The sequence below is a fragment of the Anguilla anguilla genome, chromosome 16 (genome assembly GCF_013347855.1).
Source record: "Anguilla anguilla isolate fAngAng1 chromosome 16, fAngAng1.pri, whole genome shotgun sequence".
NCBI lineage: Eukaryota > Metazoa > Chordata > Actinopteri > Anguilliformes > Anguillidae > Anguilla > Anguilla anguilla.
The window spans coordinates 32,283,316-32,427,494 of record NC_049216.1 but is presented as its reverse complement, the minus strand read 5'-3'; the positions used below and the strand labels follow the sequence as shown (position 1 = coordinate 32,427,494).

General features: G+C 47.3%; 2 protein-coding genes and 1 long non-coding RNA gene across 9 annotated transcripts in view; 2 read left to right on the top strand and 1 right to left on the bottom strand.

The window, feature by feature from the left end:
* Positions 1-19,637, top strand: part of LOC118214700 (tubby protein homolog) — a 61,397-nt gene extending 41,760 nt beyond the window's left edge. For 2 of the 6 annotated variants that reach the window (XM_035394841.1, XM_035394843.1), the window contains exons 2-12: positions 287-338; positions 2,809-2,971; positions 4,905-5,063; positions 7,468-7,635; positions 10,260-10,381; positions 11,385-11,576; positions 12,283-12,395; positions 14,294-14,408; positions 15,222-15,320; positions 16,165-16,336; positions 16,752-19,637. In XM_035394841.1, the coding sequence (XP_035250732.1) occupies positions 287-338; positions 2,809-2,971; positions 4,905-5,063; positions 7,468-7,635; positions 10,260-10,381; positions 11,385-11,576; positions 12,283-12,395; positions 14,294-14,408; positions 15,222-15,320; positions 16,165-16,336; positions 16,752-16,885 (1,489 nt within the window). In that variant the 3' untranslated portion in view covers positions 16,886-19,637. The remainder of the gene's footprint in view (positions 1-286; positions 339-2,808; positions 2,972-4,904; positions 5,064-7,467; positions 7,636-10,259; positions 10,382-11,384; positions 11,577-12,282; positions 12,396-14,293; positions 14,409-15,221; positions 15,321-16,164; positions 16,337-16,751) is intronic. The other 4 variants (XM_035394844.1, XM_035394846.1, XM_035394845.1 and 1 more) reach the window with 3 other exon arrangements.
* Positions 19,638-52,104: 32,467 nt separating this feature from the next.
* LOC118214954 (rhombotin-1-like) lies at positions 52,105-80,613 on the bottom strand. Of its 2 annotated transcripts, none has more exons than XM_035395265.1 (4): positions 79,754-80,613; positions 60,676-60,892; positions 52,964-53,089; positions 52,105-52,399 (listed from the first exon to the last, which is right to left on the bottom strand). In XM_035395265.1, exons 1-4 carry the CDS (start codon positions 79,773-79,775, stop codon positions 52,294-52,296), a joined length of 471 nt encoding a protein of 156 aa, XP_035251156.1. In that variant the 5' UTR covers positions 79,776-80,613; the 3' UTR covers positions 52,105-52,293. The 2 variants fall into 2 exon arrangements, with proteins under 2 accessions (XP_035251156.1, XP_035251157.1); XM_035395266.1 differs by having other exon boundaries at positions 60,676-60,889; positions 79,754-80,610.
* LOC118214956 lies at positions 79,216-138,316 on the top strand. Its single transcript, XR_004762730.1, has 3 exons — positions 79,216-79,321; positions 116,937-117,016; positions 138,194-138,316. It is a non-coding gene; the product is annotated as an uncharacterized LOC118214956 (long non-coding RNA).
* The last annotated feature ends 5,863 nt before the right edge of the window (positions 138,317-144,179 follow it).

Sequence of the window (144,179 nt, the reverse complement as noted above, 5' to 3'; positions counted from 1 at the left end):
CACCCTCTCTCTTCCCCTATCTCTCCCTTTCTCTCTCCCTTCCTCTTTCTCTCTCTCTCTCCCTCTCCTCCTTTTCTCTCACTCCTCTCCATCTTTCTCTCCCTCTCTCTCTCCCTCTCCCTCTCTCTCTCTCCTCCTCTCCCCCCTCTCTCTCTCTCTCTCCCCCTCTCCCCCATCTCTCTCTCCCTCTCTCTGTCTACCTCCCTCTCTCTCTCTCTCTCTCTCTCTCTTTCTCTCTCTCTCTCCCTCTCTCTGTCTCCCTCCTCCTCTCTCCTTCTCTCTGCAGTGTTCTGGATGATGAGGGCGGTGCCCTTCGGCAGCAGAAGCTGGACAGGCAGGTGGGTGTGCTCATACTCTGGGGGGGGGGGGGGGGTGTGTGCTCATACGCTGGAGGGGGGAGGGGGGGGGTGATGTGGCTCCACCCCTGTCCTGAAATAACCCCCATCCCCTGTGCCCCACCTATGACTCAGACACAATCAACGAATCAACTGAGAGAGAAAGAGGGACAGGGAGACGAGAGAGAGATGGATAGATAAAGAGTGAAATAGAGCGATAGACAGTGTAAGAGAGTTAGAGTGTGTGATAGACTGGCAGACAGACAGACAGACAGACAAACAGATTGATAGATAGATAAATAGCCAGAGAGATGGATAGACAGACAGACAGACAGACAGACGTTGAGTGGGAAAGACAGCGTCTGCTCGCCTGGCCTCCCAGGACGTCGGACAGGAAGCCATCTGTCAGTCTGTAGAAACATCACATGCCGCAGTCCCACCAAAACAAAACAAAACAAAATCCCTCCTGACGGAGCTCCTCTGGGGCGGTGTGCCTGTAATAAGCCCTGGAAGGGGGGGGGGGGGGGTAGTCCTGGCTGTGTCTTGCACTGCACGTCTTAGCTGCTTTTTTTATTTTACATATACAAACTCACAAAAAATCTGAATGGCTGAAGAGAAACTAAAAGTTTTAGAGTCGCCTAGTCAATGTCTTTGATTTGAACCCAATAAGGATGCTGTGGCAGGACCTGAAAAGAGCAGTTGGTGCTTGAAAACCTACCAGTTTGTCTGAATTAAAGCAGTTCTGGAATAAAGAGTGGGCTAAAATTCCTCCACAGTGATGTGAAAGACTGATATCAAATTATAGGAAGCGTTTCATTGCAGCAAAAGGTGGTGCAACCAGCTATTACATTCAAGGGGGCAATTGCTTTTTTCACATGTGGGTGATATGGCTGTTTGATAACTTTTTTCTTTAAATAAATGAAATAATAATTTTGAAAATGTGTTTTGTGTTCGCTCCGTTTCCCTTTGTCTGACACTACATTTTGTCTGAAGATCTGAAGCCATTCAGTGTGACAAATGTGTAATAACAGAGGAAGCCAGGAAGGGGCAAATATATTTTTCCCGGCACAGTTCATCGGGAAATGAAAAATCACGTTTTGCACAATAAACGGTTACTTGGCTCGGCTGTAATTAAAATGGCTCCTCTGATTTAAAAGGCATCTTTTTTTAAGCATTGTGTATAAGAGAGCGGTGCAGCGATGCTGGTCTGGGGGGGGGGGGGGGGCTCACACCGTGGAATGTGTGACGGAGGTGCTGACGGAGACGCTGACGCAGGCTACCGCCGCGTGACTGCCCCCCCCCCCCCCCCCCACCCCGCACCCCGTCTCTCGCCCATAGCGCCTTAGCGCCTTAGCACCTCAGCGCCGCGGCTGGTTTGTCTTAGCGAGACCGTTCTCTCCGGCGAAGCAGCTCCGCGCTTCTTCACACCTGGCGCTGTGACTGACAGGTGCCGGGATGGCGTGTAATTCACGGGCACATTGTCTGTCTTCCTTTTTCTTTTGGGGGAGGGTGGGGGTGGGGCGGGGGGTAGTGAGGCGGGGGTTGGGTAATATAGAGTGTGTGTGTGTGTGTTTGTGGGTGTTGTGCGTGCGTGCGTATGTGTGTGTGTGTGTGTGTGTGTGTGTGTGTGATTGTGTGTGTGTGCGTGATTGTGGGTTTGTGTGGGTTTGTATGTGTGTGTTTGTGTGGGTGTCTGTACTTATGGGCGTATGTATGTGTGTATTCTTGTGTGTGTGTTTGTCTGTTTGTGTGTGCGGGCCTGCACTCTGCCGAAGGGGCGCGGTCATGGGGTCAGAGGGAGGCGGGGCCATGGGGTCAGGGGGAGGCGGTCTCGCGTTGAGTGGCATTAGCAGGAGATGAGGCGCAGGGTTCAGCTGAGGAGGTTTGCCTGAGGACATAAAATGGAAATAATTTCAGAGCATCAGACCAGGGAGAAGTTTAATCAGGTTAATAGGATCAGTACTGACGAATGAGGCCAGTTCCATGCTTCATTCGAGTAACAGTGTGTGTGTGTGTGTGTGTGTGTGTGTGTGTGTGTGTGCGTGCGTGTGTGTGTGTATATGTGTGTGTGTGTGTGTATGTGTGTGTTTGTGCGTGTTTGTGTGTATTTGTGTGTGTGCGTGTGTGTGTGCGTGTGTGTGCATGTGTGTGTGTGTATTTGTGTGTGTGTGTGTGCGTGTATGTGTGTGTTTGTGCGTGTGTGTGTGTATTTGTGTGTGTGCATGTGTGTGTGCGTGTGTGTGCGTGTGTGTGTGTGCGTGTGCGTGTGTGTGCGTGCGTGTGTGTGTATTTGTGTGTGTGTGTGTGTGTGCGTGCGTGTGTGTGTATTTGTGCGTGTGCGCGTGTGTGTGTGCATGTGTGTGTGTGTATTTGTGCGTGTGTGTCTGTGTGTGTGCGTGTGTATTTGTGTGTGTGCGTGTGCGTGTGTGTGTGCGCGTGTGTGTGTGTGCGTGTGTATTTGTGTGTGTTGCAGCGCGCCCTGTTGGAGCAGAAACAGAAGAAGAAGAGGCAGGAGCCGCTGATGGTCCAGTCGAATGTGGACGGTCGCTCACGCACCCGCAGGGCCAAGCAGTCTGAGGAGCAGGCACCCCTGGTGGAGTCCTACCTCAGCAGCAACTGCAGCACCGTGTACCAGGGTAAGCCGGTCCCCCTGCAGGCCCCCCCTGCAGCCCCCCCCTGTGGTCCCCCCCTGCTCCCCCCCTGCCGTCCTGTGCTCATCAGGACACTGTTCACTGCCCACGGAACTCGATCACTGTTCGACTGAGAGCTCCTCAGGCCTAAAGCCTGGTTACTCTGCCTGTACAGTAGAGAACCAGGGCCTTTACAGAACAGAACCAGGGCCCATAGAGGACAGAACCAGGGCCTGTACAGAACAGAACCAGGGCCCGTACTGAACAGAACCAGGGCCTGTACAGAACAGAACCAGGGCCCGTAGAGGACAGGACCAGGGCCCATACTGAACAGAACCAGGGCCCATACTGAACAGAACCAGGGCCCATACTGAACAGAACCGGGGCCTTTACAGAACAGAACCAGGAACCGTAGAGAACAGAACCAGGGCCCGTACAGCACAGAACCAGGGCCTGTACAGAACAGAACCGGGGCCTTTACAGAACAGAACCAGGGCCCATACTGAACAGAACACCACACTGGACCTCAGCTGCAGAGGCTCCATTGTTTTCGCAGGTGGAAGGAAATGTGCCCAAATTTACCAAAAAAATAAAATAAATAAAAAGAAGCTAAATAATCAACACCAACAGCAAGGGGCAGAATTTCCCACAGCCTCCTTTAATTAAATTAGTCTGAGGACGCTGCCATTTCCATCCTGCCCCTAATTTAGTCTTGATTGGATGCACCAAGGTGCCCACTCATGCTGATTGTGTTCTGATTGGCTACTTCAATGCCTGTCACAGTTCAATGCTGTCCCCACGCCCATGGGACATAGTGTGCTCATGAGAGGCGGGGCCTGGGGGGGGTAAATGATCTCAAGGTCCAATGGGGACTTCATTTTGGGGTGGAGCCACAGAGTCTCCCAGGAAACTCATTAGCCTCAGCCAGAGCAAGGGAACAGGGGGACAGAGACAGAGAGAGGTTTGGGGGGGAAAAAGAAAATACTGTTAAGTAATTGGTTGTTTTCTGTTTATTAAGTTCCTGATTGGTTGATATATATATATTTAGAGCAGACACTCCTGGCAGTAACAGCAGGCTGAAGGCAGCTCTGCAATGCTAGCTAACCGCGTAGCCGCTAACACTGTTATTCTGCCACAAAGCCCTGCTCTGGGAAAACACAGGGAAAACACATAGTAAACACGGGTAAAACACAGGATAAACCCAGGGAAAACACAGGTAAAACACATAGTAAACACAGGTAAAACACAGGATAAACCCAGGGAAAACAGAGGTAAAACACATAGTAAACACAGGTAAAACACAGGATAAACCCAGGGAAAACAGAGGTAAAACACATAGTAAACACAGGTAAAACACAGGATAAACCCAGGGAAAACACAGGGAAACCACCGGATAAACACGGCATGTTCTCTCTTCCACTGCACTTGCTAACATGTGGAGAGATCGACAGTCAGAAGCCCCAGTTCCAGTGAGGACACCAGGGTGAACGGGGCCAGATGTGATTAGAATTTGCCAGCTTGTGTTCATTATGGAAAACTGGAATGGTCTGCTGCAGCCGAACTGTCCAAATAGCACTGTCCAAAAAAAGTTTAAATTGTAATGCAAAGCAGGGCTCATTAATTGGCCCTCCAGTCTGTTGAGCAGAGGTGTGAACCCTGCCCTTTCCCTGCTCGGTCTCTGTGTCCCGCACCCCCCCCCCCCCCACCCCAACCTCCAGCTTGCATTGTGCCCTTTGCTGACTCCTTGGCTCCTCCTTGTTTCTTCGCCGTAACTCTACTTATCTTTCCTCCCCTCCTTCCTCTCTCCTTTTTTCTCTTCCCCTTTCATTCGTCTCTCCTCTTGTCTGCCTTCCGCTACCTGCATCCTCTTACCTTAACCCACCTGCCTACCCCCCCCCCCCCCACACACTCCCCTGCCCCACCTACCTGCCCCGCCCAGTGCAAGAGGCTGAACAGGAGGGGGTAAAGACGGATCCTCAAGCTCCCTGTTCAGCCAAAAAGTCTGCAGCTTCCACCCCCCAAACGGGCAGCACCCCACGAACAGGCAGCACCCCGCAAACGGGCAGCGCCAGGAAGGAGAGAAAGGGGAAGCACAAAGGTTAGCGCTACGTTACCTCCATCACCTTCTCCAGCCGCATCTCACCTGCTCTCCAGCCCACCTGCCTGTGTCTGTCTGGAGCAGGGATCTCAAAACTGCAGTCCTGAAGGGGGCGCTGTGCCTGCAGGTTTAACTCCAGTCCTGGAGGGCTGCAGTGTCTGCAGGTTTAACTCAAGGTCCTGGACCGGTGCTGTGCCTGCATGTTTAACTCCAGTCCTGAAGGGGCACTGTGCCTGCAGGTTTAACTCCAGTCCTGGAGGGGTGCTGTGCCTGCACGTTTAACTCCAGTCCTGGAGGGGCGCTGTTGAGCACTGTACCTGCAGATTGAACTCCAGTCCTGGAGGGTCTTCAGGTTTAACTCCAGTTTTGAGTCTTGTGATTGTGGCAACCGCATGAGCAGTTGATGCAGTTGGTGGGCGGGGGGGGGGGGGGGGGGGGGGGGGAGGATTGAGGGTCTGGGCTGCCAGCGGTGAAAGAGCGTCATCCCTGACAGATAGGTGGCATGCGGGGGCGTTAGTGCGGTCACTGCTGAGAGGCACTACGACGCCGTCTGCATGAGGACCATCGCCTGTGTCGCACCTTTTCCTGACTTGTGGATGATTCGTTTGAGCATGTCCTGCAGGATCCACTCTGAATTCTCTCAGCTCCAGTGTTCTCCCGGTGCTCAGCTGCGTTCTCACCCTACACAGCTCATCTGCTTTGTGCTTCTGGAGAATTAAACTGCGGTTAAGGTTACACTCTGCGATTTCCCATTGCCTTTACATTACAGTCGCCTGCGATGGATTTGGCGACCTGTGCAGGGTGTATTCCTGCCTCTCGCTCCAGGGCATGTTGGGATAGGCCCCAGCCCCACTGTGACCCTGACTAGGAATAAGTGGTTAGATGATGGATGGATGGATGGATGGATGGATAGATGGATGGACATTACAGTCACTTAGCAGGCACTCTGATCCAGAGTGGAGAACATCTGTGTTCATCTCAGAAACACAGAACTGTGTGATATCACCAAGAAGGCACTGAAGTCCCATTTACAATCAAGAAGTGTAAAGTCTGCCGAACAAACCGACAATTAGTATTGTGAATAAAAGTAAACACCACTGTACATCTAGCCATCTTTACACAGCTATACCTATAGTATTATCCAAAAAGGAAATCCAAAAACAGGATGAAAGGAAAGAAAGGATATCCTAAGGCAGTGGTAGCTAGCCCTGTTCCTGGAGATCTACCGTCCTGTAGGTTTTCACTCCGAACCCTCATTCAAAGCACACCTCATTCAACAGCGAGACATCCTGTTGAGCTACTAATTAGTAGCGTCAGGTACTGTATGCCAAATTAGGGTTCGAACGAACCTGCAGAATAGTGGATCTTACAGGGAAAGGGTTAGACGCTGCTGTCTTTAAAAGGGCTCAAGGTGGAGCCATGGCACAATCTGAACAGGAGAGTCTTCAGTCTCAGCTCTTCGCTTTAAGTGTCTGTGCTCTCTAAACGGGAGTAATTTACACCGTCCCTGCGCATAGACTTCCTGTCCGTTTGGTTTTATCTGGGTTGATTTGGGCTGTTGTCGGCAGCGGAACAGGCCGCTCAGATGCACACTCTATAACCCCCTGGGTGGCACGTGCCCATCTCGTTCCAGCTCATTGGGATGAGGAGAGAAGAGGGAGAGGGAAACGGAGAAAGAGAAAGGCCGTATCGATTTGCTCTGCGCGTTGGCGTGGAGGGTACAGAGTAGTTATCTTAGCCCAGGGGCGACTGGAACACTGTGCACAGCAGATGCTGACCCTTTGTTCGGGGCTAATTGAATGAAAAGGAGATGGAGACTGATATTTCTGAAAGCGGGATGAGAAAATGAGGGCTGTTCTGGAGAACAGATTGCCTTTGCAAATGGTACACCGGAACTCTGACCCGCCAGTGGGCACAATGTCCTCTCTCTGTTTGAGTAGATGCACCCTAGGCAGGTAGACACACCCAGCTGCTCTGTGCGATTGGAATTAAAGGCACAGCTGAGGGTGCTCTCAGACTCTTTGCAGTAAATGAGTGGGGTTTGACATTGTGCAGCGCATTAGAGGTCACGAGAGACTAAAGCGCAATTTGGGGAGTGTGCATGCAGAGGTGCATGTGTGCGTGTCCTAGCGAGCATTTACCTGTAGCACGTGCATGCGCGTGAACGTTTGTGCCTGCACAAGACGTTGTGCGTGGAGCACTCGTTGTGTACGTCAGTGTTAGTACACTCGTGTACGTCTGTGTGAGTACACAGTCGGTGTGGGTGCATGTGCGGGAATACGGATGGAACATGGATGCTCGGGTGTGGCATGTAGCATGTAGCGTGTGGCATGTAGGGACGCAGGTTTGTGGCGGTGGTGGCGGCGGCTGCTGACAGGAAGCGCGGTGCATTGTGGTCCGGCAGGGACGGAAGGGCCGGCGGCCGCGGCGCAGGACGAGGTGGCGGAGCTGGGCGGGCAGATCCAGATCCTGCCCGGGGGTCAGCCCGCGGGGCAGGAGGGCGAGGGGGAGGCTGTGGGCAGCGTACTGCGCCAGGGCAAGCAGGATCTGAGACTCACCATGCTGAAGAAAGGTACCGCCGTCTGCTACGGAACCACTGCCTGCTATAGAACCACTGCCTGCCACAGTACTGCTAGTCTGCTACCGTACTGCTAGTCTGCTATAGAACTACTGTCTGCCACAGTACCGCTAGTCTGCTACCGTACCGCTAGCCTGCTATAGAACTACTGCCTGCCACAGTACTGCTAGTCTGCTACCGTACCGCTAGCCTGCTATAGAACCTACTGTCTGCCACAGTACTGCTAGTCTGCTACCGTACCGCTAGTCTGCTATAGAACCTACTGCCTGCCACAGTACCGCTAGTCTGCTACCGTACCGCTAGCCTGCTATAGAACTACTGTCTGCCACAGTACCACTAGTCTGTTACCGTACCGCTAGTCTGCTATAGAACCTACTGTCTGCCACAGTACCGCTGTCTGTTACAGTACCAACCGTCTGCCCCAGTACCGCTGTCTGTTACAGTATCGCCCGTCTGCCACAGTACCGCTAGTCTGCTACAATACCGCGATCTGCCACCTGTCTGCTACAGTACCTCCACAGTACGGGCCGTCTGTCACAGTACAGCCATTTCCCGCAGTACCGCCGATCCACCACAGCATCACCACAATTCCACCCGTCTGCTACAGTACCGCAGGTCTGCTACAGTTCCACCCGCATTCAACACCGAAATATTTATTTGGCAATGAAAACACATTTCATTAGTTTTTCTCACACTGTAACAAAAATATATTGCAAATTTATTTTCATGTTACAGCATTTAAATAAGTCTGTAAAATGCCTGCATTCGTCCTACTTTTGGACCTACTTCTGGAGTTTAGTCACTGTTGCTAAAGCCTCTCAGATCAGCCCAGACACCCCTCCCCCCTGCCATGCCACCAATGATGTCATTCTGTCATAAGCTCGGGACCTAATCCGTCTCACAGCTAACAGCTAACACGTCTCACAGCAACACCCAACATGTCTCACTCTCTCTATCCCTTCTCTCTCTCATTGTCTCCTCTCTTCCCATCACTATCTAAGCCCTCTTTTTCCTCTTTCCCTCTTCATCCATCTCTATCCATCTCTCCCCTTTCTCTGTCTCCTCCCTCTCTATCTTTCCCAATATTCATCTCTACCCTTGTCTTTTTCTCCTTCTTCCTCTCTATCCATTTTTCTCTCGGCTCTCTCCCCCTCTGCCATTGTTTCCCCCTCCCTTTCAACCCTATATCCCATTCCATCTCTCTTTCTGTCACCCTCAATAACTTTCTCTCTCCTTTCTCTTCATCCCCCCCCCCTCACAGTCTCTCACTCTTACTTCCTCTGCTCTCCTAACGAGCAGCTGTATGTCCTTTCACCTCGCTGGCTCCCAGGGTGCACTGGGAAGGGAGTCCTCCAACTGCTGTCCTTATGGCGACCTTACCCATGTTCACTCATTGGGCCTGGTTGTGCCCAAACATCAAGAAAAACACTTGGCAACTTATAATGATGAAAATACATCTTCACATCTGATTTTTTATTTTGGTTTTCTATTCTTCTATCCTTCTATTTTTTACTCAATTTATGTACTATACTAACTTTTTGATCCCCTAATTTGGAATTGGCAGCTGTGACACTCACTGCTTCACATACAGCATTACAGAGGAAGTATACCCTCTACATGCACTTTTTCTTTCCCAACATGCACATCCTTTCTTCATGTGCACTTCCTGTTTCACCACATGTACTTTCTATTTCTCCATGTGCACTTCCTGTTTCTCCATATGTACTTCCTCTTTTTGTGTGCAGTTCCTGTTTCTCCACATGCACTTCCTCTTTCTCCACATGCACTTCATGTTTCTAATACTGTAGCCACACAGTGCTGCAGGAGAGAGCCAGTGCTGACTGGAGAGGGGTGTGTCTCACCTGTGTTCACTTATTGCATCAATGGGGGAGCTAATGCAGCAGTCGCCATGGTAACACTGGAGGGGTGCTGTGGACATCTGCTCTTAATCTCGATCATAAAGCCAGGAAGGAGCATGTGGCTGGCAGGTTGCACAGGGACCTGGTCAGCTGCTTGGGTGTTTATTCTGTTCTCTGTAAATGAGCTTCATTCATCTGTGAACCAGAGCACAGAGTTTCTCAGAGCACAGGCTGTCCCAGCGCACGCGTTGTCTGAGAGCACAGGCTGTCCCAGAGCACAGGCTGTCCCAGCGCGCAGGCTGTCTCAGAGCACAGGCTGTCCCAGAGCATGGGTTGTCTGAGAGCACAGGCTGTCCCAGAGCACAGGCTGTCCCAGCGCACGCGTTGTCTGAGAGCACAGGCTGTCCCAGAGCACAGGTTGTCCCAGCGCGCAGGCTGTCTCTTAGCACAGGCTGTCCCAGCACGCAGGCTGTCTCAGAGCACAGGCTGTCCCAGAGCATGGCCTGTCTCAGCGCGCAGGCTGCCTCAGAGCACAGGCTGCCCCAGCGTGCAGGCTGCCTCAGAGCACAGGCTGTCCCAGAGCATGGGCTACCTCAGCGCGCAGACTGCCTCAGAGCACAGGCTGTCTCCGAGTACAGGCTGTCCCAGTGCACACACACAGTTTCTCAGAGCACAGGCTGCCCCAGAGCACAGGGTTCGTCAGAGCATAGGGTCTACCAGAGCATAGCGTGACACAGAGCCTTTTCTTTTTCTGTAAAGGCATTTCCAGCAGTATGAATTTTGACGAAGAGGAGGATGATGAAGATGAAGACAGTTCCACGTCCTCCCAGCTTAACAGCAACACTCGGCCCGGCTCAGCCACCAGCAAAAGATCCAGCAAGGTACCGCCTCCAAATTATACCTGTACCGCCTCCAAATTATACCTGTACCGCCTCCAAATTATACCTGTACCGCCTCCAAATTATACCTGTACCGCCTCATTTCAGCAAGGTACCGCCTCCAAATTATACCTGTACCGCTCATTCCAGCAAGGTACCGCCTCCAAATTATACCTGTACTGCCTCATTTCAGCAAGGTACCGCCTCATTTCAGCCTACATTACCTGTGCCAAATTATACCTGTACTGAATAAGATCTGTGCCCAATTCTACCTGTACTGAATAACACCTGTGCCCAATTATACCTGTACTGAATAAGACCTGTGCCCAATTCTACCTGTACTGAATAAGACCTGTGCCCAATTCTACCTGTACTGAATAAGACCTGTGCCCAATTCTACCTGTACTGAATAAGACCTGTGCCCAATTCTACCTGTACTGAATAAGACCTGTGCCCAATTCTACCTGTACTGAATAAGACCTGTGCCCAATTCTACCTGTACTGAATAAGACCTGTGCCCAATTCTACCTGTACTGAATAAGACCTGTGCCCAATTCTACCTGTACTGAATAAGACCTGTGCCCAATTCTACCTGTACTGAATAAGACCTGTGCCCAATTCTACCTGTACCGAGTGAGACATTTAACCTCCCGATTTTACACGCAAATCGTCCTTCAGCTTCCTGAAGTGGGGTGTGTGTCTTCAAGGGAAATGCTGCACTAATGAGGCCTTAGGGAGTTAGAGGAGTGTTTTAATGGAAGGGGGAGTTAGAGGAGTGTTTTAATGGAAGGGGGAGTTAGAGGAGTGTTTTAATGGAAGGGGGAGTTAGAGGAGTGTTTTAATGGAAAAGTGTGGGGGGGGGGATGCAGTGGTGAGTGACAGAGGTTACTTTGGGATAAAAGTGCAAGACTGTTGGTTTTTTTTTTTTTTTCATTCTCAGTATTTCATTCCCCTACCTCCCTCTCCTCCCCACCCTTCTGCACCCCCTTCCTCCCCCCCCCCCCAGGACGTGGCGTCGGCCTGCTCCCCTCCGGCCAGCGAGCCCGTCATTGACGTGGACGACCTGGAGGAGTTCACCCTGAGGCCGGCGCCGCAGGGGGTGACCGTGAAGTGCAGGATCACCCGCGACAAGAAGGGCATGGACCGGGGCATGTACCCCACCTACTACCTGCACCTGGAGAGAGAGGACGGCAAGAAGGTCAGGCTCCCGCAGCCCCGCCCGTTTCACTCAACCAATCACAGCCTGGATTCACCACACACTCCCCCAGATTCTTTAACGCTTCTGATACCATAATGCAGTATGTGAGTCAGAACCTTTGGAAGGAAGTATTCATGTTTTACACTGTCAGTAATGGTTTGGAAATGCACTGAAACACAGGACAGCACTTTTACGGTTTCTCCTCACTGAGGTGTTTTATTTATATAGGCACTTTTTACAGAGCTACTGTCACAAAGATGCTGTAGAGAGTACGCTGAAAGGAAAATTGGGCAAAAAAACAGGCCTGATCCCCCATAAAGCAAGCGACTGACCTAAAAAAAAGTGTAGAGAAAAGCACTCAAATTGTGGTGAGAACAAACTCAGTGGGAATAAATCTCAGGAGAAACCCGGCCATCCACGCTTCCTGATGCACACTGGACAGGGTGTGCCCACAGAACTGTATAAGAACATTCTCATACAACATTCTTATGCTGTTCTCACACAGTTCCGTGGGTGGCGCCCTCCGGTGGAACGGAGGGTCGTTGCTGTGGTTACGCCGTGGTTATGGTTGTGCCTTTGGTGATTCAGGGCTGTCTGGAACATGGCCTGCTTGTCTGTGGCTGCGCCCGGTGCCTGTGCCAGGTGCCCTGTGCCAGGTGCTTGTGTCGGGCAGGTGCTTACCATCTTCTCTGCTGTGTGCCGTAAGGTGTTCCTTTTGGCCGGCCGGAAACGAAAGAAGAGCAAAACTTCGAATTACCTCATCTCCATCGACCCGACAGACCTGTCGCGCGGCGGCGAGAGCTTCATCGGGAAGCTGAGGTGCGAACGAGGCTCCGTGTCTCTACAGTGTGAGAGAGAGGCTGTGTGTCTCTACAGTGAGAGAGAGGCTGTGTGTCTCTACAGTGTGAGAGGCTCTGTGTCTCTACAGTGTGAGAGAGAGGCTGTGTGTCTCTACAGTGAGAGAGAGGCTGTGTGTCTCTACAGTGTGAGAGGCTCTGTGTCTCTACAGTGTGAGAGAGAGGCTGTGTCTCTACAGTGAGAGAGAGGCTGTGTGTCTCTACAGTGTGAGAGGCTCTGTGTCTCTACAGTGAGAGAGAGGCTGTGTGTCTCTACAGTGTGAGAGAGAGGCTGTGTCTCTACAGTGAGAGAGAGGCTGTGTGTCTCTACAGTGTGAGAGAGGCTGTGTGTCTCTACAGTGTGAGAGAGGCTGTGTGTCTCTACAGTGTGAGAGAGGCTTCAGTGTGCTGTGCTGGAGGAATGTGCCGTTTATCTCTTTCTCCTTTTCTCCCTCTCTCTCTTTAACTCTCTCTCTCCCACCTCTCTCTATCACTCGCTCTTTCTCCCTCTCTATCTCTCTCTCTTTCTCCTTTTCCCTCTCTATCTTTCTCTGTCTCCCACCTCTCACTCTCACTCTCTTTCTCACTCTCTGTCTCCCCCCTTTCTCTATCTGTGTCTCTCTCTGCCCCGCTCTCTATCTCTCTTTCTCCTTTTATTTCTCTATCTTTCACTATCTCCTACCTCTCTCTATCTCTCTCTCGCTCTCTCTCTCTTTTCTCTAGCTATTTCTCTCTTTTCTGCCTGTGGTTAGTTTATTAATTGTTTTTCTCTTTATGTTGCTTGTATATTATTTTTATTTTGAAGTACAGTCATTTCTGTGGTTGAACAATGTCCCAATAAAAGGGGTTTTAAATCTCAAAATCTCTTTCTCTCTCCCTCCCTCCCTCTATCTCTCTCTCACTCTCTGTTCTAGTTGTGAGGCTGCTCATGTTGCTAATGTTATATTCATCATGCATTATCTCTTTCTTAATAACTTTTTTTTAAAAGTACGTCAAAGAAGCAATGGTACTTTTCTCTCTGAAAGCAGAGAATGGATGTGTGGTGTCACATTTCTAATGATTAGCCTTGTCACGCGCAGTCCAGCGTCGTGCTGGAAATGTACCCAAGTGAATCACTGTTTCTTGAAGGCCCATCCATTTTCATTTCAATGAGGAATGAGCCTGCTTGCAGATGGCCTTGATTAACGTAGACAGTGAGAAAGGGAGGGAAAGAGAGAGAGCCTGCATGCTGTTCTCTGTGATGTAAGATGAGGTGATTATATTGCAAAGCGCCATTCGCTATGATGTCATTTGAGGTGATTGTATTGCTTAGCGCTGTTCACTGTGATGTCATGTGAGGTGACTGTATTGCTAAGCACTGTTTGTTGTGACGTAAATTGCGGAGATCATATTTTTAGTTCTGTTTGTTGTGATGCAAGTTTGGGTGAGTATATTGCTTTGCGCTGTTCGCTGTGATGTAAGTTGAGGCGATTATATTTTTAGCGCTTTTTGTTGTGATGTAGGTTGGGGTGAGTATATTGCTTTGTGCTGTTCGCTGTGATGTAAATTGAGATGATTAATTTTTAGTGCCATTTGTTGTCATGTAGGTTGAGGTGATTGTATTGCTAAGTGCTGTTGGCTGCCGTTGCTGGTCAGTGTATTGTTTGTCCCGTGGCGATCAGCGTGGTCATCAGTCTTAGTCATTAAGATTGACTGGGAGGTGGTGGGAGTCCGAGGCTGGCTGAGGGTGACTAACGCACATTTAGTCTTAATGGCGGCTAATCCTCCCTCCCAACAGACAGATTAATGGCAGCCAATTACCGCTTCTAATGGACAGATTAATGGAAGCCAGTTACCGCGTCTTAATGGACGGATTAATGGCGGTCGCCGTTCCTTCGACAGATCGAACCTCATGGGCACCAAGTTTACGGTGTACGACAGCGGACTCAATCCCGCCAAGACGCCCTCCAGCCTAGAGGCCACCAACCTGCGTCAGGAGTTAGCCGCCATCTGCTACGTGAGTGCACGCGGACGCCTTGAGCGAGCGATCGGCTCACTTCCCTTCAGCGGAGAAAATGTCCTGAGAGCCGGCGCCGTAGTCTCAGGGACGCGTGAGTGAGAACAGGAAGATTCCACACTAAGACATGGTCTCCTGAGCTTTTGACAGACAGCGGGCCTGAGCTCGATGAAGAGGACGCGTTTAGTAAGACAGAGAGTGACACCTAGTGTCCACATTGGCAATTGCAGTACTGGAGAGATTGGGAGTGGATTCAGTCAATATTATACTTATCCTTCTTCACTTTCACTCAAAATTACACGGAACTGTTTTTTTCTTTCCCTCTGAAAACTTAACGTCATGATCAAAACTTCCCAAACTGCAATTTCGATGGAGAAATGAATACTTTTTTTATTTGTGAGCAAAAGTTATGGAGCAGCAATATTTATTGAATCTGGGCCACTGTCATCAATGAAAAATCATTTTTATCTTTTGCTGAAAATATCCTCAGATTTAGATTTGAATGAACTTTAGTTAAATTTGTATGTAGATCATTTAGGCTTGTGTTCTTCTGTTACATGATCTGTGATGATGATAATAGAAGCATAATTTGCCACACTGCACTGTTAGTGTTCACCTGCATTGATTTAATAAAGTAAATGCGCTATGCTATGCTCACATGCTATTTATATAAATTAATATTTGCAATTATAATACAGCAATCTGAATCACATGTACTTTGCATCGTGTGTGTCTGAATTTTGTGTATATTTATGAACACAGTGTATTTTTAGGAATATCATTTAATAATAATAATAATCATTTTTGTTTTAGGAAACCAATGTCCTGGGTTTCAAAGGACCGCGAAAAATGAGCGTGATCATTCCGGGTATGAACATGGACCACGAGCGAGTCTCCATCAGACCCCGCAATGTGAGTGGCTTTCGCCTTTTCCCAAAAAAAACGGGAGGTTTAAAGAGTAACTGCACTAACTGTGTCAGCCCGGCTCCACCTACTACACAGTTTAGAAAAATGCATCCTGGGATGGGTGGAGTAGGTGCCTCCATCTCATTGGTCTAAAGTATTTTTTTAAATATGCAAATTACATATTTAGTACAGGTTCCTGAAACTCGGATCGAACTGTCAAACTAGGCGTTGCAAATGTATGAATCAAGTTTCAGCAATTACATGCCCTATTTCTCTGCACATATGTTTTCAGAAACATATTTTATTTAACTGTCTAGGTGGAATATGAGAGTTTATGAGCAGGCCGCCATGTTTCTCCAGTTTGAAAAACTTTGGGCCGAAACCAGTCAGGTGTCTGTAGTGTTCCATTGTATTAAAAATTAAACGGACGAATTTGTGGGCGGCAACAATTTTCTTTAATTGACATCTACATGACGTAGCAGTGCCACCAAAGCGGTACTCTGATATCACAATTGTGGCGGGGCGAGAGTGGAATTCAGAAAGCAGAGGGCAGCACGAACATGTTTTTTTGGTTTTTATTCTGATAAAATGCTATTACTTCAGAAATGTTGAAATATGGCATGGATTAAAATGTTATAGAATCATTATAAAGTAGGCATACAAACACGTTTACAGCAAAAAATTATTATATATTTTTTAAAGTGGTCTAGGGTGTAATTACCCATTAAGGACCTTAATCATAGGGCAGAGCTCAGAGATTCGAGGGGGGCAGACCTTTTACCCTCAGGAGTGCATGTGGGCGGAGCCTAGTCCCTGTGTCACGCCCCCCCCCCCCCCACCCCCCTTCCAGGACCACGAGTCCCTGCTGGCGCGGTGGCAGAATAAAAGCACGGAGAGCGTGATCGAGCTGCACAACAAGACGCCCGTCTGGAACGACGACACGCAGTCCTACGTGCTCAACTTCCACGGCCGCGTCACCCAGGCCTCCGTCAAGAATTTCCAGATCATCCACGACAACGACCGTGAGTGTCCAGCCTCATCCTGACACAGCCTGGCCCTGAACTTAACCCAACCTCACCCGAACCCTAACCCAACCTCACCCTGACCCAACCTCATCCTAACCTAGCCTCACCCTGACCCAACTACACCATAACCTTAACCCAACTACACCCTAACCCAACCTCACCCTGACACAACCACACAATAACCCAACCTCACCCTGACCCAACCACACAATAACCCAACCTCACCCTGACCCAACCACACAATAACCCAAACCTCACCCTGACCCAACCACACAATAACCCAGCCTCACCCTGACCCAACCACACAATAACCCAAACTCACCCTGACTCTAACTCTAACCCCGCAGGCTTCTGTGGGCAGTTAATTTGTTTTTAGTTAACATTAATGGAGGTGCTACTCTTGCCCCCCCAGCGGACTACATAGTGATGCAGTTTGGTCGCGTGGCTGAGGACGTCTTCACCATGGACTACAACTACCCCATGTGCGCCATACAGGCCTTCACCATAGCGCTGTCCAGCTTCGACAGCAAGCTGGCCTGCGAGTAACACCGGGAGCTGGACGTGGCCTGCGCTTCCTGTTTCCTGTCTACCCAGTGTCCGCGGCGTGGGCCTCGATGGCCTGTCCCGCCTCTCTCCCCCCCCCCCCCTGGAGAGGGGGTCCTAGACCTGACTGGACAGGAGCTAGCCTCATGAACTCGGCCGCTTCAGAGAGGATGGTGGGCCAGGAGGGGGTGTGAGCATTCCCCCCCCCCAACCCCCTGCCCTCCAGAGAGGACCCGCTAAAGCTGCATCTCTCCATCCGCTGTGGAGGTAAGCACAAAGGACACTGCCGCTGCGATGGACCTTTTTTCTTTTTTTTTTTTTATACAGATCATGTGACAAATGGAATTTACTCAAGTTATTAATGTTGTACTATCCACAGTGAGTTATTAATATCGCACTATCCACAGTGAGTTATTAATACCGTATTATATGCAGTGAATTAATACTGGACTATCTGCAGTGAGTTATTAATACGGTACTATCCACGATGTTATTAATACGGTACTATCCACAATGTTATTAATGCGGTACTATCCATGCATAGAGCTTATTTTCATGGTTTTGAATAGAGCACTCAGTCAAGACTAATACTGTGTTGCAAAGGCCTATCCTGTAGGTTGTTCTGAAGCTTTCTCATTCCTTTCTTCATTTTGCTTATTAAACTGGATGGCGGTCACACCAAAACATCAGTAAATCATGTTAATTTCCCCGAACCGTTTTATTTTTATATCATAATTACTCATATATTCATCTTTTTTGCAACAAACAAAATATGCCGCTAATATTGGCAGGAATATGGATTGGCCAGCTCAGTGTGTGATTGGTTCCCTTGACCTTTGGTCCCCAGCGGCCTAATCATGTCTCCTGTTTTGTGACTTCAACCCACAGTAGAAGTCCCCCGATGACATTTGCGTGTAATAACGTGTAAAGCCACGCATGGAAATGCACACCACATATCTTTATATTTATTTATAATTTTATTTATTTATTTATGTTTTCTCACAGTACTTGCTAAACATTACTTACATTCATGTTTCACCTGAGCACTCTAGTTAACCTAAGCGTTAATTCTATATTTTGGAACGTAAAGCACATAACTATATTTGACGGACGGGGCTGTCCTGTATTTTTAAATTACATGGAGTGGGCGGAGATGGAGGAGTTGCATTGTCCTAGAATCCTGTCAGACAACACACACTACTGTCCACTGGAAGGTTACTGGTTGGAGCACTTTAACTGGAGTTTACTGGCCGTTGTAAAATATCTGTAAATACTGTGCCTTTGGAGACAAAAATCATACATACTATGCTTGAAATTCTGTGAAAGTCTCGGTCCAAAGGTGACTGAGTGGTCTTGGGTCAGAGCTTATTCACAAATCCCCATGACTGCACTGGAAGCAATCCTGCAGCTGAGAGGCATAGTCGGTTTCCCTAGCAACAATGTATTAACATGCATTTCTAATCAGGGCTTGGTGCAAGTGTGGTTCCCAAAAGCAATGCACAGTTGACATTCTAAAACAAACCCGAGGGGATGTGCGTGATTGGATATCCCACAAGTACGCCACAGAAGCGGTGCCTCATGGGACGGATTAATGCATCATGTGCCCAGCCATTTAATTTCCCCGGCTGGTGTTTCCCCGGAGGGCTGTTCCAGGTACCTGTTCACTTGATTTTGTTTACCCCTCCATTTTGTTTGTCTTTGCGTGCAGGTTAAATGATTTTTATGTTGCTCTGCGTACGCCGAAGCAATTACAGCATCTTTATGTGCTACCTTACGTGCTTATTGAGGAACTCGACCAGACCTAACAGAACCATGTTTCCCCAACACCTAATCACTGTAAAATTTAAAATAATATTAATAATTGTCTGCTTCATCTTTCTTAAAAATAATATACCCTCTTTCTAAGATCAGCCAGGGCCTTCCACATTCAAACAGCGAAGATTATAACAGGACTGATTCACTGGCTTAGCTCTTCACAATAATAAAACCTAACATTGGAGCAAGTACAGGAAGTGACATCACATGAGACAGGGCAGATACAGTGGGAGCTCCCGGCTGTCCTCCTTGTTGCTGTCTCCGCCCCAGTTCCAGTCAGGTCACATGATTCCCCTGGTTCAGTAGTGGTGTGTGGGTGTGGCCAGACGACTCAACCACACCAGTGTTCGCATGTCATTTTTAATTAACTTTTTATCACTGAAACATCACTAATAATTTCCACCACCTGTATCCTAGCCTTTTAAGATAACAAACATTCTGAATCTAGTTTTTCACCCAGTTTTGTAACCTTGACTAATTCCCTTAATATATTTTTATGCTGCAATTCAAAATCTTTTGGCAAAAGATATTCAAAAGGTTGTTTACTTTCAAGCTCATTCATGTTTTCAAGCATGACAAATAGCCTACAAAGGTTATAAACAAAGAACAATCTGCAAAGAAATTCATAGCTGCTGAAAATTAAGATTACTAATTATTATCTTTTCTATAACTCTAATTGAATGAATGCTGATTTTTTCACAAATGTGTCTTGTTTAGTAAAGTCTTGTAATGACCTGTGGAATCCTTGTTGAATATTTTAGCATTCAAACTGGTTTTTCATGATTCTTGGTTTTCAGGAACAAAAAGACAAGCAGTCTCATTCTGTACCTGTAACAGAGCTGTCATACTGTAATGGTGTAAAGTGTGTGTGTCGTTCTATACTCAGTGTTAGTTTACACACAGTTACTACAAATATGACAAATAAACTTATTCCAGTGAACACTTGTGATGTCCTTTTCTTTCATTATGTTCATGTTTTGGTGTGAACACAACACGACTCATGCAGTTACCCAGGTAACACAATCTGTCATTTTATTAAAACCACATAATTTGTCAGAATAAAGTTATTTGTGTTTTTTTTTAATAATAAAAAAAAAAAGAATACATGATTCTTGCTCTCTGTAAGATTATATGTTGACTATTACTATTGGTTGTGACCCAACAGCACTGTTGGGTAAACTTGTATACCAGCTTGTATGGTGACCTTAAATATTTACGTGCTTGGTGGGATTGCTGCACCCAACACCATCGGTGGGAATCAGCACACAGAGGATACATTTTGGAACGCAAAAACATTGAATTGATATTGCTAGAAATATGCTAGCGTTAAAATGTATCAAATTTTTTAATATGAAAAAATTTAGGGTTGCCACTTTAAATGTAATTAAACAAACAAAATATAAGGTAAAAATGCATCTCAGAGAAAGAACAGGAGAAATACATGTGCTTGGACCCCCACACACTTAGGAGAAGACACATGCTGGTTTGGACACCCACACACTTAGGAGAACACACATGCTGGTTTGGACACCCACACACTTAGGAGAACACACATGCTGGTTTGGACACCCACACACTTAGCAGAACATACATGCTGGTTTGGACACCCACACACTTAGCAGAACATACATGCTGGTTTGGACACCCACACACTTAGCAGAACACACATGCTGGTTTGGACACCCACACACTTAGCAGAACATACATGCTGGTTTGGACCCCCACATGCTTAGAAGGACGCACATGGACCCCTTCTTATTTGATGGATGTTTCAGGGACGGGACATAATGAAAGGGATTTCCAAAACTGGGGAATAAAGAAAAATTGGAGGTAAAATGTTATTTGGAATGCATGCACCTCTGCTTCTATCCTAAGTTAACCTGGCGTGGAGCTGGAGAGTCATTCCTGCTGGGGACCATCAGTGCTCTATATGACGGAAATGCATCCTGGTCCCGGAATGCTCGGCGATTTCCTTTTTACATTACATTACATTACAGGCATTTAGCAGACGCTCTTATCCAGAGCGACGTACAACAAGTGCATCAGTTCAAGGTGCAGAGGTGCAGAAAAAACACACTAGAGTGAAGTAAAGATCGTAGTGCCAGAACTGACCACATAGATCAGGACTCCAGCCCTGTAGGGTAACCTGTTCAGCAAACAAACAAACAATCCTGCCAAGTAGAAAACTAGCACTGAAATCACATTTGCCTAATCAGAATCAGACAAAACAATCCTGCCAAATACAAAACTAACGTGATCGCATTAGCCTAACTAGGTACATTGAGCTAAACTAGAGGCTAGGGAGGGGTGGGGAGAGGTGCAGCCTGAAGAGATGAGTCTTTAGTCTGCGCTTGAAGGTAGTCAGATTCTCTGCTGTTCTGAGGTCATTCCAGGACAAACAGCAGGGAAGTACAGAGACGAAGATTGGGAGATTGAATGGACTATTTCCGGGTATGACGTTGGAAGTTAACTGCGGTCGTCTCTCTGTCTTTGCGGTTCCATCCTAACTTTTCTACTCAAGTATCGGTAAGTATCTTTATTTAACAGTATTATTATATTTAAGTTAAATTATTTAAAGTATGTAAGTAAATGTACTTTCATAGCATATTTTAATAGTCGCTAGATCCCGCTAAAGTAGGCAGTATACTTTTTGAGCAAAACGAAGCAATCAGAACAACTAACGAACAAAAACACGCGTTCGTTGGAGCCCATGTAATATCCCATGTTGCACTGAGTCTAGGAGCTCATGTGGATAACGCAATTTAAGTGCGCCACAGCGGGGAATGGAAGTAAAAAATAGAATGGTTGCACGAGTGTGCTGAACGTGACTACTAGTTTTGTTTATTTGGACAATTCACTGTCGAATAGAACAGACATTACATTAGGGACTGTGAGAACACACGTCGCTGTTTAGGCTCAATTTTTCGCTGTCAGAAATGGACTTGCGTCCCAAATTCGCCAATAATCAACCATAACCGCTAGTAATATTGACATTCATTCTAAGAATTGCAGGCTCTCGCAGGTGTATAGAAGCAAATGGCATATGGTAACTGTATGCCCCCCCCACTTTCTCTGTTTTCTGCTCAGCTGTGACTTGGGGGTCCCACTGGAATTTCAGAATGAAGGCCCTCCAAATATGTTATACAACAAAACAAAATGTTGTACTCAGACATTTATTTAAAGAAAACGGTCTGTTTCCAATCACCAATTCCACTTCATACACATTGTGGAGGCTTCATTAAAATTTTCAAAAATTTTCAGGGTGGAATTCCAAAATAAAAGCCCTTCAAATTTCATATATACTAACACTAGATGTCAAGATCACAATATTATGAAAAGTAAATTGTTTGTATTCAATCACTAATTCCAGTTCAATTAAATTATTGAACATGTCAGGTAAGCACACAAAATCATCTTCAAGAGAACACTCAATGGTATTTTAAAATAAAGGCCATTTAATTCTGACATAAAGTAAGTAAAGATGCTTTATTCAGCATGTTTTAACATGAAAAATGTCATTTCCATTTATCATCTAGTGTTAGTATATAGTAGGAAATAACGTGGTGGCTGGCTTGACTGTGATTTCAGAAGTGGCGGCTGGCTTGACCGCAGTCTGAAACTCCCTTGTACGCCACAAGGGAGCCTGTCAGGGTTTGGGTAAAATGGGTTCGCGCGATAGACTGCAAAACGTAAACACATTTGCAACTGTATATAAAATAGGCGAAATATCTGTAACAACCTGTACCTAGTTGTAGAAAAAATGTCATTGTTGTCATCCAAGTTGATATTGTTAAATAATCTGTATTGAAACGAAATGTATATGCATGAAGTTGTTCCCCCCCTTATTTAGACAGTTTGCTATGTGTATTTTTACAGGACCTGTATTTAAATAGTTTACTGCCAGTTTTCTCGAATAAATATGAAATAAATGCGTTAGTCTTTCTGGGGTGGTCTTTACACGTACCCCCAAAGTAGACTATAAATACTGACTCTCGTCAAAGATGCCACACTCGACATTACAAATAAATCTGGCTTACATTTCGGCTTTATTTCAAAACGCTGTTCGGTGGTTGTGTTAAGGTTACAATTTAAGCAATTCAAGTTAGTCAAATATTGTTTTAGAAAGTAGCACTGTCTGACTTCGGGGTGAATTTATGAATTATATGAAAACTCTTAAGTGTTGCTCGCACTGACAGGTCAAATTAAGCTCACCAACAAGATAGTGGCACAGAGGAAGTTGTGCTCCAGGAAGAGGAAGCAGGTGGAGTACAGACGTACATAAGGCGGCCCTCAGAACACTCGGGCGCCATTTGGTCTTCAGTAGGACAATCAAAATGTTGGCAGGTACGTTTTCAGAGTTGTTTGCATTTTTATGTACTTATTTCTCTGTTCGTTTTTGGTTGTAAACGCATGCAGTGTCTGGGAAGTGTTTGTGTGTGTGCGCTTGTCTGAATTTTGTTTGCTTTTTGCGTGTAGACATAGATATCAAAGATTAATTATGTTCAATGACTAACATTCAATTTAAAGTCAAATAAAACTTACTCTACAGACATTGTCCTGCTCCTACTGGCATTGGCACTTGATCCAGTGAACAGCAGTGAGACTCCAAAACCAGGTAAGTAGTACAGAGTGTAATCCTATACGTAACTACCCACTTTTTTTTTCTTCTTGTCAACTTTCTCCCTCCAAGAAGAGGTTTGTCACCTTGCTGACCTTCAACTGTAGAAACTAGCTGTTCCGTTTAGAAGACTCTGTTTTGTTTTTAACTTTTGGACCTACCCCTCCCCTGCCCCCCACCCCCTCAGTTCCACCCACACAAACCCCTCACTTGTTTGGTCTTTGGTGTGCTGTCATGACTGATGGGAACCCTGTGCTATGCTGTCTAATCTGTGCATAAACCCCGTCCCTGGAAAGTAAGACTTCCTGTTTTCACGTCACAGGAATGTGTGCCGTCTGCCCGGAACAACGCTGTGCGACTGTCGTGACTGGAATATGGCTGAAAAGAAATGACAAGAGTATATGGCAGAAAGGAGATGAAGAAATCCCAGAGTGCTTCCTGGACAACCTAAAGTCAGATGAGCCCTGTCAGATGCCTGACGGTCACCTTGTGCTAAGAACTGCGGATGACCTTGACTTTGAACGGAAGAACCTCTCTTCGGCTGATGGAGAGTTAATCTCCTCAGTGAGTAAGCGTGAGTATTCCTGCCTGTGAGCTCTGCTGTTGTGGTGTAGAGTGGAGTGGGTGGGACTGAAGGATCTGGAAAGCTGGCAGATGACTATGTTGTAAAAATGCATAAAATGTGGTACTATTCATAGATTGTCAGTCAAAATGCCAAATGCAGCTGAAATTCTGCAATCATGCAATCATTGTGCAATCATACGTCAGTTGTGTGTAATAATATCCTCTCTCTGCAGCCTGCGCTGAGCTTGATCTACCTTCCAAGCCTTACACCGGTAAGTGCTTTTCTTTATTTCTACTGCAGGAACTGATAATACTGATTGTCATTCACACTGTCGCCTAAGGATATAGCATAGCCTTAGACTGGGAATGGTAGAGTAGCCTTACAGTGTGAATGACAGAACGTAGCCTTACGATGTGAAAGCTTTGAAAGGGTCGCATCCACATGAAATGCCCCCATCCACAGGGCACGGTGGGTCACTGAATGGCATGATGAGTATGAAAATGATGTGAATCATATACTACAGCCTTGGCAGTCACCAGATCTCTACCCAATTGAACACCTATGGGAGATTTTGGACCGACAGTGCTCTTCACCACCATGATCAGAACACCGAATGACGGAATATCTTTTGGAAGAATGGTTAATGTAAAGCCATGGAAGTGCTTTTTAAAAATCTGAACTGTGGATTGCCCCCTCTTGGTTACGCAGGAACACGGCACACATCCTCAACCACTCCTTCAGCTGCTTCCCTGGGTGAGTTTCTGATTGCAGGCTAAAGAACAGGAGCTCACCACAAGCCGTGCATGTTGATTTCATGCATGACGCAATGATTTAATTTATAGTCTTACGTCTCCATCCATTAAACCTCTGTGATGACCAGACTTGTAGGTAAATAGCATTATGTACAAATTTGAAAACATTGTCTTGATGACTGAACGCAGTTTCATTATCTGCATGAGGCAATTGGACTGCATATTAACAGAACCGCACACAATGCATGGGGTTGATTCATACTTTATTGTGTGCGTGCGTGTGTGCGTGCGTGCGTGCGTGCGTGCGTGCTTGCGTGCGTGCGTGCAAGTGTGACATCTTATCTTGCACTTCAGATCTTCTTTCTCCCACTCAGAGGTGTATTTCTATACTATCTTATTTCAGACTGCTTTGTATGGTGATGATGTGATGAAGGCATGTTCTGAGTAGCCTCTATCAGAATATAAAAAAATGTATTTTTATTTTTTCCCCTCTTGGATGCACAGGAACACCGCTCTTGGTGACTAGAGACCACGCCACTGCCATTGCTGTACCCGTCTGTTTAGGTAAAATTATGTTTCCCACAACTACTGTGTATCCACGATTCAAACTTGCCACCTTCATAATCTGCAGGCTGTAAAGGAGAACTGGGGAGAGGGAACATGCCTTTGTGCACCTAACAATAAATCTGTGGCCTGAGTGGATCTACACTTTCAGTGTGCAGTCTTTGAATTCAAGTGTAAAGTCAAATGCGTCCATCAATTATTTGTTCTTCTCCTCGTAGGTCTTCTCATTCTTGGTGGCATTGTTGGTGGCATCATTTGGAAATACATGTAAGTTGCAGAATTCATAGGCACATAAAATGCCAAACAGTCATGGATTGTATAAAAGTGAATTGGGGGGGGGGGGGGCACAATGCCTGAGGGGAAAAAATTTGGTAATTATAGTGGCTATTTACAGGTAACTTCTGTGTGTATGTTAGGCACGATGTAGTGTATAAATCTGGGGTGGGCAAGGAGGGAGAAATCTGTGTGGATTATGGTATCTGGTGTAAGGTAGGGGAACACAGGGGCAGATCAATTTTCGGATTTTTTTGCCAACGTCTGCTCTTAATTATTTTGATTGACTCAATCATATCTTGATCTGACATGTGCACAGGCACCAGCTACAGGCACAGAGTGCAAGTGCATCCTAAAGATTTTACTGCACTCGAGTACAGGAGTGAAACAGCACAGGTATTGAGCTGTCAGAAAACTAAATCTAAGGGTAATCGGTTGGAACAGAAACGGCACACGGATCTACCTACCAGGACCGGAGTTGTGTGTCCCCCTAATTTAGGCAGGGTAAAGGGCAGAACCAAAAGCCCACAGAAACTGCAGGTTCAGAACTACTAGTCCCTCACACGGGCCGTCAGAACTGGATTATTTTATTTCCACGGGGGAAGAGGTCTGCGTATTAAGTTGACCTCCTGTTGACAGTCAAAAGAAAATGTGATTTTGGCTCTTCCTCCTCAGGCGTGCTGACCGGGACACCAGTAAGAGTTCGCAAGTCCTGTAACGGAGCAAGGTGCATATGCCGCGTGTTCAGTCTATGGTATACCCTCGGCTGTGGGAGGAATAAGGGGCTCTGAAGAGCTCCTGTGATTAGCGGTGGTCGAGGAACCAGGAGAGCCACGCACGAGCGACGCATCCTGCCGAGCGAGTCCCACGAAGCAAGCAACATGTGACAAGGATCAGGCTGCACGTTCTGGAACCAGAAAAGGGCGAACGGCCTTCCCTTCTTCACGACAACTGCCACAGACTTTTCAGCCCTATATATATATGCATTTGGTGGTACATCCCAGATTAGGCAGAGAAACTGTTGAAAGAGGGGGCAGGGGGAGATGAGTGGGGCCCACAGAGTTGTTGGTGATTTGCTCTGACAGTAGGGGAGGTAGGCATCTGCTCTGACAAGAAGATTGTCTCAGCTAACATCCAGGGAGCGGTCAAGTAGAAGTAAACTGCAAACAAAGAATGCTTATCAGGCCAGTCCTTTCTGTACCACAATAAAACATCAGTGCAAACCCAGTGTAAACTTGTATTTTTATAAATCCATGACAAACCATGTTCTAGAGCATATTCACCAATTTACCCACCCACATATAACTTTCAATTAACAATGTTGTACATTTTAAACTTTCTCATAAAATGCCAGTTGTACAGATTCTGATGTAGCCTAGTCACCTGAATGCTACCTTTTTAGTTTACAAAGGAGATGGTACAGTAGAATGGCCACATCCAATTTGTTCAGGTGCAGGGCATAAACAATATGTACAGTAAAAATAAAATGTCTGATGTTTGAGCAGACTAGGCAGAACTGGTGTCGTTTCAAATAGATATGAATTTGGGTTTGACATCAGCATACCTTTGAAATGCATGTCCACATGCCTCTGAATATTTGTCTTCTTAGTTGGTTTGAAGGTTGGGCACAACGGGCAGTGGAATAATTGTTTGCACCAACATTTGCAGCCAACATTTGCATACGTTTAGCTAGTATCTCCAGACAATATCCACTCACCAAGCATTATATAGCTTCCATGCTATGGGAATGTGGCGTCATCAACAGCAAGTCCGCCATCTTTGGAGAAAACGGTGCGTAGCTAGCTATCTAACGTTAGTCTTCAGTTGACAAAAAAACCTATGACTCAACTTCACACCATGGTTGGCAAAGCGTGCTGTGTAATTGGCTGCAACAGTCATCCACACGACCAACTAACCAAATTTAAACTGGACAACGGAATAACATTTCACGCGTTTCCAACATGGAAGTTAAGTGGGGGATTTAGCTAGTTAGCTAGCATAAGTAAACACATAGTTACTTTGTCCGGATGATGACATTAGTCAGCATTTGTTCGGTGGATTTGAAGGTCTTGCACCCACCCGTTGGTGAATTGGGCATGGGCCATTAAGGATTAAAATTTTTTAATTGCTGACAAGTGTAGGCGCTAACGCGAAACACTAGATAGGCGCCGACATCGGTCACACTAATCGGTGGCAAGCTGTCAAGATTTGTAGACCGCTCAGAACTTGGCAACTCGGTACGGGTCGATGTTATTTACTAATAAAAGTTTTTGGTGATACCGCTCCCTTGCCTCTTTTGTGAGTTTTTCCCTCTACGGTCATTTCAGTTTTTCACGTTCTTTATACATTTATTTAAAAAAATGTATTTATTTAATTATTTAAAACGGCTGGTGACAGTGACAGATCACAGCTGACATACAGACCTTTAAACTCGTATTCTCCAAAGATGGCGGAGCCGTCCCAGAATGCTCCGCGATTCCCGATCAAACACGGCGCGCCAGTTCGAAAGAGTTGGAAGTTGGGTGTGGTCGTCTCTCTGTCTTTGCGCTTCCATCCTAACTTTTTTACTCAAGGTATCAACCGGTAAGCTAACGTTTACTGCTATCAACAAACACATATCGGAAGACAAATGTATGCTCAGCGACGTGTTTTTTTTGTTCAGTTTTTAATTCCGTTTCACTGCAGTGTTATAAAGTGACACTAATATGCTAAACTAGTGGTTTTCCCAAATGGAATCAAATTAAATATGCAAATAAAGCAAAGTAGTTAATGTCTATTGACTAGTATCATGGTCAATGATACCGTATCAATATACGCAGTAGTCCATGTTTAAAACGCCGCTGTATTCATATGTGACCAGTAGATGACGCTGTAGTTATAGCGTTGAAACCGAACCCTCAAATTTCCACTTTTCTTCCAGAGAAGATTTACACACCGAATCTGAAGAACGGTTGTAATGACAGTCTCTGTCGTCGTCGACGCGGAGGCTCAGTGGATCAAGCAATCAAGGATATCTCATTTCGTAAGTGCTGATGTTGCAACCAATATATAGCTTGAAATACTGATTAACATGAACTAAAAACAAATTAATTCCAAAAGTATATTATGACTGTAATATAGTGTCGTCGTCTCTCGTGCCAGCATATGGCCCGTCTGTTTTATGTGTAGATCTTTTCGTTTGAGTTACACTGTTGTGAACTACTTGTAACTACTAGACCCTTTATGTCATAACATGTTCCTGGTCTTGATAAATATTTACTATGACTTTTAGAACAAAAAGAAAAATGTTTACATTGTACAGAGGAACATGTTGGCTTAGTCTTTTTGTGTGGGTATAATTTTGCCATTGCTTGGATTCATTTACAGTTTATTTACTTTACTTTTATTTTATATAGCTTCATGAAAGCATTTCTTTTGATCTCTAAAGTACGCACAATACAAAATCTAAAATAACGAGTTAAAATGAATGTTCTGTGAAATGGTTTTAATATATTCCTTGAATTATGTAAAACATTGCACATCAATTCTCTGTAATGTTTTAGTCCGGTAGTCTATTGTTGAGTGACATTAAGCAGTTAATACCTTCCGTACCTTTGAAAGTGAAATGCAGTAATTACTTGGGGAAAGTGTGCACTCCCATACAAGCTATTCCTCATTCTTATTCTGCTTGGTATTCTTGTCATCATCATCATCATCATCATCATCCTCATCATCGTCACTGTAATTTGGCAGAGCCTTTTTATCCACAATGGCCCCTGCCTGAGATGCAAGTTATAATCATCTGTGCGTTTTGTGCTTGTTTCTCCTCTGTTTAATGAGTAGGGGATTCTGGTTGCGACCACATGGGGTCCGTAAATACAATTATCAAAGCAATCACAACTTCCCTCAAACTCGATATTTCGGGGATGCATGCGGAGAGGGAAACAATGGGGCTGAGCTGTGCGCCTTTCCGTCTTCTCCCAGCAGTCCGTCATTGATCCAAGACCACTTTGACATTTTTAAAGCACTTTAGTTTTTTTGGGGGGGTGGGTTGTGTGGGTGTGGGTGTGTATGTAGGGGGGGGTGGGGGTGGGGATGGGTGGGGATGGGGGGGGATGTGCAAAGGCAAAAATGTGGACTGTAGGCCAAAATGGTCCAGAATGAGGTTTAGATTGATCCCGGACCCCAGCTCCTGACCCCCGTCCTAAAAGCTGTGCTCAAATGACTGTACAGTAAGTGAACGTGCACAGCCTAAAGTTGTGTACAAATGATTGTAGGTGAATGTACACGTCCTACAGCTTCACACAGATGATCGTAAGTGAACCTACACATCCTGCAGTTGTGCACAAATGATCATAGTGGAACGTACACATCCTACAGTTGTGCACAAATGATCATAGTGGAACGTACACATCCTACAGTTGTGCACAAATGATCATAGTGGAACGTACACATCCTACAGTTGTGCACAAATGATCATAGTGGAATGTACACATCCTAAAGCTGTGCACAAATTCTGGCTGGATGGGCTTGGTGCTGAAATGTTATTATTTTTGTTGTTATTTTATGCAGCAGCGGAGCTGGCACTGTGACTGCCTGTCGTTGGCCGTGTCCCTAATTTAATCTTTTAATCCCGCGCAACAAACGCGCGCGTTTGTGTACCTTCACTGGGACACGGGCCTCGCCGCTGTATTATCAGCGCCAGCCAGATTATAACGAGCCATTCTGATGCTTAATTCAGCCAATATCCTGGCACCACACAGATTGGCACAGAGAGCTAAGTAGCGCTGCTTTCTTAATTGCATGAGTATTAGGATTCGCATGTTCGGCTCTGTCCTTGTGACTACGGTTGCTTGAGAAGCGAATGGCATATGGTAACTGCCCCCCCCCCCCGCCCCCCCACTTTCTCTGTTCTCTGCTCAGCTGTGACTTGGGGGTCCTTTCCCATAGTGCGCACGCTGTAGCGGTACTGAGGGGGACCCCATTATCCGCTTGCCCTTACCCTCATCACAGGCAGATGCAAATGGGTGGAAAAAAAATAACTGTCCAAATGCAGTCAGGAGCACTGATATGTTGGCTTGAGGGCAGTTTATGGAAATTCTTCTGAAGAGTCGGCAGCAAATGTAATGGTAAATTGTGCCATAGTTGGAACTGGCCGTGGCACAACGGCGCATCATCTGTGCATGTATGCCACCCATACCCATCCTTTAATTACTGAATCACTCTCCATTAGGCCCAATCAGATTACTGCAGACCAGTGGCCCATCCAGTCTGACAATCTGCAACCCCCCTAGGAGTGTACTAATCACAGCAGGTGAGAGCTCCCATTAAAATGGTGCTCTCTCTCTCTCTCTCTCTCTCTCTCTCTCTCTCACTCTCTCACTCTCTCTCTCACTCACTCACTCCCTCTCTTTCACTCTCTCTCTCTCACAGTCTGTCTGTCTCTCTCTCACTCTCTCTCTCTCCTATATATATATATATCTATATATGTACACAGTATATATGTATATATATATATAATATACATACATAGAGAGAGAGAGAGAGAGGTCTTCCATGGTGACCTTTTGACATTTCTTCTCTCTTTTATTGATCTGTTGTCCTCCATAGTTAGTTTGCGCTTCAAAACTATTCATTTCAACGAGGTCCCAGAAATGAATGGGAGTCAATTGGGATCCGGACAACCGGGAGGGACGGCGATGCCATTAGCAGTCAGCAGGGACGGCTGATGCTGCTAGTATTCACGCCACGCAAATACAGTGGGGTAGCATCCACAAAATTGCTCGCATTATACCCAAGTGAAATATCCTTTTAAGCTCTCTTTCATGGTTTAATTTCAAACCCAATGTGCTGGAGTGCAGAGCTGAAACCATAAAAATTGTGTCACAGTCCTGGTACTTGTAGACTGCACTGTACATATTTATTTCAATGTATATACAGTGTATGCTTGTAGATGTGCACTTGCACAAGTGCACAGCCACACACCCATACATAACATAAAAATGCAAAACACACAAATGCATAGATGCACAATCGCAGACACACAAACGCACATAATCATAAACGCGCACACACACAAGAGACCAGCCTTGTGAAATTTATTTTCATTTTTATTTGATAAAAGCCCAAGCCCTGTATTTTTTCTGCGAAGGGAAGGATGTGGCGTTGGCTGTTATGAAATGTTCACACTTCACAGTGCTGCGCTGTGAGCAGTGGATTCGCATGCATGGCAATCAAAGCACCTTCCACGAAAAACCTGAAAGTGCCTTTCAGAAATAAAATTGTTTTCTTTCTCAATATCCATGCCGGGGATCTGTTGTGCAATTTCACCTTACTCAGTGGCAGTGCTGCACTGGGTTTACATCCAGCCCCCCCCCCTCCCCCAGCCCGCCCCCCACCCCACCCCGTGCCGCCTCTGTCTGAATAAGTCAATTTATTTCCAAATAGCCGGTCGAGCACAGTGCAAGGGCTTCTTTAGATGAGGTGAACTATTAAATCATTCAGCACCCCTCTGTATACCGAATGGGTTTATTACACAGTGTAACAGCGGGCCCAAGCCGGAGAGGCCGCAGTGAATGGGACTGAATGGGGGGGGGGGGCGAACGAGATCCGGAGGAGCTGTGGCTATTTCCCGAAAGGCCTTGGGGGGGTGGGGGGAGGGGGGGGGGGAAGCTCACATTTAATGTGGTGTCAGAGGTAGAAGGACAGAACGTGGCTCTCGGTCTGAACGATACTCTGCTCATAAAACACCTTGAGGCCTCACTACTGGATCCCCCGTAACAGCTGTGACTGTGCTCAAATACTTTTTGTTATTTAGCGTTGTGTGTGTGTGCGTGTGCATACTGTTGTGTATGCGGGTGTAGAATGGGTGCTTTGGGTGCCTGTGATTGGACAGTGGTGTGCAGTGCTGATTGGACACTCGCCGGTTCTCCTCTGAAACAGGCAGTGGCCAGCCAGCTGCTTCTTTTCACACCGCGGCCACAACAAGCCGCACATGGGCAATGCGGGGGGGCGGAGGAGACCCAATCACACGTGTGCAGAGAGAGCAAGCCATGGGTGCCTGGACGGCCGGCAGGGGTCCCACTCCAGCCGGTACCGGTGGGAACACTGCTATTCCCACTGGCTAAATCCCTACCATGCATCCCTTGGGCGACACAAAGTGCAAAAAAAATTGTGCACTGCCCCCTGCAGGACGGCCGGCCACAGTCGGCACTAGTGGCACGGTTTGGATTCAATCGCAGTCCCTGGGCGGAGAGAGCGGTGCGATGACACGCAGAATGTAGCGGATGATAGAAATGCTTTTTGCAGAGATTGAAGTGGTGGAGCAGCTCCACAGTGTCTGTGGGGAATATTGGCTGCTGAAGCAAACCACGCCGGTGTATATGTGGTCCGTACTTCAGCTAAGTGCACGTGTGATTAAATGGGGAAGGGGGGGGGGGCGGGGAATTGGAGATGGCGGTAATTTAATGTGGAATGAAAACACGATGTATTACGCGGGCAGTTTTTCCTTGGATGATGGCCGTCATGATGGTGGAGATGAACACACACATTGTTACTCTGCTAATATGAACTGGCAGTCACCCTTAATGCCGCTGACATTCGTTGTGTTAGATTTAAAATAAGTGGTGAAGGAAGATTCTTAATGAATAATATAAGTGCACGCTCTCTCAAACACACACACACACACACACATACACACACACCCTCACACACTCACGCACATGCACAAAGCGCCATCACCATGTTGTTGGGGGTTGCTGGGAGATCCCCTGCTGTGGGATTGGTCAGTCGGTCGTGTGAAGCACCTTTTAGAGCAGAGTATCTCTAGCTGGTCCACTGTCCCCATTGGCTCTACATGAATCATCCCTTTTGCGGGCAGGAGCATCACTGAGAGTTGGTGATTGCGACTGAGCATGCTAGCGTCCCCTTTGATAGCGCTTTAAAGACATGCTAATGATGCACGCAGTATCTCCATGCTCACCTGTGTGAATAATTAGAGCTGGCAAGGAGCATTGAGGATGAAATTCATGCCTCGTATTTCAGGGTTTCAAGATTCGGTTGGTTTGTCTGCACCGAGAACCAAAGTGCTGTTAGTCTTCCTCAGGGAGACCTTGAGTTTTCATCTGAGCAAAAGACATTGTAAGAATTGCTACTGTATCTATGCTGGAGATGCACAATTGGTTCAAGGACAAGATGCACATTCAATTTAAAAAGCTCAGAACAGATGCATTGTAATACAATAAGGAGAAACTTGTGGGTCTCGGGTAAGGATGGACTCGCTGCTTGTGAGGACATGGTCTTTCAATGTACACTTTAGCAGAACGGATCTCCATCAAGGAAACAAAGAAGCGATAAACTCTCCCAGAAGTGTTTACGAAGTGCTCTTAACCAGCGCTAATGCAAGATAAAGGTTAGTGATCCACAAAAGCAACGGTTCTTTAAAAAAAAAAAAAAAAAACATTAAAAAATGTTTTTTTTATTGTTAACTTTCTAGTGGAAGCACTTTATCCCAGAGGACAGACAACCCTGAATGTTTTGCAAAAATATAATTAAGCAGCGGCATCTTTAAATGTCACTGCAAGCCTGTGCCACGTTTCGAATTGTTCTGCATCAACAGAATTTAACGAGATGGCGGAGGAATCCATATCCTGTGAGGGTGCGATAAGCCGCTCGTACGACGGGCCACTTTCATCGATTGCCAAAATAAAGCGTTTTGTATGCAAATGCAACGGGGAACGGAGTGGCTGAGCTGGTGCAGCCCTACGGACACCCAATAAAGGCCTTCAGTGCGTGTGCATGCTATCCGCTGAAAATGTCTGCTCCTGTGTAATGGGCATAAAACATCTACACACACGCTGGTGGAAGAAGAGCTGAAGTGTCCTCTTCGAATAGTGCAAAAAAAAAAAGCCACCCCCCCCCCAAAAAAAAGAAGGTTGCTGAATGTTTTGGATGAAATGCAAGAAGAAGTGGGTGGGTGGGGGTGCTAGGGTTGTGATGAGGATGTTACCCTTTTTTTTGCTGCCGCATTCTGAACATCTTAACCCTTGGCATGCTTGCAGAGCATTTTCTTGGAGAGGGGACTGTGCACTGGTGCCACACCGAGTCTGAATAGTGATATAACACAAGACAATAGATTATTTGTAGTTTGGTGCTGCAAGTTTGCAATACAGGGTAAAGAAACGCAGGTCTGTAGGCAAGAACAACCTGCATGGATTCCATGAAGCTTTCTAATGCAGTGTTTCTGTGATGGGTCCCGGTTTTTGTTTTAGCCTGGCTGAAAAAAAAAAAAAAACCTGCACCCACACCACCCCTTTGTGGATAGGTTCGGACACCCCTTGCACTAGGCTAATGGCCATTATGAGGCATACTTAACTGTAAAAGCACTTGGCAAAAGTCCTACCAAGAGGTTGTCCCGAGTTTTTCCCCATCGCAAGCCTTGGGGGCTTCTAGAATGTGCCGCTGCAACGGATTTAAGTGTCGGATTAAGTGCACTGTGTGCTCGATATTACGCTCCCCCTTTGAAGTGCGGGAGAGCTCAGCTGTCCTTTGCGAATTGAAAGGAAGCCGTAGTCCGGGACGGCATCGGTGTGCTAGGGCACTGCGGCACCTTGTGAATCTAATAATGTGACTTGAGATTGCAACGAGCTCGGCTGACAGAAGTGTGTCTGACAGGTATCACAATGTGTGCATTTGGCTTTGGCTCAAAGTCAGCACTACCAAAGGCTTTTGCACTTAATTCTGTGCACACTTTGATCGGGTGGCTCGTCTCACCCCCCTCCCCCCGCCCCCCCACACCCCCATCCCCATACCCTTGGATATTCCTTTCCAGTGGATGAAGGAATGGGAAGCTTCATCTCAGTTTGTGCGTTCAGTGTGTGTGTGTTAGGTGGAAACTGAAAGGGTATGTCACCTTACTTGGCAGTGTGTCTTAACAGGTTTGGATTTGTAGCATAATCGCGTTTGGAGTCGGCTGCTGTGGGATGATGTTAAGCTTCGCCTGACTCAAAGTGGGAATGCACACAGGTGATGGCTGCTTTTTTTGGGGGGGGGGGGGGGGGGAGAGGGGGGTTGGGGGTCGGGTGCAAAGCCCATGTGATGTGGTTATCACAGCCAACCCTATGTTTTGGGCTGGTAGTCTCACTTAAAATGCTAGGCAGAGGAGGTAATTGATTTCCTCTTCTTTTCTCCCAGAATTAACTTGCAGTTGCAAGATGAAATAGTCAGGGCTGCACTGACAAAGGGAAGTTTAATGACCAGACATCCTGACTGTCATATTTGTTACACAGGTTGGGGGGAGCAGGGGGGGCAGGGGGGACTTGGGGCGCCCTTCCCTTTTGCATCCATACGTCTGTGGCATTTGGGGCTTGCTCTTTGTCTCCCACACACTCCTGCTGTTGGTACGGTGCTTCACAGAGTGGAGGTTATACCCAATTCCCACCCAAATTTGGAACTGCCAGTTGTCTGCAGCTGTTCATTCTTGAACCCTACTGCCGATTCGGGAGGGTGTAGACATCCTCGGTTCTCTTCCAAAACACGTGGTGTCGCCAGCTACTTCTTTTCACACTGCAGTACTACAGCTAAACTCCCATTGAGTGCTGTCAATGGAAGACCTTTTATACGTGGCTTTAGCATGTAGTCCACAGGCGCCCAATCAAATCTCTAGATTTTACTTTTATTTTTTTATTTAACCATTATTTAACCAGGAAAACCCCATTGAGATTGAAATCTCTTTTGCAAGGGGGACCTGACATGAAACACAAAGTTACCCAACAAGAGACTTACACCTAACAAAATGCATCAAACATCAAATGTGGAATGAGACAGAGGTGTAACAATTATTTAAAGTAGAAAAGAGGTTAAAAGCAGGAGCATACTTCGGTCACAGAGTCATGAATTGCATGTTTAAAGTCCACAATTGAAATTAATTTGTCAAGTTTAAAATTCTTTTGCAGATTGTTTCAGCTGTAAGGTGCAAAATGTCTGAAACCCATCTTACCTAATTCTGTAGAGGCACGAGGGACGTTAAAGAGTAAAGATAGCGATTAACATGGACGGCTAACCAACTGAAGCCTCCCATACCCTGGCCAACGCAATTGCCAATTGCATGTAGCACCGTGGAGCTTCGGACCGCAGTCGGTACTGGTGTGGTCTGGGCTCAATCTGAGATTGTGGGGCTCATCCATGCACCATGGTGTGGTGACTTAACAAAATGAGCCATGCACCAGTTCCCAAATCCACTTTGAAACCATCTCAGAAATGCACAGTGCCTCTGTCGAGGTTACTGGCATCAAGAGGAGTTTGGCGGCTTTTATCAAACACAATAGTCAAGGGTTCTTTGGAAAAATAAAAAGGTTGTTTTTTTGCTCCATTATTGAATATGATCTGTTACCCAGCATACCCTTGTGAAATTTGAGGATTTTTTTCTTCCAGTGCTGCTTAGGCCCTCTTGTTGCACTTCATTACTTGACGTGAAGGTTTTGGGCAGGTGAGTGTAGAGCTGAGTGTTTGGGCCGGTAGGCGTGGGGCTCAGCGTTTGGGCCTGATTACAGGCCTGCAGGGTGCTGCTCTCGGGTCAGCGCTGACCCAGCTGACCTCCTGGCTCCCTGATCCTCCGTCTGCTGTCCAGGCTGCTGAAGAGTTTAGCTTCCTTAAATCCCAATTGGACCCAGCAGGGGGGCCCAGCTTACCTTGGCACACAGCTTTGAGGGGTGCTGAGAGAGGAGGGGGTGAGATGGGGGCTGGGCTGTAAGATGGATGGTCAGATTTTTGTGTAGAGAAAGGGAGAGAGAGATATGCTGCATGTCTATGAATGAGTGAGATACATATGATGCATACATGTATGAGAGAGAGACAGAGTTGCACATACTGTATATGATACACGTGTATGAGAGACAGAAAAAGATACACGTATGTGATACACACATACTGTATGTACAAGGGCAATATGGACATGCTCCAAGTCTTAGGTCTGCTCTTAGATTACGTTAAAATCAGTTTGCAGATGCTGAGTAGTGATTGGTAATGAAGTGACAGTAGTGATTAGGGTTAAGTGTTGTTTTATTTAATTCTGACCTTAACTGGAAAACATTTCGGATATTTAATTTACAGAATTTAGTTTTAAAAGTATTGTTACAGGAATGGTGGAGGTTTAATGCCCATTTTGTCACAGTTAGCCTGTAAAAGAATTTACCACATTTTTTGGTCGTGAAACAACGATGAGATATTACAAGAGTGGAAAATGAGGGATATATGCTAAATATATTTGCGTTGGAGATCAACCAAGCATATACGCACTGCATTATGAGGGACCATATTGCAGTTTTTTCCACCGTTGTGCCAGGGAAAGGCTCTGAGTGAGCATGAGAAGCAGTTGCCCCTCTGACAGGTTATTTGGGGTGTCTATATATCCTTGAGGTTTTGGATACTGATTCCAGTCTCCGATGCATGGAGGCTGAAATCTCCACACGGGTTAAAAGCCTGGGATACCTCGCCGCAGTGGCGATGTCAGAAAGGAGAAAGGAGTCGCTCCGCACCTCGCTTTGAAAAGCGCTCGCATTCCGTCGCAAAATGTCCGCCGGTTTACTGCCGCGCCGAAGCGCGTCCTGTTCGCTTTTCTTCTCGCGCTGCCCCGGGGGCGAAAAAGGTGAAAAGAAAATCTGCACCTTCTGAGTCCTTCACCTCCCCCGGTATAACCGTTATAGATATTTTCTATTCCAGATAAACCGGAGTAAAATTGAATTTTTCACAGCCCGACTCGGGAAGATAATGCGGCCCGAAATAATCTCGCTGTGCAGACCGAGCGGTGTCAATAAACGGACGTCTTTAGAACAAACGCGGCGGCTTTTACCTCTGCAAAAATCCATAAAGTCTTCGCTTCGAGCGGAGACGGGAAGCTGCGCTCCTGCGCTTTTAGCGCTTCACCTCATTTTCGCAGAGGCGAGACCCCTGGCTGCGCTGTGCGTTCTGGAGACACAACACAGAGCAACACATGGGGGGGGGGGGGGGGGTTGCAGGGGAAGGCCTCGGTTTCCAGTGGCTGGCGTTTCAGCATCGCGGCCGCAGTAAAGGGATAAAGAAGGCGAGCGACTGAGTGGAAAAATGAATCGGTAGTCACAGCCCTCAGCCACATCGGCCCACAGCCAATGGGGAAAAAGCTGATGTTGACCAAAACCAATGGGAACCCCCCAATTAGAAACGGGTTCTCCTTTAGGCAGAAAGGTGTCTTAAGTGGCCAAATCCTTGGGTCTCTGTTCTTGCTCAGACGCACGATGACAGACATCGGTTTGAGGGAGTTCCGTTTGTCCCCTGTGTCTATAAGCCATTGTGTATAAGGTCCTTTTCAGGATGATGCAAAAATGATCATGCAGCCATTGAACAGCGTTAAAAGGAGGGAGAAGACGGGGGGTCCCCGGCCCATGCGCTTGTGAAGCCTGGGAGATGGGAGGTGGGGGGGGGGGGGGGCAGAAGCCTTAATCAAAGCTCGGTCGTCCGCCTTTAAGTTTCAGCCGGGGCATGACTGAAGATTCGCTGATTGGGCCTTTGAAGCCGGAGATCAGATCGTAAGAAGACGACGTTGTCCTGGGCGCCAGCGCCGGAGCCTCTTTTGATTTTTGATTGGTTGGCGGCGAGCCTATCAGAGACACGGCGGCCATATCAGAGCGGCCCTAATGGAAACACACGCAGGCCGCACCGCGGGAGGGGACCGGCAGCAGCCTGGAGCGGCTCCGAGCGGCTCTGCTCCCCGGGATCCCGCCACACCCTGCTCCCGCACGCGCCTGCAGAGTGGGCCTGCAGGGGGCGCTGGCTGAGCGTCGAGCCCTAACCCTGACCCTCCACCCTCCACCCTGCCCTCAGCTCCCAGCTCATCCACTGAAGGGGTCGATCTCAGAGTCTCTCCCAGCACAGTTTTCCCAGGAGGAGGAGCTCTGAAGAGCAGATCAGCTGCACACGGGAATACTGTCATTTGTCTTCTTATTTTTTACCGCTTTATAGCCTGTCTTGTATCCCTGCTTTTTTAGTCCGTATCAGCAACCACCACAGAGCCTTTTTCCCGCCAAACTTGTTGAACGAAACATTGGCCTCAAAGCGACAGCTAGCGCCTGATCCTCAGTTTGCGTTTGTAAAGACAAAAACTCCTGGACTCAGGCCGGTGGTTTGGCCCGAATGCATTTTACACATCAGTCTGAGCCCAGCCATTAGCCAGTTTGTCCATGACCAGCGCAGAACCACGCCGGCAGCGATTTAAAAATAAAAATAAATCTCTGCCTCGCCTTTTGGCCTGAATGCCAGCGGTGCAAACAAACAATACAAATGCATGTGCCACATATCAATTACACTAAATGCTCCAGCGTCTATACTTCACCGTCTCCGTCGCACGCCGGCTAAGAGGCCCGGCTGCTGCTCGCGGGCGATAATGAGGCGCTATTGTTCTCCGCCATCTGCTGCCTAGATAAGGCAGGCCTGTACACGGCTGATAATGGGGGGGAGGCTGTAGGAAAAGCCGGGTGTTAAATATTTCCTTGGCCCCTGGAAAAGGTTCCATTAAAGTCCACTGACCCCAATTGAATATTAATGAGCTAATTAACAGATTTATTGTTCTACGCAATTTTCTGGAGGGGGCAATTTTTTTTTTTCTCGAGTGCTATTATTTTTTCTAATTATTTTCTGCTCTTTGTATAATTGAATCTTTGTTGCTGCCAGCACCCCGTGCGTGGCTTGGCAACACCGAAGAGAATTTGGTGTGTGAGGTTTTTTTTTTTTTTCCCTACCTCCTTCTTGCTGAGATCACACATGGGCACACACACACACACACACACACACGCACACACATTTTCCTCACCAGCATGTGTTTATAATTAAGATTTCTACCTTGTCATCACACGTTTTTATTTAAACAGCTCCACCACACATATATACATATATAATATTTATTTGATGAATATGAGAGGGGAGAGGGTTGCGCCCCTGCCTGGTTCTGTGCTGCTTTTGGGGGGGGGGGTCCTACAGGGCTGTTAATCACCATGGTAAATTGGGCCTGCAGATGGAATAATCAGCTCAACACACACAGTGACCCACGATGATCAATATGCAGCTGAATGCGACAATCATAAAAAATGAGAAGGCTATGCTGAGGAAACTTGGTCTACAGCAAATATATAACATTTATATTGCTCCTTCCCTGTCATTAGTAAATATATAACATGCGCATCATGCACATCACTCTCTCTCTGTCTTTAGTAAATATACTATCACATGCACATCACCCTCTCCCTGCCTTTAGTAAAAATATAACATCCACATCACTCTCTCTCTGTCTTTAGTAAATATACTATCACATGCACATCATTCTCTGCTGTCTTTAGTAAATATATAACATCCACATCACTCTCTCTCTGTCTTTAGTAAATATACTATCACATGCACATCATTCTCTCCTGTCTTTAGTAAATATACTATAACATGCACATCACCCTCTCCCTGCCTTTAGTAAAAATATAACATCCACATCACTCTCTCTCTGTCTTTAGTAAATATACTATCACATGCACATCATTCTCTCCTGTCTTTAGTAAATATATAACATCCACATCACTCTCTCTCTGTCTTTAGTAAATGTATAACATGCACATCATTCTCGCTCTGTCCTTTAAGCTGCTTTTACATTCATTTCTGAGTGAGGTCAGGGACACTGAAAGGGGGTCCTCGGGCATTAGCGGGCAGCAGAATCAGTTCGGCATAATCATGGGCTGAAGGATTCTGTTAGCCCGGCGCCATTAGGATGTTAAAAGGAAAGCCAGCTTTCCATCTAATCCACAAAATGACAAAATGTGACCTTCAGCATTCAGGTTTGGGAGCAACATGCTCTTATCAGCACTGCTTTTAAGGCACTGCAAGTTTTTTGGGGTCATCCTTGTCTTACTGTAATTTATTCAGTACACTGAGTTCACTGTAGCATCGTTTTGAAGATATTGAGAATGTGTGCACGTCAACCCCCCCCCATCCCCCCCACCTCCCTCCAAGTCCCTATCTCTTGGAGAGATAGATCTTCTCTGAGTTCTTCTCATGAAGTTTTCTTATAGCAAAAAATTTTTAAAAATAAATTTTAATAAAAGTTTAAATGTTAAAATTCTCCAGTGCATAATAATTATCATTAATTAGCTCCCTCTAAATTTAGAGGCTGAGCAGTAATCAGTGAGTTTCTTGTACCGTTATGGCATGAGCACCCACACGTACAATCATTACTTTATTGCTGTTGTACTGATAACTTAAGCCATTAATAGTATTGTGTATTAGTCGGCATTAATTAAACCTTGGTATATTGCTTAGAGAAATAGCCCAAGGCTAGGTGCATGCCATTGTACCCACGATTAGCCTCTGTGATTCTTAGGCTATCCATAGAGGATATAGGTGAGCATAGCCTGATTAGTCCTTAATAAAAGGATGGGTTTATATTTATATTTCAAATGTAGAGATAAAAAAAGAAAAACGGCGATGCATTGCAGCACAGTTACTGTTTGCGGCCTGATTTTAATCTCTAGTTGGGCAGCAGTGTCGTATAATGGGTAAGGAGCCGGTCTTGTAACCTGAAGGTCACAGGTTCGATTCCCCGCTAGGACACTGTCGTTGCACCCTTGAGCACGGTGCTCAACCTGCACTGCTTCAGTATGTATCCAGCTGTGTAAATGTCTGCAATGTAAATGCTGTGTAAAAGTTGTGTAAGTCGCTCTGGATAAGAGCGTCCGCTAAATGGCTGTGCTGTAATGTGATGCAAATCTTTTCCATATAAGGAATGATACTTTTTTTTTTTTTACTTGAAGTCTTCAGTACTGCACGTGCTCTTTGCCCCCAGCAGCAGCAGGCCCCTCCCTCGTCACCACAGTGCGCTCTCCCCGGGTTCAAATATTTAAGCGCACCGGAGAGCGTCAGAAAAAATAGGAACTCTCCTCTGCGTGAACAGGCTCTGTGGTTTTATGCACTAGCTTTACAGTTTTTAGCAGACACTCTTATCCAGAGCGACTTACACAACTTTTTTTTACATAGCATTTTACATTGTATCCATTTATACAGCTGGATATATACTGGAGCAATGCAGGTTAAGTACCTTGCTCAAGGGTACAACGGCAGTGTCCTTACCCGGGAATCGAACCTGTGACCTTTCGGTTACAAGCCCAGTTCCTTACCCACTGTGCTACACTCTGTCCTAGCTTTGAGTTCAGAGGCACACATGAGACGGCTCGACGTGAGCGTGACTGGAAATGGCGTTGCACCCACGCCCAACGTTTTCAATAACGCATGGCAGCGAACTTTCACCAGCGGCTCTGTTTCAATCGCACGTTATTAAAAAAAACTCAATTTCCACGCCCACTTTGACGACGGAAACCTAATTGTTTGTTTCATTACACTGTTCACACGTTATCAACTTTTATTTCATTTACATCTGAATCCCAGTCCTACCCCTAATAACGGCGTCCATTTTGCTCCGCGGTCTCTTCCCCAGACAAAAGCACGGAGTAATGAACTCATTTTGCCGCGGCATTGGAAACGTTGCTTTATTGCAGTCGCGACACAAGCCGGGCGATATTAAGAGTGAGGTCCTCCCCCCCCCCCCCCCCCCCAGTCAGAGAAAGGGTTATTATGTCATATTTCACAGACTACATTACGCCCATTAAAACTGCCAGGGGATAAAAGCGGGTGGAGAGTTTTCAGTGCGTGGCACACAGGGTCAGTATGTTCTCTTCAGAGGGGGAATGAGAATGGGACCGGCCAATAATGCGGCTGATTACTGGCGTGCGTAGCCTAGCGGCCGCGTCTCTGCTCTCCGATTCGCGCAAACGCTTCTTCCTCGTTCCGTTTCAGACGTCCTCGACGAGTGACCGCGGAGGGGAGCGGAGCGGGATGGACTCCGGCGGGTGCCGACGGTGTCCAGGTAAGGGAGGAGGGACAGGTGAACCTCCACAGGGCCGCTACAATTCTGGGGTAACTGGCTGCTCCCCCCTCCCCACCCCCAAATGTACCCCAACAATCGCCCCGCTTTCAAAGTCAGTGTGGTCTCCTCTTGCAGCCACGCTAGGCTTAATTAAAGGCAGCCTGGCCTGTCCTGCATTATACTTTGTGATGCAATGCATTCTGGGATGTTATTTACTTAATTAATGTGCGAACCCTGCCTATTTGGAAGTCTCCACTTTGCATACACTTCCCAGGTGTTTTCCTTTTTTTTGTGCATTAATACATGTATACTCTCTCTGACCAAATGTAAATCAGATCCATTTCGGCACAGAATTTGCATTATAAGAAGCTTGGTAACTCACATTCATAAATTTGTGAACGTGATTAAATGTTGCTGCTCATGTGGCACTTCTGAAGTGTTTGTAATGCTGTGATCAGGTTGTTTTCACGTTTCTGACAGTTACTTGTCATGCATGCTTGCATCAACTCCAAAGTGAAGTCGTGCTTCTCTGCCTAGGCTTTAGTGCTTCGGTAATTATCCGGTCTCATTATCAGTGTTTGGGAAACACACAGGGTTTCTGTCGCTCGAGAAACATTCTAATGCGAGAACCTTTATCATTAACTGTTATTAAAATTCTGACATTGAAGGAAATTATTCCAAAAAAATTTGATCTCGGGAAAAAAAAAAAGCTGCGATCTTCATTTGAAACGTAACGCTGCGTTTTAATTGGCCGATTTCCTGCGCTGTGAGCGAGCCTACAGTGCGCCGGCGGTTTGCCTCGTCTCTTGATGAGCGAGCGATGAGGAACGCGTTTGCGGTTGACGTGTGATTTCCGCCGGGAAGAGAAGAAAAGGCGTTGGTTGTGGACCGGGCCCTAATTGCAGGACTCTCATCCTGCGGGGGGGGGGGGGGGGGGACTGAGCAGCGCTCCATTCTCACGCAAACAGAGACGAAAGCACCGGAGTGCGTCGTTAGCCCGGTCTGGGAGACGAAGCGGCAAAGCGCGTCGATTATTTCGACGTGTCGGCGCGAGTGAGGGCCCTGTTGAAAGCCCCCCCCCCCCCCCACTTTATTTAGCGCGATGCTTTCAGCCACCAGACTCTGCCGCCAAAATCGCTGGACGCCTCAGATCGGCTCTCTCTCTCTCGACAAGCGTGGCGTTTGGCAGCAATCGATTACGCAACATTTCCCCTTAGTAGCTCCTCTCAGTGTGCAAACGCACAGCCTGTCGGGTAAATACGCACTGTTTTCCATTTTAAATGTCTTGTACAGAGACACGGAAACACATTAAGATATGGGGGGGTCGGGGGGGGGGGGGGGGATTCAGAGGGACCCGACTGAGGGGAGCTCTCAAAAATAAACATGGTGTGGTTATATTAATTGTGCAGGGATGGGGTGGCCGGGGGTGGTGGGGCCCAATGTGCGATCTTTTCATGGGGCCCCAAAATCCCTGGTGGAGCCCCAGGGGGGAGGTGTTCAGAGTCAAGCGGGAATTTCTGGGGAGGGTCTCTGAGCTGCAAGGAGGAACAAGTAATAAAGGGCAGCCTGGGTCAGCCACAGACTGAGTTACTCTGTGTGTCTGTATCACTGGTCAGCAGACTGAGTTACTCTGTGTGTCTGTATCACAGGTCAGCCACAGACTGAGCTACTCTGTGTGTCTCTACCACTGGTCAGCAGACTGAATTACTCTGTGTGTCTATCATGGGTCAGAATACCCATGGCCTCCCGTGGCCAAGGTTTGTGGACGAGTGCTAGGAGAGCATGGGTTTATTTGTTTTTCAGAGCGGACAATAATAAAGGCGCCTGCCTGTTTTAAACTAGCAGTAAGAGCCTTTTCTGCTCTCGTTGTGGTACGTTCTGTAATTCAGACGGGAGAGAGAGGCCGTTTCCTGAGTTTTGGTCCCTGGTGCCGAGGCTCAGAAGTGAAAATCGAAAAGCAGCGAGGAGCCAGGAGTGTCACATTAATGAAACGCTGGAGGAAGCTGCACGTATCCCAGCCAAACAGAGGCCTTTACGATGCAGGCAAATTAAGGCGCGTCCTGCTGAAGCGCCTTCCACAGTTATTAATTAAACTCCAGAGCTGTGGCTTTCGACGCAGCGCTCAGATTTCAGACTGAAACGAGAGCTGAATTTATCGTGATAGTTTTGATGACGGGCCCTGATGCTTGAATGTGACGTAGAATGGCAGTGAGTCGGGGCAAAATGGAAGCTCCTCTGATTGAATCTGTATAATGCAGGCTGAATTAAAACTCTGGCTGAACCCCCACACCCCCAATGTGTCTCAGGTGAGAACGCACGTACGGTCACGCTGGCGAGTGAGTTACAGTTCACCGTTAAAACGGAAGATGCGGCTCGCACTCCGAGTGAGGATTTCTTCTTCTTCTTTTTTTTTTCCTTTCTTTCTCCCCAACGTCCCCTTTTTCGTGTAATTTGAAATGCTGACACCGGCCCGGACAATTCATTCCTGTAAGTAAGCCTTTAAATGTCACCGACATCCAAAATGGCTGTGGGAGGGATGGGGGTGTGCTGGTGGGGGGGGGGGGGGTGGAGGGTGGGGGGTGGGGGGGCATTTTTACCACAGAGCCTCACCTGCACACCCTCCCCTTAGTGCTGCTCTCTGCAGCTCCAGAGCAATGGCAGCACCCCTCCCTCCCGCCCTCCTCCCCCCCCCCCCCCCCCCCCATCCCCATTGAACTGAACGCTCCACAGATTACTCAATTATTTCTGTACCGCGGCCTTCCACACCGAAGTAAAGGCCCATTATCTGACTGACTGAGACCGTCGGAACTTATTACACGCGTGACCTTTAAAAGCCTTTCGCCGGCGATGGATCTCGGGTGAGAATTTACTGGAATCAATTTTTATCTGAGGGCCTCCGTGGCCGGCCCAAGCCTTCGGCCCGAGGTGAAACATTCACTTTTAAAAAAAGAAGAAGAAGAAGACGGGGGGGAAAAAAAAGAAAAGAAAGAAGAAGGGAGGATAGGATAGGAAAGTCCTGAATTGTTATAGAAGATGTGGGCTGGATTATAAAAAAGGCTCTGATTTGCCTCTGTCCCCTTTTTCTCTCAGATTAATGAGAGCCAGCGTGGGTGGGCAGGAGGGGCTGTACTGTAGGTGCGCTGTCCTTAGTGGAGGTATAAATACGAAGCCTGTCTGCCTTCCCCAATGTTTCACATCAGAAGATGCGCTCCTCTTTTGTGTGCTCATTAGCCTATTAAACCACAGCTGGCTGGCTGCCTCTGATGGGTAATCGTACAGGAAGTGTCCTGTATGTGCATAGGGATGCCCTACACCGGAAATGAGGACAGAGGACATGTGTGCTCTGGTATAGCTGCAGTCTCTATGCTGCGCATGTGGTTCCTGTAGCTTCAGTCTCTGCACTGTACGCATGCTTCGTATAGCTGATACTAAACACGAGGCTATGAGCTGAATTTACTTTCAGGCTCTTAAGTGAATACCTTGAGGAACATTAAGAACAGTAACAATGTTTTCTCGCACAGAGGTCTCTCTCATAGAGGATTTCACAGTTATTTCACAGAGAGAGCAGACTGGAGGATTTCACAGTTCTCTCTCACAGAGACGCCCACCAGCAGGATGGAAAACGTACAGACACACTGACCTTTCCCTCTCTCTCTCTCTCTCACTGCCTTGCCTGATTTTCATTTTCTTTTTGTTGACAATCTAACTAATATCAGGGCTTGGGGTCTTTGTCTGTTTATTTTTTTATGAGATGTAGTTTAATAAGAAATTGCTCAGCTGAGAAATTATATTCCTGAAGAGGTTGTGCAAGCGAGAGTTTTTGTTTGTGTGTCGGTAGGGAAGGCCGTTTCTCATCACTGTAGATCTGCTTTTTTAATCAAGTCAGAACACAGTGCGTTTGTCTGGATATTGAAAGCTTCGTACAGCGATGGCTGTAAAATTGACATGAGAATCAGTCAAGATTTTAGTATTTCCTTCTTTCTCATAGTTAACAGATGAGCTGTAATGAAATGTCTTTCATTCTTTAAAAATACCTCAGTTTGATTTTAATTGACTGTTACCTGAATTTGCAAATTCATTAATTAATGGATGAAAACAAAGCATGGCTCCGTAGGCCCCCTTTCAGACCTGTCCATGCATGGATTGTGTTTGCTGTAAGATGTAGACTGCAGGTTTGCAGGTTGTGGTTGTGTGCATGTATAGTTTTTGCTGTTTTGCTGGGGAGGGAGATAACCTGGGGGCTGCTTACTTCTCATTGGCCAGGCCTGTATATCCCCACTGCTGCCTCCTCATTGGCCAGACCTCTGTATATCCCCACTGCTGCCTCCTCATTGGCCAGGCCTGTATTATCCCCCCACTGCTGCCGCCTCATTGGCCCAGCCTGTATATCCCCACTGCTGCCTCCTCATTGGCCAGGCCTGTATTATCCCCCCCACTGCTTCCTCCTCATTGGCCCAGCCTGTATATCCCCACTGCTGCCTCCTCATTGGCCAGGCCTGTATATCCCCACTGCTGCCTCCTTATTGGCCAGGCCTGCACAGTACTGCCTCCTCATTGGCCAGGCCTGTATTATCCCCCCACTGCTGCCGCCTCAGCCTAGAGGGTACCTTTCAAAGCAGCAAATAAAAATTGGCTAAACTTCAAAATTAGCACTTGAAAGCCAAATGTGCAGTGTGTGTGAAAATGGGATGGGGTGCTTAATGCACAGGACTCTGCGCACGGACCTTAAAACCAATTTCTAGGCAAATTGGTTTAAGAGCGAGACCTCTGAATCACTGGCTCTCGCTTTTGAGTGCTGCTTTATGGGATGTTAGAGCTTCGTTTTGGAGGGGGTGTAGGGCATATTAAGGTGGTGTGTATTTTCTGTATGCGCGGTATGGACTTCATAATGCTGAATGGCCTTTTAGTCCTTGTTAAACTACAGTAATGCCCTAAAACAGTATGTACACTGGGGGAGGGGCATGTAAATACAGCTAAGCACAGAGGATGGACACACGCGCAAGCGCGCACGCACACACGGCGCGTGTGTTTGCTTGTGTGTGTCAGCCTTTCCTACGTCTGTGACATAATGTGTGACACTGTAGTCATCTTTATGAGGCCAACTGGAAATCACATATGCAAGCCAGTGCTTTTCTGATTGTCACATGGGCTGTGTGTGTGTGCGTGTGTGCGTGTGTGCGTGTGTGCGTGTGTGCGTGTGTGTGTGTGTGTGTGTCTGTGCGCATGTGCAGGTGTGTGTCAGGTGTGGCTGTGAAATTAAAGGGTGGTCTGACTGGGGCTGAAAGCAATAGCAGGTGAGAACCCAGGGCTGGTTTTACTTTGCACTGTCTTTGTATTTTAATTGGTCGCAGCAGAGAGCCTAGCAGGTCAGTCACATTCTCCTCTTCCACTCCTCACCACTATGTCCTGAAAGTTTCATTCCAGCGCAGGGGGCTCCTGCTCAGACCAGTGCTGAAAGACAATGGCAGAAGTGGTCGAGATCATATACCCTTGTTGGTTGGATGCAGATCTTGTGTAGTACATCCTGATTCCTCTCTTTTGGCTGTGGGCATACACTCCCAAGGGTCAGAGGCTGAAGCCAGGTCCTGATTTAAAAAAAAAAAAAGATTATTAAAAGATCACCATCCTATTTTTCGCTGCTGCAGCAAAATTTTGGTGCCATCATCTGGAAAAAAAAATGAGTGTGGAGCCCTGGAAATGTCAGGGGCGATATCCATGATTAAGAGACTCAGGAGTGGCTGCTGGTGTGCGACAGGACACTGTCATCCTGGTGGACTGAACTCAACCCATCCCTGTGTAAATAGTAAATGGACTGCATTTATACAGCATTTATATAGCTTTTAAAGCGCTTTTATCCAAAGCGCTTTACAATTGGTGCATCTCATTCACCAGAGCAGTTAGGGGTTAGGTGTCTTGCTCAGGGAAAACTTCGACACGCCCAGGGCGGGGGATCGAACCGGCAACCCTACGACTGCCAGACAACCACTCTTACCTCCTGAGCTATGTCGCCCCCTGATGCTCTGTGGGGCTGCCAGCACGGTCTGTCAGTACGGTCTGTCAGGACAGGCTGTCAGCACGGATCCATCCCCGCACTTGAGCACGCCTAACCCTAAGCCCAACCCAGCGGCCCCTAGGTCAGTCTCATGGTGTGTGTGTGTGTGTGCATATGTGTGTGTGAGAGAGAGTGTGTGTATGCTTGTGTGTTAGTGTGTGCATGCTTGCATGTGTGCATGCGTGCATCTGCGTGAGTGTGCATGTGTGTGCTTGTCTGTTTCTGTGTGCGTGCGTGTGTGTGAGCATAACCTTCCTCACCTCTCTAAGACTAGCTTGCGTGTACCCGTGATTGCCGATGCTCTTCCGATGGTTGTGCTGCAGCTGCTGCTGTTCCGTGTGGAGCTGATCGTGTGGCTGATGCTGCTCATTCACATCCTCACACCCTGATGGAGACGAGGAAAGATCTGTGAAAGTCCGCTATACGGCGGGAGTGTGCTGTTTCAGCAAGCTGACCACTCAGCAGTGCGATGGCCGTCCTGGGCAATGGGGCTGGCTCCAGGTTGCCATGGAGATCCAAGCAGGAGGTCCTCGTTGGCAGCTGTGCTTTGGACGTCGAAAAACCCAAATGTAGCTGTTGAAGCAGTCTCACTGCAGCCCTGCTGTATCAGCACAGCGCTAACAAGGCCTTCGCCAGCCGCAAGGCATTCTGGGATGTGTTCAGCGGGCTCGCTCCGTGTGTGTGGGATCATAACTGCTTTTGTGCTTCAGGTGCACAGGTGGATTTGCTTCAGAATGCTAAGGTTAGGGGTTTAAGGGTTAAGTTTTAGGGTTATGGTTAAGAAAACGGTAATTCTTAGAGTTGTGGCAAGTTTATGGGGTTTTTTTTCCTCAATTATAATGAGTAATCAGATGTTTACAAAAGTGACTATGACAAGTAAAAGATGTATACAAAAATCCCTATGGAGACAATTAGGCTTTTGAGCTCAAATTTGGGTTCAGCTAGGGTTAGGGTAAGGAAAATGGTAAGTCTTAGGGTTCAGGTAAGTTTACGGTTGTGTTCAGGAGCTTCAGGAAAGGTTAGGACAACTAATTTAGGGAGAGCAGAATTTTTTCATTAGTTGGATGTACCCCTGTAGCCTTACATACAAATATACTATATATAAAATATATACAGTATATATATCTTCAGTGAAATACATTTTTCAAAAGAAATGACTTCAAACATTATATTGCATTTCTTTTATTGAACTTTTGATATTTAAGTTGTTTTTCCTCCATTTTAATTGAGTAATCAAATGTTTACAAAAATCCCAATGGAGACAATTAGGCTTTAGAGCTCAAACTAGGGTTCAGCTAGGGTTAGGGTAAGGAAAACCAGTACGTCTTAGGGTTCAGGCAAGTTCAGGCTGTGTACAGGAGCATGAGAATAGGTTAGGACAACTGATAGTCTTTGATTTAGGGTGAGCTGCAAATTTTAATTCATAGGATGTAGCCCAATAACGAAGTGTATATAGTTATGTACATATGCATATGTTTCCTGAGAAATACATTTTTCAAGATAAATTATTTCAGACATATTATTTTACATTTATCTTATTGAATTCATGATATTTAAGTGGTTTTCTCTCAATTTTGATTCAGTAATCAGACGTTTACAAAAAAATGCCTATGGAGGCAATTAAGGTTTTAGGGCTCAAATTAGGGTTCAGCTGGTGTTTGGGCTAGGCCCTCAGCTGGACTCCTTTAGACAGGCTGCAAAACCAGCAGGTGAAAAATAAAAGTAGCGTGTAGCGTTTGTGGCAGTTCTCCTGACGTTATTTTGTTTATATAAGCTATTTACCTGTGCTGCGTGATGGGAGGAGTCTCTAGCCCTTTCCACACCTAATTCAGCCCATAGAGATGAACGTTTCCTGAGTGTGAGGGTCTGGTGCTTCTGTAAATCTGTGGAACGTTTCTCTTGTATTTACATTACATAAATAAATAAAAAAAGATCTTTTAAAGCACTGGCATACAGACTGCAGGACATAAGTTTTTCTTGTTTATATTCAGTAACCGTCTGCAGCTCTTTGGATTGGCAGTTCCAGTGGAGACCTGGAGCTCATAGGGAAATGTATCATTCTTTAGGAAGAACTAACAGAGTTACAGTCTGCATAACAAATTACCCCCACCCCTCCACCCCCCCCCCCCCACGCTGACAGTCATATGGTAATTACTGCTGCATGATTCACAAGCACTTTGTCCAGAGTTGGATTCTGCATCTCCCATAGCCTTGGCAATTCATCACAGAACGCTGCGGAGATGTATTTACATTTTATTCCAAATAAAACAGTATTTTTAATCACTTAAATATTTCAAGATGAGTTTTTTTACTCTATCCCCCAACTCCTCATGACTCAGTTTGCTTTGGTTGGTTCAAATACATAAAAAGTTGAAAGGAACGGTCGTTAAAAGTTCTTTATGGATTGTCGTTTAGGAGCCATAGCGCAAATGTGCCCCCCCAGTTTCTGTTGGCAAATGTTGGGGGGGAGGGGGGGTGGCTTGGGGGGCACTGTAAACATTTAAGATTCTTTAATTCACACAAGTAATAAAATTGCATTACATTTTCATAAAATAAATGTTCCAGTTTATATATACAGAGAAAAGAGACTGTACAGAACCCCCAAGGAACCAATCCCAGGGTGGGTGGGGAGGTTAAAAAAAAAAAACTAAAAAAACAAACAAAAAACAAACAAAAAAAAACATCACAAACATACAGCAACAGTGTTCAGCTAAGCAGGCACAACTGTACATTAGAAACGTGGAACTGCCAAAAATAAGAGTCCAGGTACCGTGAGGGGGCAGGTAAAGGGTTAAAAAGTATTGCAGGCAGACGGCCGGGCGCCCTTGGCTCGGTGCGGTGAGACGCCGGTCCGGTGGGAGCGCGCGCTATTGGACCTGCGTGTCAAAGCTGCCGTTCAGCTGGCCCTCCTCATAGTCCATCTGACACAGAATCATGTTGTTCTTGAGGAAAAACTTGTCCCCGACGCAGAACCTGAAAAAGGAAGGACGGGCGTGATGCTTTTACACAGGAGGGCAAATGCTGCTACCACAAACAATGCCTGTTTTTTCCCCAGTATGTGGGCCTCGGGGGGCGGAGTGTTTAGGCCTGGGGGCGGAGTGTGTAGTAGGTCTGGGGGCAAAGCATGTAGACCTGGGGGGCAAAGCATGTAGGCCTGGGGGCGGAGTGTGTTGTAGGCCTGGGGGCGGAGCGTGTAGGCCTGGGGGGCGGAGTGTGTAATAGGCCTGGGGGTGGAGCATGTAGTAGGCCTGGGGGCAGAGCGTGTAGGCCTGGGGGCAGAGTGTGTAGGGCTGGGGGCAGAGCGTGTAGGACTGGGAGGGGAGCGTTTAGGCCTGGGGGCGGAGACTGTAGGCCTGTGGGTGGAGCATATAGGCCTGTGGGCGGAGCGTGTTGGCTTTGGGGAGGAGCGTGTTGGCTTTGGGGCGGAGTATGTCCAGAGCATATAGGCCTGTGGGCCTGTGGGTGGAATGTGTTGGCTTAGGGGCAGAGTATGTAGGTTTGGTACACAGCTACCCTCCTCTCTCTCCCTCTCCTCACCTCTGGTTACAAAGCTGGCAGGCAAAGCAGTCCAAGTGGTAAACATTATCTCTGGCTCTCATCACCATTTCAAAGGCTGGGATCAGTTTACTGCAGGCTGCGCAGTTACCCGTCGTACCAAAGAGCCTGTGAAGAGAACAGGGCAGCACAGTTAGAGCACTGAGTTACTCACAAAGAACACAGCAGTACAGTTACAGCAGCACAGTTAGAGCACTGAGTTACTCACAAAGAACAGGGCAGCACAGTTAGAGCACTGAGTTACTCACAAAGAACAGAGCAGCACAGTTACAGCAGCACAGTTACAGCACTGAGTTACTCACAAAGAACAGAGCAGCACAGTTAGAGCACTGAGTTACTCACAAAGAACACAGCAGCACAGTTAGAGCACTGAGTTACTCACAAAGAACACAGCAGCACAGTTAGAGCACTGAGTTACTCACAAAGAACAGAGCAGCACAGTTAGAGCACTGAGTTACTCACCATGAACACAACAGCACAGTTAGAGCACTGAGTTACTCACAAAGAACACAGCAGCACAGTTAGAGCACTGAGTTACTCAGCTGCACAGTTGGGGTACAGGGAGCAGACTGAAGCAAATTTGGGATTTGGGTGCAGCTCTTTTGACTCTTGCGAGAGTGGGGGTATTTTGGGGGAATTAGAATCGCAGGTAGATGGGGGGTGGGCCGCTCCTGGGGAATTGTGGAACGGGGACTGGGCAGGACGGGACCGGATGGGCACACGGCAGCCCAATCCTGGGGACTGGACGGGACGGGACGGGCACACAGCAGGGCCAGGGAGAATCGGCACTGACAGCATCTTACACACGTAAAGTTACATTACATTACATTACAGGCATTTGGCAGACGCTCTTATCCAGAGCGACGTACAACAAAGTGTATAACCATAACCAGGAACAAGTATAAGTTTGCACGGCTCAGACACAAAGAGCGGGCAGAAAAAGTTGGTATCACACACCGCCACATTACTCTCTCTCCAGAGCTCTCCTCTTGTCACCGGAAACATCCATCCAGCAGACCCTGCCTTTAATTAGAGTACACAGCCCCAGAGGTGTCCTACAGCAGCCAGGGAGAAGGGGGTGCTGGAGATGCAGCACGGGAGGAGTTAAAGAAAGGGGGCATCGTTAAAATCTGTTTCAGTTCTGGGAGACCTGGCCGTTTATATATAGATCTCTGACAGCGGCAGCCAGGGTACGGCTTTCACCGAGCATTCCCCTCACGCAGCTAAAAGCACAGGAGCTCGTGAGGGTTCGAACTGACTGTGGGGTCGGTGAATGTGCGTAGAATTGGCACACGGCATTAGGATGAACATGGGTTCAATTCCCACCCTAATCTGGGACGTCCAAGTTTATGCGTGCCGCAGCCATGTCTGTGTGCGAACCCCACTGCAGATTTGGGAGGGTGTGGACGTCCGGGGTTCTCCTCCGAAACCCGTGATGTCGCCCGTGGTGCTACTGAACACCGCAGGCTACAGCTAAGCTAAGCACAGAGCGGAATCGAATGAAGAGCTTTCATACGCGGCTTTAGCGTGCACCTTGCAGGCTCCGGATCGACCAGCAGGGGTCGCTGGAGAGCGATGAACGCACATGCCTAACGGACCGAACCCTCCCGTATCCTGAGTGGTGCAATCGCCAGTTGCGCACTGCGCTATGGGGCTAATGGTCATGGTCGGCACTGGCGTGGGCCAGATTTGATCTGAGACCACAGGGCTCATCCATGCACCACATTCACCCAGCAGTCCCCCTCACAAAGTGCTTTTAAATTTGGAAAACAGGTAGACCCACAGCACTGATAAAATCCTTAAATAAACTTCAGCTCCCACGTGGAGCCCTATTGCCATTAGACCAAACCGGATAAAGGCCAGGTCAATAACACAAGTGCATGAAAGACATCCCCAACACATCTATAACACATCTCCAACACATCCACAACACATCTCCAACACATCCGCAACACATCTCCAACACACTCGCAACACATCCTTATTTCCCAATAGAAAAAAAGATTAATAATGACGATAAATGAAGCGTTACAGAAAGCTTTAGACTGCAGAAGGACGACACCGCTGACGGACTTCAGAGCTGCACTTTACGAGCGTTTGTGTAGCTCTGCTCTGAAAGTCCCCGATCAATTTCTCTGAAATGGTTCTCGCTCAGGATCTGATCATAAAATCAATAACCTACACCTACGGTACAGGAGCCGCAACTAAATCGCACGTCCGTTTCCCTGTTTGTCACTTCCCCCGTGGGAACGCGCTCCTCTCTGAAACTATGAGTGCAGAGCCGATTGGTTAACAGCAACCTTGTTCTTAGACAGGCTGTTTTCAAGGACACCTGCAAACGGGCCTCTGCTATAAAACCAGACTGGAGTGCGTCTTTGTCACTGTAAAAGGTATAAAAAGGGACGTGAAGTAGGAAAGGAGGTCAGACTCGGCGGCGAAATCTAATGTCCAACCGTTTTAGAACTGTATCATCATAACGACAGTGGAAAAACTAACCATTGCAGTCACAAGGCCATTGAATTAAAGGGTAAGCACCACATAACGCCATCTCCCAAAAGATATTAGACCAATTAATTTTAGTCTAGAAGTTTCTCGTTAACTTAAGCCGAAATTGTTGTTAGTATGGCTTCAAATTTCACGAACTGATCACTCCTGACGGAAACACTCTCGAGGTCATGCTGGACTGGGTGATGTAACACGTGGAAGAGTTCTGCTATTATACCTTTATGTTGAACAGATGACAGAAATTGACATCGTTTGGTTGAAAAGATGACAGTAATGGACGGCACTGAAATATGTGATTCCGAATCAGAGGACATTATCGGTGACTCAGACGAGTCTGTAAGAGACACAATCGCTGATTCTGAGAACACAGCCGTTCAGGCTATAGCCAGAGGTGATTGGAGACGGAGGACTCTTCCCAAAGCCAACAATCAGAGCACTTTCTGGGAAATTCTCTTATTAGCTATCTCGCTCAGATACGAGAAGGCTGATACCAACTGTGCACGTCCCTGTGCATCCAGTACAACGATATTAGACAATACGGGCTGCATGCTGACAGTGTGTTAGGTTCATCTATTTTAGGGGATTTTTTTCTTACCTTTATTTCAATGAAGTTTTCAATAGAGTTTTTTAACATTGTAAAATAGAACACCTTCCATCTGGCAGGCACATTTCATTTTTATGATTTCAGGTGCCTACCCCTTTATGGTATGGTTTCACACGTGAGTGTGTGTCAAAGTGCTTCCCAGTTAAACAGACTGTGGCCTCTAATTCCACTTTCGAGGATTCTCACAATCGTGACATCCCTTTTTTTGTAAATGTCTTTCGGTGTATTTCAGATTGAAATTAACGGATGACCTTTCAAGCCCTTGCCCACTGGCCTTTACATATTTATTCACCTATTTAAAAAGCAAAACTTTTTTTGATCGTCACAGGGGGGGGGGGGGGGGGGGGGGTTGTTAAAGCTCAAATTTAGTGCGGTGCCTCACTGTGGTTAGACTGAATACGCCCTCCTCCCCCGTGCATGGATTAACAGCAGCAACAGCAGCTCCGTAAAGTAAACTGCTCTGTAAAAGTGAACAGACAGCTTCAGAAACTTCAGACTCCGGCACCTCCTTCACTTGCTGGGCTTTGTTAGCGTTTCTTTGTGATGGGCCTCCAGCGTTTCGTTTCCGAGGCGCACATCTCTGTCCCTTTGAGGATTTCTTCCCTTTTCTGCTTCCGCAGGTTTGTCTAATTAAATAAAAATTTAAGTGTTCCTTCCACGTCCTTCATAAGACATTAATTTGTCTGCATTTCAAGATAGAGTATGAACAATATTCCTTATGCACGAAATGTTTTTTTTTTTTTTTTCTGCAAATGTTTTTTTAAAAGAACAGGCCCTTCCCGAAGGCCTGTGAAGAACACTCACACACACAGAGCCACAGATAGTTTGGATCTATGAGTATTTATTCATTTATTGTTTCTTTTTTTGTTTGTTTTTTTTTAAGCTGAAGGATGCCAGCTCCAGGCCTGCGCTGTGGAGCTCACTGTTACTGTGTAAATGCATACAGCTCATAGTGCTGGACTGCCGGTAAGGCTAGTTCATGGAGCTGGCTAGATACCCCGTTATATGATATGACTGGTTAGTGAAAAAAGCTAGTGATAATGTACCTCACTGTGACCTTGGGTATGGACAGTACTTCCATATGTTCTGAAAATAAATGTATTTTAAATTGGAACGTGTTTTCTCTTGGCAATGTAATGTGAGAGGTGGTCTATGGGCACAGGTGTTCCCTGCCTAGAGAAAACAGTACAGACACATGCCCATAACTAACAAACACATACATGTTCACCATTCTAACACTGGCTTGAACCAGATATGCTGGTATTTGCTGGAGGTTAAAAAGAGCTCACATTTTAATTTCAATTAAAAACACCCTGCTTTGATAAGTGGATGACTAATCTGCTCCATTTAATATATTAAAAAGCTCCATGATAAAAAAAACCCATGTGGGTCCAGGCAACGCAGAGCCTGACTGGTTTTCCAGCCTTGCATGGGGAGGACACCAGATCCCCAGCCCCCGTAAAATGAAACGGCTAATTAATCTATTGTTGACGGTGATAACGAAATGGCGTGTATGAGAGAGGGTGGGGGGTGGGGTGTTACTAATGAACCCAGGCTTTTAATGGAATGAACTGAATGTGAAGTGGGTGCAGAAACTCCTGGTGTTTAAGCAGTGGCCGCTGGGCAAGGAGAGGAGGTGTGCTGTGTGGGGAGAGGAGAGGAGGTGTGCTGGGCAAGGAGAGGAGGTGTGCTGGGCAGGGAGAAGAGGTGCGCTGTGTGGGGAGAGGAGAGGAGGTGTGCTGGGCAGTGAGAGGAGGTGTGCTGTGCGGTGAGGCGACTATAGGAGGTGCGCTGTGTGGGGAGAGGAGGAGAGCAGGTGCGCTCTGGGGGGAGAGGAGAGGAGGTGCACTGGGCAGGGAGAGGAGGAGTGCTGGGTGAGGAGAGGAGGATAGGAGGTGCACTGGGCAAGGAGAGGAGGTGCGCCATTGGGGGAGAGGAGGAGAGGAGGTGCACTGGGCAGGGAGAGGAGGATAGGAGGTGTGCTGTTGGGGGAGAGGAGGAGAGGAGGTGCACTGGGCAGGGAGAGGAGGAGAGGAGGTGCGCTGTGCACTCTGGTGAAGGTATTGCACTCGTGCTTGCGGTCCTGAAGGACAAATGGAAACGGAGCTCCTCTTAATTAGTGTGCGCGTGGCCGGGCTCCAAACCACACGAACCCTGCGTCTGACCCCCAGCGGAGCGCCTCAGCACTCAGCAGTACTGAGCCTCGGTAAGAGGGAGGGGGGGCCGTGTGGCATCGCGTCTCACCTACAGCTCTCAGGACCTGGTGCAAACGTCTTTAAACCCACTCTCAACAACCTCACATCTCCAGCTGGTCATCCTGGGACAGGAACAGGAGACTAGACCAGTTAGGACTGAAGAGTCAGAATATCTATACCCCTCTCCCTCTCTTTCACTCCCCCTCCCTCTCTCCCGCCTCCATCCTTCACTCCCCCTCCCTCTCTCCCACCTCCCACCTTCACTGCCCCTCCCTCCCTCTCTCTCTCCCCCTCCCTCTCTCACGCATCCCTCCTTTACTCCCTCTCCCTCTCTGGGTGCATGCCCTCTCGTTGCAGGGCTGAACGCCTCAAACGCAGTCACCCCCAGATTGCTCACTTTAATCACCAGGGTAATAATTCAGACACCACCACCATCATCAGACAGGGAAATAAATCCAATTTACATGAAAGCTGCCCCCTGCCCCCTCCGACAGATGAATCTTCACGCAGGGGGAGGGTATTTCGCTGCAGGTAGTGCATCATTCCCAGCTCAGTCCTTCTGCTTTCCCATCATTACCTGCGTTTTTTAAAATCTGTGGCCACATCCTTCCCTTTTAGGGGCTGCCTTAGTCCAGGGACCCACTTCCCGCTGCATCCTAACAGCATTAACTGTCACATGGTTACCATGGATACTAATTACCCCACCCCCCTCCCCACTGCATCCTAACAGCATTAACTGTCACTTATGTGGCACTTGTATCCTTATCTTGATGTTGTACGTCTATCATGTCTTGTCGTCATGCCTCATTCTAGTTTAGCTCGTCATAACTTTCTGACCCTCTGAGCTTATGCTTACTGTGAGAACTGGACTTGATGTTCATGGCTATGGATAACTTTTACTTAATGAGCATTGTACCTTATCGGACCATTGTTTTGTAGTTGTTCCAATGACCTTCGGTATGCACTTATTGGATAGAAGCGTATGCATGTAATGCAATGTAATGCTATGGATAATGATTACCCCACACCCTCCCCACTGCATCCTAACAGAATTAACTGTCACTTGGTTGCCATGGACAATGATTACCCCACCCCACCCCACTGCAGCGAAACAGCTTTGACTGTCACATGGTTACTATGGATACTGATTACCCCACCCCTCCCCACTGAATCCTAACTGCATTAACTGCTACTTGGTTGCCATGGATAATGATTACCCCACACCCCACTGCATCGAACAGCATTAACTGTCATATGGTTGCCATGGACGCTGATTACCCCACCTCCTCCCCACTGCATCCTAACAGAATTAACTGTCACATGGTTGCCATGGATACTGATTGCCCCACACCCTCCTCACTGTATCCTAACAGCATTAACAATCACACTGTTGCCATGGATACTGATTACCCCATCCCCTCCCCGCTGCGTCCTCACAGCATTAATTCTCACTTGGTTGCCATTGATACTGATTACCCCTCTCAATGCCAATGCCCCCTAGCATGGTTTCCAAATCGAATGGGGTGCTGGAGAAGGGGGGGGGGAGGGGGACTGTGAGAGGAAAGCCCTGGAACCACAGCATCATTAGGGGGCCCCCCCATTTTCAAAGATAAATAGTGGGGGTTTCAGTAGGATGCCTCCAGGAAATGTGACTTAATGCCCAGGAAGTACTGTGTGTGTGAGCAAATGCGTACACACACACACTCGTTAAACACAGAGAAACTTACACTAAACATACAGTACTGTGAAAAAGTCAGAGACCGCCATTTCATTTATGGAATTTTCAGCCACATCAGCCATTCGGTGAAATTAACTTTCCCCCCCCCCAGTGTCAGACAATAATGCAGGAAACATACAGTACACACACACACCAAAGTTTTAATCCCCCCCACCCGTTGTAGAGAAGACGAGGACGAGCACACAAGTACACGTGACCCCCAAACGCTACCATGAGCTCACATGACCCCCAGAAACCCTCCATCACTTCAGGAACAGGAAGAGCATGAATATGCACTGTGGCTCTACTGATGAGGACTGTAAGAAGTCCTCTGTTCCATCTCAAACAGGGGAAGCTGAGCAAAGCAAAAAAATAAATAAAGTAAAGTACAGCCCTAGTTTCAGTATCTTCTGAACGCAATGGCTACACATCTCTTCCACAGAGTCAAGTGTGCAGCCACCCGTAAAAAGGCTAGAAGTGGGAAGGGTAATGGTGCTGCAGAAGTGACGCAAGTTCACTGTAAGTTTGTGCAAACCAGTGCAAACCACCTCAGGTAGACACCCTCAGATGAACCCCTCAGGTGAACCCCTCAGGTAGACCCCCTCAGGTAGACCCCTCAGGTGAACCCCTCAGATAGACCCCCCAGGTAGACCCCCCAGGTAGACCCCCGTACCTCAGGTAGTCCCTGCGGCAGAGGATGAGGTTGGCCTTGGTGTAGAGGGTGGAGCCCACCTCGCCCAGGCGGCAGTCGCAGCAGGCGCACTTGAGGCAGTCCTCGTGCCAGTACTTGTCCAGCGCCTTGAGCAGGTAGCGGTCTTTGATCTTTCGGTTGCAGCCGGCGCACCCCTTCTGCTTCCCCTTGGGCTGCAGCGACAGCATGGGCACCCCTGCAACCACAGGGGACACGAAAAAATACAGTAAATAAAAAACAAAATGAGGAAATGACACCCTAAACAAGTCCCTTCCCGTGTTCCCCGGCCGATAAGGCTCAGCCCATTTCCTGTGCATCGCCACGGAAACCCCGGGCTGCAGAGTGAGCTGCCCGGGCCTTTCTGTGCAGCCATTAATAAGCCATTGCTTATTTCAAAAGAGCCAAGGCACTCTATTCGAGGAATGAGAACGTATTTTTAATACATCATTCCCAACGACTATCAAAATCATACAGTGCATAACCCCAAATAAATATTTATTCAGAACTTACTTTCATACATCACTCCCAACACCTTCAAAATCATACAGTACATAACCCCAAGTAAATATTTATTCAAAATATACTTTCATACATCACTCCCAACAACTTCAAGATCATACAGTACATAACCCCAAGTAAATATTTATTCAAAATACATCTCCGACAGAACAGTGTACACACAGGCTTACTTACTGATGAAGATGAACCTTTCAAAAAAAAAAGAGAAGAAACCAAGCGAAGTAAAAACACAGCGAAAGAGAAGAAGAGAGAGACTTCCGTGTGCGCAGACTCTGTTAGCGCCCTGCGTTAGCGCCGCCAGCTCCTTTTACACACCACTCGGCTCGCAGGGCCGCGCTGCCCTGGCGCGGCAACACTGCCCACAGATTGGCCCGCTGTCAGGCGGTCTGCGCTTTAAGTGTGCCTTTTAGCCTCCTAAAGGACAAATAAAGTCCATTTAATAACTGCACTAAACACTAATAGTCTATCTGCGGTTGACATGTGTGTTTGGACTAAAAGGGTCCCCCAGGCCAGAGCTGGCAGCCGCCTGCACCCCCCCCCCACCAAACAGCAAACCAACCCCCCCACCACCACCGCCACCACCACCCCCACCCCCCACCACTAACAGGTCAGCTTCAGCTGAAAGCACAGGACACAGCTCTTAAGACACTCTCCCGCACGCTGAGCTATTGATCCTCTCTAATAGAACATGTGGCCCCTGCCCAGGCCTCTCTGCCTACAAAACACATTTTCTATGGGGGGGGGGGGGGAGTGCGAGGGGGGGGGTTGGACAAACTGTGTGTCTCTCACCATCACTTTGTAGTGCACAGAGAAACAAAAGGGGGGGGGGGGGGCGGGAATCTCTTCTAAAACTATTCTAAAATTATAGCACGGGTAATAGTCACACCCCTGCTCACCCCACCAAGCAGTTCTCCAGTCACAGTTTCATGTCTTATGTCTCATGTTCGAGCCAAACCAGGGATTTCAGTTATACCACACGTACAGTGCTGAGTAATTGACTGTAGCAGTTAGAAATGAAATTGATGCATAATTCATAGAGAATTTCCACCTCCCATCCACACATCAGTAATACAGCGCATGTATTAACGCAACCTTTCGCCCCCCCCCCTTAAGGAGTATAAAGTGAAAAGATGGGGGTGGGGGGGTTTGAGGGGGTGTGCTAGTGAGTGTAATTTACAGCAGTTAAGTTTGGAAGTGAACAAAAGGTCTGGTGGTGTTCAGCAGTGAGATTTCTTTATTAGGGATGGAGTTTGGGGGGGGGTGTCGGGGAGGGGTAATTGGTTGAGCCCTTAAGACGGGGGCCATCAGTTAAAGCTCCGTCAGCACCCCCGCCCCCCCCCCCCCCCCCCAGGCTGCTGCATCCCCAGCGCAGAGCCTGCTATAAATACCGATGTTCAGAGCAAATGGAGCTAAAAAGCTTCAGACTGGAGGTGCACTCGCTGCAGGTAGAGCATCAGGGCCAGCCTGTCAGGCTCACACGCTACTAAAAACGGCCTTAATGAGGAGACCGAGAGCAAGCAAGCAAGCGTGAGTGTGTGTGTGTGTGTGTGTGTGCGTGAGTGAGTATGAGTGTGTGTGTGTGTGTGTGAGAGAGTGTGAGTGTGAGTGTGCATGTGTGTGTGTGTGTGTGAGTATGAGTGTGTGTGTGCATGCGTGTGCATCTGTGTGTGTGTGTGTGTGTGCGCATGAGTGTGCGTGTGTGAGTGAGAGTGTGTGTGCGAGTATGAGTGTGTGTGTGCATCTGTGTGTGTGTGCGCGCGCGAGTGAGTATGAGTGTGTGTGTGTGTGTGTATATGTCTTTGTGTGTGTGCGCGCGCATGCGTCTGTCTGTCTCCGTGTGTGTGTGTGCATGTGTGTGTCTGTCTGGGGGGTGGGGGGGTGGGAGGGTAGATAGTCAGGGGAATCAGGGTCTTTCAAAATCCCAGAAGGATTGAACCAAAATCTTTAATTTGTCATTTGACAGCTAATTAGTTATTCTATTCAAAATCTTTGCTTTAAATAAGAGAACTAATTATACACAAAGGTCATCCTTTCCCCTTCCTCTGCTGAGGCACTTTTAATTGGTTTAGAAACCCCCACCCCCCCCAATCTCTACACACCTCAACCATTAAACAGACCCCCCCACCCCCCCAATCTCTACACACCTCAACCATTAAACAGACCCCCCCACCCCCCCAATCTCTACACACCCCAATCGTTTAACAGACCCCCCCACTGCCCAATCTCTACACACCAACTGCTTTTACAGAACAGAGGTGTTTTGCATAAGCATGGCTGGATGGTAGAGCCAGATACACTGTGGCAGCCAATGCTAGCGCTCTGCTCCTACAGTAAGATAATAGAGCTGAATGCTCAGCGGAAGCTAATGCTAGGACTTTGTTTCTACAGTATGAAGATAGAGCCAAATGTTTAGTACCAGCTAACGCTAGCGCTCTGCTCCTACAGTAAGATAATAGAGCTGAATGCTCAGCGGAAGCTAATGCTAGTACTTTGTTTCTACAGTATGAAGATAGAGCCAAATGTTTAGTACCAGCTAACGCTAGCGCTCTGCTCCTACAGTAAGATAGTAGAGCTGAATGCTCAGCGGTCGCTAATGCTAGTGATTTGCTCCTGCAGTAACCTACATCTGAAGCTGCAGGAGCACACACACGCAAAGCACAGCCAGTGTGTGCACACCTTTACCTGTACCAAAGAGCTCCACATTACAAGAGCTGCCTCCAAACCTACACAGAGTAATGGACTGGTTAGATTTTAGGGCGTGCTGATTCCTTTGTGTCTGCATGTGCGTTTGTTCTGAGGTGCAGATTTTGCCCCACTGTGGGGCCAAGTGAAAGCCCCTGGCACAATTATCCTCAAACAATTATCCTATTTGTACCACCTCAGTCATCTAAGTTGATAAAGTAATAGCCACTAAAACGGTGATTATAATTCATTATGGTCAGCTGTTGAACAGATTTTTTCTGTCGTCGATCCAAAGTGTGTCTGTAGGAAGAAATGCATCCTCCTGCACCCACTGAGCTTGTTACCATGGCCACGTATCGTTTTGCCTTTTGAGTAAAGTTTGGAAACGTTTCTTCAGCTGTTGGCGAGTTTCTCTGCTACTTCCCTGAAAGTTTTGATGCATTGGGGGTTTATTGTTTTGTCTGTGCCGTGCGTCTGATGAGCAAGTGCAGGGTACTCATTTGTAAAGCCGTTCGATTGTATTACACGTTTCGTGGATTCTGATGTCACAAGTCAACAGAACTCTTACCATTTTCAACGATTAATAAGAGCAGTGTCTCCAAACCCTTATTCCTCAACAACGCCTACAGCTGTGTCAGCACAGTGCTGTTTTTGGTGTGAGATCCATCTCCTTTTCCACAAACAAAAACAGACGTACTTTGAAAGGTACTCTGCAGCAGAAAACCAACTTCCCCATCTCATTTTACACGGGGGAAGTTTTATCGACAGAGAAGAACCCTGCTCTGTAATCGTGCTCCAAATATTCTCCATGTAACACATTTCGGCTCAGACAATGTTTAAAAACTTGACAGTGGCCAAAGGCTTGTCAACTTTAGTTAGTAGGAAAATTAGTTGATCAAATACTACTTGCGAGTGCCACAATGTGGGCGTTGTAAGTTAAGTGCACTGAATTTGGCAGTACGCTTTTAACAATGTCCTTATAATGATTTAAAGATATAACACATAGTTTGACATAAATGCAATCTCATTTTTTAAATCAATGTTACAATCCAATAAGCATTTCTTGATGCTATCTGCAACTGAGGAGTAATTCACGGCAGGTGAAGGTACACAGCATCAGCAAGGAGAATTTTCAGATCAGTTGTGATGGCTTTTTCTTGAAGAACAAATAAAATATGCAAAACATAATTGTCTGTGCCATCTGTTGATTTGTCCATGACCACAGATATGATGTCAGCTGTTTCAGCCAGTTCTTGATTTTTAATTTTATGCAAAGTAGTGGGGTGTAGCACATACTTCTGTGAAGCTGATTAATGGGGGCGGGGGGGGTGGAATCAATTACACACTTGTTGTTGCTTACATGTGTGTGATTGGAGATTGTCCACTTTTCCCAGTATAATATTTGCACTTAAGAACGCATCTCTCAAATCTCGACTGACGTATTGTCACCACTCAAGGCTGACTTTTCCCCTGCTGACAAACGATTCTCCTTCGGTTTCTTACTTTTTAAATGTCAGTCTACTGATATCTTCTTCTCGGAATGTGTCGTTAAATTGCTAGTTGCGCAAAATTAATTCAGTCTGTCGGTATGCAATGTACCGGGTGAATACTGCTTCACTCTTTCACTCAGACAAGCTTTTAAACTTCCATTCACGTTCACTTATCTTCCACTGACTCTCCTCCCTAATTGTTTTTTTATAAAACATCTCAGTTAGAAACTCAATTGTACGATTAGTCACTTGACTGTGCTGTTGGAGAGACCACGGGGACCCCTGGAGGACAAGCGCTGAAATACAGATTTGAATCCCTGCAAGTCACGTGGTGAAAAAAAAAAAAAAAAAAACTGGTGGTGGCCCTCTTTGTAAAGAATATTTTCAGATTATGTGACATCTTGGGGAAATTAATTTGCCATTAATACTGTGAAATAATACAGAAAACTCACCCCTCTTCATCCTCTCCTGCTTTTCTAAAGACCTTATTGAGAATATGTACAGTTTGGCTTGTGTTTGCAGCTGTTAGACTTGTTAGAAATTCCACTAATCCACAGAGCGCATCCAGTTCCTACCTACGTCTGTTTCCAGTTCATACCTAAGCCGGTTTCCCCCGTACATTTTTTGTGCCACTATCTGAAAATCAAATTGTGTTCCGAAAAAGGAAAACAATTCAACACACTTGAGAAAACGGTTTTTGAAGCCTCACTGTGCAATAATCGCAAGAGTACGATAATGGCGTGGGTCCAGAGATGAGGAGGATGGATAGAGGAAATAGGGCCCTTCCTCTCTCACTGTTGCATCCTGTCACGCGCTCCCGTCCGTCCGTGTTTTCTCTCTTTTCCCCTCTCACAGGTGTGCAATGGGGCAGGTGGATGGAGCAGTAAACTGGGGTGGCAGTGTAGTATAATAACCAAAAGGTCATAGGTTCGATTCCCAGGTAGGACACTGCCGTTGTGCCCTTTAGCAAGGTACTTAACCTGCATTGCTTCAGTATATATTCAGCTGTATAACTGGAATGTAAAAAAAAAAAAAAGAGTTGTGTAAGACACTCTGGTTAAGAGCGTCTGCCAAACGCCTGTAATGTAACGTATTGTAATGAGTAGATGTACTCAGATGTACAGTCAATGTGGTCACCTTGAGTAAACGCATTGTTCAGTCGCACTGGTGTTGAGTGGGGCTAAGGCTGGTGGGAATCCCCAGCAGACGATGTTCTGCCGCTGCGTGTCGGATCCCACACCTGCAGGAGCTCAAAGCCGAGAAGAACACACTGCGCATGCAGAGCGCTTTCGTAAGTGTAGCGCAGTGTGCAGTCGGTTTCGAGGTGCAGACATTTAGCACGCATTGCTCACGTCGCTGTAGCACCAGAAGTGTTCGGGGAGATTCTCCACTCCCCCCCCCAGACCGCACATGTGTCTGCGAAGCGCCCCCCCCCCCCCCCCCCCCCCCCCCCTGGCAGCTCTGCCGCCCTCCTCCGCAATTACAACACGATTAGCGCTCCGTGCTAACGAGCCCAGCAGGCCCCGCCCCTTGCGCGCGCGAGCAGAGGCGCGTTCGTTAGCGAGCGACTCCGGCTCTCGCAGATTCTCTCTGCGCCTCGCTAACGAGGCCCCGGTGAAGCGCGGCTGCGCCGTTAGCCGTGCCAACCCTGGCTCCACCCCCCCCCCCCCCACACACAATGATGGCGTGGGGGGGGGGGGGGGGGGGGGGCGCGGGGTGGCGGGGTGGTTTCCGTAGAAGAGCAGTTGCTCTTTTCATATGTTACCTGAGCGATCAGCCCCCCCCCCGACCCCTCACCCCCCTGGATCATGAGTTCTGAGTCCTCCCTGTGATATCAGCCCAAACAGCAAAAACCGAAAAACTTTCTGCCGACACGCTGCGTGAATCGTGAAGAGCTGTTCTAGAGAAAAAAAACAAAACAAAACAAAAAAAACGGTCTGTCCGGCCGGCCGTTTCCATGGCGCCAGAGCTGCGTTTCAGACACCTGAAGTAAGTGTTAGGACACGCAGCTGGTGTTCCGGGAGCCCGTGTCTCGGGGCGAACGCAGGCTTTGGGTCTGTGCCTGCGATACGCGCGGGCAGCACTTCGGATCTAAACACGGGCCCAATTAACAGATAACTTCATTAGAGCTCTTTCCACCCACCCCTCCACCCCCCCACGCGCACATTCTCCATTATTTTTAATTTATTCACATGGGGTTAATTAAAGAAGTGTACTGCAAAGACATGCAACAGCTCCCCTAATTAAATTCATTACTGTTTATTTCGAGATGCGAAACTGGCAGCTTTTCCCAGTTATCGCAGAAGGCAACTTGTTTCAACACTCAGGTGCTCGTGAATGTGGCAAGATGGCAGCTAGAGAGGGGAGGGGGGGGGGGGGAGGGGGGGGGGGGGGGGGGGGGGGGGCTGGGCACCCGCCCCGCCCAGAGCTCTGCACATGCTCATCGGCAGGGTTATGGTTACTATGGAGACCCTGGGGAACCCTGGCGCTAGTTCACAGTTACAGTCAGCAAACAAACATTTTATTATGTACAGTGGCAACACGGAGTGGCTTGCATGTTTGCATGCCCATAACTTTGTGAAACTGAACCCTGGATGCTGTCAAGCATTCAGAACACCCCTGTAGGTAGGAATCACAAGCCTGTGATGAAATGGCTGGGGCTATTCACAGTGTCAGTACAGCTCTATCACCTCCACTTGTAAACTTCTGTGTAAGACTCATCTGGCCAATGAGAGCCCTCTATCTCTCTCAGCCATGCAGTCAAGCACCTGGCCAATGAGAGCTCTCTCTCCACCTCTCCAGCCATGCAGGCCTGTTCCTGGCCAATGAGAGCTCTCTCTCCATCTTTCCCACCCATGCATTCCTGCTTTGGGCCAATGAGATCTCTCTCTCCATCTTTCCCACCCATACGGTCATGCTCCTGACCAATGAGAGCCCTTTCTCCACCTCTCCCAGCCATACAGTCATGTTCCTGACCAATGAGAGCCCTTTCTCCACCTCTCCCAGCCATACAGTCATGTTCCTGACCAATGAGAGCCCTTTCTCCACCTCTCCCAGCCATACGTTCATGCTCCTGACCAATGAGAGCCCTTTCTCCACCTCTCCCAGCCATACGGTCATGCTCCTGACCAATGAGAGCCCTTTCTCCACCTCTCCCAGCCATACGGTCATGCTCCTGACCAATGAGAGCCCTTTCTCCACCTCTCCCAGCCATACGGTCATGCTCCTGACCAATGAGAGCCCTTTCTCCACCTCTCCCAGCCATACAGTCCCGTTCTGGTGGCCTGCCTTTGAACTTGCGCAGAATGATGACAGGAATGAGGTTCTTTACGACCCTTTGGTACGGGTTCCTTTAAGTCTCCATTCGTCTGTGATCTTGAGTTCAAAGTTCCACTCAGTGGAACAGAGCTGATGAAACGCATGCAAATTCAATATGCCCCCCACCCCCCCAAACCCGCATAAAATATCTCCCAAGCACATACAGGGCATTTATTTTATCAAAGGGTCCGTCAGGGACATAGGTGTGCCAGGGTGTTGGGGGCGTTTGTCTGAGTTGAGGACCTTTTATTAACCTGATCATGTAATCGGATAAATAATCATCCACATAACAAAATGAATTTCTGTCCATAATGCATAAAATTGAATTTAAAAGGGATGTTGCTTTTAGGACCTAAATCACTTAAATCCAGGACATCCATATGAATGTACCATAAGACCCCCATGTTGCGCTCTCTGAACTAGCTGTAGAGAGGGTAAAGTAGAACATGCATTCAAATCTGTACCTCTGCCAAATACACGTGACCCCCTGTGTGTGTGGGGGGGGGGGGGGGGGCGAGTATGACTCACCACTCAGTAAGCAGTTGCACACAAATTTGAGTGTAATATAGATGCCATTCATATTTAATCTGCAGTCTGCAGTTATGGATATAATCAGCTCTTATGACAACACATCTTAAATACCCACAAACCCCATTTCCCCTCCTCAGGAGATTAAAAAAATAAAGAAATAAATAAAATAAAAAAAATAAAAAACGTGCAGTCAGTCTTTAATTAGTCACTCATGGATTGATTTATCCAAAGGCACCCTGACCACAATCCAACTTCTCATTAATCAGACACACGCCATTGTGCTCACAAACTCCAAACTCCACAGGCACGTTTTTTTATTTTATTTAAAAAATAGCTACTTCCTCTGGCAAACTATACAGTTAAAATGCATCGTTCTGCAACCAAGATTAACATTAGCCAACCACACAGACGGATTTCCCCAGCTTTGATTATATCCACCCTTAATGAAGAAGCACAGTGCACAGTGCTTTCCTTACGTGTGTGCAGGGGGTTTCTAATGGAAGCAGAGCCCACGAAGCTAATCAACTTTTCCTTTACGGTGGTAAGGAAGTTGAGTCCAGACCAACTTGATGATTCATCTCGAAAACGCGCTGTGTACTCACGGAGAAATAAGTATGTGCAGTTTGCAGCAGACCACTCTTTCTCTTTCTCTGTCTCTCTCTGTCTCTCTCTCTCTCTCTCTCTCTCTCTCTCTCTCTCTCTCTTTCTCTTTTCAAACGGCCTCTCAGGAGTTGCAAGGAGTGTGTACAAACACACACATTTCTGGACGTGAAAAATTGACTGGCGCTCAGATTAATTTCTCAGCTTTCATTGGCAGATTAAGAGCCTGACTGCTGTGACTGGCAGTGGGCCTGGGGTGCCATACGGACTGAAAATTACTCTGTGGGGGGGGGGGGAGGGGGAGTGGGCAGGAGGAGGGGGGGAGGGGGGTCCATCCTGGCTGGTGGCTACATTCTCCAGAAACATTAAAGCAGTTTAGAATTTGAGATATTTTCCTCCTTGCCGGAATGGCAAATTGAAACTGCATCTGGAGCTGAAGAGCATTACCTGTTCTATAATGGGGCTGTGCTGTCCCCTCGCTGGGTGGGATAATCCCATACAGCGCTCCCGGAAAACAGATCAGCGCCCAGAAGAGGAATAAAGTTTCTGAGTAAACAGAGCTTCCACCAGCCACTACGCGTGCACACACACACACACACACATACGCATGTGTATACACACATGCATGCGCACATTTACACACACACACACACAGACAGAAACAGAAATGCGTATACATGTGTGCACTCAGGCATATGCACACAGGTTCATATATGCATGCATGTAATGCGAACGCATACATATATACCCACATGCATTTTCACACACACACACACACACACACACGCGCATATATCTGCACACATGCATGTATGTATACATTCACGCACGCACGCACACATGCACATGCACTCAGACAGAACCCCAGAATTTTGTTTTCAACAAGCAAACACACACAAACACAGCACACACGTACTGTGTACGTGCAGAATCCCAGGTCTGGAAGCATCCGACAGGATCTTTTTTTTCCCCCGCTAATAAGCTCAGTGACGGACAAATTTGCTTCTAGATGGGAACTCGCGTGCTTAGACATACGCTGAGTGCAATTAAGCCGCGGTGTTCGATTTCCACATAAATGATTCATTACCGAGATTACCAGCTCATAAACAACGGGGAGGAAAAACAACGGCATTCATTTGTGTCGCTAAATACCTTTCAAATAAAACCCCCCCCCTCCTGTTCTGCTCCGGGTTTACTTACAGCGCTGGAGTTCACCGTGACTGGTGTTCACGAGTGGAAGAGACGCTAACACTCGTGTTCACTGTGACCGTGTTCAGTTCACGAGTGGAAGAGACTAACGCTGGTGTTCAGTGTTAGCGTGTGGAAGAGACTAGCGCTGGAGTTCACTGTGAGTGTGTTCAGTTAACGTGTGGAAGAGACGCTCACGCTCGTGTTCACTGTGACTGTGTTCACGCGTGGGATAGACTAGCACTGGTGTTCAGTGTGAGCATGTTCACGTGCGGAAGAGACTCTAACGTTGGTGTTCACCATGAGTGTGTTCACGCGTGGGAAGAGATGAATACTGGTGCTCACTGTGACTGGTTCACATGTGGAAGTGACCAACGCTGGTGCTCACTGTGACCGTGTTCATGTGTGAAAAGAGACTAAAGGGGTAGGGCTACCTTCATTAGGCCTCTCAGCCATCACTGAACGAAACCGACCAGCACCGTACAACCTGAACACAGCCGACCCGCCCACACAGTACAACCTGAACACAGCCGACCCACCCACACCGTACAACCTGAACACAGCTGGCAGGCACAGTACAGCCTAAACGCAGCTTACAGGCGCGGTACAAGCTGAACACAGCCAACCCAACCACACGGTACAACCTGAATACAGCCGACCCAACCACATGGCACAACCTGAATACAGCCGACCCAACCACATGGCACAACCTGAATACAGCCGACCCAACCACACGGCACAACCTGAACACAGCCAAACCAACCACACGGTACAACATGAACACAGCCGACCCAACCACACGGTACAGCCTGAACACAACCAACCCACCCACACTGTACAACCCAAACACAGCTGACCCGCCCACACAGTACAGCCCGAACACAGCCGACCCAACCACACAGTACAGCCTGAACACAGCCAACCCACACAGTACAGCCTGAACACAGCCAACCCACACAGTACAACCTGAACACAGCCGACTCACCCACACAGTACAGCCCGAACACAGTCAACCCAACCACACAGTACAGCCTGAACACAGCCAACCCACCCACACAGTACAACACTGAACACAGCCGACCCAACCACACAGTACAGCCTGAACACAGCCAACCCACACAGTACAACCTGAACACAGCCGACTCACCCACACAGTACAGCCCGAACACAGTCAACCCAACCACACAGTACAACCTGAACACAGCCAACCTGCGCGGAACAACATGAAAACAAATCCGGAAACCACTAATTAAATAACTGACACCTGGGTGCCACATTCATTTTTAAAAATGTCGTTAAAACCTCTCAGAACTCTGTTAACTTTCTCCGTTTCATTTAATCGGAATATGTGTTTTTCCTAAACAGTTTCCCCACAGAAGGGAGCTTATGGGTGCAAACATGTTTCGAGATGCTTTTCTGGTGCTGCAGAAAAGTGGTTTTGTTTGTGTACAGCGGTGTACTGGGAAGCTCAGGCCCAGGATTCGTCAGAAGCGATGCCCTGTGGGAGTCTGTGCTCTCTGTTGTGTGAGAGACGGGTACATCATTACCGCACACCAAACACAGGTACATCATTACCGCACACCAAACACAGGTACATCATTACCGCACACCAAACACAGGTACATCATCACCGCACACCAAACACAGGTACATCATCACCGCACACCAAACACCGGTACATCATTACCGCACACCAAACACAGGTACATCATTACCGCACACCAAACACAGGTACATCATTACCGCACACCAAACACAGGTACATCATCACCGCACACCAAACACCGGTACATCATCACCGCACACCAAACACCGGTACATCATCACCGCACACCAAACACAAGGTACATCATTACCGCACACCAAACACAGGTACATCATCACCGCACACCAAACACAAGGTACATCATTACCGCACACCAAACACAGGTACATCATTACCGCACACCAAACACAGGTACATCATTACCGCACACCAAACACCGGTACATCATTACCGCACACCAAACACAGGTACATCATTACCGCACACCAAACACAGGTACATCATCACCGCACACCAAACACCGGTACATCATCACCGCACACCAAACACAGGTACATCATCACCGCACACCAAACACAGGTACATCATTACCGCACACCAAACACAGGTACATCATTACCGCACACCAAACACCGGGACATCATCACCGCACACCAAACACCGGTACATCATTACCGCACACCAAACACAGGTACATCATCACCGCACACCAAACACAGGTACATCATTACCGCACACCAAACACCGGTACATCATTACCGCACACCAAACACCGGTACATCATTACCGCACACCAAACACCGGTACATCATTACCGCACACCAAACACCGGTACATCATCACCGCACACCAAACACCGGTACATCATTACCGCACACCAAACACCGGTATATCATCACCGCACACCAAACACCGGTACATCATCACCGCACACCAAACACCGGTACATCATTACCGCACACCAAACACCGGTACATCATCACCGCACACCAAACACCGGTACATCATCACCGCACACCAAACACCGGTACATCATTACCGCACACCAAACACCGGCTTCAGCCTCAATTCGCGGGTAGCAGCCACGGTGGAAAAAAAATCACAAACGGTAATGATCAGGGACGGGACAGAGAGCAGAACTGGGGGCCTGCTTCGCGGCTGCGTGGGACGGTAGGAACCGTGGTGCCATCCAGCACAGCCAAAACTGTGGGAAAGGGTTAACCGTACGGAACTCAAGATTTACCAAATTCCTGCCAGTTTTGCCAGACGGTCTGTCTCGTGTGCTTAACAAAAATGTGCAAAGTGCCAGGCAAACACAGAAAGCCAACTGGGCTCCAGTTCAACAGGACAAACTATTTATATAGATGTGTATTTATCAGTATTTCGTTTAACCTATTTTAATGCACAGCACACAGTTAAATTACTCAGTCTAGCATACATAATTTTCCACATGGCTTAAAAAATTAGTCGGTGATGTAATTGCTGTCATACGGTACTAGAATTAAAGACCTAATTAATATATAAGATATGGATGAAGAATTAAAAGCAGGCCATTCCGCGAGGTTCTGTTCTTACTGCGAGTATGACTGAAATGCAGGGTTGCTGGGCTGAGAATCCTCTGTACTATAACAACCTGCAAATCCCATCCTCCTTCTCTGGGTATTAAACTCCAAAATAAGGCGTAATATTGCACAATCCCCAAGGGGGGAGGGTGTGTGGTGGGGGGGGGGGGGTGAACTGATGCAATTTCAATATTTGAAATTGGCAAGTTTAATTTAAAGAAAGACCAAGGCTATAAGCGGAGAAAATGGCAAATACACCAGAGAAAATTGCATTGCCGGGACAACAGTGAAAGGACTTAAGAAATGTATAAAAAGTAATCTCCGAGTGGAAATTAGAAATCAAGCCCACAGAAACGAAATAACAAAAGAAATATTACTGTCCACTTTCTAAATCAATATAACATCGCTACGAGATACAATTACCATGGTAACTCGGGTAAAAAAAAAAAAAAAAGAATGAGGCAGTTCTTATCGTTTCCAAAATAAAACCGGTGCCTGAAGCCCAAGTTTTATTAGCGCCGCTGACAGATCAGGGGCTTGTATTTATTTGAGACATTGCTTTTCAATCACATGCTTTATGAATGTACAAATTTCATTGGACGGCCAGCTCGCAGGGTCATAAATTTTAGGCTGAAAAGTTAACGCAGTAATTTATGGCCTTTCAGAGGAGCAGAATTCCCTGCTCAACCGTGTTCTTAGAGCGCAACCGGGCAGACAAAGAAACATTGTACAGGATAATAAAAAAACAATTTTAGCTGCTCGTCTTCAAATCAGTGACAACCAACATTTCGTTAAAAAAAAAAAAAAAAAAAAAAAAAAAAAAATTCAGTTCACGAAAAAATGGAAACTTCCCAGAATGTGGGTGGCTGCAAAATTTTGTAGTTTTCAGTATCTAGGCTATATATATTTTTTTAAAGTGATATATAAACCTCCCTAAAGCTGAACAGATTACTCCCTTACACTGCCGTACACAAACTGACACAAGTGACCAGTTGCAGTTTTTTTATTCCTTTTCAGCACAGGATCAGCCCATTAAGAGGTTGAGGGAGAGTCCACAGTTTGACTGTGCCGCAGTTGTTTCAGTGTGTGCGCGATAATTGGCTTCAGTGAAAACAGCCCAAGTTCCAGTCAGCCTGACAGCAGGAGCGTTTTCCTGCGCAGAAGCATTTGTTATTGATGGGAGCGGGACGCCGAGGAGGCGTGTCAGGGGCACGTTGGGAAAGCGGTAAAAACGGCCTGACAGGACAGGAACACGGGGACAACATAGATAAATACCCAGAATGCCCAGCTGCGACCCCTGCAGCACTGCCGTTTGGACTTTATATTTTTATTTTTTTACTAGAATGAAAAAGGTGGGCTGCCAATTTTAATTCCAAAACAGTAGTGTGCATTTTGAGTGTTGAGATTTTAATTCCAGAACAGTAGTGTGCATTTTGAGTGTTGAGGTTTTAATTCCAGAACATTAGTGTGCATTCTGTGTGTTCAGGTTTTAATTTCAGAACAGTAGTGTGCATTTTGAGTGTTCAGGTTTTAATTCCAGAACAGTAGTGTGCATTCTGTGTGTTCAGGTTTTAATTCCAGAACAGTAGTGTGCATTTTGAGTGTTCAGGTTTTAATTCCAGAACAGTAGTGTGCATTTTGAGTGTTGAGGTTTTAATTCCAGAAGAGTAGTGTGCATTTTGAGTGTTGAGGTTTGTAATTTCAGAACAGTAGTATGCATTTTGAGTGTTCAGGTTTTAATTCCAAAACAGTAGTGTGCATTCTGTGTGTTCAGGTTTTAATTTCAGAACAGTAGAGTGTGCATTTTTAGTGTTGAGGTTCCGTTCTGACATTAAGGCCTACAGTCTACCAGGCACTGTCCCAACAAACAGCCTTACCCAAAAACACGTGTGTGCTGCACTGTTCTCTCTGCGTATAAGGTTTCCATAAAGGCTGGATTGTGGATGTACTGTAGGTCAGGAAACGAATGTGACATGTCGGCAGTGTTTAAAAATAGGCTACAAGGGAAGAGAGGGAATTGATTTGTATCCTACTTTCCCAAAAGTGGTTTAGAGAACAGAGAAACTAAATTATCTTTCCTCAAGGAGAACTAGTTATTCCTCAAGATCATTTATACACACACACAAGATCATTTATATATGCACACACACACACACACCCACACGCATGAACACACACACCTGGTTAACAATTGTTATACATCTCTTTTTTCAGTACAGTGCTTCCTGACGTCCTCTACTATTGCATATTAGTCACACCGAATGGTTTCAGATCTTTATACACAATGTAATATTAGAGAAAGGGAACCCAAATAAACACAAAACCCATTTCTAAAATTATTATTTCTTGTATTTAATCAAAAAAGTTATCGAACACCCATCACTCATGTGAAAAAGTAATTGCCCCTCTTAAACTGGTCGCACCACCCTTAGCAACAATAACTGCAGCCAAGCACTTTCTACTATTTGATATCAGTCTTTCATATGACTGTGGAGGAATTTTAGCCCACTCTTCTGTGCAGAACTACTTTGATTCAGACAAATTGGTAGGTTTTCAGCCATGAACTCTGCGCTTACGCTTCAGGGTCTGCTCAAGAACAGATGACTAGACATTCTCCTTATAAATTTTCTGGTACAGTGCAGAAATGTATGGTTCCTTCAATAATAGCAAGTTCCAGAGGGAGCACAGCATCTTCACACAATCACAACACCAGTACCATGTATGACTGTGAAATGCAGTATTTGCTTTATGCCAGATATAATGGGACCTGTGTTGTTCAAAAGGTTTCGCTTTTGACTCATCTGTCCATAGAACATTATCTTGAATGCCTGAATGGTGATCATCCAGGTGCTTTTTTTATTTTGCAAAAGTGAGATTAGCATTGATTTTTTGTCTTGGTTATCAGTGGTTTTCCCCTTGCAACTCTCCCATGAATCCCATTTTCCCCCTGGTCTCTTACTTTTTGCGGAGTCATGAACACATTGACTGAGGCTAGAGAAGCCTGCAGTTCTTTGGATGTTCTTCTGGGATCTTTTGTGACGTCCCGGATGAGTTGTCGCCTCGCCCTTGGAGAACTTTTGGCAGGCCGGTCACTCCTGGAAAGAATCACTACTGTTCCCAGTGTTTTTCATTTGGAGATAATGGCTGTCTCTGCGGTTCGGTGGAGTCCCAGAGCCTTAGAAATGGCTTTCTAACAATTTCCAGACTGATATATTTCAAAAACGTCTTTTTCTCATCTCTTCTGGAATGAATTTTTATCATGACCATGTGCTTGTAGAAACTTTGTGGGGACTGCTTCACTCTGCAATCAAACCTGGCTATTTTCAATTAGCTGAATCTAATTATTAATTAAATTTGGTTACTTGTTTGATTGGCAATTAGGCAATTACTTTTTCATGAGTGATATGGGAGATTGATTATTTAGTTTATTTGATGAAAGAAAATTATCATTTAAAATGGTCTTTTGTGTTTACTCAGTTTCCCTTTGTCCAGTACTACTTTGTCTAAAGATCTAAAGATCAACATTCAGTGTGACAGATATGCAGTAACAGAGTAAATCAGGAAAGGAGCAAATACTTTTCTTCCACGGCACTGCATATATAGCTCAGCATGTCTGAAATTTGACAGTCTGTTGTGTTTCATAGGCAATAATAGGAGGAAAAACTGGTTCACGGTGGAGTGATATTTTCCCAACTAAACATGACAGTCAGTTTTTTTAATCATTATTATTTTTTGTGCCTTTCGTCTGGCATTTCCCCCCGAGTATGGAGGTCGTCTGTGGAGGCCAGGTTCTGTTTTTATAAAAGCACTGAAATGGTCTCACCAGGCACCATTTCACTGGCCAAATGGCTCTGCATTCAGTCTCAATCCGGAAGAAAGTGTGGCATTGTGCCCACGGTTTGGAACAACAAAGGCCGACATTAAACAGCCCTGCGAACCGCGCGCGAGTGCCGCACGAGACGCTTCACTTCTCCGCCAAAAAATGCCAGCGCCGCGGTCGGCTGGCCCCAGCAAGCAAAGGGTGAAGCTTTTAGCCAATGAGCGGCAGGTGATCTCAGCCTTTTCTGCAAGTCCTAATGCTCCTAAAAGCCACTCTCCCCCGCTTCTGTAATTGGGCATCAGTAGTTAATGTAGTATCGACTGCATTACATGCTCCCGTGCTTCCCCTCGCTCCCTAATGCCATCTGCATCACCTTGCACATTTACCCCAGCTGCTTAGCCGATAGCTGCTAAAAGCAATCCCAATCACGAATTGTATGGGAAAAACTTTTAGCAAGACAGACGTCCAAAGGAGACAATTTACAGTCGAGTTAATCTGGGTACATTAGCAAAGACGTGTATTCAGAGAGACAGGCCAATTTCTGATTTCCACCGCGTTCCCTTTATTGGTTTTAGACGGGCAAGTGAAAGGACGCAAAGTAAGAACAGAGATATAAAATCCATTTTCAGATATAAATAATGGGTCTAAAACGCACGTCATTATCTCCGGAAAGAGGGTTCGGGGCTAAAACGCGGTGTGCGTGATGGCCATTCCGTGAAAGATGACAGGAACAGTTCGTTTTAGGTCATGCTATGTTTGGTACAGACAGAAATTCTGAACACGTAATATGTATTAAGCCCAGCTTCGCCATAGAAAATACAATAAGAATCAAGTAGCTGAAGTGCAACAACCGAAAACAAATAACAAGCACTCATCCACCCGCTTATTGTTACGAAGTTAAAACAAACTAAGAATAAGTCATGTATCCACGGTTTTTTATAGGACGACTACAACAGCAGCCGTGACGGAGCGCGAAATCTGACAAGTTTGCTTTATTTTTTATCAACTTTAATGGTCAGCTAAGTAATGCGCGGCATCGAACTGGTATCAGTACATTATGCAATTCTGTATGTACTGTAAAAAAAAGTCCAATGTTAATTCAACTCTAAAAGAGTTCAAGAGGGGCCATATATGCTCTGTTTTACTGTGTGACATCCCACTATGTTGTAGGCTACAACTACAGTACTACGTTCTCAGACAAAATTGCCATATTGGATGGAGAAGCGCTCTCCCAGATTTGAAGTCGGAATTACAATAGATGCAGAGGAACTAGTGAGAAATTAATGCATTCTGTCAATAGTTACACCGCAACCACGTAAAAGACGCACCATGACCGTCAAAGGCAAGCAGGATAACAGACATCTGAGAAACGGTAGGATTGAGGGGAAGCGGAGCGTTGAATTTCTCTGACATCGTGATTAAAGTGATGATTCCGATTTCGACAGGGGTAAAACATAAGATATTACTTTAACGCACGGATTAATACGGGCCGCAATCATCTGTATCGACTATATATCTAAATAAACAGACGGATGCAATTTCCCTAACTTCGAATAGGCACATAAAGCGAAATAATGAACGTAGATACCCTCACAGCCGCCAAAAGAACGTTCTTGATTCGCTGCCTGGAAGATAAAACGGAAGCAAAAGAACAGCAAATATCTCTGTACAGAAATGTATAACACGAAAATTTGTCGGCTGACCGAACGCGAACCTGCCGTGCCGTTCCAACGAGAACAGACACGGACCACTTCGTGACATTCGCATGAAATATAATCGGGTTGGCAAATCGTAGCCCACCTACCTTCTTCCTTGTCCAGCACCATCGTCCCAAAGAACGAGGAGTCCGGCTCTGGGCGATCCGTTCTCGGCTCCAGCAGCTTTCACCACCCGCTCTACTACTTTCTTTCGAAAATACCTTGCGATGATAACCAAATCGCTCTGTTGCAAGCTGAACTGTGTGGTTATTCAATAGAGGAACCCATGCACAATGAATGTAGGTTGACTTATTTTCTTACTAAATGTCTTAAAATTCGCTTCCCTTGCTCAGTTCGTGCCTGTTCCTTTGCTCTCAAAATAAGCTTCCTAGGACACAAATTAAACGGCAATTTACAATATCAAAACAACGTTGTTCCGCCAGCATCTTCTTGCGTTGAAAATAAAGAATGAAAAAAATAATATTAATAAATTCATTCGATTTGCTCGTGGCGCGTTACTGTGTTCAGCGGATCAGAAGCAGATTGCTTTTGACCGGAAAGCTTTCTTCCCAACAAAGTGTTTCTTCCGCTTTAATTTGCTCCAGAAGTGCGACTGTATTCAAAAATCCGATGTCAGACCTGACAAGTGCTAAAAGCATACTCTCTCGCTAGCATCTCTTGCAATTTATGTGCTGTGCTCTCCTCCGCCGCTGAATAAATGCGCGCAGTTACCGGAGACCCGCGGATTCCCCTGTTAATTAAATCAATTCATTATGCCCAGATCTGATTAGCAAGCCCTTCCCCCCCTCTTTGAATCAATTATTCAATACACAAACATAATTGTTTGTGCCAGAGGTGTCTAAGTATTAGCTTATTTAACTCCAAGGACACTAATTACCCCTTGGGCACGGGAACTTTTCTCATTAATTCTGACAAAACACAACAGCAGCACAGCGAAGGGAAAGTGTACTTCGGTGCGCGCGCGCGCGTGTGCTTCGATCAAAAAAAGGTGGTTGGTAGGCTACTTGCGGGTTTTATTGCGACATCGGCACGTGCTTACTGTCCCCCCCCCCCCCCCCCCCCCATACCCCCCAGCCGCCCTCTACTATAACACCCCCTACCCCCAAATCCCCCAAACACCCGACGCATATCCACGATTGTTATTTTCAAATGAAGTATTAATAATCGGTAATTACTTATTTGCGGTGAACAGAATAGACATACATTTTTCATGTACAGATTACACGTTGCGAAAGAAAAAGCCCAACCGGTGGCCGCGTTTTGATCAGTGTACAGATGAGGGAGTCGGTTTCCGATCCAGTGATATAATTGTCGGTCCTCGCGGTCTCGACTCAGAAAGTAAGCAAAACTTTGAATTTACATGACATTGCATTTACTTGGCAGACGCTTTTATCCAAAGCGACGTACAAAAAGTGCATTTCATGGTCATAGACAACTGCTAAACACAGGTTCAGTAAGGTAGCCTACAATACTTATTTTGTACAGCTATTTCTAGCCAAGAACACCGTTTAGTTCACACAGTGAACACTATTCTGACCTAACCTCTGCAAAGCCAACTAGGCAGAAGAATAAGCTACAGTATTAAATGACAGCCTGAATGACAGCCTACAGGTTGCACTTACCCGGCGGAGCCTGCTAACTAATTAAGGGAGGGATACTGCCAAAATAAAAGGAAATATAAAAGATATTTATTTAAAAAAAATATGATTGATAATGGTGCTAAACTACTGGGCAATATCCTGACTTATGTCTGGGGTTTGTGTCCTTCATACTGTAAAATAACACATGTATTGAGTGCACATTTATATGCTGGTTTATGATAAGATGATAATTCATTTGAAATGTATCTGGGCTTGGTCGAACCTTGTGAGTTTGTGAGGAGCTCCATGAAACCTTTACTTTGTGTTTGTGTTATATCATAAATTTCTACTTATTTTTTTATATTACTGTGTCTGCACAGCATCATAGTTATATGCACACTGAAGTGACCGAAGATAAACATTGAGCCTCCCCCTGAAATGAATTGTTGGGTCCTTGTATTGCTGGCATTCTGGTTGACATGCCTGGCTTTTCATTTCTGTAGTCGGGTAGATTGATGACTCATGACCGAGAAAGGCACGTTTGCTGACCTCCTGCAAAAGTGAATGACATATAATTAATCCAATCACAGAGAGAGAGAGAGAGAGAGAGAGAACAGAAGAACAGGCTCCCTCTCCTCAGCCTTGGACTTCAAATAACCGTTTGACATTTGAATGTAGGGGCCGTGAATGTGTCACAGTGAAAGGCACATTCAAAGGAAGAGAGGCTGTGTGTGTGTGTGTGTGTGTGTGTTGGGGGGGGAGGGGGGGTGTATTGTGCTGTCTGTGTGTGTGTGTATGTGGGGGGGGGGTGTTTGTGTCAGGCTGTGTGTTTGTGTGTGTGTGCGTGCGCACGCGTGATTGCATGGCTGTGTGTGTGTATGTGTGTGTCTGTGCGTGCATATGTATACGTGTGTACGCGCGCACGTGTAGCTCTATGCCTGTGTGTGTGCGCACACGTGGCTGTGTGTGTGTGTGCGGGCGTATGTAGATGTGCGTATTTCTGATAAATTACCAGGTGAAGTGCGTGATTGTCCTCTCTGTGAATGCTCCCTGTGCAGTGCTGTCTCACCCGGAGCCCCATCTGCTCTGTGGAAGAACACCGGGGTCAGCTGACGGCACTGCTGCTCACTTCATTAAAATTCATATTTGGTCGGGTCTCAGGGAGACCCGTGTGTTTGCAGGTGGCTTGTTTGCAGCCATTATAAAGCACGGGTGCATAATTAACCCCACCAATCAGGCGGCAGACACTGTGCCGTGTGCTCATTAGTGCTGACAGCAGCGTAGGCCAGCTTTGGCTAATGTACGTACTGTAGTATCTCCCCAGTTAAGTTACAAGACTAGCTCCTTACCCATTATACTATACTGCTGTCCAAGTTTTATACCTGTCCATTCTCCCCAGTAAAGGGCTTTGGGATTTAGAATTAGTGTTATAGTTTTTTTTTAGCAGACACTGTTATCCAGAGCAACCCATGTAGCTTACATTGTTTTTACATATCAATACTGTATTTATACAACCAGAATATTTACTGAGGCAGTTCAGGCTGAGGAACTGTACTCACGGGCACAGTGGCATCAGCACAGCCAGGAATGGAGCAGTCCTAACCTGTGCCACTGTTCTACACCGCTGCCTGTGTGTGCCAGTGTAGGCTCTCGTTGACATGAGAGGTGCACACTGACTAACGTGTATGTGTGTGTGTGTGTGTGTGTGTGTGTGCGTGCATGCGTGTGCACGGGTTCGAGCATGCATGCATGCTTGTTTTCTATCTGCAAGAAATTCTGTGCTCTTTTTTATTGCAAATTTACTTCCAAGATGTATTTTATATATATATGGTGAATAAGAAAATGATACTCTGTCTGGGAGTCTCATCACAATGTCTCATCATAAAATAATTGATTCAAGAGACCTGACTCTAGTTTTGGAGATCTTCATTTTGGACGTAACTTTTTTAAAGCAAATGCTTGTGCATCCTTAACCAGTGATTAAATTTAGTACTCTGATAGATCAGTGGTTTTAATAAAGAATACATTCTTACATTGACATGCCTGTATCTTCATAGACCCCGCTGTACAGGATAACAACAGTTATTCTTGACTGCCACCAGGGGGCACTAACCACAGGGCCCAAACCCCCATTGACGCTACAGGACCTGCAAGGAGTTGATTGCAGTCGCAAATCACATGACTCAAGCATACACCTTAGACTCAGTGGCATGAAGGACATGCAGCATTTCAAACAGTGTAGCAGCTGGTGTCCTTGTTTATCCATGGCCATTACGGACCCTACATTTAAATGCCCAGCATTATTTCTACATTCCACAGAGTTTATTGGACACAATAAACTGTGGCCATTTCAGGTGAAATCTACATAGTCGAATTGACACTGAACCTTTTACTGTGTGTGTGTGTGTGTGTGTGTGTGTGTGGGGGGGGGGGGGCGGGTAATTTATCAGTAATTGTCATAAAACTGAATGTGACAGAATTCATTTTTCCAAATCTACTGTATACTGAGATAGGCGGACGTATGGCATAACGGTAAGGCATCTGGGCTTGTGTTTGAAAGGTGGAAGGTTTGATTCCTTGGTGGGGAATGAGCAAGGTGTTTTAACCTGAATCACTCCTACATGTGTGCAGCTGTATCAATTGATTTGATGTGAGAATGTAAAATAGTGCAAGTCACCCTGGATAAGAGTATCTGATAAATGGCAGCAATGTAATGTAAGAGGTAACTGGTTTCAGCGGTTCAACAATAGAATTTGCAGGGTTTGTTTCAACCAGAGACTGTAAAAAATATGGACAAAGCTACTGTGACGTCACCCATTGACTCTCCGTGGGTCTCTAAAACACGTTTTGAAGCTCAATGGCGGGCGCGGCCATTTTCTCGATTTGGAGCCAAAACCATAGAGTTAAGCGGTCTTGTGATTTTTACAATTTGATTGACAGTCCGGTGCGGAAAAGCCCCTCAACCTGAACGAGGCTAGCTGACTGTCTGCCGTTATGTTTTAAAATATATTATCAGATGTTTACGGAGTTTAATTTCCATCCGTGACTGTACTGTGTCATGTAATCACGTTATATGTATGACATTAAAAATACAATTAGGCTATGTTCAGTTATCTTCAATTTATGCTTCTCAGCAAAACGAATATGCTTAGCTAGCATATCAGCTTGCCAGTGAGCTAGGTAGGCTATCCGTGGTTAGCTCACGCGTTAGCAATATGAACCACAGGGGAAGAACATTGACTACACTGATGGTCAATCAATCGGAGATGTGTAGGCTACTGGTGATTTGACTAGGCTAATTTTCGTATAACTGTCTGGTAGATCTGCTGTTAACCGAGCAAGTTATCGTCGTAGGTTTTCGCCAGTCAGTTAATGAGCCTGCTACTACTAGCTACTCCATCGCCGTTTGTGGTGTTCACTTGCTGGGTGACGCTAGCTGACCGATCGTTCGCAAATCACTTTCTACCGAATAAAAATTAACACTGTCAGCGGTGATTAACAAATCTACCAAGTATTTTAATAACTGATCTGCAGGCGTGTAAATATGACAACGCACTTTGTACAGCAAGTTTTCCACCTGGTGCATGAAGACAAAAATAATGTAGCCTACGTTGAATTTCTAATTATTATTAGGCTATTATTTTTTTCTTGTAAATCATCATAACCAATGGAGAGAAGCCAATATACGCAAGGAGCCCCCAGAACCGATTCTGAGAACCACTGTCTTAAATGCCTAGCTTGTCGGTCTCTTAAATGCTAAAAACATGTTCCTTTCTAAATGCCAAGATGGTTAATTTCGTTAAATTCTGTGTGTGTGATTTCATCGTGTGTTGTATATTCAGCAAATTAACCTTGAGACTCTTAATTCGCTTCGTGAAACTGAAAAAGTGTTTATCCCAAAATCGGGATTATAGTAGCTTTGTCACATGCGTGAAGCATGGCCCAGGTATACATTTACGGAATGTACACGACTGACAAGCCGTCAAACACGTTTGACAGATTGAATGTTTGCCGGTTAAGGTTAGCTAGCTAGTCAAATGGCTTGGTAGCCGAAGTTGCGAACTGTTTTAGCACAGGCTACTACTGGACTACCAAATATAGCAAGCTGATTACGCTTTCTGCCAAGTAATTATTTGGTTAAGTAGGCTAAACGAAATAGTAAAAATGACTCGGCTACCGAAACACTTAAGAGGAGGATTATTTTATGGTCGTCTAGTGCAGCTGTAAATAGCACACGCCATAATGAAATCACCACGAAATGGGATGCCTGCATTTTCAGACTTAGCACAGGCGGACCGTAGCCGGAGCCGCAATGGCAAGGCCAAGAAGCGCCACCGCCCACCCCAGTGACCATAGACTGTAGCCCCTACTGTAGCTTAGTCCTCCGCAGGATTCCGGAAGTGACGCAAGCTGTACCTCATTGGTCCAGAACAAATATTGGCACTGTGCCCAAATGACGCAATAAATCATGAAATCGACCCATGGACAGTCATAAGACGAATAAAATACATCTATTATGATTATTTGTTCTTGTGAGAAAAAATTATTGACTTTGTATTTTGATCGCATTTGTACCGTAGACTTACATGGAAACCGGATATGAAAACACCTATACTGGAGCCATCCGTAGTGGCGCTAGTGAGCAACCAGGAACTACAACACCAGGAAATGAGCTTCAAAAACGAAGTCTGGTTTTGGCCGCTTGGTTTCAACCCTCCAGCGAGCACTTGGCCAGGAGCATGGCATTCTGGGTATTGTAGGCCTCTGTGTTCCCGATCTAAAGCCGTGGAGCTGTATTTGCCTGACGCAGCCCTGACAAAGAGAATTCTGGGAAAAAATACAGCAGGCGATTGTTGTTATTTTCGCACCTATTAAGTACACACTCTCTTGAACACGTTCTCATTTAGATTTATGGGGTCAATTAGAAAATAGACAAGCATCGTCTGCAAAATAAATAAACGAATGAATAAATAGATAAATAAAGATCCCCTTCCCGAACAGTTAATCCAGCTTTAATCCCAGTCATTAGGAATTAGACATGCAGAGCTGTCCGGCCGTGCTTCTAAATTACAATCAAACGGTTACCAATTACGCAAATTATTGACGGTAGATTCTCTTTTCAACTGCAAATTAAGGCCATTAAGAAAAAAGCTTTTTTTTTAATGCAGAAGCGACTAATTAACCAACGGATGGGAACTCTGCAGCCCAGATAAAAAATAAAAAAAATAAAAAAGTGCTCCGCGCGCATCGCAGAAACACAAGGGAACCAATTAGTTTAATTATCAAAACAGCTAATTAAAACCGCACAGTTCCTAATTAGTTCTTTGCTTTCGCCTGTAATTGACAGCGTGGAGATAAATGGGTTACGATGACGAGGGGAGGGAGGGAGGAAAAAAAGAGGAGAAACTTGGGCGGAATATTTATGCTGACTTTATCTCCGTCTGTGTGGCAGCCCTCGCGAGTGGAAAATTAATGACCTTAATTCCCAAAATGTTTTTTTCCTCAGACCGTGCTCCTTTTTTGCATTTCGGTTTCTCTTTTTTTTAATTTTTTTTTTACCAGGCCTGTCAACCCTGCCAACCAACTACCCCAACAGGGATGGGAGGGGGCAGGCCTGTCGATTCTCCCCCAAATGAATCGGTGGGCCTGTGTAGTATAATGGGTAAGGAGCTGGTCTTGTAAGCAAAAGGTCACTGGTTCGATTCCCCGGGTAGGACACTGCCGTTGTACCCTTGAGCAAGGTACTTAACCTGCAGTGCTTCAGTACATATCCAGCTGTATAAATGGATGCAATTGTAAATGCTGTGTAAAAAAAAAAAAAAAAAAGTAAAAGTCGCTCTGGATAAGAGCATCTGCTAAATGCCTGTAATGTAATGCAATGCAAATGTGACGGCTCACGCTTAACAGTGGAGTCCCATGAAGGAACAGAGCGGATGTAAGCACTGAGAGTAATGCATGATGGGATTGTGCCTCAGTCACCCCCACCGCCCCCGAACCCCCCCCCCCCCCCCCCTTACTGTTTTATCATGAGTATCCTTCATCATTTGCAGGGCTAATTTGTCCCATTATAAAAAAAAGAAAGAAGATGGCAAAAACCCCCCACAATATTTGATAGGATTACACTGAAGATTTTTATTATTATTTGGAAGCACTAATTGAATGTAAAAATAGCTTATACATAACTGCTGAGAAAAAAAAAAACCCCATTCTGCTGTTGGCACTGTGAAAACGGCTCGAGGAATTTACCGCGTGATCTGAGCTGGGGTCTGTGGGCTCGGGAGCGAAACGGGAGAAGAACACGCTTCAGTCTAAACGCTGCGCCCCATAGATTTACTGCGGGAGCCCCTCTTTCCGCACCGCTACAATCTGCTTAAAGGTCCTTGAAGCTAAGGAAGAAAGATGGGCGCTGCTCGACAGAACTGCTACACAGGCAAACCTGAGAGACAGCCGTTTACCGAGCCGATTGGACACAGTTCACAGAGAGTGTATTAATGTTATTTTCATGTTAATTGGTTTGCGCCAGTCTATCCCCCCTCTCCCTGCATGGTTGCAGAGAGTGCCTGCCATAGAGACGGAAGGACTTCCATTTGCATAGAAGCCACTCCTCTGGACATGAAATAATAATGTGTGCGGGAGCCCAAGGTGTGTTCGCGTAGCAGAAAAGCACACTTTTTATAATTTATACGCCAGCTGTTTCTCCGCTTTCCAGTCCATTTTCTCACTCCCCTCCCCGCTCTTAATGAAATCTTGTTACCAGAGAATTGACTGGAGAAGTGAATTGAGATTCTAATCCCGTTGACGTTCTCGGCACGGGGGAAAAAAAGCAGACTTGGTGGTTGGGAAGTTTAAGTGGAAGGGGCTCTGTAATCAGGAGATGCTCGTATTCAGCCCCCCCCCGCGGGCCCCCCCTCGCCATAATGAATCTCATCAAATGTTAAAGCCCGCGTTGCGCGCGAAGGGGCTCGCATTTCAAGGTTTTTTTGACCGTCCCCATTTGAGGCGTTCCCCCCTGGGGAGGCGGCGATTACTCAACTTTAGCCGTTTATTGCCTCATCTTTCAATGGCCACTGAAGCACAAAATTCTCATCTCATGCCTGCTCTTTATTTTATTTATTTATTTATTTATTTTATTTTTTTGAGCCGGGGAAAATGGTGAATATTATAGGCGCATCAGGTGCTGTAGGGGGAGGTACAGCTACACACAGCTGACAAAGCTGGGCCAGGAATGCATAAATTAGCCCAAACTGGATGATGTTGGCTTACTAATGGAGATTATAATGGGGGGGCTGCAGGGGGGGGGCACTCACTCCTGCACCAGCTCCAGCGAGTGTGAGAGTAAGAGAGAGGAGGCAGAAGAGTGAGAGAACAGGAGTGTAGGACAGTAAAAGTGTTGGGGTGTGTGAGAGCGTGGGCGAGTTAGAGAGAGAGTGCTTACACCCAATGGGGGGGCTGCAGGGGGGGGGGCACTCACTCCTGCACCAGCTCCAGCGAGTGTGAGAGTAAGAGAGAGGAGGCAGAAGAGTGAGAGAACAGGAGTGTAGGACAGTAAAAGTGTTGGGGTGTGTGAGAGCGTGGGCGAGTTAGAGAGAGTGCTTACACCCAATGGGGGGGCTGCGGGGGGGGGGGGGGGGGGGGCACTCACTCCTGCACCAGCTCCAGCGAGTGTGAGAGTAAGAGAGAGGAGGCAGAAGAGTGAGAGAACAGGAGTGTAGGACAGTAAAAGTGTTGGGGTGTGTGAGAGCGTGGGCGAGTTAGAGAGAGTGCTTACACCCCTGTGCTCTGAAGCTTGTACACTCTGACTCTACTGTTCTAGAGCAGGGGTGTACTCTATGGTCCCAGCTGTCTCCTCTTCCTGCTCAATCCCCCAGGCAGCAGAGCCGTGTTAGAGAGGAGGGTTATGGGGATTTAAGTGGCCTTCCGGGGCACATTATGGGCCTTCATAGGACTCAAATACCAAGCGAGCACCCACCTGAGACGGTTCACCTGAGACAGTTCACCTGAGGCGAAGGTGAGACTTTCGGTCTGCTTCGGACTCCCTCCTCGCACCAGGTGGTCGACGAGGAGAACATTTTCTTTTTGTTCATTTTCACGTTCACATTTACCTGTTTGGGGGAAAAAAATGTTTGTAGTGAAAATGTTCTCACCCTGACAGACAGCTAACCACAGTTCCCTTCAGCTCCTTCAGCGAATGCAGATTCAAGAGACGAAAAACGTTTAGCCTGTAATGAGGCGTTTTTTGCTTTGGCAATTGCTCTGGAGTCCATTTTGTGTCTTTATACCTAAAGTGTCTTTTCATAAGTTTCTGAACTTAACTGGATCAAAGGTCATAACAAATGTACTTTAGTACAATTACCCTTAACCTGAAATAATGAGCTGACAGTGTGTGGAGGCTGGTGCCACAGGCCGGGTTGAGGTGTTAATGTAATGTGCTTTTATGTGTGAATGGCCACCTGTGACCTTTGAGATGAAGAGGGAGGACGTGCTCATCGGCTTGGTACACGTCTCTGCTTTTACCGATCAGTGGCCCCTGTGATCAGTGATTAATTAGAATGGAGTGGGCGCCATTGATCTCCCAGGTGACTGGAGCGTGCTCTGGGGGGACAGGGCTGGGGAGCAGGGGCTCCACTGCTGGGGGGGGGGGGGGGGCACCATAATACTGGGGTAGTACAGAGGAGGTGTCTGTATCCAACGGCGAAGAAGCACAACCTGAACTGCTGCACTGTTACCACTGACATCTACTACTGCATAATGTATGCCAGGCACATGAAGGACTGTGAGGTGGAGGGGTTATAGATAATGGATGCCAGTCTCATGAAGCACTGTGAGATGGAGGGAGTATAGATAATGGATGCTGGACACATGAAGGACTGTGAGGTGGAGGGGTTATAGATAATGGATGCTGGACACATGAAGCACTGTGAGGTGGAGGGGTTATAGATAATGGATGCCAGGTGCATGAAGCACTGTGAGGTGGAGGGGTTATAGATAATGGATGCCAGGTGCATGAAGCACTGTGAGGTGGAGGGGTTATAGATAATGGATGCCAGGTGCATGAAGCACTGTGAGGTGGAGGGGTTATAGATAATGGATGCCAGGTGCATGAAGCACTGTGAGGTGGAGGGGTTATAGATAATGGATGCCAGGTGCATGAAGCACTGTGAGGTGGAGGGGTTATAGATAATGGATGCTGGACACATGAAGCACTGTGAGGTGGAGGGGTTATAGATAATGGATGCCAGGTGCATGAAGCACTGTGAGGTGGAGGGGTTATAGATAATGGATGCCAGGTGCATGAAGCACTGTGAGGTGGAGGGGTTATAGATAATGGATGCCAGGTGCATGAAGCACTGTGAGGTGGATATGGATAGGCTACGGTGAAGACTGCAGGCCAGAGCCATTGATTAAGGATTCCATGGGCGTAATGAACCCTCTGACTTCTATTAGACAAGTAGCCAATGTTTGTCTAATTACTCAAACAGATGTCCAGCCCGGGCCCTTTAAATGAATTGATCGACTCATCTTCTCTCAAATGGGAAAATGGGTGAGTATTGATATGGCTCTCAGCTCGGTGATGGATTCAGAGTGGTGTTAACACATGAGGCAATGGCCAGTGAAGGGAAGGAGGGGTGGGGGTGGGGGTGGGGGTGTCACGGGACCTGACCTCATGAGAGCTAGTCAAGGAGTAAGGGATGGCTATAGTACATACATAGCCCTACACACCTTACCTCATACAGGCCTATGTAGTGTCATTCTGTATTGCCATACAGGCCTATGTAGTATACATTCAGTATAGGCATACAGGTTTACGCAGTGTACTGTACATTCAGTATAGGCATACAGGCATACCTGTGTCTATACTGTATGCTGTCTTTGTATGGAAGTGATTTCATCAAAAGTGAAATAAATTCCCCGAGACGGTGCCCAAGCCCACCATTTTAGGACCGGTCTTTTCTCATTTTGGTTCCTTCTGCTGTGAAGTCACCCGAGAGAGCCCGCACCAGTAGAACAGCACCTGTGTCACCTATTTTTGTATTTATCTCTAAAGACGTATTGGCTGTTTCAGCACTCACGTGTTGCATGTTTGGAGACCTAGCCTGTGTATGTTTGTGGTTTGTTGGGTTTTTCATGGTGGCTGTGGGTGCTCTACTGAAGGTTTGGCACCGCCAACGTGTCGCTGCGGCTTTGGTGGTCCTGCTGATCACAGAAAGAGGGGTTCTGCCAAAAAGCAAAATCCATTCTTTCACAGCCAGAGACGTCGTGCCGCCAAATGCGCTCGTTCATTACTGAAGCTCCCTTTGCTAGAAAGGAGCAGTTTGATTAACAGGTGCCACTTTTCAGGAGCTGCTTGGTAGGGATGCTGGCAAGCTTACGTTTTTCAGCTCACGTTTTCTGTCTCCGTGCTTTTCCCCCAGTTTGCATCCCCCAGTTGTGCTCACCGGTTGAGCTTTTCGTGACTGCTACAGCTGCATGCAGTCAGGCTGCATTATGTGCATTTTCTGCGCTGCAGCCGCGTGCAGTCAGGCTGCATTATGTGCAGTTTCTGCGCTGGAGATTTATGCAGTCAGGCTGCATTATGTGCAGTTTCTGTGCTGCAGCTGCATGCAGTCAGGCTGCATTATGTGCAGTTTCTGCACTGCAGATTTATGCAGTCAGGCTGCATTATGTGCAGTTTCTGCGCTGCAGATTTATGCAGTCAGGCTTCATTATGTGCAGTTTCTGCGCTGCAGATTTATGCAGTCAGGCTGCATTATGTGCAGTTTCTGCACTGCAGATTAATGCAGTCAGGCTGCATTATGTGCAGTTTCTGTGCTGCAGATTTATGCAGTCAGGCTGCATTATGTGCAGTTTCTGCGCTGCAGCCTCATGCAGTTCGGCATACATTATGCATTATGCATTATGGACCAGATTCGGTGCCAGACTGTGGCCCTGGAGCAGGAAACCTGTAAAACTCACATTCTCACAGCTATCAGAAAAACTGAGAAAACTGAACATAAGTAGCAGACCATAATATAAAACATAACATAACACATGACATGGCATCTCATCACATCACATCACGTCGGGAACTGGTCATGCAGCTCAACAATGCTCACCATTTTCCTAAACTAAATTGTACATAGTGCTCTGATTACCTATAAATGACAGGATAACTGTACACATAACGATGTATGACTGTACACGTAACTGTACTGTACCTCTGTTCTTGTTTGTGTTCTGCATGGGAGAAAGTGCTGTATTTCACTACAGCTAAGAGAGTGCCCCTGAGGGGCACTTTAGCAGACTCGCCTGCCTACCTCGCTCACAGGCTGCAGACTGGGAGTCCACGGTGAAAGTGAAATATGAATGAAAGCATAAACAATAAATCTGTGACCTCACATTCACATGAGATAATAGATTTAAAGTGCAGATGTTACTCAATCACAAAACTCATGAAATTTGATTTTAGTTCGCTTGGGATTTTTTTAAACATGAAAGTAAATCCCTCCGTTACCTCCTCCCACAAAAGTGACATACCGGATTAGGCGACCCTCTTGTTTAAGGATCAATGTGAATATTTAACTGAGATTGACAGCCTGGCGACCAGCCAAATCTTTTTTTTTACCAGAACACAGTACCTCAATGCTATGTTCATATTTGTACAGTTGGCAGGACTGCTGGACCATCTTCCACCGTTTGTGACGGATTTTCAGAAACTGTCAGTCATGTTTTAGTGAATTTTGCTATTTCCAGAAACGCGATGTGCCCAGTTTCCAAACAGTGCACCGATTCACCTTATTTACCGCAGCTATACCGGGACAACCTGCAGTCTGCCTATTCACTGCCTTCCAAGTAGAATCATTTTGAAACGTTTATTGGGGCGACATAGCTCAGGAGGTAAAACCGATTGTCTGGCAGTCGGAGGGTTGCCGGTTCAAACCCCGCCCTGGGCGTGTCGAAGTGTCCCTGAGCAAGACACCTAACCCCTAACAGCTCTGCTGAATGAGAGGCATCAATTGCAAAGCGCTTTGGATAAAAGCGCTATATAAATGCAGTCCAATGTACCATTTACATTTATGATTTCTAATAGTCAGTGTTTTTTAATCATGTGATTTGTTGTTTCCCATTTTGCAACATTTGTCACAATGTGCTTTATGGCAGACCCCAGCCTAAACTAGCTGCTTTGTTGTTTTCCCCCCCTTCCCAAACAGCAAAGGAGGTAAAAAGCAAAAAAAAGAAAAAATTGTAATAATAAATTATTCAAGAGGCAAATTATTGTAAAACATGGTCACTCAGTAAAGGATAAAACACGACCATATTCAACATCAACTACTACCAACAAACCCAGAGGAGAAATATGTAAAAGGCCTTTGGAAACTAATACATACTTATTATATCTGTGCAGATATTACACCCATTCCCAAATTATGCTTTTAGTTTCCATGGCATTAACGGTACTTTTTAAAAGCGTTATAAAAATGCTCTCGCCTTGAGAAATCCGCAGCGGTCACGTTCCCCACTGATCACTCCGCCCGTTTCCGTTCGGCTGACAGAAATGTTAATCTTTTCTCATAGCCCCCGAAATTATGAGCCAGCTTTTATTGGTCAAAGGCCACGATAATTTGAGTTTCTTATTTTATGAACTCGTTCCTGCGAGGCTGACATTGTGAGAGAGGCGGGGGCAATAAGGCACAAACACGTCCCCGGAGATTACATTGTAAATGTCAAACCAGACAGGAAATTGTAATTAAAGAAAGGAAATTGCCCTCGAAAAGAAGAAGAAGCACTCGATTTTTAAAAATGAGCTAAGCGGGGAATTTTGCGAGCGTTTAATTATAACCCAATTTGCAGAGACTGTTTAGCTTTGACTCTCTCTCTCTCTCTCCCTCCCTCTCTCTCTCTCTCTCTCTCTCTCTCTCTCTCTCTCTCGAAGTCCCGTTGTAATCCCCTCTCCCACGCTGCAGCCATTCAAACACAGACGGCCTTTTTATTTTTTATTTTCTCCAGGACAGGGCTTAATTCTCACGCCTCTTGTTCACAACCAGAACGATTATTTCATAATGTATTTCCACACCGTGGATTCTTCAGGGGTCTAACTTTTTGAGGATACGATGGTTGGGGATGGACACAAGAGGGGGTGTTTGGGGATGGACACTCTGCCTCTCTGTCCCTCTCTGCCCCCCCATTCTCATTTCCCTCCCCTAATAATGCAGCACTTGAGAGATACCGTTGGATTGAATTCCAGAGCCCTGCGATGCACAGCACCTGTTAACCCTGAAAGTATTATAATCTGTATGAATTATGAATTATACATTACTAAGAAGCATTGCATTCAAGGACTCCAACACTGTTCTGTGGGTGTTGGGGTGCAGTGGCTGTTCTGTGGGTGTTTGGGTGCAGCTGCTGTTCTATGAGTGTTGGGGTTCAGCAGCTGTCCTGTGGGTGTTTGGGTACAGAAGCTGTTCTGTGGGTGTTGGGGTACAGTTGCTGTTCTGTTGGTGTTGGGGTGCAGCTGCTGTTTTGTGGGTGTTGGGGTGCAGCAGCTGTTCTGTGGGTGTTGGGGTGCAGTTGCTGTTCTGTGAGTGTTGGGGTGCAGCTGCTGTTCTGTGAGTGTTGGGGTGCAGCTGCTGTTCTGTGGGTGTTGGGGTGCAGTTGCTGTTCTGTTGGTGTTGGGGTGCAGTTGCTGTTCTGTCGGTGTTGGGGTGCAGGAGCTGTGGTGTCGCACAGACACCCTGCAGACTGGCTGAGTAAGAGAAACAACAGAATTTCCACTGCAGAGATCAATTATAGATAGACGGAAATGAATGGAAAAAGTAATTTAATAAATTATTGAGCCGATGTCATATATCGTGTATAAAGGCAAATGAAAAATTAGATTGTGTATTTGGATGAAGTTGAGTTTAAAGAGCCTCAAAATTATATTTAATTAGAAAAAGAAAAGAGATTTCTCCAAATGAAGTTCATACATGAGTTTTCAGCAGGGGGGCAGTAAATTAATGAGAACTCTCAGAGCCTTGGGAAACTAGAGAGATGCTGTGCGCTTGAGTGGACAGGGCTGTGCATCACAATATGATACCACCCTGTCCTTCTCTGTCCCTCTCTGCCACCCTGTCCTTCTCTGTCCCTCTCTGCCACTCTGTCCCTCTCTGTCTCTCTCGGTCTCTCTGTCCCTCTGCCAGTATGTCCCTCTTTGTCTCTCTCTGTCTCTCTGTCCCCCTCTGTCTCTCTGTCTCTTTGTCCCTCTGCCAATCTGTCGCTCTCTGCCAATCTGTCCCTCTCTGTCTCTCTCTGCCAGTCTGTCCTTCTATTTCCCTCTCTCCCTCCCTGTCCCTGTGCCACTCTGTCCCTCTCTGTCCCTCTCTGCCACTCTGTCCCTCTCTGTCTCTCTCGGTCTCTCTGTCCCTCTGCCAATATGTCCCTCTTTGTCTCTCTCTGTCTCTCTGTCCCTCTCTGTCTCTCTCTGCCAGTCTGTCCTTCTATGTCCCTCTCTCCCTCCCTGTCCCTCTCTGTCCCTCTACCACTCTGTCCCCCTCTGCTGCTCTGTCCCTCTCTCCCTCCCTGTCCCTTTCTGTCCCTCTACCACTCTGTCCCCCTCTGCTGCTCTGTCCCTCTCTGCCACTCTGTCCCTCTCTATCACTTTCTCCTGCAGCTCTGTCCTTCTCTGTCCCTCTCTACCTATCTCTGTCCCTCTCTACCTCTCTCTGTCCTTCTCTGTCCCTCTCTCTATCCCTCTCTGCTGCTCTGTCCCTCTCTGTTCCTCTCTGCTTCTGCTCTGTTGCCTCTTTGCTGGTACTCTGTCTCCTCTTAACTCCTTTTTCACCCCTCTCTCCCTGTGAATGTGTCCATAGCATATTAACCTTTAAGGTTCTCGGTTTTTGAAGAGCCCAGATATTGCAGCACAAAGCTTCCATTGTGCAAATAAATGTGAAGTTGGTCAACTGTGAGAAGCTGGTCAGAGAGAGGAGGGAAGAACCTGAGTGCAGCTCTACATTATTTCAGTGCCATGTTAAGCACAACCAGACCTTTTCCTTTTTTTTTTCCCACTCACAGACTTTACCGCCGCTGCATACGATTAAGCAAACTTTACCAAACTTAAAAGAGGATACTTTTAATTCACTTTAAATTTGCTTCAGGAAAAGAAAGAAGGACTGGTAATTATAACGGGAAAATTTTTCAATTTCAGCTTTTTTTCCCCTCGCTGTGACGGCGAAAAACCACAATGACGAGGGGAGGGCGGGGGGGGGGTGGGTAAAAAAACAAAAAAACTGCTGTGTGCGTTTATTTATGCCGGCGTAAGACGCATCTCTACGCCTGCTTGTGACTTCACGTCGCGCTCCACGCCAGGAGAAATCAAACGGAAACCGAACCGATGTCGTCTGGCGCGGTGCGGAGCAGCCAGAAAAAAAAAAAAAAAACCTCAGCGTCGGGATCGTTTGCGTGTTCCGTCGCTAAACTCCGAGCTCTGTGTGGCGTCGGGCCCCTGGGCCCCGCTCGAAACGACTCTCATCACTGCAGCGCTGGGCCCCGCTCGAAACGACTCTCATCGCTGCAGCGCTGGGCCCCGCTCGAAACGACTCTCATCGCTGCAGCGCTGGGCCCCGCTCGAAACGACTCTCATCGCTGCAGCGCTGGGACCCGCTCGAAACGACTCTCATCGCTGCAGCGCTGGGACCCGCTCGAAACGACTCTCATCGCTGCAGCGCTGGGCCCCGCTCGAAACGACTCTCATCGCTGCAGCGCTGGGCCCCGCTCGAAACGACTCTCATCGCTGCAGCGCTGCGCTATTAGAGAAAAAGGAAAGTTTCCCGCTGCTATTTATAAGATGAAAGCTTCTCTTCAGGGAACGGATGGATACTTTCTTTTTTTCTTCTTCTCCAATTAACGTATGCCGTGCAGTCACTGCTGCCGTCCTTCGCGAGCGAATATGTTGATGTCTGTGTGTTTGCACGCAACGCAGCGCCCATTGCTCGTGTGTCTGAACTCCTCAAAGGCAGAGTTTGAGTGTGTGTGTGTGTGTGTGTGTGTCCGCACGTTCTGCGAAGCTTCTCTTAGCACGAGTCTAGCAGAATCACAATTTTTAAAAGCCCTTTTAGAGGAGTGTGCTTGTATAAAACGCACAGATTAGCATGCAGGATGTGGTCTTAGGAACTTCAGGGACATTCCCAGGGAAACATTAACATAATTTTATAGCAAAGCACTATGCTTTCTTCCTTTTAAGGCAACTTGCTGTTGACCAATAGCTTGCCCTGCTTTCAGCATGTGAGCAGCATTGGCCCGAGGAGAGAGGCAGCAGGTCCTGTCAATCTCATGTTAATGGTAGGCAAAAAAAGAGAACATGCGAAATTAAGAACAACTTGGTATGATTAATTGGTCATATCAATAAAAGGTAAAGATAAAAGCCAAACTATAATTGAAAGTGAAGCTTCATTTAACTATGGATTTCTCCTGAACCACTTTATCGAATTGCTTTCCTACCACTTAAAATATGCTTTTACAACAGGGCCCATTTAAAATATGGGTAGAAGAGCAAAGAAAAAAAATCAATCGTTTCTTCATTTGCTTAAAATATGGCCATGGTTTGAGAGGAAGAGTGTGCTGGGTACAGATAGAGATGTGTGGGGCTTCCTGTCGGCCTGGTGAGCTGTGCTGGGAGACAGCGTAAAGCTGTGCTGGGAGACAGAGTAGAGCTGTGTTTGCAGACAGAGTAGAGCTGTGTTTGCAGACAGAGTTTAGCTGTGCTGGGAGACAGAGTAGAGCTGTGTTTGCAGACAGGGTGAAGCTGTGTTTGCAGACAGAGTGGAGCTGTGCATGCAGACAGAGTGTAGCTGTGTTTGCAGACAGAGTGGAGCTGTGCTTGTTGACAGAGTGTAGCTGTGCTTGCAGACAGAGTTTAGCTGTGTTTGCAGACAGAGTGGAGCTGTGTTTGCAGACAGAGTGGAGCTGTGTTTGCAGACAGTGAAGCTGTGTTTGCAGACAGAGTGGAGCTGTGTTTGCAGACAGAGTGAAGCTGTGCTTGCAGGCGGAGTTTAGCTGTGTTTGCAGACAGAGTTTAGCTGTGCTTGCAGGCGGAGTTTAGCTGTGCTTGCAGAGATAGTGTAGCTGTGTTTGCAGATAGAGTGGAGCTGTGCTGTGCTTGCAGACAGAGTGGAGCTGTGTTTGCAGACAGAGTGTAGCTGTGTTTGCAGACAGAGTTTAGCTGTGCATGTAGACGGTGGTGTTGTGGATGGGGTGTTAATGGTTGTCAGGAGACACTGCAGCAGTAATGAAATACCAGGGTGCTAATGTAAAATGTGTGACTCCATGAACGAATTGGTTTAAATAATCTGCAAATGTAAACTGATTATCACACAAACACGCATACACACAAACACACACACACACACACACACACAGACACACACAGACACACACACACACGCCCACGCACACACACACACACAAACGTGCATACACACACACACACACACACACACAAACGTGCATGCACACAAACACACACACACACACACATGCCCTTGCACACACACACACACTCACCAGCCCTTCAGTGTTTCACAGTAATATGAAGCGGTTGCTCTCCTGCTGTAGTGGAGTCTGATGGTGGTGTTTGATGCCCTCTCCTCTCAGTGGCATTACTATTAATAATGTCCTGTCCAGGAGAGGCAGGGACTTCCAGTACCAAGCAGATTGGTTTGGGGGGGGGGGGTGGAAAGAAAGCAAAAAGGAAATGTGACGTGTGACCCTTGACCCCCAGCTGAGGTAGGGAGAGGCGGGCTGACTGTGGCTCAGCGGCGGTCGAACACGATGAGCTGTCGCTTGCGTGCTGTTTTTAGCTCTTACGCATGGCTCCAGATACAAAAACCTGGGTTTAACCAGGGTAATTATGGCTGGCTAATTGGCTAGTTTTTGTCTGGCTGCGCAGACAGGAGTTCCTGATGGAATCTTGGGATGCTAACGCTACATGGGCACGCAGAACCGTGGGCTGCGTTAGCCTAGCCACCCGTTAGCCTCTTGCTACATTTCAGGTGTCTGTATCGCTCTCTGTTCTGCAGGCCCCTCCCTGTGTTCTAACTGAATAAGTTCTAGAAAGAAAAAAAAAGCATCTTTTTCTCTTACAATGTGAGGGAGCTTGGAGGGGGGAGGAGGTTTTCCCACATCTGCCTGGGAAAAGCATCACATCAACAGCTGTTAGAGACAACTTGTAGGTTAAATATGAGGAAGGAATACAGTTTCTCTAGTCTGCCGAGCCGGGCTGTGTGCAGGACTGTGGCTGGAGTGTGCTTACGGAGTGCAGGGGTATGAAGTGGTCTAATCAATCCCCTGCGTTTCGTTCTGAGATTTCCCTCATATCAGGGCCTTGCCCCCAGGCCAGTCCGCGCTTTCCCAAAGCCAATTCCACAGGAAATAAGAGCTCTGACCCGCAGGCCGCGGGGCGAAGCTGAGTTTCCCTTCGTGATTAATCTCTTCTTGGGTGGCAAAGGGTGGAGAGAGAGAGAGAGAGAGAGAGAGAGAGGGAGAGGGAGGGAGGGAGAGCGTGTGAATGAGAGAGTAAGTGTGAGAGAGAGTGCACCTGTGTATGTGTGTGTGTGTGTGTGTGCGCCTGCATGGGTGTATGCGTGCATGTGTGTGTGTGTATATGCGTGCGTGTGTGTGTGTGTGTTTGTGTGTGTGCAGTTGCGTGTGTCGGGGGTGGAGTGGGGATGACAAGAAAACATGCAAGTTGCAGCCTTATCACAAGAAAGCATTTTTTCCTCACCTCTGAAAGAACTACATCAGCAGGGAAAAAAAGGGGAATTGATTTTTTTTGACAGTGCCTCATGTTGACATTGAGAAAATGAACTACCCGACGCTCCGATTAAACCTCCCTGCCATAATCCTCATCCCGACCGCGGCGATGAAACTCAAAGTGCTGTTTTCGTACAGCCTCTCCTTTCCGAAGCACTCCGGGGGGCTGGAGCGATCGAGTGGGGCCCTAATGAGGGTGCACTGCTGCCTCACTCAGATAGAGGGCAGAGGCGAGCTCCGTGACCTCCACCCGCCTCTCATCTCACTTCCTCTCACCCACGGCTGCCCCCCCCCCCCACCCGCCGGAGTGATGCGGGATTCACTGTGACGTCAGGGGGAGTCCCACAGGGCCACGTTCGATTAGCCCGAAATGTCATTACACCTCCCTGCCTCTCTTTCATTAATCTCTTAATTTTTCTCTCTTAATTTAGCTAATTATTATTATTATTATTATTGATAAGAATAATAACAATAATCATAATAATGATCGTAATAATAATCACTTTTTTTGTACGTCGCTTTGGATAAAAGCGTCTGCCAAATGAATGTAATGTAATGTAAGTGTAATACTGTTAATAGTCATAATAATACTACCACTAATAATAAGTATTAAGTATAATTATTATAATAATTATTATTATTTCTTATTACCATTTCAGAAACATTTTTTTATTATTGTTATCTTGCACTTTTGGTAGCATTTGCTTTTGTAGCCTGTTTAAGAAAACTGTGGGGGCTTCTCTGTAAACGTATAAAGCGCAATTAAATGTGTAAGGAGCAGATGGGCTGAACTCTAGCTAGCAGAACAGACAGTAGCGCCATATCTCCTTAAAGGGCCAGTGTCACATTTTGTTAAGTTACAGTGACATCTGTCAACTGCCTCTCAGTCCAGCTGAACTGCTCTTATTGGCTCTGATGGTGTTGGTCTGGGTAGAAGGTCAACAACGAGCACATGGAGGGAGGATGTGTCTTTGTGAGGTGGCTTTCTCACCTGCTTCTGTTAACAGGTACAGCACGCTTAGAAACCAGCCAGGCACACGTCAGTTATAAATACATTTTTTTCCACCAATTAGCATCGAAAAAACTTTTTTCATTCTTTGTAAGCAGTAGTTTTGCGATGGCAGTACAAGTCAAGATGACTTAAAACGGGATATAAATATCCATTTGACAGTGTGTTTCTTCTTCAAGAACAGAATGCTTGATTTTGAGGTGACTTTGATTTGAATAACAAAAACAGGAACACTAGCTCACGTGAGCTTTTACGAATCCTGTGAATGTTTTATGTCTTAACGACGGGCGCACGTCACACCACTGCGACTAAACGCGGCCCTTGTAAATATTTAAGCGTACAAAAGCAGCCCGTCCTCAGCTTTGCCCTCTGCAGAGTATTCAGAGAACGACAGATCTTCATCTGCGTCTTTAAGCTGAGCCTTCTCCTCTTCTGGAGACACGTCTGTGATGTTTCACATGAAGTGGAAGACACAGGGGCCCAGGGGGCTCTTTTGGGGTCCTGGGGCTCCACATACCCAGCTAATAGTGCTTATTTCAGTCAGCGAACGCTGGTGTGATGTGATGCTGTGCTATCGTTTGCTAGCATGGCCTATTGTTTGCTATCATGGCCTTGTGCTTACCGCTGTGTTGGGTACTCGTGTTGCTGTATCAGGGAAGGATGTGTTTTGGGAGCGAGAGCGGTGGTCACGGTGGAGCGTGAACGAGCACGTCTCCCGCCCGCGTGTGACGGTGACATTCTAACTGGGGAGAATAATGTATATTTTAAGCCGATGAAATAAGCGTGATGTGCAGCCAAAATAATTTACGCGCGCTCAGTTTTTGGTTCGCGTTGCGAAGGCCCTCTCCTCCTGGCTTATCGGTGCTTAAAAACGCATCTTTTAAAAGCCGCAGGCATATGGGCACAACCCAGGAATCTAATGATTTTTTATGAATCTGCATCTGCTTTCAGCAGCTAACATAAAGTGTGTGTATGTGTGTGTGTGTGGGGGGGTGTGTGTGTGTGTATGTGTTTGTGGGTGTGTGTGTGGGCGGGTCGGTGGGGGGTTGGGGGGGTGGATTTGGGGAAAAGTTGTGTTCAAAGCTCCCTGATATGATGCTGGAAAATAACACATTTAGAGTTTTCTCAACTATTTTTTTTTAAGATCTTTTTTAAAAAATTTTTTTAGAGATGGTACTTGAAACGCAAACCTCAAAGTGGTAATAAATATGTGCTTGCCGGAGGTTTCTCTCCCCCCTCAGTGTGTGAGTATGCACTTTGATCACGGGGTCCCATGACAGAGTGATCATCTCCTCCGGTGATGGACTTTGTTTCATTGCTCTAATAAAGGAATAAGGAGGATGTTCTCTGAACAGAACACCAAAGAACCCAAAACTTCATTACGTACGGCCAACTTTATACCAAAGAACCGGACCCTTCATTACACACTGATACTGTTAACGTTTCTGCCATGTTGTAGGGCACGTTCTGATAACGTTGCTGCAGCGTTGTGGGGTGCGTTCTCATAACGTTGCTGCAGTATTGTGGGGTGCGTTCTGATAACATTACTAGAGCATTGTGGGGTGCGTTCTGGTAACGTTGCTGCAGTATTGTGGGGTGCACTTTGATAACGTTGCTGCAGTGTTGTGGGGTGCGTTCTCATAACGTTGCTCCAGCTCTGTGGAGCAAATTTGCTGGGGTGCGGCCTGTGTCTAGCACCTGTGCTGCGGTCCTCTTCCTCCTCCTCCTCCTCCTCCTCCTCCTAATCTTGTTTAACAGTCTCTGCCTGGCGCAGAACGCTTTTTGCGGCCGTCGTCGTATTGGAGGGCTTCCAAACAATCCGGAGCTCACCCAAGCTTGGAATTGGTTTTCCCTGGAACATCTCCCTCCTCCCTTCGGGCACTTTACCAATTTGACCAAATTTGTTCCATGGCTGCTTCTCCCTACTTCAGCTCCTTTCTGCAATCTGCGCGTTCTCTGCAGCCCTGTCAGGGGATCGGTCTCCGCAAAGACTGTGGCCTTGGCGGTGCATAGTCTCTGTGTTTTAGGCCCACAGGACAGTCTCTGTGTTTTAGACCCACAGGACAGTGTCTGTGTTTTAGGCCCATAGGGCTGTCTCTGTGTTTTAGGCCCATAGAGGAGTATCTGTGTTTTAGGCCCACAGGACAGTGTCTGTGTTTTAGACCCACAGGACAGTCTCTGTGTTTTAGGCCCACAGGACAGTGTCTGTGTTTTAGGCCCACAGGACAGTCTCTGTGTTTTAGGCCCACAGGACAGTATCTGTGTTTTAGGCCCACAGGACAGTCTTTGTGTTTTAGGCCCACAGGACAGTGTCTGTGTTTTAGGCCCACAGAGCAGTCTCTGTGTTTTAGGCCCATAGGGCTGTCTCTGTGTTTTAGGCCCATAGAGGAGTATCTGTGTTTTAGGCCCACAGGACAGTCTCTGCGTTTTAGGCCCACAGAGCAGTCTCTGTGTTTTAGGCCCACAGGACAGTCTTTGTGTTTTAGGCCCACAGGACAGTGTCTGTGTTTTAGGCCCATGGTGTATTCTCTGTGTTTTAGGCCCACAGGACAGTGTCTGTGTTTTAGGCCCATGGTGTATTCTCTGTGTTTTAGGCCCACAGCACAGTGTCTGTGTTTTAGGCCACAGCACAGTCTCTGTGTTTTAGGCCCCTCCCCTCTAACGCTCCACTCAAAAGCCCGCCTCCAAAGCTCCGCTCAGATGTTCCACTCCATTGGTCTCCTGTGCCGCTCTATTAATGATCCCGGATGGCATTTCATAATCACCCGAGAGCGGGCTTTCGCGTCTTATTCAACTTCAGTTTCTTGGCCGTCTAACGCGAGACAAACACTCGGCAGTGGAGGCTCCTGCCCGTGTGATATACCGAGGGACTACAATGGGCCACTAAAAGCTGATATACTGTAATTGTGTGAGATAATTAGAGTTATAAAGCCCCTGTAAACGCCCCATTGGGATCGGGGGGGGATATTAGATTGTCCACAGGAATGCACGCCTACTGCTTTTTTTAATTTAAAGCATGAGCGTTAGCAGGAAACATCATTTGGCTCCGCAGTGGAATCGGAGGTGCGCACAGAGATAAAGACCTGAACGCTTCATAAACCGTTGGTTTAGAGTCGGAGATAAGTGCGTGAATTAGGGATTCTGCTAATAGGGCGGAGTGTAAACTCTCCGGTCGCTTAATGAGTTTGAAGCCGTGAGAAGGGGAAACTGCGCCGAGCAGCTCCGGGCGCAAAAAGCAATTAGCGAAAAAAAAACTTAAAATAATTTGAACAAATTCTTCCGTTGTTATCTGCAAAAAAAAAAAAAAGATGCATTATATGTTGATTATGGGGGGGAAAACGAGGTTTTTTTATCTGTAAAGGGAGCACCTTACACTGAACGTGACTCCTATTTAGGAGTAGCTGGAGGGTGGAGGATGAATGGATTCTCTTTTTTTTCTTTTTTTCTCTTTCTGCGCTGAATACTTACCCTGCTCTGTCTTTCTTTCTTTGTCTCTTTAATAGTTTCATGTTTCTTTTCATCTCTCCTTGTTTCATTAAACTGCGTGTTATCGCGTGGTCCTATGCACATGTTTATAAGGAGACATGTTCCTGCGTCCACGTAGTGCCCCGCACAGCAGGACAGCTCGCCAGTGTGGACTGAATCGGAATGAAAGCATTGTGATGCTGCAGAGAATCCTGCCCCATCGCCACAGCGATCCAGCCTCATCGCCCTGGCGATCCTGCCCCGTCGCCCTGTCCCTGCACTGCTCTCATCCTGGGGCCTGTGGCCTGGGGGATTGTGGGTAATCACGGGCAGGCTTTCTTTGTGTTTTTCTTTCCTTCCTTTTTCTGAAGCTCTCACCATATTTTCTGGGTCTCAGCCAGGAAAGTGAGTTTTCTTTGGAAGCTTCGGAGGTGACGCTTTAATAAAAGACCATCTTCAAATGTCAGCCTTTGTTGACGTTCGCCTTTTTTTTTCTTTCTAATAAGGCAGATAAAAATATTTCTTTTTAATTTTGAAAGAATCATTTGTTCCTGCTCAGACGTTGTGTTGATATTTAATTCCAGCGTACACACGAAGTACAGCAGCCAATCATAATAGCGCTTTATTTATTTAATTCAGCAGGAAGCCCCGCCCCCTCTGTGGGCTGTTCACTAGGCCTCATCTGAACCCAGAGCAGATGATTTTCCCAGGCCAATGCAGCAAAGTGCGAGTGTGTGTGTTTGTGAGAGTGTGTAAGAGTGAGTGTGTGTGTGTGTGTGCGCATGTGATTGTGAGTTTGAATGTGTGTGTGTGTGTGTGTGTGTGTGTGTGTGTGTGTGATTGTGAGTTTGTGTAAGAGTGAGTGTGTGTGTGTGCATGTGATTGTGAGTTTGAATGTGTGTGTGTGTGTGATTGTGAGTTTGAGTGTGTGTGTGTGTGTGAGCATGTGATTGTGAGTTTGAGTGTGTGTGTGTGTGAGCATGCGGGCGTGCATGCGTGGGTGTGTGTGAGTGATCACTTGCTTGGGGGGCAGGCACAGGCATTACTGTTCTCCTCTCTGCATAATTGCCATTGTCATGCCTGCTTTTCGCAGTTAACAGGATGCTGGTGCAGTTTGGATGTGTTGCATTTGCTTTCGGACATTCTATTCAGAATGACCTTTTTGTGTAAATACAGTTCCTTCAGAAAGGGTCAACCTTTCTATGACCTTCTCCAGCTGTTTCCTCGTAACAACTTTAATTTTGAAGTTCCGGCTCCTTGGTCTTCATGACAGTGTAACTGATGTCATGGTCTCTTCCACTTGTGAATGATGTTTAGTCTGCGATCATGCAACTGAACACGGGTGGATTCAAAATCAGTGCAGGTGGAGCTTGTTAATGTGTTCCGTGCGCTCTCTCAAGAGAATGTAATATGCCTGGCCCAAATTAGGCCCAAATTAGGTCGTTAATATGAAAGTGGAGAATCCGCATCAATTAAGTCTTTTACAGGTTTTTATTTTCAATATGATTCTGGAGAGTGGAGACATTTCAATATTTCATTTCATTATGAGTTTATGGTATCTAGTTACTTATATAAAATCTGATATGCATATATTTTAATTTGACTTGAGGGGGTGGAAGACTCTGAAGGCAATGTGTTTGTTTTTAATCAGTGACTGTTACACACACGTTGTGACAGGGGTGTGTGTGACTATCACTAAAATAAATGAAATTTTAATAATTGCAAAAAAGATTATTTGGTTCTCCCCCCCCCCCCCTCCCCCCCAAAAAAAAATGTTGAAATGTTTCCAGAAAGCTCATCCTCGCGTAAAGCAGTTGTGAGATTTACAGGGCAGGAGCACCCTCTCCGCTGCCCCGATGGGGTGTAATTATTTAGAAGCGATCGATTGACTAATGACGCCGCGATTTATGGCGCGCATTAGTCAGGTGACCGGCGGTGTCAGTCAGGGAGTGGTGAGCTGGCGGGTCCGCAGGCCCTGATGCTGCTTGCTTGGGCACAGAGAGCCTTGAAAGGGAAGCATTCTGGGAGAAACCCCAGGGAAGGCCTGTGATTGGACCAGCATTTATAAACCCCTCCCACCCCCCTCCCTTGGGCGTATGCTGAAAATGGGTGGCACAATGTGTTGAGCGTACCTGCCCAAGTACCGTGTGTCACCATTAAAATCACCGCCACTGAACACCAAAATGGGCTGTAGCTGCTCAGGACGCGCACACACACACACACACACACACAGACGCTCACATGCACACACACACACACACACACACACACACACACACAGACGCTCACATGCACACACACACACAGACGCTCACATGCACACTCACACACACACACACACACACAGACGCTCACATGCACACTCACACACACACACACACACACATACACACGCGCGCTCACATGCACACATGCACATGCACACACTCACTCACACACATGTTTGTATTTCTATACTTGTGAGGACTTGCCATTGACTTACATTCATTCCGTAACCTCTAACCCTAACCCTAACCCCAACCGCTACATGCCTGACCTTAACCCTAACCTCAACCTAATTCTAACCCTAACTTTAACCCTAAGTCCTAACCCTAAAACAGCCTCTTGAACTTGTGGGGACCAGCAAAAGGTCCCCACCTTGTGTAATTTTTCCTCATCTTTCTATCCTTGTGGGGACATTTGGTTCTCACAAAGATAGTAATACATGCCCACACGCACACACACACACACGTAAATGTAGGCTCATCTCTACCCTGGAGAGCTAGTGTAAGGATAGGGGAGCTTAGTTGAATGAATGGGAAATAAAATTGTCTTTTGAGAAAAGAGCCTTTGAGAATGCCAATATAATTCTGATTGTGTTACCTTGCTTAAAATGCCACACATCCTCAGTCATAACCCTCATTCCCACCCTCACCCTACACCCCCCCACCCCCAAGCCTAACCCCAGGCTTCACTCACACACAACACTGAGAAATTACCAAAAATCCCTTTAAGCAGAAAATCCTCAAATATTTCACTGTGTATTTTTGCCATGTGAAAGTGTTTATTTGTAACTGGTAGTTTGTTTTGCTGTGTAATCTGTCCAGTTTAATACGAGTAATCAAATTTTGGTGTGCTTTAATTTCCGGCACTTACTGTAGATGGGAATTCTTCATTTCTGTGTTATCTGTAAGTCTTCCAGAAATCTGTAAATATTTGGATAATTTTCCATAGAAATTCCATTCAGCACGTATATATCTTTTGGGCCAACTTTTATTATGGAAGAAATATTGTGTATAGTACTCTTGCCTCAACAGATTTTAGAGAAGGGACTAGTTTAAAATGCAGGAGACCACCTACTGTCTCAATATTGTTAGTGTGATGCCCTCCTGGTAGGAACCGAACAGGCAGTATTATTAATGAATATTCAGTCAATTCTCCAAAATAATTGAAACAGGATGAAGTTTAAACGATCAGTTAAGCCTGGTCCGGAATAATGCATTATGTAAATTTAATAGCCTATTTATTTTTTTGTATTGTAATTATTCTGGTTACACTGAAACGGCCCGTAATTACTGGACCGTTTTTAAAGCCGTGTAGACGGATGTAAATCATCTGTAACGAGAGAGAGAGAGGGAGAGAGAGAGAGAGAGAGAGAGAGAGAAAGAGAGGGAGAGGGAGAGGGAGAGGGAGAGAGCGAGAGAGAGCGAGAGAGAGGGAGAGGGAGAGAGCGAGAGCGAGGCAGGACAGAGCGTCTTCCCTCCCTGCCCGAGCGTGAAACTGCTGTGGGCCTCTTTGTTTTGTAAAGGTCGCGCGGCTGGCAAATAAAGCGGCAGAACTTGGTCGCCCCGAATGACGGCCAGGGGTCCCCACAGGTTGCGCTTTAATATCGGAGGGCTCTGACAGTAAGAGATTATTGTTTAAGCCTGGCCTGTGAGCTTCCCCCTCCCCCCCCCCCCCCCCTCCCCCCCCCGCGCTTTTAGTAAGACAAATGGGAAAATGGTGGTACACAGATTTTCAATAACCCGAGCGGCGTCCCGCGGCGTCCGGAGGGGGGGGGGGATATGGGGGCCGAGCGCTGGCGCTCGCGGGTGTCTGCTTGGTGCAGGGCATTGTGGGAAGGCGTGGGCGTGTTAGAGTGCTTGCGGTGTGCTACGGGTAACAGCCCCACACGTGGCACCACGGGGGCTTTAAGTGGGGGGTGTTGGGTTGTTTGTGAAGGGTCGTCGGTGTGAACATTAGATGGAGCAGCATATTCAGGGTAGAGTTAAGAAGCTGCGTTTGCTCTGGAGACCTTGGCTAATATCAGCCAGAGGGTCCATACTGGGAAGCAGCTCTATGCTGCCTCCCTGCTGGGTCAGACCGGGGTTCACATCTGGGGGTCACATCTGCCTGCCATTAATGAGGGGCACATAGGAGATGCTGGGTACACACAGGGTACCTAATTTATACTCTGTTGCACAACACGTTCAAAAAGTGTTGCAGGACAAAATTGGCGCGGCACGACGTTTGCCGTTTGTACTTAGGCAAGATTTTTATTACTTCTGAGGGTTCCGTTGTCTCTACGGTAACAAGACACCAAACTCCTGACCGTTTGTTTGGATTTTGTTTGGTTCGCAACTATCCAATCACACTGTGCGACAGTCATGAAGCGGGAAACGGCTCGTCGGAGTGTAGCACAGTGGGTAAGGAACTGGGCTTGTAACCGAAAGGTCGCAGGTTCGATTCCCGGGTAGGACACTGCCGTTGTACCCTTGAGCAAGGTACTTAACCTGCATTGCTTTGGTATATATCCAACTGTATAAATGGATACAATGTAAAAATGCTATGTAAAAAAGTTGTGTAAGTCGCTCTGGATAAGAGCGTCTGCTAAATGCCTGTAATGTAAATGTAATGTCCCAAAAACAGATCTTAAGAACCTTGGAGAAAAATACGATTGAGTGAATCCATGAGTGACCTAAAAGCCACCAAATAAAGGCCAAGAAATGAGTAAGAAATTAGATAAGTGTCTAAAACAGCGCTGTCATTGTACCCTTTGAATCCTTGGTTTATGTATCGCACACAATACCGATATTGTACGACAAGCGGAATTTTGGAGTCTCTGACAGCCAATCGATGCTTCATGAGTCACATAATTATGCTAATTAAATTGATGTCGCTGATTGACATGCTGGTGTCCTTCAGCTTTTCTCCCTGCAGATGGTGCAGTTTTCAGATGTCGAACGAGAATATTCCAGACCCGCAGTCCTGCATGGTTTTTGTATCTGTAAGCTGGAAACATGTTTTACAATGTGTTCCCAGGAATTTCATCAATTGTATGGAAACAAAAAAAAACAGGAAAAAACAGTCCCATGTGAATAAATCATTTTTGGAAAATAACAATGCCAGATACAAGAATTGTAATGCTCTCAAAGTGATCTTGTAGTGTTTCTTTTTCGAACAAAACTGACCCATAGTGGAGAGCAGGCTCAAAAATGCCACTCAGCACCTTCATTTGCCCAATTTAGCATTTTATTTCTTCTTCTGGGCTAATCAAAAGCCTGTCATGCCCCTCTGCTTTGGACTGAGTCGTTACCATGGAGATTGGCATCGGGGGTGTAGGCTTGGGAGTTATACAGTGGTGGGGTGTATGTCAAGATGGGGTGTTACAGTAACTGCCCCTGCTGGCCACAAAGGAGAACTGCAGACAATGAGTGGCTCTTTTTTTTTGAAGGACCAGGAGAGTCTTTGTAGAACTCACCCCATTCTCCAAAGCCTTATCATCCCCATTACAGGCTGGGCCTAAAAGCCTCTTGTTGCCTCTCTCAGAGTCAAGTATAAATAGTTCCTGCTGTGTTTTTTTGTGTGTAGTTCCATTTAGCTGCAGTGTGATAAGTAAAATGAACATCCATTTGCACTTACGTTGTTTATCTGAATGTATTTGCATACTCCCACCCACTTTCCCTTGGCCGTGCCAAGTTAATAAAATAGCATGCAGCCGTTTCTCACTGAACTGCAATGACTTTATTGGTCACCAGGGTTGGGGGGTTGGGGGTTGGGGGGGGTGTGGAAGGACAATAATTATATTTAATGTTTACTTGCAACACTAATACATTTTCTTTGCTTTGTGAATTTGGCTTCTGTAAAGACACTGAAAGCCTTTATGGAAAGTCACTGAGGGTGGAGGGGGTGGGGGTGGGGAGGTAATGCTTAAGATGGTCTGATGGTGTATTGTCATAAATACATTTCGGGCTCAGGAGCATTTTGGGGTAGGGTACCCTGGCCCCCGCAGCTACATAGCCACCCCTCTGCCCACATTCAGCCCCCCCACGACCCATCACAATCAAACCCCCCCCCCCCCCCCCCCCCCCACAAGAGTCAATAGGAGTGACCTCCCATAAGTATTTCTACTTACTGTTTGCATGCAATCATTATTTTTGGAGGGCAATTAAGAAGTAATACCTGTGATTGGCATGGTGATTATAGCTGTAGGAGGATTTGCACAGGAGTTAGTCTGGAGCGGCAGTTTTAATTATGTGATTCCAGGCCAGCTGTGATGTCACAGCTAATGGAACGCTCACCCCAGAGAGGAGCTCTAGACCCTGTGTTCCTGTTTTACTGCAGGATGAAGAAACTCATTTAATCAGGCTTCAGTGACACTGGCACCATTAACTCCCATACTCAGCAGTGCTTCCTTTAGCCCTGTGCGCATGTGCAGTGTGTGTGTGTGTGCGCATGTGTGTGTATGTGCATGCGCATGTTCATGAGTGTTCATGCGTTTTTGTGTGTATTGGGTGGTGTGTGTGTGGGGCAGACTCCACTGTCCGTCTGACGGTAAAGGATTGCAGAAATTGTGTGCATGGGGTGCTGTAGCCATGGTGATAACCTCTCCAACCGCTAAGGCTAAAAGCTCTAAGTTCTAAAGTGCTAAAGACCATTTTCTGTGTCAAAAATACAGAATGGCCCCTAAAGAGACTTTTACTGAAAAAAGAGAAACAAGCTGTCCTCATGCCAGCACAAATCAGAGGGATTCTCTCTCTCCCTCTCTCTCGGAATGACTCGGGACTGAAAATTCCCGACTCTCGATCCAAGTGAACTTTCCCCCTGTCCTTTCAAGAAAAATAAAAAAAGGACCTTTATTAAGTGACAGGCCAGCACACAAAAATGTGTTCTGGTTTATTGTTTAGATCAGTCAGTGCCTTTAAGATTAGAGCAGCAGCTGACATTCCCTCCAGCTCTGTCGGCCTCTCGGACTGGCCAGGCACCGCAGGACTGTCTTGCTAACCTCCAGTAATGGCAAGGCCACAACAGGAAATGGTCATCAAATGAAATGAAGGCCCCCAACAGGAAATGGTCATCAAATGAAAGGAAGGCCCCCAACAGGAAATGGTCAACAAATGAAATGAAGGCCCCAACAGGAAATGGTCATCAAATGAAATGAAGGCCCCAACAGGAAATGGTCATCCAATGAAATGAAGGCCCCAACTGGAAATGGTCATCAAATGAAATGATGGCCCCGACAGGAAATGGTCATCAAATGAAATGAAGGCCCCCAACAGGAAATGGTCATCAAATGAAATGAAGGCCCCAACAGGAAATGGTCATCAAATGAAATGAAGGCCCCAACTGGAAATGGTCATCAAATGAAATGAAGGCCCTGACAGGAAATGGTCATCAAATGAAATGAAATGAAGGCACTGACAGGAAATGGTCATCAAATAAAATGAAGGCCCGAACAGGAAATAGTCATCAAATGAAATGAATGCCCCGACAGGAAATGGTCATCAAATGAAATGAAGGCCCCAACTGGAAATGGTCATCAAATGAAATGAAGGCCCCAACTGGAAATGGTCATCAAATGAAATGAAGGCCCTGACAGGAAATGGTAATCAAATGAAATGAATGCCCCAACAGAAAATGGTAATCAAATCAAATGAATGCCCCAACAGGAAATGGTAATCAAATGAAATGAAGGCCCCAACAGGAAATGGTAATCAAATAAAATGAAGGCCCCAACAGGAAATGGCCATCAAATGAAATGAAGGCCCCAACAGGAAATGGTCAACAAATGAAATGAAGCAGCAGGCTGTTACACACAGCTATGCTGTCAGACCCCGGGCCCCCCTCCATTTATTTTATTGTAACTCATTTCTGTGGCCAGAGTGCAGCAGAATTTAATGTTCCATTCCTCGCAGTCCTGTTCTGCATGACAGATTGTTTTAATAAACATATACGGTGTAATAAAAAAGTAATAATAAGCTCGGCAGTCACCTTATATCACTGCGGCTGAAGTCTGCTGTACGACAACATTGGTTACAATGACAATTACATGGGAACTAGTCCTTAGTATGGCAAATACAATGGACAGATTTAATACAGTTTGTAAATGTGATTAGTGTGCTGTCATGTTATTTCAATCCTGCTATTTACATTTCTCTTCAATGCTGCTCGAAAACTGGGTCCTTAACATTAAATAGGATTCTTTCTCCCTCCCCCTCTTTCTGCCTCTCCCTCTAATTCTCTCTCTCCTTTCAGTACTCCTCTTTCTCAAAACATAATGGAACAGTGTTGCCCATTAATATTTTTTGGATTAATCAACATTTTGTGACCAAATGTGCAGTTGTGTAATCTTGCAAGACCTGTAATCCTGTGCACACGAGCCCACACTTTGTGTGTGCGCATGTGCATGCGTGTGTATGTGCGTGCATGCATTTGCATGTGTTTGCGTGTGTGTATGTGTGTGTGTGTGTGTGTCTGTCTGCATGAGTGCGTCTGTCTGTGCTAGGTGGAAACACATTTTCGCAGTGTTTATGTAATGACTGGTGGCTGTTTGCAGTAACAATTTCATGCTACATTTCTAGTATTGCCCGGATCTGTTTTAGCTCCACAAGCCGGTTATTCTCCCTACAGTTGAAACTTCAGCACAAAGAAACACAGTGAATGTGTGTGTGTGTACTGTAGTCTGAGCAGAGGAGGATCTGATTGGCTGGGCCTGCAGGTATTCCAATGCTGTGGTGGATATTGCTTGAATCATTTAATGTGGGAGCACAGCATTTAACCCTTTGCTTGTTAATGGGACCAGTTTGCATGCCAGTCTTTAGCCTGATGGAGTATGTGTCTTACAGAAGGATTATAAACTCTGTGACTGGCTCGCTGAATAGCTTTGGCTGTCAGCCTTAAATATCTGCAGCTTTGAGATCCACCGCCAGGTCTTCATCAATGGAGCATTATTGATAATTATTTTTTTTCCTGCATGAGGAAATATTGGTAGAAATAGCAGTTTTTTTGTGTTTGATGCCCAAAGCTGGCACATTCCTACCGATGGCTAAAACAAAGATACTAATATAAATCTGAAATATGCCTTGAACAGAGGGGTTGTCCCACACACACACTCTCAACCAATCAACACTCCAGAAGACCAATCAGTCTCCAGAATCATTAGGCCATGGACAGATTAGGTAATCAGGTGCCCCTGGCCCTTTACATATAAAGACATTGCTCACACAGGTATGCACAGGTAATTGGCTGACCAGTTTTTTGTTTATTTCTTTTTTCACTGTCTCACAGGATGGTCACTCCTGTGGACTGGACTGGTTTTGGGGGTTGGGGGGGGGGGGTTTGTTAATCACATACAGTAACAGTTTCGGCAGGACCCCTCCCCCCCCCCCCCCATCACTGCAAAGTGCTTTGAGTGTCAGAGAAGAGCCGTATGAATGCAAGCCATTTTTTTTTTTCTGCCTACTCATACATAGGAGCAGATTTTTTTCAGTCCCACGTGCCTGAACAGGCCTGAACTGAACACAGCAGTGTTTGAGTTGGCACCGGCTTACACAGGCTGTCCATGGCTTCTGCTAGCATCTAAGAGATGCCTGGGTCTTCATCATACAGTATTTGTTTTTTCGTTTCGTTTGTTTCCAGTACTGGTCTCTGGTGGGATTCACTTAATTGTTTATAAGTCTGTGGTGCTTTTACTCTTTATCAGGGCCTGCTGTCCCCTTGTGTGGGGAAACTGTGACCCATTACGGTCCTGTTACAGTCTCAATATGACCCCCTTACCTTCACATTGTGTTACAGCCCAATGCAGTTCCATTACACTTCCGTAATGATGCTGTTACAATCCCGTTACGGTCCGGTTACGATCCTCTTACAATCTGATTACAGTGCCTTTATGTACATCCCCATTACAGTTAGGTTCAGTCCTGTAACAATGGCGTTGTGTTCCCATTACAATCTCATTACAGTCCCTTTACAGTTCCATTACAGGCCCATTTCAATCTCATTACAGTCCCTTTACAGTTCCATTACAGGCCCATTACAATCTCATGACGGCCCCTTTACAGTTCCATTACAGGCTCATTAAAATCTCATTACAGTCCCTTTACAGTTCCATTACAATCCCATAACGATCTCTTTACAGTCCAATTAAAATACTGTTATGGTCTTGTTACATTGCGTTACGGTCCCATTATAGTCCCATTACTGTCCTGTTACAATCCCATGGCAGTCCCATTATGGTCACAGGACCACAGCGTTTCCTGACTGCCCCTCCCGTGCAAGGAGAGATCCGCACACACCTCAATTATGTGCCAGTGCCCCACGACTCACCCGCCCCCCTGCCCCCTCTCTCCCTGTGCCGGCACATTCTCTCTGGCACTGATTTTACTCGGCCAGCGTGTTTTTTGTGTTAAAGCAGTCGCCGCTGTCAGCATCTGGGCCGAAAAAAAAAACAAAAAGCCGAACCAAATCTTGAAATGGCGGGTCTTGCGAATCGCACCCCGATAAACGCCAAAAAAAAAAAAGCGATTGACCCCTCTCTACGCACTGCCCAGCAACGCGGTGGTCGTCGGGTGCGGGACGCGGTTTCCTCACACTGCACTGGCCGGCCGCGAGCAGCCCGGGCCGGCGACGGTGGGGGGGGGGGGGGGGGTGCGGGGGGGGGTGAAATTCGTTCTGTAATTCCGCCGGCTCGCTCTGAGCCCCAGGAAGGGTGACACGGTGCTAAAGCTGTCCTGCCCTTATTGGAAAGGGGCAGTATTTCCATCACTTTACTGCAAAATTAATAGAATCAGCTGGATTCTGAAGGCAGCGCTAGGCTACGCTGGAGGCTTTCATTACATTCCTTTTTTTTTCTTTTCTTTTTTTTTTAACCCTCGCAGGGGGAGAACCTTCCGTTTGCCCAATTAAACCTCCACAGGCATGCTACACGTCCAGCCCTGAGAATATAACGCTCAGCAGTGCACACTCGTACTCTGCGAATGAGGGTGGAACACCGTCTTCAGTAATGACGGATACTAGGTTAGACCGTCCAGGCTGTGAGCTTTCAACACAGCTTGTAAGCATGAGGGTAATTGACAGGCAGCGATGAGCCAATCAGAACTCATCCAATGCCAGCATATCTGATCTCATTGTTACGCCCTTTTTTTTGCATCTGGGTGAATTTCAGTGTTTGGGGTTTCAGTCTGTAGCACTGTGGACATTCATAATCAACCTCCACTTCATTATCCACAGTGTGTAATTTTTCTCGTGCAATCAGATTGCAATTAGTACTGTGATGTGACATTGTATGTACAATCACCAATGCTAGAAATACTGCAATTTACAAAATTACACGTGTATTTAACCGTAAGTTTTGCCTGAAACCCAATCCCTAAATACTAATATTTGTATGGTATGACATGTACATTTGCATGCAATCAAACATAAATTACTGGCAATTACGGAATTGACACACAAAGTTGTGGTTTGCACCAAATTTGGTGTATATATAAAATGCTTCGGTGTATCACAGCTAGCAGTTCATAGACTTTTAAAACTTTGTCCAGCAGCACCCGTGCAGAACTGGACTGAGGAGTGCGCAGCCTACTTTGTTTTGCCGAAGGTTTCATTTTCTCTGCGGAACGGCTAAATTAAAATGGGTGAAATATGCCTTTTATGTACAGTGTCGTAAAGCTGCGGGTGCCTTGTTGAATTTGATTTGCTCGTGTAATAATGAAAGCGCGATCACTCCGTCAGCTGTTTGGTTGCGAAATTTCGAAGCAGCGACCTATCGCATTAAGAGCCATAATGTGTTTTTTTTGGGGGTTGAGTGGGGGGGGGGGGCATAGGAGTGGGAGGGGGGAGATATATGGGGCTTGTCTGGATGAGATTGCACATTATTACACAGACACGGAGAACGTCACACAACCAAACAAAACCAAACGGTGGAAAAAATATAGCTGCAATCAAGGTTAAAGGAGAACAAATGACCACAGGGGCTGTGTTTGAGTTTGGGGAGGGGGGGGGGGGTGTAGGGGGAGCGACACCCCTCCAGTACTAAACACTATGTGTTGTTCTACAAGCCCTTAACACTCTTTAATTAACATCAGTAATTGAGCTATTAGCCAGCACAGGCCCCCTCGCTGAAGGCTGGACCTACTCTGTCCTCTGATTTATTCATTTCTTTTCCATCTCATACCCAAACGTCTGATATCATTCTCCCTGTCTGTCTGTTTACAGACCCTGTCATCTCCCTCGCTGGAGAGGAAACAAAAGATTGTCTTCATGAATCTGGTGCTGATGGATTCGTCTTCTCCGCGGTGAGCTTATTTGAGGTTTTAATGGAATTGAATGCATTACTGGGATGTGTGCTGATCGCAGGCACTGGGGGTGGGGACAGATGGAACAGCGCTTATAATTGGTCCACTGCAGGTACTGGGGGTGGGGGCAGATGGAACAGCACATATGATTGGTCTATTGCAGGCACTGGGGCTGGGGACAGATGGAACAACGCATATGATTGGTCTATTGCAGGCACTGGGGCTGGGGACAGATGGAACAACGCATATGATTGGTCTGTTATGGACACTGGGTTTGGGTACAGATGAAACGGCGCGTATGATTGGTCTATTACAGGCACTGGGGGTGGGGATAGATGGGAAATTGTGTATGATTGGTCTATTGTAGTCACTGGGGCTGGGGACAGATGGAACAACGCATATGATTGCTCTGTTATGGACACTGGGTTTGGATGCAGATGGAACGGCGCGTATGATTGGTCTATTGTAGGCACTGGGGCTGGGGACAGATGGAACAACGCATATGATTGGTCTGTTACGGACACTGGGTTTGGGTACAGATGGAACCGCGCGTACGATTGGTCTATTGTAGGCACTGGGGCTGGGGACAGACGGAACAACGCATATGATTGGTCTGTTACGGACACTGGGGTTGGGTACAGATGGAACCGCGCGTATGATTGGTCTATTACAGGCACTGGGGATGGGGAAAGATGGAACAACACATATGATTGGTCTATTGCAGGCACTGGGGGTGGGGACAGACGGAACAGCGCATGTGATTCGCCTCTTGCGAAGGAGGTGAGGTCCTGTGCCCTAATTTCAGCTGGCCTTCCGGCACATCCCTGTTCACCCCCAAAAATGGGGATACGGTTCAGCGCCTGGCTTTGTACCCCCAGTTACACAGGCCGGTTAGGGGGGGGGGTGGCTCTGGGACTCCTGGTGTTATCGCTTCACTGTTACTGCAGATCAGGGAGGGCATTGCAAAGGGCCGTTCGGCATGGCTACCCTTCAGGTGTCTGAAAGGAGTGGATCGGTAGCAGTAAACTGTGCTGAATTCATCGCTGTAAACCCCTCTGAATGCATTGCTTCAAACTGGTTTTTGTTTTGTCTATCGCTGCCTTATATTAAATAGACAGCATAGCTGTTTCACCTCACGCAGATTGCTCTCCGCATATTGTAGGATATTAATAAAGTGCGCCTGTACACATTAGTCAGGATAAAGGGATTTTAAATCAGACCATAGGTATTTCAGAAATTGCAATATGCATATTCAAGCAGGACCTATCCTGCTTGATGCAATCCCTTAAGTGCTATTGACATGCAATCAATTTGAATTAGAAATCATTTCCAATGGGTTTTGTCTGGCATTTATGTTAAAATGCTGTGTATTAAATATTAATGTTGGCCAATTTCCTACAGTACAATCTGTGACTTGATAGATCAGTGGCCTTTGATGTTGCTCTTTGGTGTTTGGTTATCAATTTAGGCTCGAGCAGAAATTTAAATGCAGGCATTTTTAACGGTCGCCGTGTTTTTTTCTGTAATCGCCATGGCGACACTCTCCTCACATCACTGGGATGAATGCAAGTACAGCATTTTAGACTGTGCCTCTCTAAAAAAAAAAAAAAAGTGAGTAAATGTAGTCGGACCCTTCACTTTAAAACCTCAACCTGTCGGCTTCCACTGACGCTGCTGTCCAGCCATTAGGCCCCATTTAAATCCCTGGCTCCCCTCACAAATGGGGACCGGTTATTTGCCTGAGTGAAATTAGCTCGTGGAGGACCAGGATGCACACTAATGCGCTCTCGCTGCTGGAGCTCAAAGAGGCACATCTGCACAAAAATGGGTCACCGGTCGTCTCTTTAAAACCGGTGATGTCATCGACGCGATGTCCGCACTGTGAATAATTCATCGCAGAGAGGAGAGTTCGCTAACCTTGTGGGGGGAAAACCATCGTCCCGGCCCAAATTAATGGCTGTTTGGCTAATATAATTACTTGGCAGGCCATTGGCTTGCAGAGAGACAGACAGGCCAGCCTTCTCAGCTGTTTGCCCACCTTGCTGTGTGGGTCTGTGATTTGGCACCTGTGTCCAGATTTCATTGGAAAATGACTTGCTAATCTGTCGAGTTATTTTGTGTAATTTGGGGGGGGTTGCCAGTTAAGGAAGTCCCCTTCCCTGCCTCTTTTACTCCAGCTGAGTTCTGGCCATGGGGGCTGCTTTTTAAACTGTAAATTAGGAAGGATTAGTTTTTATGAATCTGAATCCGAACTGTGGCAGGAGATAATAAAGCTGCGAGGAGATGGCAGACTGTTGCAGAAGTGGGGCCTTCCTTCCTGTATCAGTCCACCAGCCGGAACCCTCTGTCAGTCACTGTCAAACCACTCTACAGCTCTTCTATAACCATCCTGTGACGCCTCTGTGGCCCTCTATGACCCCTCTATGTCCACTCTACGACCACTATATGGCCCCTCTATGTCCACTCTACTGCTCTTCTATAACCACTCTACGACCCTCGATGACCCCTCTATGTCTTCTTTATGACCACTATATGGCCCCTCTTTGACCACTCTACGACCCCTCTATGTCCCTCCATGTCCTCTCTACAACCACTCTACTGCCCCTCTATGACCACTGTATGGCCTTTCTGCCACCCCTCTACAGCTCTTCTATGACCCCTCTATGTCCTCCCTACGACCACTCTATGACCACTTTAAGGCCTTTCTAAGGCCCCTCTACAGCTCCTCTACGGCCACTCTTTGGCCCCTCATTTCCCCTTCTGAAGCCCAAACGGACGCGTCCGATTGATTTTCGTTCAGGCCAGATGGCACTGATCTGGGTGATTATGGCGGACGGGCCTGGCAGGCTGGTTCCCCTGGGACAGGGCGAGTGGTAGACGGGCACGCCCCGGCACGGGGGCGGGGTCATTATACCGATCTGCAGCCCAACCGACCCCCCAGACCCGCTCCCTCCCCCCCCCGTCTCTCCGCTCCCCCAAATTAAACTTAGAGCTTTTTAATTATTTATCAATACTCTGCCTGGTAGCGGGATCGATCCATGTGAATGGTTTTCAAAGATAATGAGACCAGACCCAGCAGATGGACTTGCCCACATTGATGTTTAAACCTTTTTGTGCTGGCCCTTTACTCAAACCCCATTATTTCTGTGTTTTTTTTTGGGGGGGGGAGTGTGGCAGCGGTGACATTTGTGGTTGGATAGATTGGGGTGGAGTGGGGGGTTATGGGTGGCTTTCTGGCTGAGTATTTCTAACGGGGCAATGAAGCCTGCCCTGTCCCAGTCTGAGATCGAAGAGCTATAGCTGGAGTTTGGCACCATAGGAAATGTACGCTATTAAAAGATTCCACCCCCCACCCCCCCCCGCCTCCCCCCCTTTACCTCCTGAAGTGCGGGTCAGATGTATTCATAAGCAGTCTCGTAGAATCGGCCTCTTAGGGCTGGAATGACTTGCTGTTTCCCTGGCGATGTTTGGATTTACTGCCGTATTTCTTAACACCTCTTGACAATGTCTGTAGTGAGAGGCTATTTCTTTTGGGATAATTAGCAAGCGGCACACAATGCAATCTAATTTCATACTGTGACACTGCGTCGCTTTGGAGTCTGAGGTTGTTGATGCAATAAGCTAAGATGTGTTAGTGGCAAGGGCAGAATTAATGTTCAGGAAAAAGTACCTTTGAAATTAACACGTGTGAGCCTTCTGCACATTATTAAGGGCTTATGCGGCATCCACACACAACCTACCACACATTACTAATGCCTTATGAGACATCCACACACAACTTACCATGCATTACTAATGCCTTATGAGACATCCACACACAACCTACCACACATTACTAATGCCTTATGAGACATCCACACACAACTTACCGCTCATTATTGATGCCTTATGAGACATCCACACACAACTTACCACACATTACTAATGCCTTATGAGACATCCACACACAACTTACCGCACATTACTAATGCCTTATGAGACATCCACACACAACTTACCACACATTACTAATGCCTTATGAGACATCCACACACAACCTACCACACATTACTAATGCCTTATGCGGCATCCACACACAACCTACCACACATTACTAATGCCTTATGAGACATCACACACAACTTACCGCTCATTATTGATGCCTTATGAGACATCCACACACAACTTACCGCTCATTATTGATGCCTTATGAGACATCCACACACAACTTACCACACATTACTAATGCCTTATGAGACATCCACACACAACTTACCGCTCATTATTGATGCCTTATGAGACATCCACACACAACTTACCACACATTACTAATGCCTTATGAGACATCCACACACAACTTACCACACATTACTAATGCCTTATGAGACATCCACACACAACTTACCACACATTACTAATGCCTTATGAGACATCCACACACAACTTACCGCTCATTATTGATGTCTTATGAGACATCCACACACCACCTACTGCTCATTGTTAATTTCTTATGAGACATCCACACACAACCTACCGCACATTAGTAATGTCTTGTGAGACATCCACACACATCCTACCACTCATTATCAATTTTTTTAAGAGACATCTATGCATGTCCCTGCCGCACATCATTCATTTCTTCAGGCGGTATAAACAAACACATGCAGAATTTCACAGATAATTTAAGCTCACAGAAACAGGCTGGAATAACGGAGCTGTGCTGCGTCTTTCTGAGTGATGGCCGAGTTAGAGTATTCTTCTGAGGCTTACCCAGGGGAGGATATCCAAGCACCACAAAATAAATTCACACCTATTCTCATTCAAATCAGAGCGTGGTGCTGTTGGATAATCCTTTTTAAGGCGGTGTGAACTCAACAACGCAGGCCCAGAGTGCACAGACTTGGAAAAACAAAAAAATGAAACTAATAAAATGGCTCCCCCCAGCCAGAAACATTCCAGGATGTATTTCTCAAAGCCGTGGAATGCACTGGATTGTTTTCCAAGGGGCATGAACAGGGTCCTGTCCATCCCATTATGAATGTGGGGAAACTGCACCCCTGTCAGCATGTCATACACAGACTCTTAGTCAACACCCCCTTTCATTCACCCCCCCCCCCCCCCCAGCTCTTTATCAGAGAAAGAGAACGAGAGGAAAGGCAGACTGTGGTGCTTTGGGTTGTGAATGCAGGTATCCTTTATAATGGCTAGCTTTTGGGGTGAGTGTGGAGGTTTAAATTGGGGGGGGGGTGGTGGTGGGGGGGGGGGGTGCTGAGGTGTGGACAGAGCTCAGTCCTGTCCTGGCATGTTCCAGAGCTCTAATGTGCAAATGACAGGGTCAGGGGGAGAGCTGGCGCCTGCAGGTGAGCCTGCCGCAGGTGCGAATTGCTCACAGGGGTGTCTATGCACAGTGTGTGTGTGTGTGTCTGTGTGTATGCACTGTGTGTGTGTCTGTGTGTATGCACTGTGTGTGTGTGTGTGTGTGTTTGTGTTCACTTCTGAGCCCATTTGTGTATGTGTGACTGGGTGTGTGTACGTCTGTGAGTGCGTGCATGCGTGTGGGAAAGAGAGTGTGTGTGTGCATGTGTGTGGCTAGTGTTTCTCCCTTAAGACATTGTGAAGGACAGACAGACTGACTCCCCAATGCTCCAATGTTTAAAAAAAATGGAGGGAAAGGAAGATGATGTGAAGTCTTTTTAAATCTGCAGCGTATGTGTGGTGCTCTTTAGCCCCAATACATCCCATCTATCGCCCTTCCATAGCCCCAAACCCTGGCACAGGATCTTGTGCTAAGTAATGATCCTGACAGAATTTTCAGCAGAGGGGTAATGGAGCCACTTGGGACAGGCGATCATTCCACAGTTAGTCTTGTTGTATTTCGGCAAATTAAGAGGATCTCTTCCAAGTCCTGATTTTTTTATTTTAGGCATGCCAACTTTAACGGTAAGATGCAAGCAAATTGAAGTAATATAGATTGGGTGCAACTTCTTGATTGCAAGGCCGTGAATGAAAAGTGGGGCAGGTTAAAAAAGGGTTATTTTTGATGCACAATTTAAATTCATTCTAAAGGTGTGGAAAAGTATGGGGGAAAAAAACTCATTCTAGGGCCCAGCTCTGACTGCCGGTCCTCTGCGTGTCCTGATTAAGCACAGGTGCTAACTCAACCCTCAGCCAGTCAACTGACCCTCCCATCAACCTGTACACAGTGCAGCGAGTGACTGAGGGTGATGGTCACTATGGCGATGACGGAATCCTCTTGTCACGCGCGGCAACAGAGCGGGGAGGCGGGTGGGCTAGGTATCTCAGGCATCGGTTACCACGGAGACGCGGGAAGGTCAGCTCGTCAGACACGAGATACGACAACGGTCCCCCCCCCCCCCCCCGCCCGTCCCCCCCCCCATCCTGCAGAGGACGTCCCTGTACTCATTCCACCCTGCGGATAATTTTTTAAAAAGTTGCTTGAGTGGTGATAGGTGACCTGTTTTTTGCAAAACGGCACACATGCATTTCCAATGCCAGGGTCCAAATAGTGGCGCTACATAACGACTAAGCTAACCTTTCTCTTTGAGCAAGAAGCTGTTCCTCACGACTGAAATTACAAGAACGATACATTATGTTTTTTTGCCATGGAGAGAAAGAGGGAGGAGATACTGGCGGGGAAATAAAGAACAGGAGAGAGGGTAAAAAAAGGGGTCTGTCTCACTTGTGAGCCCCAGTTATAATGCCTCATTAAAAGGATTTGGGACAGAGAGGCGGGGGCAGGCCTGCTCTTTCTTTTTTAAAGGCAGAGGGTCTCGGCGGGATTCATTAACGCGTGTCCCAGCAGCCTCTGCTGCTCCGGTGCCGCTCGCCCGGGTGAGCGCGCGTCGTGAAATCACGCCTAATTGGACGATTACTCAGAGTGAGAAATCTCCGGCAGCTGGCCGACGAGGTCCTTAATAAACACCTTGTCTCCTCAATAAAAGCACGGAAGTCGTGTTACCTGACCCCAGGGGGGGCTGAGCAGTTTTTTTTTTAATCAGTGTTAAATTTATTTTTGTGAATAATTGCATGCAGTGTGAGTAGCAATATTAAAACGGTAGCGCTTTTACAATGAGATTAATACAGCGCTACCTGTGGCCTTGTGCCACTGGTCCCTCTCTCTCTTTCTCCCTGGAGGGGGAAAGCTCATTTGTTTCAGGATAAGAGCTTTGTCCAAACTGTATTATCGCTGTCATAGTGTAATTAAATTATTACTGGTTTGTTTGGCAGTAGGCCCCCCCATGTTGAGCAAGGAAGCCTGCTGTCCTGTAAGCATGTCATAGACAAATTAATCTGTGCCACTGCAGGCCTGTAGTGGGTCATTGTCATTGTGTTACAGCACGAAGCTTTCTCCTGCTCATGCACTGTATTTAAAGAAGAATGAAATAAGGTTTCCTTGACCTTTGACCCTCTGATTGCAAGTGTTGTCACTCCGCATATGGTGCTTCTGTTCACTGTGCAACTGAGAGGCTGAATTTCAGAATTTCTGCGCATAGTTGTGTGTGTCTGCGCATGGCTGTGTGTGTCTGCGCATGGCTGTGTGTGTCTGCGCATGTCTGTGTGTGTCTGTGCATAGCTGTGTGTGTCTGCGCATGGCTGTGTGTGTCTGCGCATGGCTGTGTGTGTCTGCGCATGGTTGTGTGTGTCTGCGAATGTCTGTGTGTGTCTGTGCATGTCTGTGTGTGTCTGGGCATGTTTGTGTGTGTCTGCGCAGAGCTGTGTGTGTCTGCACATGTCTGTGTGTGTCTTTGCATGTCTGTGTGTGTCTGCGCAGAGCTGTGTGTGTCTGCGCATGGCTGTGTGTGTCTGTGCATAGCTGTGTGTGTCTGCGCATCACTGTGTGTGTCTGTGCATGTCTGTGTGTGTCTGCGCATGTCTGTGTGTGTGTCTGTGCATAGCTGTGTGTGTCTGCGCATCACTGTGTGTGTCTGTGCATGTCTGTGTGTGTCTGTGCATAGCTGTGTGTGTCTGCGCAGAGCTGTGTGTGTCTGCGCATGTCTGTGTGTGTCTGCGCATAACTGGCATGGTGTCTCTGCTGCATGTGTAAGCTGCGTGTCCGACAGGCGCGTGTGTGTCCTGTCCTGCCCATCCATATCGCTGTGTGTGTGCAGGTGAGGGTGTGCGGTCAGGTGAGGTGACGGTCAGGTCTGAGAGCTCCATCATGGGTCCTGTGCCACCTGTGGAGCGGGCACTGGTGGCCATTTCTCTTGTTTTGGACAGAGAAGCCCAGATGACTGTGTGAGAGTGTGAAAGCGGTGCATTTGTTTCCCTGGCTGTGGCGTGGCTGTGTTTGGGGACGTGTGTGTAGAGCCCTGCAGGGCTGGGGAGGTTATTAATGCAGCATGCCCCTTAGGGGAGCTGCCCCAAGAGGGGCAAAGGGCTGAAATGTACAGCAAAGAGAGACTGTTTCCTCATCTATCATTTTTACACACACACACACACACACACAGACATACACACACGCAAACACGCACACACACATCCACACACAGACATACACACAGGCACTCTCACAGGCACACACATGCACGCATGCACACACAGACGCATCCACACACACGCACACAAACTCACATCCACACACACACACACACATGCTCACACACACACAGACACACGCACACACACCCATGCGCACATTGGCAAGCATACATCTACACACGCACGCATGCACGCACATGCACACACAGACGTCACACACACACACACACGCACACACACATACCCACACACACACAGACACGCACACACACCCATGGGCACATTGGCAAGCATACATCTACACACGCACGCAAGCACGCACATGCACACACAGATGTCACACACACACACACACGCACACACACACACACACACACACTGGGGATCTGCAGTCTCATACAGAGGCCTGGAGCCTCAGTATTATCACTAATACTTGGACAACTCTATCCAGTGATCACACAAAGGAGGAGTCAGGCTGTTTTTAGCCCTTCATAGTGCAGTTGAGGGGTCCTGCAGTCAGCCTGCAGTCTAACACACTCTCAAGTGCTGCTCTGCTGACTGAGGAGACTGCAGACGTGCCGCTCGCTTTGATCACATCCAGCGGCCTTTCTGCTTAATTGAATTTGCTGAGGGAAACAAAATGGAGAATTCCCGCCACTTTAAAAATGACTTTTTCATTTTTTTTTTTTTTTTTCATTTTTTGTTTGAAGTGAGTGTAACAAACGTCTTCGTAATCCCTCGATGAGTCGGTGCCCGTCTCGCACACACACACACACGCACACGCACACACACACACACACACCGGCCAAGCCAACGGTTTCCTTAATGCGGGCGCATTAAAGTGCTTTTTTTCCGGTGCGTGTGGCGCGGTTTTAACTAGATCCCCCGGGCATTGCTAGTTATCATCACGCGCGGCAGCCAGCCGGTACAGAGTCACACCCCCCCCCCCCCCCCCCCGCCGCCCCCCCCCATTCAGCCTCCCACAACCCCCCCCCGAATCCGCCGCGCAACATGAGAGAGAGACGGCCACTGAGAACGAGCTCTCCACCCGCCAACCCGCCAGCCCGCCACTTCCCTCCGCCGCTCTTATCTGCGCGTGGCGATGCTGTAGCGAAACAAAATATTGATGGATATCTCTGATATGCAGTCTCCCCCTCCCTCGCTCTCTCTCTCTCTCTCTCTCTGTGGCTGTAGCGGAGCAGTGATTTACCTGTCCCCAGGTGTGCGATGCCCCCTGGAACACGCAGATATAGAGAGCTGTCCGAGGCTGAGGAATGGCACACAGGACTTATTATTCTTACGGTGCACTTTTTAAGTCTGTTCACGCACTGGAGGGACCAGACTTGGCATCTCATAATTAAATTCTCTCTGTTTTCCGAGTTACTTGCGCATATGGCAGGTCTGTGTAGGATGTATAGTCATGCTGGGATTCCCAACTTTATTAGAAATGATAAATAATTATGCAACTTTATTCAACCGAATCTTGATCTACGTAGACTCAAAGCACCACAGATGGAGAAAGTATTTTTTAAAAGTATGTAAGGATTGGCTGTCCTCCACATTCTGGTCCTATTCTGTGTACTGCTGTTAGCTTCATGCAGAAGAGTAGCATTGAGTGTGTTGTTTGCATAGTCTCTGTGCTGCTAATATCAGCATTAGAAGTCTGTGTTGAGGGTTTGTAATAGCTCATGCCTCTGGCAGCTTTTCTCTCAAACTGTTATTGTTTTTTTTGTTTTTAAAAAAAATCTTTTTTGTCTCTGGATCCATTGGGCTGGCAGTTTACTCATTTGATTTTGTAGTGAATCTGAAAAGAATCTTTATTTGGCTCAGTGGGTCAGAGCCGAAGAGGAAGGCGATGATTTAGACAAAGTGCATTGTGGGTGCGCGGGGTTCACTGACCCGCTGCTCGCTGGAGATAAGACGCCAATTAATCCGCGCGGATAATTCCGGAATCACCAGGCTGCCGCCCCGGCCTGGTCTCTGTGTTGCAAACCGCGAGCCGTAAGAAAATTAAAACGAATTAAATCACAGCGTTTTTTGCACATGGATTACGGACTGCTTTTAAACAAGCACCAGAGCAGCTGAATCAAACCACTCCCCCCCCCCCCCCCCACCCCCCCGCAAGCCTCCACCAGCATCTACACCACTGGGGGGGCGAAGCCGGATGTCTTCCATCTCATAAAGCTCCCTCTCGCATTCAGCTCGAAAGACGGGATTAGAGCTTCTAATTTATTCCAGCAAATGGCCAAACAATTAGATACTTGATGATTATCCAAAAAACCACCGTATTTTGTATTATTCTGCCCTCCTTCCATTCCAGACGAAGGGCTTGGGATGTTTTTTTCGAGGAGCGCTGGGTGGGGGGCGGGAGTGCATCTCGCTCATACCTGAGCACCTGGTTTCTGGGGAGATCTGTTTTATTTACAGTGTCTGAGGTTCAGGATTTTTTAAAGAACAGTAAATCGTGGACAGGTAATCAGAGGCGTGTGATGTGCGATTTCACGCGGGGTTATCGCTGAGACGCCAGCGCTGTGGTGTGTGCTGGGGGAGGGGCTCTGGCAAAGTCCCGGGGCTGGAGCACGGCTTTCAGGGCTGTACTGGCATACAGCCCCATACAGCCCCATACAGTACAGCCCCATACAGCCCCATACAACCACATACAGCCCCATACAGCCCCATACAGCTCCATACAGTACAGCCCCATACAGCCCCATACAGCTCCATACAGCTCCATACAGTACAGCCCCATACAGCCCCATACAGCCCCATACAGCCCCATACAGCTCCATACAGTACAGCCCCATACAGCTCCATACAGTACAGCCCCATACAGCTCCATACAGTACAGCCCCATACAGCCCCATACAACCACATACAGCCCCATACAGCTCCATACAGTACAGCCCAATACAGCTCCATACAGTACAGCCCCATACAGCTCCATACAGTACAGCCCCATACAGCCCCATACAACCCCATACAGCCCCATACAACCACATACAGCCCCATACAGCTCCATACAGTACAGCCCCATACAGCTCCATACAGTACAGCCCCATGTAGCTCCATACAACCACATACAGCCCCATACAGCTCCATACAGTACAGCCCCATACAGCTCCATACAGTGCAGCCCCATACAACCCCATACAGCCCCATACAGCTCCATACAGTACAGCCCCATACAGCTCCATACAGTACAGCCCCATGTAGCTCCATACAACCACATACAGCCCCATACAGCTCCATACAGTACAGCCCCATACAGCTCCATACAGTGCAGCCCCATACAACCCCATACAGCCCCATACAGCTCCATACAGTACAGCCCCATACAGTACAGCCCCATACAGCTCCATACAACCACATACAGCCCCATACAGCTCCATACAGTACAGCCCCATATAGCTCCATACAGTACAGCCCCATACAACCCCATACAACCACATACAACCCCTCACTCTGTACAGGCCCATACAAGTGATACAACCCCATACAGTGCAGCGCCATATAGTCCCATACAGTACAGCCCCAAACAACTGCATCCAGTACAACCCCATAGAGGCCCACACAGCCCAATATAATTCAACAGACTACAAACTAGAGTCAGGCTAAAGACCCACCTCAGCAGACTGCAAACTGAAGCCAGACTAAAGACCCACCTCTCCCATCTCCACTCTCTCTCTCTCACTCTCACCTTTTGTACTGTTTCGGGTTCTGGCATCTCTATGATTCTCGGTCACGCTTTCATGGTTTTATGTTTCCCTTCTCAGGGCTGCATGTAATCTGTAATGTACTGTGGGCTTTCCTGGTTAGCATAGCTATCTGGCAGCAGTGCTGCAGGGATGCTGAAGCTGTACCTGCTGGTGTCCTGCTGCTGCTCATCCAGAGGCACTTACTGTAGGTTCTCTCTCGCACTGTGAGTGGCCCAGGCTACAATGGAACCCAGCTACAGCTACCAGAGAGGCAGAAGCTGGAGTACAGATGGATGTTTTGAGGGTTTTATGTATTTTTTCCCCCTGTCCTGTGGTCGATGCTGCATAAAGACCTCAGGGGTTCCTGCCAAACTTAAAGGGAATCTAATAATGGGCCGTTGGATGTAATATCCCGCAGCCTGCATTATTGATGGCCTTTCTGGCTCAGCCGAGCCTATGGAGAGGTTAAATGCAATATTTCCGTTATCACTGAATATTTACAATCAGGGGCCTGCTTATGAAGATTGCCATTGTTTATGAAGTTAAGAAGAAGGAAAAAAAAAATTGATGAAAGAAGTGAATATTCTTGACCCTTGAATTTTTAATGCTTGGATAGACTGATGGAGCTTGGGGAAGGGGGGTGGGAGGGGGCGGGAGAGTGGGGGGGTGGGGAGGTGGAAATAAAGTGGAACTGGATAATTTGCTGCTTGGATGCAGAAGTGCGGCGTTCCTCTCGTGTGAATTACAAGTGGGTAATAATGGCAGGCGATGATAAGGCGTGGCGTCTGAGGAGAGACGGGCCGGGCCGACGGCTGGCTGAGGATTCGGCCGCATTAGGCCCACGGGCCGTTTGGAGAAGCAGCCGCTGAAAGGCCTTGTTATGGCCGCTGCTTAAATGCCACCCTTCAGACGCAAGACGGATCTGCTCCTAATTAATTTCCTGAGATTTTTCCCGCCGTTCTGAAGGCCCACCCAGCAGGAGACACACAGACGGGCCGGAGCGGGGGAGGCGTGGAGTCGGCCCTCCTCTGCCCCCCAGCACACACTGCCTGGCCCTGCTGTGGGGGGGGGCTGGCCTGTACAGGTGTGCGGGTATGCACACACACATACACACACACACACGCGCGCTTGCACACACACACTCCCACATACACACACACACACACACACACACGCGCTTGCACACACACACTACCACATACACATACACACACACACACACACACACGCGCGCTTGCACACACACACTCCCACATACACACACACATACACACACCCACACACACACTTCCACATACACATACACACACTTATACAAATGCATGCACATCCACATCACAAATACATACAAGCATCTATCTTGTTCTGTATCTGTCTTTCCCTCTCTCTTTCTCTCACTTCTTCTTCTCCTCTTTTTTTTCTGTCTTTCTGACACACACACACACACACGCACACACTCGCACACACTCTCACACGCGCACACACACACATGCACACACACACACACACACACAATCTCTCACACGTGCACACGCACACACACACACCTCTTTCTCCCAGTGCTTTATCTGAGGCCTGATCAGAGGGTTTAGGTTTAGTGCAGAGGGGGCTGTGCTTGTGGATGACAGGTTTTAATTACAGGCACATGGGCGTGTGACAGCGCCGTGTCCTGGTTCTGCCCACCGGCAGGCGCTGCTGAGCCAGATAAGCAGATGATTAAGGGACAATTACGCGCCTGGAAACAATGACGGAGCAGAGAGGCGATCTGAGCGGAGGGGCCTGTGTGTGTGTGTGTGTGTGTGTGGGATGTATGTGTGTGTGCACGTGCCTGTGTGTGTGTGAGTCTGTGAGGCGTGAAGTGTGTGTGTGCGCATGCGTGTGTGTGTGTGTGTGTGTGTGTGTGAGAGAGAGTGTGTGTGTGTGTGTATGTGAGAGAGAGTGTGTGTGTGTACATGTGGGGAGTGTGTATGTGTGTCTGGGTGTGTGTGTGTACACAGAAGATGACCATGCTCTGTGCATGTGGGGTGTGTGTATGCTGAGGCTGACCATGTTGTGTGTGTGTGTGTGTGTGTGTGTTTGTGTGTGTGTGCGCATGTCACACAACCAACATTAACTTGCATTTGAGGTAATTGCCCCCCTGCCCAGGACACTGGGAGGGGATTCTAGGCGTGTTCCTAATTTGCACCCCTCTTGGCTGTGATACTCAGTACCCGGTACCTCCATGTAACTTTCCCGCGGCGTTGTGGCAACATCCAGGCAACGCTACAGCGGTGCTGTTGCACACCTGACGCCTGCCTGCCCGCAGCTGCCTGGTGAATCAGAGCCACGTGCACCAGCGCAGAGCCACCGGTGCGAAGCAGGGCATAATTACGCCCGGCTTGATGCCGGAGATAATTAAGCGCTGGAGTTTAGACGCGGGGCCGTGCGACGGGGATTTCATTATCACCTGCGAGAGGGAGCGGCGGAAGGTCAAACACCCCCTCTGTGGCGGCGGGGGGGGACGGGTGCCCCCACAAACAACAGTGCACACACACACGCACACGCACACACACACACACACAAACAATAGTGCACACACACGCCCCCACAAACAACACACACACGCACACACACAACCACGTGCACACACATGCCCCCACAAACAATGCACATAAGCACACACGTGCACACACACAAGCACACACTCAAATGCACGCATGCACGCACACACAGACACACAAGCACACACACACACACACACACACACACACACAGGGTGTGCTTCTATAGCAGCTCTCCCTCCTACCTCCATACTAACGTAACTGGAGGAGAACAGGAAGCGCGGCTTCCCGCTGGATTTGGAGCATCTTGAAGGGGCGTGTTCTCCATGCTGCTGCGACTGTACCGCTGTGTGTGCTGTATCACCCAGCGAGGGAGGGGGCTGTACTGGGGGGGTACCACTGTATCACCCAGCGAGGGAGGGGGCTGTACTGGGGGTACCACTGTATCACCCAGCGAGGGAGGGGGCTGTACTGGGGGTACCACTGTACCACCCAGCGAGGGAGGGGGCTGTACTGGGGGGGTACCACTGTAACCCCCAGCGATGGAGTGGGCTGTACTGGGGGTACTGTAACCCAGTGAGGGAGTGGGCTGTACCGGGGGGGTACCACTGTAACCCCCAGCGAAGGAGGGGGCTGTACTGGGGGGGTACCACTGTAACCCCCAGTGAGGGAGGGGGCTGTACTGGGGGTACCACTGTAACCCCCAGTAGGACGACGGACTGGGGGGGGGGGTGTACCGCTGTACGGCTGTGTGCCACTGAGCCTCGGCGCTATCACAGGAGCAGAAAATGACAATCCCCTGAAAAGGTCAAACAAGACGCTTCTCCAGCCAATCTGACGATCTTAATCCTGACATCCCCCACCCACCCGCCCCCCCCCCAAAAAAAAAAGCAACAGCGTTTTCATCTCATGTCACAGTCGCAGTGGTGACCTTTAGGATCTCGGGAACTGTGCTGAGTTTTTTTTTTAGCAAATGTTAATCGGGGCCCTCATTAATGGCTTCCTCCCATCTTCACACCTGCTCAAATGGAATTTGAACGCTTGGGCAGATAAAAAAAATAAATAAAATTTAAACCCGCGATCCCTTCCTGTTACTCTGCGCTCCTCCGCGGCTGGCGGTGCTCTCTGACTGTGCCGTGGTTCTGAGTGGAGTGTTTTTTTTCGCGGGAGATAGAGGAGCGGGATAGAGGATAGAGGAGAACGGGGACGCGTGCGGCTGACTTCAGAACGAAGCGGTACGACGGACGTGTTCCAGCAGAAAAGAGACTAATTGTGTCACGACATGGAGATAACGTGGCTTTGTGCTCTGGAGGAGCCCTGTAAACCCAGGGCTTTCATTGACCGTCGCGTCTCGGGTTTCCCCCACAGTGCCGCAGAGAGAGAGAGAGAGAGAGAGAGACGACTGGTCACATGACCGCTCGTTAGGCCCGCCTCACTCTGGTTGGGGATAATGGTCAGAGCTGGGGCCCGTGACTGCGCAGGCTAACACCTGTGCAGCTCGCTGCGTGCGCAGCCGGTGCGGATGCGGCAGCCGATCGGCGTTCCCCTGCGCAGCTCTCCCAGGCGAAGCCGCTGCGCAGATGCGGACGGCCGCGCTCGCCCGGCGCACAAGGCAACGTCCCCGCAACGTCCCCGCAACGTCCCTGTAACGTCCCCGCAACGTTGCGGCGACTGTCGCTGGGGCGTCCCCCTGATGCTGCTGCTTGTGTTTAAGCTGCGTCGTGTGCCCCTTGACATGCAGTGACTTCGGTGATTCAAACCCTGCATGGCAGCCAGATCCCTCCGTTCTGCTACCTCAGGACGCCTGGCACCTCCCCCTCTTCGCACCTGCGCTTCCAGAACACGTCTCCTGTCTGTTCTGGCCCCACGATGGTGGAATGGCCTCCCTGTGGAGGTCAGAACAGCTGAGACACTGACCCATTTCAAGCGATGACTGAAGACTCACCTCTTCAGGCTGCACCTCTCCCCATCCCTCCCTACCTCCCTGTAATCTCTTAAATGACTGTAAGCTTAGGGTTGTAACTTGGTAGCTGTTTCGTAGGTGACTTCGTTAATGCACCTGTCTTAACTACTGCTTGTATTTTTCCATAGACTGCGTTGTTGCTGTTCTCGTTGTTTAGTGTTAATCAGTTTAACCTTCAGGGTCCAAGTTGAACTACGCGGTTGTTCCCTGCACTTGGACCGGTACTTCTCTCTAGGGTTTTCCACACACTTGTTCCTGGTTATGGTTACACACTTTGTTGTACGTCGCTCTGGATAAGAGCGTCTGCCAAATGCCTGTAATGTAATGTAATGCCTGTGATCACAGAGCCTGAGATGATGACTGTGAGCTGTGGATGAAATCAAGCACAGAGAGCCGTACAGGCCCTGTTTGGTGAGAGCTCTGCACTGACCTACCTGTCCAGAATCTCACACACACACACACTGGTCTGAGCCAGGTTAGCACAGAATGCAGCAGTCCACACGTTAGCACAGGAGAGCGCTACTCGCTATCAGCGACAACAACTCATAACCTCCTCATGCTCTCGTCCTGACTGCTGTGAATGTATTCCGTGACCGAAGGAGGGTGATGACCAAAAAAAAATGGCCTCAAGTGTGAGATTGGAAGAGCGGCGGCCATCGCTGTGGAACCGCGAGGCGGCTGCCCCGGCCGCCCCAGCTGCCCCGGCTGCCCCGGCTGCCCCGGCCAGCAGAAGCACAGGGCCCCCCCCCCCCGTGAGCCTATAACAAAAAGCCCCCCGAAGGTCACCTGCGCTCTCAAGGCCGTTTAGCAAGGTCGGGCGCTAATGAGCTTCAACTGCTTTATTTGCGACGGGCGGCTCGGAGGGATTAATTGTCCCTGCTCCGTTTCACCCCCCCCCCCCCCCCAATCCGACCCCCCCCACCCCCCACTGTCAGAATGATCCATGGCCTCGCTCCCCCAGGCCCACACTTCCATTATTAAGGCGCTCCATAATCGATAGGAGCATTTTTAACATCGCGCCCCGTAACTTTTATCAATCCTTATTATCTAATGACCGATACAGGGCGGGGGGGTTGGGGTGGGGGTGGGGGTGGGGTGGGGGGGGGGTGCGGCCCATGGCCTTGTGGCGACGCACATATTGCTAAGGCCCCATGCAACTTTAATTGGGCCTGATTGAAGTTTGCACACCGCCCCGTTCACACAATGAACTGGGAACAAAGGTACAGCACCCCCATACACTACTACTGCACCCTCATAAACTACCCCTGCACCCTCATACACTATCCCTGCACCCTCACACACTATCCCCTGCACCCTCATACACTATCCCCTGCACTCTCACTCACTATCCCCTGCACCCTCACACACTATCCCCTGCACCCTCACACACTATTCCCTGCACCCTCATAAACTACCCCTGCACCCTCATACACTATCCCTGCACCCTCACTCACTATCCCCTGCACCCTCATACACTATCTCTGCACCCTCATACACTATCCCTGCACCCTCATACACTACTACTGCACCCTCATAAACTACCCCTGCACCCTCACACACTACTATTGCACCCTCATACACTATCCCTGCACCCTCACTCACTATCCCCTGCACCCTCATACACTATCCCTGCACCCTCACTCACTATCCCCTGCACCCTCACACACTATCCCCTGCACCCTCACACACTATTCCCTGCACCCTCATACACTATCCCTGCACCCTCACACACTATCCCCTGCACCCTCATACACTATCCCTGCACCCTCATACACTACTACTGCACCCTCATACACTATCCCTGCACCCTCATACAAATTAATATCATCACATCACCTTTCAAAATTCAGACAATGAACTATATCTTTATCCTGCAGTTTCTAGTCACTATTTGCATTTTATTTTCATGTGTGCTGATTTTGAATGACGGCAGAATTGCCCTGCCTTTGTATAATTCTCTTTCAGATCTAGCCATTACGTGTAAGCTATGTACAAAATGGAAGGAAATAAGCTTTTAAAGGTTCAAAAGTCCCTCCCTCCCCCCCCCCCCAAAGTCCCGTCTCTGTCCTCATGTTACTCTTCTCCTGAGAAGCCCTGGTAATGGTGTCTCTCACTGCCATTCAGAGAGCAGTTTCGGCTGCTGCTGATCTTTATGTTCTGATTGAAAGCTTGTCAAAGTTTTGATTGGCCTCCTTGATAGCACCTGGCTTTCTCAAAAGTTTTCCCTGCTTCCAGAATGTTCCTGCCTTTAAGTGCACTACGGAGTTGAGAGAAGAGAGGTAGCTGGTTGAACAGATATTAAATATATTAGTGAGGGAAAGGGATGTTTGGTGCTTGGGGGGAGTTGGTAAGAGGTTTAAAAGTTTAATGCTGTTTTACCGGGCCTGTCTGTCTGTATAGATGTTTAAGCTGAGAGGAAGCCTGTCATTGTAGAAGCTCCGCTGTCAGAAATATTTCACGGGCAAGTGGCACGCTAGCCACTGAGTTAGCGCCGCTATCTCTGCTTGTGTGGCACAACAAAGACGGAGGGGGAGAGCGGGCGAGCGGGCGATTGCCGCTGACAGCCCTGCACTTTGGATCTGCATTAACCAAATTTATCTGACAGTCCCTCAATGCCGTTGTACAGCACAGCCTTGGGATTATGCCACACGTGTTATTCAGGGGGCATGGCGGTATTTTATTTTATTTTATTTTATTTTTTTGATAAAACGCGTCTTTGTATCACAGAAAATGGATGTCTATCGAGTGCGGGCCTGTTCGGCTCTGTCGAGAGGCTGCTTGCCGACGCGAGTTCTCCCCCGGCCCCACGCTCAGGCTGTCCTCACTGGAGCTGGAATTGAAGACTGATGACTTCCTGGTCACCTGACGCTTTTAGACCTCCACACTTGCACAGCACTTGCTCAGCTTTGCCGGAGTCCTGTTCCTCCAACAGTCTGCACGCGGGTTTTGTTTCTTGCTGCTGTAAGTGGAGAGCACGTTATGCACATGCTTACATCAGCCTGAGCCAGAGAGTTTTATTGTTATTAGCTATTGATTTATTTTTAATGGATTCTGTTTTCACGGGATTTCTGGCATGCACTGTCATGGTGACTCTTGTTTGATTGTAACTTTGCCTCCAATCTCTGGCTCCAGTGGTGTTTGCTTTCCATGGCAAAGGCACTTGCTGTATGTAATCCCTTTGTAAAATTGCTTATTTATGTATAGTACATGGGTAAGGAACTGGTCCTGTAACCTAAAGGTCACAGGTTTGATTCCCCGGATAGGACACTGTCGTTGTAGCCTTGAGCAAGGTACTTAACCTGCAATGTGCGCAGGTTCATGGGGCATATTCTCTCTCTCTCTCCTCTACTGCTTTTCCTGTGCTGCTCGGTGCTCTGAAGACCGACTTTCCCCCCCCAACGTTGATCAAAGTGGCGATACTTCCTGTTTTATTCTGAACTGTGCTCAAAGTTGGAAGCTGATTAACCCCAGCAGTGTCCTCCTGAACGGCCCGCATTAACACGCTGTCAGAAGCCGTTAATATCTACCATCTCGGGTACGTTTGTGGAAATCTACAAGATTAGGCTGAGAGACGACTCTTTCTTTCATGCGAGCCGCTGCTGCCCCGGAGATGGCAGATTCCTGCTCTTTGTGTGTCTGCGAGGAACTGAGATTAATAAAAAGCCATTGTGTACCGCCATGAAAGATGTGATGTAGGAAGCTATTGTTGGAACTGCCTCCGTTTTGGGGAAAAAAAAGACCCAAAGGAAAACGTGTTAAGTGCGTGGCAGGACGTATTGAGTATAAAACTGAGTGTCCATTTTAATCTGAGTAAAATGCCTTTACATTTCCCAATCTTAATTACATCTCGGCCTTTCTGACACTCTTCTGATGGTTCATGCTGTTTTACCAGGACTATCAGAAGTGCTGTGACCACTTTGTAATCACGGTTATGATTAACTAAAAGCATGTGCTTGTAATTAGAAATTCTTAAATCTGCAGGAACTATAAAGCTAACCCTATCTGACCTTAATCCAAGATTGTAATTAGTGTGGAGAGGTGGTAACTTAAATTAAGGGTCAAAGCTGTAACTTGTCACCATTGGAGGAGTAACCAGCATACTTGCCCCGACTTTAACTAGAAAATGACTATTTAAAAAGCTGAATTAAAAGCTGAATTTAAAAAAAAGTATTTTTTTTAGCACATTTGTTTGAGCAGGAAAAGTGCAGTATCCTTTAAAATCTCATAGCAGTGTGCCTCTTCACCCTAGGGTCCATCGGCTGCAGATGCTGTACACCTGCAAGATACTTGGTTATGCTCTGTACACCCACCCTAGGTGTTTTACCTCCTTAACACTGAGGCAAAACAATTATTTTTGATGGATATTCTGAGAATGAATTAAGGCACATGATGAAGTACTGAGAGAAGCGTCTTACCGTGCGACCTCTGTGGTCCTGGTATTGTGCTGAAACTGTGATTAGTTAATACGTTTGGGCCTGCGGTCCTGTTCTCTAACACACAGAGGCTGAGTGGGTTTGCAGCAGACGGAGAAGCTCCATTATTCAGGCCCAGGCCTGGCAGCACCGCAGAACCCGAGGAGACCGGGAGGCCGGCGGAGGTGCCATCACATCTGTCCAGCAGGCCGGTGAGTCACAGAGACTGAGAGCACCGCAGGAGGCAGGACAGGTACGGAGAAAGGAGAGGACTGTGTTAAGGTGTCTGCTCGTCTGGCCGTACGCCCATTTGGATAGGAGCTGGGCACTATATGGGTCTCTGGCTGGGCGCTATGTCAGTCTCTAGCTGGGTGCTATATCAGTCTCTGGCTGGGCGCTATATGGGTACTATATCAGTCTCTGGCTGGGCGCTATATCAGTCTCTAGCTGAGCGCTATATCAGTCTCTGGCTGGGCGCTATATGGGTACTATATCAGTCTCTGGCTGGGCGCTATATTGGTCTCTGGCTGGGTACTATATCAGTCTCTAGCTGGGTGCTATATCAGTCTCTGGCTGGGCGCTATATGGGTACTATATCAGTTTCTGGCTGGGCGCTATATCAGTCTCTAGCTGAGCGCTATATCAGTCTCTGGCAGGATGGTACATCGGTCTCTGGTGGGCACTATATCAGTCTCTGGCTGGGCGCTATATCAGTCTCTGTCTGGGCGCTATATTGGTCTCTGGCTGGATGCTATATTGGTCTCTGGCTGGGCGCTATATCGGTCTCTGGCTGGGCAGAGCAGAGTGGTGGCTGGAAAGTGTGTTGCGCCAGGAGGTGAACGGCATGCTGGGAGGGGAGGCTCGCCCGTCACTGCCGCTCGCGGCGCTTTTGATTAATGAGGGCATTTGAAAGACAATTAGCAGCAGCAGCAGGTTTGCCTGCAACAGCCTGATCAGTCAGGGCCCTTTACTTCAATGTGCAGCGCCGTCTGTCACAAGAGCAGCGCGTCAGCGCTGTGTCTCTCCAACAACGGACAAGGACTAACCGGGGCACGGACACCAAGTTTCAAAACTCGGAACGGGTTTGTGAGCTCCGTGGACTAGTAATTTAATGAAGATCTGATATCTGTGCTTCTGTGGGGAAAGTATTCTCGGGGGACGAGGAGGAATTGCCAGACATCTTGAGATTTTTTTTAGAAACAGTAGTTTATCCTGTTTGGTAGCCAAACTTGTCAAGTAAAAAAAAAAAAGAAACAACTAAATTTTAGAGTTACTGAATAATAAGGTAATCATTTCCAGAAACGTGGAGGTACAGGCATAGCATAAGCTGTGTGAATTAGAGGTATAATAGCCATGAATGTGTCTGATTTCTCTCCTGACGTGGATGCGGAGTAAAACGCAATAAGACTGGTAAAATCTCCCAATCATTTCAGGCCTTGTTCTGTGCGGTCTGGAATAATAGCTGCACTGAGTTTTTGGGTATCTAGTGACCTGAGCTCATGTATAAATATGTATATCCCTGAGAAGATGTGATTATGAGAGATGGTGCGTGATGGCCGTGTAATTGCAGGAAATGGTCTGAACGAGTGGGGGCTGAAATGGACCCTGTCCTGGAGGGCTGGGGCCACATGGTAATGCCTGTGTGCAGCACTCTCCTTTATGGGCTCTAATGGCAGGGGGGCAGGGGGGGGGTGGGGACCCGGACTGAACCTTTGGAGTCTGTCAGTCCAGCCCATAACCATTTAGCAGTGGCAGCATGGACTACCTGTGCCTCTATGTGCATTGCATTATGGGGAAAGCCATGTGTGTCAGTGCCCTGAACCTCGCAGAGGCATTATCCTATGTGTTATGCAGGCTGGTGTCACCTGTAGTCTGGGCGTGTAATGCTGAATAAATATGGCAGGTTGCTTAGCGGGCTTCCTTATCTCGTTTTCCAGTGCTTAAATATGCCGTAACTCCAGCTGTGCGTTTACCTGGGTGACTGAGAATAAGAGCGGCAGTGCCTCGTCCCAGGAGTGGAGCTGGCAAACCCTCCGTTGTTGTAAACACTGAGGTGAAATGTCTGCGTCTCTCAGGGTCTTTGCATGGGGCTAGAGTTAGGCTTTACCAGAAGCTCAGGGCTCCTCAGCCCTGGGTCTCATGATCCTTAGGGTTGGCTGGGTTTCTCGTCAAATATTTCTTCAGGAAATTTTTTTTTTTTTTTAATTTCTGAAGTGTTACCAACGTAAAGCGTAACCAAAGTTCCACACCCCCCACCTGGTGAAGGTTAGAGCCTGACTGATCAGCCCAGAGAGCCTGAACCCCCCCCCCCCCCCCCCACTGTGATTAAAGCACAGGTTCGAGGAGCAGGAGGAGCCACAGCCTGCCCTGTGTCTTTCACTCATCTCCTATTCTACAGGAAATTTTCCCCCTCCAAGGCCTAATTGGCCTGTGTACGCTTCCTAATGTGGGATTGTATCAGGAGTTTAAATGCAGTCTTCCACATGGGCGAGAGCCTTGTAGAAGGCGGTGGTGTATTATTTGATTGTAATCCCTCCCCATTATTTACCACCAATATCGTGCCGCACACTCCGCTGCACCCCCAACAGCCAGAGATTAAAACCGATTACCTCAAACTTCTCACCCCCCACACACTCCACTGTAACGATGCAATACCGCGATCTACCTGAGCTACAGAGCTGCCTGATGTAACTGGAGCATCGCTGTTCAGTAGCTGCGCCATCTTGGGTTCCGCGGGTAAGTCCTTCAGTCACAGCGCAGTGTTTTCATATTAAGTATGCGCCGTACTTTTACTCTTATGGCACCATGATTACATTTCAATATCTGAGTGCACGATCAGCCCTTAATGTTTTGTTCCCCAAGCAGCCATTTTAGTCCACTTTGCTTTGATCCCTGTTTTTACCAGCTTCCATTAGCGAGGTCTGTTCAAAAGCCACACTTTAATTAAGCAGCTTTGGCTGTTTGTTTGTTTGTTTGTTTTTTTACCTGGTTTCCCCTATCCATGTTTATATTTGATTTGATTTCATAAAGGACCACTGTTGAAGTGAAATTTTGGTGGGAAAGATGATTTTACTTCCTCGGTAATGAGTGTGTAGGACCCCCCCCCCAGTTACTGCAAATTGCCGTCGTTGTTTGCTCAGAATTCCAGTTACATGGAATTGGATGACAAGATTGCGCTAAGACATTCTGTCTAGGGAGGACAAGCCATGGACCATAATCCATAACTCCTTTTCAGACAGGAGAACATTCTAATGGCCAATTAGGCCTGCCGAACCACATGTGAAGTACAAAACACTGGTGCCAGGAGTCACAGACCCCCTTCTCTCTCTCTCACACACACACACACACATACACACTCACACACACACTCCTTTCTTTCTCTCCAGTTCTCTTCTTTTTCTCCCTCTTCTCCTTTCTATCTGTCTCTCTCTGCCCATTTTTCTCCCTCTCTCCCTTTTCTCTTTCTCTTTCCTTCATCCGTTCTCTCTCTCCCCTTGTCCCTCACCCTGTCTGTCCATCCCTCCCTCCCCCAGTACAGTTGAACTCCTGTGCTGCTCTCTCTCTCTCTCTCTCTCTCTCTCTCTCTCGGTATCGTTAACAGAATAATGTGCTCTGCGGTTCCTGGCTGTACTCTCTGCCTGGTTAATTAAGGGCCTTGCCCGTTTGCACTCGCTTTGTTTAAAGACTCGGTCCGCGCATCCTCCACGCCCCATCAGCTGCTTAATTAGCGTAGCCTTTGCGCAATGAAAAATTCGGCTGGATATGCTCCTCTGTTAATGAGCGTTTGTGGGGGGCAGCTGGGAACTGATGCCGCCCCCCCCCCTTTTGCGGGACGTCCTGTGCATTGGGCAGCCCTGCGTCAGGGCCAGCGGGCGAGTCCCGGCATTTCTGTCACGGGGGGAAGAGGGGGGGGGGGGGGGGGGGCAGTCGCTCAAATGAGCGATATGGGGACATGCTGATGGGAATGGAAGTGCCTTCAAATATAAATGAGGATGAGGATGAGGATGAATATTCATAATTTGGCACTTTGTTTTGCCTGTCTGTCTGTTGGAGCGCTCTCTCTCCCCTCTGCCCGGCTGGTGTTAGCCTGTTAGCGGACGTTCTCTCCGGCATCACTGGCTATTATTCTCAGGGTCTTTTTTCTCCCCGAAGCCACGGTCATCTTCTCTGCTATTATTTTCAGTGAAGGGAAGCTTTTACCTTTTTGTAACATCTCAGCCGCTTTAGTGTGGGAGAAAGGGGTCTGAGGAGGAGCTGGAGAGGCCTTTAGTGAAGCCTGCTGAAGGCAGGGAAGCCGGGGTCACCTCGGCCAAAAGGAACCAGGGAGCGGAGAGAGCTCTGGGGCTGGAGAACCCCCACAACCACCCACCACCCCCCCATCCCCGCCCCTCCACCCCCACCTCAATGACCCAGCGACACCATCTCCATACTGACCACTATGTTTCAGGACAGCTGAATGGGGAAGCTTGTTTTCTATTTTTGACTTTTCCATCATTAGCCATGTAGAACTCATGCGGGGAAAAAAATAACCAAGAGGAGAGGGAGAACGATTTGTTAACTTTGAAGGCTCGATTTTTCAGGATGAACACCAGACTTCAGACTCCTCCTTTCCCAGCCAGGCTTTGGTTGGATGGCGTTTCTAAGGACAAGGCCAGGGGCAGCGAAGCCCGATAAGGACCTGGAATGTGCTGGAAAGGAGAGAGCCACTTACCCCATTCCAGAGGAGACTCATTGGGATGAGAAAGGACAGATAGATTTCTGGGGACATCATTATAAACAGGGATGCGTACAGTATAATGAGTTGCTTTGCTGATTATATTGTTACTTAAGGATCCAAGGTCTCCTGAGGCCACAGTGGATAAAGACACTCACTGAAAGGACACATTTTTGCCTTGAAAAGGGAAAAAAAAAAGATCCATTGTAATTAAACCAAACAATACTGTTTAAAAAATGAAACGATTCTAGAATAATTTTGAGAAACAGCGTGTGATGTGCCTGTGACACACAGCCCCGCTGTGAAGGTAAGAGGGATGGAGATTCAGACAGAGGCAGATTCTCAGATTAATGGAAGATGGTGGCACAGTGTTAATTAACGGTTCCGTCTTCCCGGTTCTGTTGTCGAAGTCGGCTTTTATGTGATTTTTTTTATCCCGTTACGCTCGATCCCACGCCATCGCGCTGCTCTCCTGGAGGAGCCGTTTGATGGGCCTGTCATATCATCAGTCTCGTCCTGATCGTAACATCTCTCCACGTTTGATGATTTCTTTTTTTTTTTTTCCGATGCAGCATCGCTCCCCGCAGGGGGTAACATTCAGGGGGTGAATGTTTGTGTTTCTGTGACTCTCGCACTGTCGTGTTTTTGAGTCTGAGTTTGGTTGTCACTCTTGTGATGATGTCTTTGTCTTAGATTCCGCGCTAAAGTGCTGGATTAGCATGATACGGTGGAAGCGCGTCGGTGTGTGAGCTGTTTGTCAGGATGCGATGGGAACAGGTTTGTTGCAGTGGTGGCGAGATTTAGCCAGCATTGCCCCCAAAGGGCCTGTAGCTGGCTGGGGTCCTAACCCACTGGGGGCCACACCCTCACCTGCTAACACTCTCAAACAGGAAGTCCTGTATCAGCATGCTGCCCACCTCTCAAACAGGAAGTCCTGCATCAGCATGCTGCCCACCTCTCAAACAGGAAGTCCTGTATCAGCATGCTGCCCACCTCTCAAACAGGAAGTCATGTATCAGCACGCAGCCAACCTCTCAAACAGGAAGTCCTGTATCAGCACACTGCCCACCTCTCAAACAGGAAGTCCTGTATCAGCATGCTGGCCACCTCTCAAACAGGAAGTTGTGTATCAGCATGCTGCCCACCTCTCAAACAGGAAGTCCTATGTCAGCACGCAGCCAACCTCTCAAACAGGAAGTCCTGTATCAGCACACTGCCCACCTCTCAAACAGGAAGTCCTGTATCAGCACGCAGCCAACCTTTCAAACAGGAAGTCCTGTATCAACATGCTGCCCGCCTCTCAAACAGGAAGTCCTGTATCAGCCCGCTGCCCTCCTCTCAAACAGGAAGTCCTGTATCAG

Bases quoted from the DNA above. Each gene is read 5' to 3' on its own strand.
- LOC118214954 (XM_035395265.1), bottom strand. From the start codon at position 79,775: ATGGTGCTGGACAAGGAAGAAG. The intron at 60,893-79,753 runs GTAGGTGGGCTA...CCCCTGTGGTTG, and splicing joins GGTGCTGGACAAGGAAGAAG to CAGGGGTGCCCATGCTGTCG. The intron at 52,400-52,963 runs GTGAGGAGAGGG...TTCCTTTTTCAG, and splicing joins TGCCAGCTTTGTAACCAGAG to GTTCTGCGTCGGGGACAAGT.